Source organism: Eleutherodactylus coqui, chromosome 13 (genome assembly GCF_035609145.1).
Source record: "Eleutherodactylus coqui strain aEleCoq1 chromosome 13, aEleCoq1.hap1, whole genome shotgun sequence".
In the NCBI taxonomy this organism is placed as follows: Eukaryota; Metazoa; Chordata; class Amphibia; order Anura; family Eleutherodactylidae; genus Eleutherodactylus; species Eleutherodactylus coqui.
This window is the reverse complement of record NC_089849.1, coordinates 54,448,615-54,562,735: the sequence shown is the minus strand read 5'-3', so window position 1 is coordinate 54,562,735 and position 114,121 is coordinate 54,448,615. Positions and strand designations below refer to the sequence as shown.

Sequence of the window (114,121 nt, the reverse complement as noted above, 5' to 3'; positions counted from 1 at the left end):
TTATGTCCTTGAACCTCTGTCCCATGCACACCAACATGGGAGTCCATGATCCAGTGCGCCTAACCCTATAAACCCATTGCCTGGAGAAAGAGATATAAGTTGCCTTTCCATGTGGTTCTCTTGTGATTGATTCTTCAGCTGTTTATTTCTGATTTCACATTCATATGGGTTCACTGGTTGACTAGTCATTTTATAATGAAACATTCTGCTACTTTCTAACATTACTTGTTTCTGAATCCCTGGCCAATCCCAGTTTGCAGTTGTAGTTAGGGTGCTTTGACATCTGCATCGGGATGGGGTCTCTTTTCCTGCACCATAGCCCTAGCCGAATGGGCCTGTCTTATGATGGAACCAAACAGACCCCATTGACTATGATGGGGTCCATTCCGATTTCTGCTCAGCTGCCCGATTTTTCTTCCGGTATTTTGTGCTGGATCTGTGACAGAACCTCCAAATGGAGTTTTCAGCGCAGAGATGTAAGCACCCCAAGGCCAGATTCACACTGACTTATTTGTGCACGCAATATGCAGAGAATAGAACCCATTGATTTCAATGGATATATTTACATGCGCGTATTTTTCATGCACATTTCGGTCATGCAAGATAACCCAATGCACGCTCTATTTTCCTGCGCATTTATGCACCAAAGGTCCCCATAGAAGTCAATAGGGGGTGCACAAATGTGTGTGTTATATGCTAGGAGATGCATGATACACTGTGTAATTCCGCTGGAAAAAAAAACATCTCAAATTCCTCAGACTATTGGCCATTTAAATCGCTTTAAATATAACTAGATCTACAATTTAAGAAGTCCCTCAAGGAAATCTAGATGTTATCTATTTCTAGATGCGTTTTCTTCTAGTTGTGATAGATATTAGAACAATACTTACACCCTCATATTCCATATCTGAATGAACCTTTCAGTAGTTTGCCCCTGATCCATTGAAAGGGTGGCAATGTACTCTGTCTGCAGGAAGTGGAAGGGGCCAAGATGTTATTTAGGGTATGATTTTTTTTAATGAAAATTACAGAGGGGTATTCAGGGATCGCCGTGGTCAGGATAGGGTCCCCCATAAGATCCCTCAGCGGGACGCAAACTGAAAGAATCTTTTCAGTGCTGCCAACTGTGATAACAGCCTGCACCGCTGATAAGAGTTCATCGCTCAATTCAAGAAAAGTAGAATGGAGTGAGGAATGAATCTTGCACGAAAACTGCACGATGTCTGTGCATTAAGACCCAACGATTCTCACTCACAAGACGGCTTTGAACGAATTTTGAGCGAGAATCGTTGGGTCTAATGAGAGTGTTTTTTCCAAGATGAACAAGCCCAAATTTTCTAGCTTCTCAATGAAAATGAGAAATCCCTTCCCATTTAATAATTTAGTCAATGAGTCATTTACATCAAAGGGCTATGAATTTGTCCCTGGGTGCACAGGTTTCTACAGACAGAGCTCTTATACATTTAACAAGCTGTGCACTTATGTAAGTGAAACACGATCTGGACGGATTTTCAGTAACTGGATGCAAACAAGACTGTTTCCTTTCACTGAGCCAGCTGATATCTTGAACATGGTGAGGAACTGGTACAAACAGTATATTAGAGTGCTTTCACATCTGTGCTGGGGATTCCACTTTCCTGCATTCCACCAGCTGGCTGGCTTATCTTCCGGTATTTTCAGGCACATCTGTGACGGAAGCTCCAGCCAGAGGTTTCAAAGTAGATGTGAAACTACCCTTAGAAAGTTGCATAACTTTTCATTGTACAATGTATTAGCATTATTAACATACAAACCGCTTTCAAATTGACCCTGAATGAATCTTAATAGAGATGAGCAAGCACGCTCGGATAAGTCAGTTACTCAAGCGAGCCTTGCTCCTCCCGAGTAACTGTATTCTTGTCCGAGCGTGCTCGGGGGGGGTGTCAGGTGGTAGCAGGGGGGGGGGGGGAGATCTCTCTCACTCTCTCCCCCACTACTCCCCGCTATCGCCCCCCCTTCCCGAGCACGCTCGGACAAGAATAGAGTTACTAAGGAAGAGCGAGACTCGCTCGAGTAACTGACTTATCCGAGCATGCTCGCTCATCTCTAAATCGTAACTTTAATTTCTCTCAAGATCCTGACCTCATCTCTGTGGCAATTGACTTGTCTGCCTATATCATATCTCATGACCACCAGTGACAGTTTTGACCAAGATACACTGCTTGGCCACTGTAATAGAGACATCGACCCCATCACAATTGGCGCTTCCTTGTATGGAAATTAGATACGTTACCCCAGAGGGCAGCATATAGTAATTAAGCAAGGCTTCCATGAATGTTTCAATGTGAATCCATATTAGAATGGAAAAATCAAGCGGCCTGAGCAGCTTCGAAGAAGGCCTGATCATTGATGCTACATTAGCCAGGGCCAAGATTTCATACACGGCCAACCTTGTGGAGTTTTCTCATGGAATGATGTGGAGAGTATACCGAGAATGGTGTGATCAAGGAAAAACATCCATCGAAAGAAGATCCTGTGGAATTGCAGTTGCATACTATGCTAGTGCTCCAACTAATGTGTGCTAAACCCGTTCCTTAGCACAGATGGATAGATGACCATAGCAGTGCAAGGTAAAAAGACAAATAAGACTCCAAGAGGCAAAGAGTCTAAAAATTGGATCACTGAGTAGTGGAAAAACATCACCTGGCCAGATCAATCAAATGTATGTTGCCCCATGCTGGTGGAAGGGTCAGATTTTGGCAAAAGAAACATGAATCAAAGCGGGGGGAGATTCACTAATGGAGTGCAGAATGTCTTCTCAGCACACCATGGGTTCTCTGATATATGTGGATGGACACTGCAATAAATTGCTTCTGATTCAAAGAATGGCTGTGATTGGTTAATCGAGCGCAGGCCCTGGTTGGCTGATGCAGCGCTCGATGAACCAATCAGGGCAACCACTTGCTGGAGGCGGGGCATTCAAGCACCGCTACCAGGAAGAAATGCTCTGTTGGCATTCAGGAGAACGCGGAAGGCTGCAGTAGCGCCGAAGACCAGCATGAGGAGCCCGATCGCCAACTGCTAAGTGAGTATTATAAGACACCCCCCAAAAATAAGACACTGTTTCTCTATTTGGGAAAAAATTAATATAAGACAGTGTTTGGGTGTAGTTTGAGAATATTCAGTTTAGTTGCTGCTTTTAGTGATGGGTCTCACCTTCCATAGTCCCAGCTGTGAGCATCTGCAGGAACTTCTTTTTCTTCCTGCGTTTCAAAATGGTCTTGAGCCTAGAAAGGCCAAGCTCTGTCTCCCTGAGGCTTTATTCCCACAAGTGTTTTTATGCGGCTACTTAGCCGCGTTTATATGTCGGCTGATAATCACAACCATTTGAAGCATTGGCTTCCAATATATTCGTTCAGATGACCGATTTTTAGCTGCGTAAAAATGCTACGCCGGAAAAAATAGCACATACACGACCGAAATCGGAGACCGAATTTATAGACTGACTGAAAAGATAGGTCTTGCCCTATCTTTTGACCGATATACACTGGCGGCTCCCATAGACTCCTATGTGAGTTGCAAAAAAAGGCAGTGGGAGGGAGTTTAGCAGCGTTCAACACAGGGAAAAGCTTCCAGGTGCCTCTCTTTAGGCATTAGAAGTCATTCCGAGGATTTATGCCAATCGAGGGATTTCCGGGCTGTGGCGTATTTTTTTTGCTAATGTGTCGCACCTGGCCATGTCAATGGTCAAGAAAACGCTAATTAAGCACGAGACTTGATTCTGGCTTTTTTTAATTCATGCGATTTTACAGTGCATGCGGGCGACCATAAAAATGCATATGCTCATGTGAATTAAGCCTGAAGCAGTAAAACCACATTCTGTCTTGCATATTATTAGTCACATTAATATAATTGTGTAGCAATTAAAAGTATATAGTCATGAACTGTTCAATTACACAAGCTAATTAGCAGACATGCGCCCATATGAGGTAACTACAATTATACAGTGCCTCTACTTTACAGAAACACCTGAAGCCTCAATGCACACAGTCATCCAGATTTACCATTTCATCAATTATCATCCATGTAATTACAATCTACAGGTGCCTGTGTATAATAGGAAAATCTTCTTGGAATGCATCCTGAATTAGACCCATAGAGAAGTCCTTTAATGTCATAGCAGGGCATTGTACCGGTAGAGGGAGAAGAATCCTAAACAGAAAGGCAAGAAGACTCTAGTGGGTAAGACCGAGCAGTTTGCCATAGCCATGTGCCATTTAGAGGATCACTCTGGCCAAAACACATTTTTACATCCATGCCCCCCTCACCTGAATGCCTGTCAAACTGTGAAGGTCTCCTAAATATATTACAGTCACTTCAGTGCAGTGCAGTCTCTTTCCTGATGCTTATCAGGGACATCTTGATATTGAGGTTTCTCCCTGCTTCCTTGTTCACTGTTTTGTGTTATCAATTCCATAATGCATCAGCACAACATTACATGAGCAGCTACAGCCTGTACCATTTCTGTCTGCTGGGAGGACAGTGTGATTATCACTACTCTGTATATGCAGCTGAAAATGCTATATAACTTAAAGGGGTTTTGTCATTACGAGAAAAAAAAAATTAATACTTACCTATTCCTTCCCTGGCAGTCTTCTTACCTCATTTTCTACTCACCTATCTTCTCCTGGCTCCTCCAGTCCCCCGGATTATGTCACCTCCAGCCGCCCAGATCCTCTTCTTCCTGTTTTGGACCGTCCATTAGCTGCAGTTCCCTTCCTGCAGGGCAGTGAATGCTAGGAGTGACGTAGCATTCACTGCCTAGCAGGGAATGCCGAATCCTCGGCAGCCTGCTTTAGTGCGCATGTGAGATATCTCGCCGCTAGTGTTTTATATAGCTTTTTTTTTTTAATGACAGAACCTCTTTAAGTATACAATAAGGAGGCTGAACTATCATCTCCTTTATTATAACTGTGTGACAAGAGCCTCTAATCATCAGCAGTAACTGTGATAGAAGTTTTGTGTCCCCTCTAAAGAGCTTGGGTGGTAGGGTCCATCACACTAAAATTATGCTGACTGATAAACTGACTTCTTGAGAGAACATAAAGCCAAGTAATTTTCAGCTAGTTCGAATAGGATCACATGACCCACCTGAGAAGAAGAACTATAGAAAGCTTCATATACAAAGGAATAATTAAACAACGTAATACTAACTGGGGGACTATGAACAAAAAAAGTTCACCAGAGTGGCACTTTAAGCCTTTCCAATCCACTGTCTGACGTCTTCCACCATTCTGATTGAAGGCTGTACAGCTCCGATGTCGGAAGACGTCCGGCAGGGTATTTTTACTGTATGTTCCTGGCAGCTCTGTTGTCGGGAGCTTCTGCAGCATGTCACATACTGCAGTACTGACTCCAGCCAGCAAATGGCGCCATTGTGAAATGGCAGAAAGAGAAAGCCCCCTAGGAAACCCTGAATCCAAAATTGGATTGCAAAGGGTTAAGGGATTATACAAATGCTTATGTAACTTGATTGGAGCTTTGCCGCTATACAGTAGAAAATAAATCGTGAATGGTTACTCAGGGTTGGCAGAATCAGAACCCTATTGGTTATATCCTAGTGATATACCATACTTTTACAAGATGGGAATATCCCTTTAATGCTGCTGTTGCCAATTTTGCTATGAACAAGCCAGATGATGCCAGAGAGTAATAAAAGAAAAAGAAATGCCAGAAAACAATGATTATTTCCGTATTTTTGCAGAAAGTCCCATTTGTTGTTTTAGAGAGAAGGACAGTGAACATTGCAGTGGGAGGATGCAGCTGACAAGATCTCATTGGGTCTAACTAGTGGAATATCCCGGGTCACTTCAGGTTAACTTGCGCCTGTCATTTTGCTTGGGTTTTCTATTCTGACAGGAATGTGAAATACTCTATTATCAGGGGCTTAGTGACAACTAGCCGTGTTTGACTAATGCTATGCTTGCAGGCTAATTATTATACCCTTACTGGGTATTTCTGCATAGCAGAATAACAAAGAACATCTTATATACAGAGAGGTCTTTACTATTAAATGGCTTTAGAAGATACAGTCAATTGAAAAGTACATATTGTATTCGGAAAGTCTTCAGACCCTTTCACTTTTTTTACATCTTGTTATGCTGTGGCCTTGTGCAAATAAAAGAAAATATATTAAAGTTTTCCACCATCATTCTGCACTCGACTAACATTTTGCATTGAGAGAAGTGTTCACACATATATATATATGTGTGTGTGTATATACACACATATATACAGTTATTGTAAAAAAAAATCAGGAAAAGAAAAAAGTTGTGGCGTGATTAGATGAACCAGAGACCCTAAAAGTGGTTCTACCCTTGGCCTATAAAAAAGTTCTCAGAGGCTACTTGTGTGTTGTGGAGCTCTTTTTCCACTTGTGTAAAGCACTAGACATGCTTCTACGATGCAATCAAAGAGATTTCGCCCAGTTAACATGGTTTGAGAAGCTGGATGGTCATACCGACGAATTGCCTGGGCCATTCTGACCAGGCTGTTAGGAGGTGTTGGGACCAGTGGATGCATGAAGGCACACAAGGCAACCAGCCTCTGGATGCACTAGACAGACCGCCAGTAGACAGGACCGTCTGATCATCCAACAAGCACAAGCAGCTCCAACTGTTTAATTGTCCACTATCCAGGGACAGGTGGCACCGTCGTTACAGACCTCTGTGTCTGTCGGAACCATTTCCAGGTGCTTGGTTGAGAGAGATTTGGTCTCACAAGGCCCATTACGTGTACTACCTTTGACACCTACCGCCTCCATCTGTAGTTGTCGTGAACAACGAAACTGGATGCTACAGAGTGAAACTGAGATGTTTTCAGTGACTAATCCAATTTTAGTTTGGGCACTGAAGACGGGCGTTTTCGTGTCTGGAGACCTAGGGGTGAGTGCCTCAATCCTGCCTTTGCTGTGGAGCAGCACACTGTCCACCACTGCTGGTGTGATGGTCTGGGTGACCATCGCATGACAGTCGGTCCCCCCTAGTAGTGGTACGAGGGACAATGACAGCTCAGCGATATGTTCAGGGCATCCTGCAGCCACATGTGTTCCTCTCATGGCGGCTTCGAAGAGGCATTTTCCAGCAGGATAATGCTCGGCCGCACACACTAGGAGGTCACAGGAATGTCTCCACAACATTGACACACTTCCGTGGCTACACAGTTGCCAGATTTATCGCCAATAGAACATGTATGGGACCATCTGGGACACCAACACCTGCAGCCTTTTTGAGTTTGCATGATGTAGAGGCTCAGTTGCAGCAAAAGTAGACCGAAATGCCACAGGATGCCATAAGGAACCTGTATGCCTCCATGCTGCCCTTTTCGCATCTTGCATCAAAGCTAAAAGCAGCCCAGTAGGGTACTAGCGAAAGAGAATGTGATAAAATACTGGTGGTAAAGGCGCAACACTTTAAGCTAGTTGAAAGCTAACGGTCCAAGATGCGATAGTGAAAGCACTTCTTTTTATTTAACAACATAGAGAACCAGCAAGTGAATACGCGTTTCGCATTAAGCCCCATCATCAGTTCAGCTGGAGTAAACACGACTGAAGCACCTCTTTCCTTCCTGTCACATACAGGACCTTGGGCACATCCAAAAACTTTTGGTATTGTGTCACCCCTAGGCCTCCTGTCGTGTTTAATCCAGCCGAACTGACAAATGGGCTCGGTGCTGAAACACGTATTTACTGTCTGGTTCTCTATGTTGTTAAATAAAAAAGCAGTGCTTTCACTATCGCATGTTGGACCTTTAGCTTTCGACCAGCTTAGAGTGTTGCGCCTTCACCACCAGCATTTTATCACATTCTCTTAGGCTATACTCAGGCCCACCTTGGTGGAGCGTTATCTGGTTGGCAGCACCTCCATCATTCCAAACACTTTTTACTCCAGAATCATTTCACCGCTCTCACAGGGTCTTGCTCCATCCTCCTTTTTTATCTTTGCTACTCACAACAGGGTACTAAAGCCTTTTTTCAAGGGGTTGGTTTTTTGCAATAAATTATCAATTTGCTCTGATATTGTAATAATTTTTTATATCAACATTACAATCACACAGAGAAACTTTCATTTGATTCTAACAACTCCTAAGTGCTTGATTTTTTTGTCAATGAGTCTGTGTATATAGGATTGGTCATAAAAGTCTGATCGATAGGGTCTCACTACTAAGAGAATGGGGGCTGTCACTGTGAGGTAGCTTCTCCTGACGGAAGTGGGGCTGATGGAAATAGCCAAGCATTTGTATGCAGCTTCCCCCAACAGTCCCATTGAAGATGAATGGAGAAGCTCCCCACATGCCTGTCCAGCCGCGACTCAGACGCATCTGCCCTGTGCCGGTCACTGCACTGGCTGCCCGTTAAATACAGAATTCAATTTAAACTCGCTACCTTCATCCACAAAGCCCTCCACAGCGCTGCGCCCCCCTATATCGCCTCCCTCATCTCAATCCATCACCCAGCCCAGGCTCTCCGCTCTGCTAACGAAACCAGACTGAGTGCCCCTTTAATTTGAACTTCTCATTCCCGCCTCCAAGACTTCTCCAGAGCAGCACTGGAACGCACTACCAAAGGCTACCCGAGCAATCTAGGACTCGCAGAACTTCAGGCGTGCTCTAAAAACGCACCTCTTCAGGGAGGCATACCGCATTCCCTAAACAAACCCCTCTGTACTCCGCCTGATAACATGCTCCCTGACCTACTGACTGCAATCCCTGCTAGCCATCATAAACCGCTCCTGCAGTCATACTGTTTCTGCCATCACACGGCTAAATGTCTGACCATTGTCTATGTGTATAGCACCCCACACTCTCCACCTCGCCACACTGTGCACATCTCCAGACCCTTTACCTTCTGTATCACCCCATTACTTGCAGTATGTAAGCTCGTTGGAGCAGGACCCTCACCCCCTATTGTTTCCATCAACTGATTACTATGTAACCCTGGTTCTGTAATTTTTGTACTTTTGTCTCTCTGTATTCCCCCTGTCTATGTAAGCGCTGCGGAATATGTTGGCGCTATACAAATAAACTTTATTATTATTACATGCGTGATCGCTGCTCAGTGAGGAGGACAGGAGACCACTGATCTCCCATTCTCACGATCAGTGGGGATCTCAGCGGTAAGACCCCTTCTGTTCAGACTTTTATCATCTATCCCATGGATAAGTAATAAAAGTTACTTCTGGCACAACCCTCTTAAAAGAAGAAGAAAAAAGAGAGAAGGGGGAGGGAAAAATGGAGGAGGAAAAAGGGGAGGAGAGAAGAAAAGAAAAAAAAAGGAGGGGAGGAGAGCCATGGAAGGGTAAGGCCTCATGTCCACGAGGAAAATCAGGCGCGCCACGAATTCTTCATGGAGAATCCCGCAGCGGGTCCCTCCTTTCCCGCGGACATGATGCTAAAAAATAAGAATTTACTTACCTGTCCGAACGCTGCGGACCTGCCCTCCGTTGTGGCTGGATCTTCTTTCTTTGGCCCGGCGGATGTGCTCGGCACGTGATGACATTGCGTATTTGCTGCGGGCCGCCAATCGCCCTGCACTATCTTGGTGTGCATGCGCACATAATACGTGCCAAGATGGAACATGCTGCGATTTTTATTGCGCATATTTCGTACAATATGTGTGATCGGCAGCATGGGAGCCTATGGAGGATTGGTACAGCTGTAACAACACGTTCGTGTGAAGGAGCTCTTATAGGAGTCCCGTGATCTATGGAGGAATTCCACTGCAAATGACTGTCTCTACTTTCTTTACAGCTGCTCTAAAGAGAAAATGAAGCAAGGGACACAGCTCGTATTGTCTTTCCATTAAATGAGGGACCCTAATGGAGGACCCTACTGCCTTTTCTAGGGTACATGAAGATGGGTCTTCCAGACCAGACAATAACTTTAATGGTGATTCTAATAAAAAGTGAGGCTTTGTTATAATGTATCGGTGAGTGGAGAACTGGAGTACAGACTATTAAGATTGCCTAGTCTGGATGCATTGAATAGGATACAATGCTGCCCCCTGCAGTCAGGGCCTTCACTTCACGGATGCTTCTGTTACCAGATTCGGCACACCGAATTTCGTTCATAATGAAGAAAAATCCTCTATGGATTCTAAGGTTGGACAAAATGCTATAGCCTTCAGCAGCCAGTCAGACGACCCTAGGTAGTAATTTTACTTTGTTGATGGTGATACAGCAGGAGCTTCATAGACGTCTATTGAAAAAACTTGGAAAAAACAAAAGAGCCCCAAATTGTACCCAGCATTCTCTTATGAGCGAGACATGTACCGATGCAGATACCTGTAGAAGGTGATGTATTGTCCTGGGATTCTACAAAAGGTAGCAAGCAGGAACCTGTGATGTCTGACAAAGACACTCGGTAAAGCCAGCGCCATTGTTGCTGTCCACACAGCTTGGTCGTAGGTTTTCCTCTGACATATCAGGCGTACAAAGCAGCATATTTATCTATCTACTAGCATACCCGTCGCGCGTTGCCGCGAATACATACATACATTCGTTTTTATATAACTAGATAACAACCAATCACAGCGCAGCTTTCAAGTTACCTCAGCGGTATAATATATAACAACCAATCACAGCGCAGCTTTCATGTTACCTCAGCAGTATAATATATAGCAACCAATCACAGCACAGCTTTCATGTTACCTAAGCAGTATAATATATAACAATAACAACCATTCACAGCGCAGCTTTCATGTTACCTCAGCAGTATAAGAAATAGCAACCAATCACAGCACAGCTTTCATTTTACCTCAGCATTCTCAATATCCAGCAATTGTCTGGCGAAACGTTCGGCGGATGCATCATTTTGTAGTTGAACACTAATCCCGTTGCTCGTAATGCCTTTTGCTTTTGTGCTTGAGATGGAAATCAAACGATCTTTGTCTGGGGGGGCATAACTGTCGACGACGCTTGCATGCGCGCCACCTATCGTAGGATAGATGTACTATGCCAGTAATCTTCCCAGGAGTGTACTCAACAACTTCCCAAAGTTTCATGGCGATTAGATGAATGGTGTAGTAGCGCAAAAAGGACAGACAGACAGACATACATTCCTTTTTATATAAATAGATGACATCAGGAAGTGAGAGAATTAGATTCCGTACGTAAAATTTGGACGCTAATTATTTTGCGCTTAGAATTGAATAATTGAGTTGGGACCCATTAACTTTTCCTATTTATGACATAATCAATGCTCGTGCCAAATTTCAAGTTTCTATGACATTGGGAAGCGAGAAAATTAGATTCCGTACGTAAAATTTGGACGCTAATTCTTTGGCGCTTAGAATTGAATAATCGAGTTGGGACCCATTAGCTTTTCCTATCTATGACATAATCAATGCTCGTGCCAAATTTCATGTTTCTACAACATCACGAAGTGAGAGAATTAGTGGCAATGATGGAAATCGAACGATCTACGTGGTTTGGGGCGTAACTGTCGACGACGCACACACGCGCGCCATTTATCATAGCATAAATGTACTATGCCTATAATCTTCCCAGGAGTGTACTCAACAACTTCCCAAAGTTTCATGGCGATCGGATGAATGGTGTAGTAGCGCATAAAGGACAAACAGACAGACAGACAGACATACATTCAATTTTATATATATAGATCTTCTATTTATGGTGATTGAATAAGAATGGAGCAAAAGTAAAAATGTCATCATATATGAACAGACATACAACAGCAGGAACCGCATGAAAAGATAGAACTCTCTTCACGGTTTTAATGCACCTTACAGATGTTCTGTAGGCCCAATGCCACAGAACCTAAAGGACCTAAAACAATGTATCCCCGCTGCAGTGCAATCAATAGCAGAGAACATGCTGGGCAGAACTAGACTACTGACTTGTCATCTGCTGTGCCACCAACAGCGCCCCCATCAACACGTCTGTAAGGCTGGGTCTACATGGGGCGGTAGATCAGCCGGGGAATGCCTGCCTCAAAACCCGGGTGGGTTTCATTGGAATTCCTGGGCGTAATTAACTCACTCATTGAGAGACTCTGCAGATCTGAGCAGGCCTTCAACGGACAAAGTCTCTTTAGTCTTATCTAACACATATTTCCAGAACTGCTCATCTGAACGGCGACATAACTGACATGTCGCGGATTGGAATTTCGCACCGCAAGCTAGCTTCCACATTGGGATTTTTGCGGGTTATTTCCGCAGCTTGTGGACGAGATTTTCAAAATCTCGTCCACTTTGCTGCTACTGTAAATGCAGCGGAATTTCCGTGAACCCCACCTAAGGGGCATTTAAAGCTTGAAGAGTCATCACGTCATTCTGGCTGTTATATGTCAGTTCATGTATGTATTACAGGGGATGAGCCGGGAGTTGCCGGGCTTCACCAATAGAGCAGCAGTCTGGTAGGCTTACCTGGAGGTTGGCAGCTGCCTAGCACTTGAAAAACCCCCGGTTACATGAGTAAAGCCCCATTTACACTGATAGATGATTGCTCAAAAGCCGCTCAAACAATAGTTTGAGTGACAGTTTTGAGCAATCATCTTTGCATACTTTATAGTAGCTAAGTAGCTACTATAGAGCTATGCAGGCGGAGCGGGACAAGGCCGCTATCTCTCGGCGAACAATACAGCTGTTCTGCATAAACAGCTGTATTGTTCTCCGTGCTTACTGCTAGTGTCACCGCTGTGAATTGACAGCGGGACACAGGCAGAGAGAATCTTATCAGCGGAGCCTGCTATGATAACAGCCTGCTCCACTGATAACAGCTGATCACTCACTTCTGACAAACTAGAAGTTAGCAATCAACAACTCGTGCGTGAAACCTGCACAATAACCCTGCATTTAGACAGAATGGTTATTGCTCAAAAGATTCTTTTGAGTGAAAACTGTTGTGTCTAAATGGGCCTTTAGTTAGGAAAGGGCCATTCAAAGGTGAAGTGAGAAGTCAAGACCGCATCGTGCATTGCAGTCAACAAAACATGTATTCACCCCTTCTCCTCAAGTACAGTCTTAGTAAAATGGAACGGCTCACGAAAGTTGAAGGCCCGGAGCGGAGCGCAGCAAAGCTGGTCCCTTAGCCTTTGGTTTTGTGTGCAAATCTCCTTCTTCTGCTGAACTCACTCCCAAGAATCTGGTGTATAAAAAACCATAGGGCCTGATGGGTACTTGACTGTAGGTCGCCCTCTTGTCTCTTGAGTTCTCTACTGCACCAACCACGCCAGTTACCTCTATGTCTCCTTTATAACTTACGTGAGTCCAATGTGCCTAAAGCAAATGGAAAAATAACGAAGTCTACCAAAGTCAGCAGTAAAGCACTGGATCTCCACAATCTAGGCTTTCAAAAGTCTTGATACTTTTTTATGCTTTACTTCAATTCATCCAAAGCAATCGGGTAAATTCAAGTAATTCCGGGGAAACGGCCTTGTGTGTCGCTCAATGTCCACAAGCCAGGGGTAGACAGAGAAGTCCAGAGAATGCTGGCTGGATTTTATGGAGGTCTCTGAGGCCAACACTTCATCTGAGACAACAGTGTGAGTAGAGTTGCACTTGGACGCATCTTCAACTGTTCCCTATGGGAAGAAAAGTAGCAACCTTCAGACAACTTTATCAGTAAAAGTCCAAAGTTTGCGCATAACTTTAGGAAGCCATTTAGCTCTGACCACAATGGCTTGCCCCATTAGGACAGCTACGTTCTGTGTGACTTATTTGGCCATATGGACATCTTTGGGTGGTCCTCCGCTCATCAGCATGTCCTGGCTTTCTGCGTTTTGCTTTAATTTTATCTCCCATGTTTCCCTATGGAGCCTCCTTTTCATTGCATCGCAAAGCCCGAGCTTGAGATTTGTATGCGTTGCGATGCGTTTTTAACATTAGAAACTCCTGTCTTTCCTGTGTGATAAAATTGTGCAATTTTATCCTGGGCAGCAGCGATGTGAGGCGGGATTATTCTGAAGAAAAGGCATTGCTGACGCTCAAAAATCGCGGGAGCAAAAGACGCGATTTTCTCATGGCAAAATCGCGATCACCGGTGTGAAGGAGCCCTAAGGCCAGTGACTGGATGCAGCAGTCACATATGCGTATGGACGCGCCACCTGCGGACATTTAAAAAAGGCCCGGTGGAGGGAACTGGAGCAGTGGGGATCGAGCCAATGAGAAAAGCAACATTTTTTTTTTAAATTTTAGAACATTTCCTAACATTTTAGGAAAAAATGACCTCGCCCATCACCTTTAGGCTGGTTTCACACGGACGACAAAATTACGCGATTTTATCGCAATGCGACAGTGCTACAAATCGCATGTATGTGAATCCCATGCAGTAGGAAATCCTACTGTAAAAGCCCTAAAATAAGCCCTAGCTGCCTAAAAAAACAAACAAAAAGCAAATCCATCACCTACCAGCCGCTGTCAGGTCCGCCGACACTTGCTTGAAGTCTTCTGTCAGCGCTTCCTGCATTGGAGGTTTAAAATCCCTGCCTCCTGGAAGAGCTGGCTGTGATTGGTTCTCAAGCGCTACGGCTCAGCCAATTAAAGCCAGCGCTCGATGAACTAATCACAGCCATTCATTCACTGAATGCCGTGCGATGCGCATGTGATGTTTTCCATTGAAATCAATGAGAAACACTTGCGATTCTTCGACGCACGTTAAACACGCTCTTGAGGATCACAATTTCACAGAAGCGATATGAAGCGTTTTTGAATTAAAAACGTCCTGTATCGGCATGAAAACCGCACGCTGGCAAGCGCAATATCACACTCGCCTGTGTGAATGGAGCCTTAACCCTTTCCAATCCACTGTCTGACCTCTGAAGACATTATGATTTAAGGCTGTACAGCTCCGATGTTGGAAGACATCCGTCGGGGTTCTCTTACTGTATATTGCCAGCCTCTCTGCTGTCGGAGCCTATCCAACGCGTCACCTCATGCAGTACTGGCTTTAGCCAGCAGATAGCGCCGTTGTACAACAGCTGAAAAAGAGTAAGCCCCCTAGGAAAACCAGGATTCAAATTGGATTGGAAAGGGTTAAATGGAGCCGGTCATCAACTATAAGCAACATAAACTACTGGCGCTTATAGTTTAGGTGGCGTCCAGGGAGCTGTCCTAAAGTGGAGTCACTGCGCAGCCAGTGTGACTATTCGGAAGGCTGCACACCCCCATAGAGATGAATGCAAGAGCGCACACACCCTTCTGAAAAACATCACACTGTTGTGCATGCGCTGACGTTGCCGTGGGATACCGCAGGAACGGGGGGCCGGATGACTATGAAAAGAGGCTCCCTGGACTCCACATCACTTAATCACGATGCTTATTGTTGATGTCCGGTTCCCTTTAAGGAAAGGTCTGAGCTTGCTCTTACGGCTAATAACAACAGTATTATGAAGGAACGTGCATGAATGCCACAGTTTAATATCTACTTTGGCCATTAAAGCTGTACATAGACACGGCAGTCTTCATCATAAATTTGCCTACGGAGTGCTGTGACTTCGAGTGACTACTGCAACAATATGTGTTTAGTAAACACCTTTACACGACGGCCTTCTACAAATTTCCCGCCTGTCAATTTTATTTTCTAAGCAAACTTTATTGACAAAACTACGAACACTATTTTGACACATCCACTTCCGCGCATGCGCCGTACTAACCGCGTCCACTACGCAAGCGCTGGGTTGCGCCACGCCTCTCTCAACTAAAGCTTTATTGCTTTTAGACATTCTGTGTTGTGTCGCCTCTTGCGCATGCGTAGTATAGATTGTCGTTTCCTCCTTTAGACCGGCCGCTGCCATCTTCACCGGGGCGGAAGAGGCGAGTAAACGAGTTTGGCTTTGACAGCGCCTCCGGGCCCCGGCTGTGTTGTGTCAGGCTATTTCCTGGCGTGGTGAGTGTCGCTGGGCACAGGGGGGACATTGCTGTGGAGTTGGGTTGTGTTGTGGCTGGTGTGGTGGTGCTGGGTGTCGGACTACGCAGTGCTGGATGTTGTTGCCGTCCTGTCAGCCCACCATAGTCATCCCTGAGGGACACAACTGTCACCTGTTGCCCCTATATATGTGGTGGGATGTCTGGGGGGACGTCCTACACGTAACCCTGTATGTTATTGCGTATCAGCACAATTGCGCGGTTTCGCGCGGCCTATTTCGTATAACTTTGTGGTTACAAACTTTGCTTCTGATACGGAGATACATAATAAAATCCATTGAGTGAAGAAAACCGTCTTGGTTGTGACGTGCGGAATTTTACGTCTCGCCGTTCGCGTTCCGAAGACCTTTTACTTGGCGCCGTTGTCCCGTTTCAGTAGGACCCCCTGTGTTAATATAATAAAATGAGCTATATTTACCCCTCCATATCCAGCGCTGTGGTCCCACTGATTGTTGTTGTGACAGATGATGTCATGTGACCGCCGCAGCCAATCAGAGGCTGCAGTGTCGCCGCTCGTTCTTCTGGCATCGGCACCAGAAGAGTTCCAGAATGTGACGCTGCAGCGATGAGCTGATTCCTTGTGATATCATCTGTCACAACACCAATCAGCGGGACCACAGCGGCGGCCACGGAGGGGAAGTATAGTTCACCTTAATACAGCGGGTCGTCATGAACCGCACAGCCCTTATAGTTCTATTCCAACTCTTTCATGATATATCAAACGGCGGGTCCTAGAGAACGGAAATCTGGTGTAAAACCCCCCAAGACGCCTGATTTACCCACGTGGCAAACCTGGTACAGATTGGCGCAGGCTTTTGGCTGTGCGTAACGGACGGAATACTTGGCGGATTCCCGCATGTCGCGCTATTTTGTTCTGGACTTCACAGCTGTTGAAGTCTACGCAAATGTGAACCCGGACTACTGGGTGTGAGTTGTGTAAGGTGACAAGGCTATCTGCGCCGGAGGTTACGTTCAGAGTCGCGGATGAAATGGCGCAACAGTGGTAAAAGCCGTCCATGCTATAAGGGCTCATTCACACGGGCGTATGCTATGTTGGTCGGCGAGGGACGGACCAGTTTCACTGAATTGGTAGGGGTGTGTTCAATATGTATCTTACTTTTTTTGTTTGTTTTTTAACCTCCCGATTGATGTCACTTTTTGTTTTCACTGGCAGCATGCTTATAAACACCTCGCAGTCATGTGACCTGATTTCATTTATTTTGCGCAGCAGCATGCAGAACGCACACCTGAGTGCAGCGACGTGCTGTAATGCGTTTGCGTGCTGTCCGTAGTCGGTCAGTAAACAATACGGGAAGAAGATTCGCCTACGTGACCGGGCCCTTTATGTGACGGTTCCTACGGACCATAGGGGGTGTCAGTAATGCCGAATGCCTTAAGGCCACTTCTGGGCACCCGATGTTTGTGTGCTGCGAAACGCGCAAATATGAACCCCATTCTTTTAAATGGATTCATGTATATCAGCAACTTATTTTCCTGTTTTTTCCCGCACCCTCTCCTGCCTTTTCTCGTTCAATGGGCGTCTTATTGCCTGGCATGGCTCTCGCAGGGCATGTGACGTGCATGAAACCCCTCTAATTCTCTATCCTACTTGAAACTTCATGAGAGGATCTGAACTTCACCGATGCAATGAGGTTTTACCTGAAAAGCGCCCTGCATCCGTGGGTAAATAGCGCGTTGATGAGCGCGATATCGGGCCGAGCTTCACGGCACTGGTTTGCTGAAAAGCAGAACATTTCTTACTAGATGCCATTTGTTTTGGTTTGTATCATTGATTCACGGCTTATGGGTTGTTGTTCCCCTCATGCCCTCTAGGGTATGTCACACGATAAAATTCATGTTGCGAATTCCTCATTTAAATATGGCTGTCTGTTATGTTTCTTCCACAGATTTAACCCCGTCAATGCACAAAATCTGTGTGTGGCCTGTCAATGTGGTTCCCCACGGATTTCCACCAAGAAGTACTTCTTGGCAAAAATCGGAGCAGAAACGCATCAGAATTTCCCACACAGACTTTGTCCATTGACAGGGTTAACCCTTTCCAGTCCAATGTCGGGCCTGCCCCGACATCATCATTTTCCTCCACAGCTCCGATGTCGGGACAGGCCCAACACTGCAGTGCAGGAGTGGATCTGCACCCGATCGTCAGACACATCGGGTGCAGATGCACTCCTGCACTGGTCCTCATCGAGGACCCCCAAGGAGAAGGCAGAAAGGGTTTTTAACCCTTTCTGCCTTCTCCTTTACACATTATATAGCGCTCAATTAGCGCTATGCAATGCATAGATTCCGGCTGGCGATCATGTGACCGCCGGTGTTACCTGACCCCCGGCGGTCACATGAACGCCGAGCCGGGAGCCTGCACCGTGGGAGGACCTGCTTACCTGACAGGCGTCTTGCGCATTCTCCTTCTGTCTCCCGGCCCGGCGATCATTTGACCTCCAGGTGCCACCTGACCCCAGCGGTCACATGATCGCCGAGGCAGAAGGAGAATGCGGAAGTCAGTTCAGGAGGGTGCAGAGAAAATGTATTTTTTTCTCACCCATTCTCCCCAGCTCCAGTTTATTTGGAGCTGGGGAGAAAGGGTGAGAAAAAATAAATGGATTGGAAAGGGTTAAATCCATGGGGAAAAAAACATGACAGCCACAGATCCCCGTGGGCTGTAGTGATAAGTGTCAGATCCACATCTGGCCAATTTTAAAGATATATTAGGTTGGGATCGCATCGGCGGTCTTACATCCATTATTTACGCATTCGTATTTTTCTTTTCAAAACAAAACAAAAAAACGCGCACGTCTTACTGATCGCAACTGAAGCAAACCGATCCTTTAGAAAAATCGACAGGGAAGCTCCAGATCGTGGGAGCGGACAAGTATAAAAAAAAAAAAGACATCACCCAATTACAACTCCCTGTAAAGTCCCCTAAGGCTGCCTTCACACTGGTGAGAATTGCGCCATTTTTGAGCGATGCCGAATTATGAAACCCATAAGTTTCAATGGCTTCATTCCCATGTGCGATCTCCTCTATAAGCTGCGAGATTTCGACATTGCTGCCTGCCTAATCTTTCAGCATTTTGCTATTTTTTTTTTTCTCTTGCCCATGCAGCCTATGGAGCCTCCGATTTATCGAATTGCAACACACGAACTTGCGATGTCCATGCAATGCGTTTTTTACCTTAGCTCTTATTGTCTATCGCATGAGATATAGGCTGGATGCTGCGTTGATTTTCAAGGAAAAAGCATCGCACGAGCAAATATGCGAAATTGTTGCAATTTTCCCGCGGCGATATCGCGCTCGCCAGTGTGAAGGCAACCTAACGGCACCATAACTTAGTTTATAGAACTGCGGGGACGAGGCGGGTCCCCTTTAAATAAACATTTCCTTTTTCAGCAAGACGGAACCCAAACGGAAATCCTTCACTTGGTTTCAGTTCTCTTAAGTTTCCACTTCTTCCTTTTTTTTTTTCTGCGGACTTCTACACCCAAACAGGATCGCAGCCAATCGCTCTAAAATAACAAGACAATATATTTATTACCACACTATCATAAACTAACCGGGACGGTATCCAGACTAGCGGTGCGCAGAACAGATACAGGCCTGCCAAAAGCCACACAGTGATGAGTAGGAAGGACACATACTAATAACCATAAAGTGCAGCAGTGCTCAGGCCGCTCTCTTCAACGGCGAAATCAGCGATCGTCACCCGCGTGGACGATCCGCGGTATTCCGCACACATTGAAAAAAATAGAACATTTGCATGCCCGCTCAGATGAGCGGATAGTGATTGACAATGTGGATACCTGCGTCATCACCTAGCAACGGCACGGGAAAAAACTATATCTAAAAAAAAAAAATCTGTACTGCGCATGACCGACAGCGAGTGTCCGCGGTCATCTGCAACACAGAAAAGTGAAGGTACGCAGAGTCGCTGGCCGGGGTCAGAGCCGGACTCTACTGCAGGCTCCCACATGCGGAATCTGGATCGCCCGTGTGAGACCGCCCTTAGAGAGAAAACAACATCTTATAAAGTTGAAGACTAGTGGACAAAGAGAGTATTACATTATATCAAATAGCCCAAAAATATAATAGCAGCATCTACTGTATGATGGCAAACCTGACGGCTGCCGTCCCCAATCATATATGCTGCTATTATATTTTTTAAGACTCCCTAATATAATGTAACACTCTCTCTGGTCATTCGTGTCCGACTTAATAAGATTGTTTTCTCACCAAGGCCCATTTAGACACGATTATCGCTCAAAAGCCGTCTTTTGAGCGATAATCATTGTCTACCTGCTCTGACATCGTGCAGTTTAGTTAAGCCACCGCTCATCGTTGTCTTTCAGCCTTTTTCCGCAGTGGCAGATTGCCGCGGGCTTTGGAGCGGCCTGGCCGCACGCGTTTCTGTTGCGGCCGGCGCTCCCATAAAGGAGAGCGTGGCCGTAATGGGGGACAAAAAAATGAACATGCTGCGGCCAAGAAATCCGCAACGACGGATTGGCCGTCCCGTGTGGACGAGATTTCTGAGAAATCTCGTCCACATTTTTTGGCTAATCCCGGGATTAGCGGCCGAGGGTCGATTTGCCGCGGCGAAATTCTGGACGGAATTTCCGCAGCTAATCTGCCCTGTGTGAAGCCAGCCTTAGACTTTCTGTAGAATTGGTTGACCAAGGAAGGTTGTTGCTTCTTTGACTTGGGTTAGTAAAGTAGCGAATGGATGCAAAGTAGGAATCTCCGGCATTATCAGCAGCTCTCGTGTTCAGCGATGAACCTTTGCGATGGCCGTTTCTCTGACTCCCAGCACTCCGTGTGGACCTGAGAAGGAACAGGTTATTGTATACAAGCTTGGGAGACGCTTTGATATTCACTCTTTATAAGGTTCCTGTTGCTCGTCATTATCAGTTGTTACAATGTTGTTCGGACAATAACAATTAACCCCTTAGTGAGCCTTTTTCCCCTCTGATGCCCCTTTTACACAAGTCAATTCTCATTCGAACAAGTGAGTGACATCACGGCTAACTCGTTAACAATCGTTTGCGCTCGTACAGCCTGTTTAGACAGGCAGATCATTGTTGGGAACTGTTCACATTCCGTGTGGAGCGCTGAGCGGGGAATGTTTAAATGTAACGAAGGGAACGAGCCGCCGATAGTTGTTTTGGAATTGTGGCTGAAAGTGAACAACGAATGAACAGTGCGCGATGGCTCGTGTCTAGGCGTAATGATTATCGCGCACTTTAAGTAGTTTTTTAAGGATTTTTCAACAATCAGTACGTCTAAATGGGCCTTTAAAGACAAGGTGATTTTCATTGCTGCGTTGCAAGAGCCATAACTTGTTGGCATAGCCATATAAGGGCTTTTTTTTTGGGGGGGGGGGGGGGGTGAGGAGCGCCAGTTGTATATTTTAGTGTCAAACAAACTTTATTGCTATCTCTAGGTTCACGGTAATAAACAAGAGCGTGGTATTTTGCAATCAAGTAGGAGGAATGAACATATGTAGGATTACATGGTACACAAAGATATAGGCCAGCAGTAGCAAGAAAAGGGAAAACAAGAAGTAATGCCATACATCAGGGGGCTGCATATACAACTCTATAAGGGCATATCATATCTGGAGAGGAGGAGGATGATCGCTGATATCGTGTTCTCGTATCCAGACGGCTTGCATTATACTAGTAATCCACACAATTGCAGCTCCGATTTGGAGAATGAGGTTTCCATTTGGAAGCTATATGTTTTTGCGTTGCTAGGAATATATACTGACAAGGCTTAAAATAGGGTGGAGGGCTCCTCGGGGGTTTATCTCCTAGTAAACAAATGCTAGGTAGGTTAGGACATGCATAGGCTGGGCTTTCCTCTATTACCTATGAATCTGTGGACTACTTTCAGGTAAGACCATTGGATATGTTACATATCTTCAGTCTATTGACATCCCCAAAAACAAAGTGGAGAAACTGAAGGATTAAATGGCATGAAGCTTAGGTGACACCTAGTAACCTCTGTGTGAAGTGATGTTTCTGTTAGTGAGGATTGCCAGCTCCCTTTACTCAAAGTTTCACAACAAGTATGCCATCTCGAAAGTAACGTAGTGCCACGAATATGTCTGCCACTCCATCATAAATGGAAGCAGTTTGACATGTTGTGTATCCAGGATAGCATAGCGGGGTTAGAGGAAGAGGAAGGATTTGAAAGTAGACTAAGAGTCCATTGTACCCAGTGGAGCTGATAGAAGGTGGAGAGTAATGGAAGCGAAACATGGATAAGGTGAGGAGCTTCTTATGGTTAAGAAAATCATGTGATTGAACTAGTCTTGAGTTGTCCACCCAAGAAAGTCTCGAAAAGGAATACTATGGAAAAAGCAAGGTTGGCCAATATTGGTCAACAGTAGAAGCCAATGGTTGTGACTTACATTTGAATCGGACGCTCTCTGTAGAGCCAATGAGTAGGGTGTACCCAGGCTGAGGAAGGTGAAAGGTGGGAAACCGAATCCTTAGACCTCATAAGAGCTGCCAGGGGATAAGGAAAGCTGACTCCAGTCTGAATGGTAGTGGGTCATCGGTTACAGTATTGAGAAGCATGCGACAATCTAGCTGCTAGTTTGCTTATGGAAGTACATGACACGTTTTGAAATACGAGGGGGTCTATTTGCCCAAGTAAAGCTGTAGAAGTCCTTCTGCAACGCTTCCAACTCTGATAGTCTTTTATGATGTCATAGGGGTCATAGATGGCAAAAAAAAAGTTATATAAATAAGTTTAAAAAAAACAGAATAAAATAAAAATATATACATTAAAAAGAGAATGACCCAAAGCCAACGCCAATCAAAACCATTACCGTATGTGCCCTCTAATCCAAAACTATACATATTATCAAAACGAGGAACCCGTTGCTAAACTTTATTTTACTAATAGAAAAGAAAACAACTAAATGTTTTTAAAAAATCATTTCTTTTCCCCTCAGCCTTTTATTCCCAATAATACTAAGAAACAGAAAAAAGTCAGTGAAAAGATATTAAAAAATTATCCCTATATGTCACAGGAAAAGAAACGCAGCGAAAAAAATAGTGCAGTAAAACCGCCACATGGGTAACAGCCCTAAAAGTGTCTGGTCCTTAAGGGGTTAAGGATTCGGACAAATTACCGCCTAGATCTAGGATATAGTGCGTCAGTCTCTGAAAGCCTAAGTTTATAAGTGTTTGTGGACATGTGGAGGGGTGCGACTACCAGCTTGGATGGTTTTTATTGTAAGACCTGAAACGCTCAAACCGTTCCAGAGGATGAAGACGATGCGGGAAGGAAGTTAACGGTTTTGTCATTGTGGCCCAAAACTAATCGGTGAACAGCTTTACCTTGTAGATATCGGGTCCAATTGACAAACGGTGATATTTGAATTTTCTCTAATTTAATAGATAGCAGAGGGAGGTAATAAATGGATCGTACTCTGATTGGGCCGCCGTTGCTAGTGGGGAGTTACAGGGTTCAGTACTAGGCCCCATTCTGTTCAATGGACTCCACAGTAAAATATCATTATTTGCAGACTATCGCAATTCAGGTATTACTTTTTTTAGTTACTCTTAGGGCTTCTTCACATGAGTGTATATTGGCCACCATTTGCACGGCCGGATGATATATGCTACCATCAGATGCATTATATTCCAATGCATTAGGTCACACAGGCGTACTCCCGTAGCATAAAAGTGCCCGGCCGGAAAGCTAGTCCTTGAACTAACTTCCTGGCCGAACTACGGCCGCTGCCATAGATTCCTTTGGGAGGCAATGAGAGTGGCCGGAGAAGGGAGATGGGAGAGAGTTTAGTAGCATGACTGCTAAACTCCCTAACCTTTTCTCCTCCTCTTTCTTCCCCTCCGGCTGTTTGCAATGGGGGGTGGGGCTAAGCCCCCGCCCGTTGTCCGCAGCCAGCAATGGGAGGGGTGGTACGGGGTGGAGCTCCGCTTATTCACATGAATGAGCTTAGCTCCGCTCCTCCCTATGCTGGCTATGTACAAGGGGTAGGAGCTTAGCTCCGCCCCCTGCCCCTTCCATCGCAAACAGACAGAGGGGTAGGGGGGAGGGAAGGGGGAGACAGCTTAGCAGAGCTAAGCTGTCTCCCTCTGCCCAACGGCATATACTCTGAGTTAGTGGATCACATGGTAGCGTATATCGGCCGGCCGTGAAAATGCCGGCCAGTATACATTCATGTGAATAAGCCCTTATGGAGTTGACTGTGCAAGATAAAATATTTTCAGTGTTTTGGTCACTATGAGCGCGGTACATGTTGACACGGCAGACATGGAGGCCTTTGTCAAACCTCTGGCCGCCATGACAACTTATTCGTACCGCTGTGATTTCATTGAAGGGTGACAAAAGGAGTCCCATTCCCCTGCCATCTGCTTGCACGGTTCAGTTGCTATTGATTGTGGCATGTAAGGGGTTAAACTGACAGGAATCTGAGACTTCTCTGCTCCTGGCTGTTAGAGCAGGAGCCTGGCGGTCACTCGTCTGCCAAGCCACCGCCTTAACAAGATGTGTGTGCAGGTTTAAAGCCCATTAGTGAGGTCCGTTAGGAAGGTGTATTGGCCATCACTACGGGGTGGAAGGCATACCTATAGATTGGCGTACAAATTTCCTCAAGCGCCGGTACCTCCCGACTGCAACATTTGTTACTTAGCAAAAACCCAAACAGCAATGTCCCTTCACTAATGTGGTCATGCAGAGTGTTTTATCCTGCTTGTGTGCGGCTGCGATAACGGCTGGAGGCGGCATTATAGCGCCACTGTTGGGGTTTTATTGCCTTTACGTTGGACTTTGGAGCCGTTCTACATGACGGAATTAGAGATTTGCATTAGATTATTTTAGAGAAATGGTTTGTCTCCTAATTGGCGTGATAACTTCAGGAGCCTCGGGGATCCAATACTCGGAAGGACCTCCAGACCCCGCAGTTGTGGACAGGTCTGTAGCGCAATGATGGGATATTTCACACTCCTGGAATCGGGCGTTTATTTGTGGATATCTTCAGCGGATCAGAGGAGTTAGCTGCGTGAAACCATGGAATTCACTTGATTCCGATTATTTCCATCACTACATGACTTCACGATCTGTGGGGGTCTGACTTCTCCGACCTCAGTCTCATTCACTGCGCCTGTCCTCCCACTGTGCAACGGGCTACAGATGTAGCAACATTTAACATGACTCTGATAATAATGTTAGTTATTTAAAGCCATTGAAAAGCTATTATATTAATACAACAAAAGTTTATTAAAAGGACAAGTAATACTGTAGAAATCCTGAAAAACACGAACTATTGCCGGGTCTAAAGGGTTTATGCCGCAGTTTTCACCCTTTTGTAATGCATAGAGTGAATTCCCCAGCAACTGCGGAGCAAAATCCGTAAGTAGTATACACGGCACATGCCATGGAACATACGTCCCGTGTTAGCGTACCCTTAAAGTATTAGTGGGTTTCTTTATTTACATTTGCAGACTCCTGCGGGGACGACTTGTGTCATGGGATAACTTTTAGTCTTTGTACTGGACAGTCCTTTGATTTGTATACATGGCTGACTGACACATTTCCATTTGTGGTTGGCGACTGAAGGCAAGTGTGTGTCTGTGTGATGATTGACTTCCTGGAAGCAGTGGGAGTAAACTATACTTCTGTAATATTACAGAACGTAACGATCACAGAGTTGATTAGCAGGTAGCCCGCGTTCCCAGAAAGGTGGTGTTGCTGCCGGACGGCATCGGTTCCTGGAGTGGTTGACGGCCGTGTTCACATGTTCCCACAACTCCTGGAAATGCTGTGTTTTATCACTACGGGATGTTCTCTGCGGGGTTTACGATGCACAGACACAGCCAATGATCAGTTCTAATCCACATGGCGACCCGCCGGCCAACAGCAAACATCCTTAAACTTTGCACTTTTGCATGGATAGTTTTGATCAGGGCTGTGGAGTCAGTAGAAATGTACCCACTCCGGCTGATAAAAAACATAGAATGTATGGTGTGTGTATATATATATATATATATATATATATATATATATATATATATATATATATATATATATATATATATATATATATATACATACAATTTTTAGTAAATTTATGTGTTCTGAAATTGTATTCTAATAGTTAATTTATCACTTATGTATGGAGGAGTCGGAGTCTGGGAAAATTGAGAAGTCGAAGGTTCGGCCTACCGACTCCGCAGCCCTGGCTTGGGTAATAAATATTTACGTGCACAGCTGATCCGCAAAGCAAATTGATCTGTTTTCACTCACCTATGAGATAATATACATGTCCAGTAGTAAAAGTGTGGGAGCATATATGACAGAATATCATATGTACAGAGAGTGGGAACAAAGGGCAATCTGCTTTAGACTAGCTGGCCGAAAAGTGAGAAACGTAGTGTCGCCACCATTGCATACATTTCATATTTACAACCTTTTTTTATTTCGTGACTTCACCTAAAGGCAGAAGAAAAAAGTGTATTTCCCCCCCTCCTCCTCCAACCCACCATCCCTCTCAAACCCCAGAAAAAAACAACCACTGAGAGCTATAAAATGTTTGGTTGCTATAGACCACTTTTTTCCCTTGAACTAGTTTTGTATGTTTTTATATATCTTTTGTATTCGATGAATGTCCGATCGGTAGCGAACAAGCAGCCAGTGCGATTTCCCCCTCGCTGAGCGTTGGAACAAGGGACCGTAGTATTAGAAAAGACCACTCTTGTCTACCGTTTAAAAAAAATTTAACCTTTTTTTTTTTTTTTTTTTTTTACCTTTGGTCATAATAGTTAGTGGCTACCCAACAGGAGATGACGTGGCTCGGCCCTTTGTTGGGTGCCTGCCACTTCATTCTAGCAATTGGCAAGCAGCACAGTGGTCAGACCAGTTGAACATTGGTAGCATATCCTAGTGTTATGCCAATAATGTCTTTGCTGAAACATTGTCTTTTAAAAGGAACCTGACACCTTCTAGAAGCATCGTAAACTAAGTTATGGTGCTTAGAAGACAGTTCCCGGTGAGTCCAGTGGTGTCATTTTTATACTTGCCGGGCTTTCCTGGTCCGGCACTGTCACTATGGGAAGTCGAGGCTCGGTCTGTCAACGTGACTCTTGCCATTCAGTCTGTGTACATGCTCTCCCATACAGAGCAGTGGAGCGCACGGCACGGACTGAATGAAGAGTCCTACTGACTGACCGAGCACGGACTTCCCGGGGGAACGGCACGGGGACTGGGAGCCCGCTAAGTATAAAAATTGCACCCATGGAATCGGCAAGACCTGGCCTATAAGTAATATAATTTAGTTTATGGTTCTTTTAGAATAGGTTGCCTTTAAGTTCAGTGATATTTGCTTTTTATTGCAGCAAAATCATTAGGTGCCTCTTCACAAGATTGGTGAGAAATGATTGGTCGTTGGGGTCTGACCACTGGATTACCAGAACAGAGCACCTATAGTCTGACGGGTGAATAGTTATGGCGTACATGCATGGCTACCACTTCTTCATTTACTGACCATGGAGATACAATCGGCTATCTTCATCAGCCGCATAGAAGTGAGTGGAACCGTCATCACGTATGCGCAGTGCCACGCCATTCAGCTGGGGAACTCGGAGTTCGCTGTTCTCAAGATTCCTGTAGGTTCCAGCGAACAGACCTTTAGTGATCACTTATTACCTCTCCCGTGGGTAGGTGATAAATGGTGGTTAGATAACCCCTTTTCCAGTATCATAGATGCTGGGCTCCTTTCTTTCAAGGAGTAATTAAAGTAACAGTCTGAAGTGGTAATGGTTTTCCTCGGCATGATTCTACTTTCCTCTTCCTTGTTCTTTCTCGTACTGCTTTTCAGTAGAGAAGAATGCAGACTTTAGCCTACAGCGCTTGTTGTGCTCTATGTATTCCAACACACGGGCAGAAGCCTGCGTGATCACCTTCCATCACCCTCTCAGGGCGTGATCTACGGTGCTTACCTCATGAGAGTTGGCTTATAGCTTTCACTTGTGTCACAATGCAGGCTCCCACTCCTTGCTCTTGTTTGGCACAGAGGTTACAGTTTTCACAGTAGTGAAGCTAGCGGAGTTATACGAGGGGGCGCTGATGAGTCCTTGGCTTTGGCCACAAAAAATTAACATAGAACAAAGAAATTGTAATTACTTTACATAGTCCCCTTGGATGTTGATGCACTTCTGACTGCAGTGTTGCAGCTTCTTCAACCCTTTCAAATAATTCTTTGGTTGGCAGCTGTAGAACTTCTCCAAAGACTTGCACTTGGGCACGCATTTGATCTGCTGACAAACATTTCGGACTTACTTGGCTGACATCTTCCTCATGTCCAGATGATGGCGAATTATGGGCCCAACTCTTTGGAAATGTTCAGAGCCTCGGCTATCGTCTTGGTAGAAATTCGGTGGTCTTCCAGGAACCTGTCATGGATGGCGTTTCTGGAACGGCACCACTGGATGTCATCTCGAGCAGTCTTCATCGTCTGTGTGGCTGATTTTAGATTTGGCAACCCAATTTTTCATTGTGTAGTATAAAAGGCACGTCGCTTAATGTTTGTACCATGTCGCCGTGAATATCTTTGGCCGACATCCCTTTTAGAAATGGGAACTTGCATCACCGCTCTGCTCCTCCTTGCAGTGAGATCTGCCACAGACTCTACCATATTGTCTTCAAACCTGCGTAATAAGAATGGCACATGAGATCTTGCCCAAATTTGCTCACAAAGTATTGCAGAGATTGAGCGTTCAAATGATATGATGATCACAAAGCCAAGGACTTCTAGCACCCCTTGTAGTCCCTTATAGCATTCACCCCTTGTAGTCCCTTATAGCATTCACCCTGTTAGGACATATATCGATTTGTTAAAGGATTTAGCTCCTAAAGACCACTCGTGCCCATATGTGCCACTGGGGCATATGGGTACCGTAGAGGGAGTCGGCCACCCCATGAGCCAGAACAGAGAGATTCTCTTTAAGACAATGAAACAAATGGCCTTACTTGTAGTACAAGGACAACTTGACTTTGCCAGATACCATTATGTTGTTGTACATGTAAGACTAGGTGCCACACAGCCGTGACTGCAATTTTTGCCAGTCCATTTGCTATCGGGCACAGGCGATGCATGTTCAGGGGCATTGCATTTCCTCATTCTTGTCCGTGAATCCGGTTTAGGATATGCCGTGAGTTTTTAATATTTTTTTTTTCATGAGGTCCATGTGCATATCTTATTGGCTGTGATGGGGTATGTTTTGACTGTGGAATTACATGGACAGTACACAGCCCGAATATACCCCAGTGTGCACCTAGCCTTGAACAGCGTCTGAACCTGCCGAGGACAGATGACCGTCTAATGTCTATGGTGGTGGTCTGACTCCATTGACAGTAGATGTTTGGGGAGGGGAGCAGGCAGTTGGATTTTTTTTTTTTTTAAGGCTTCCTGAAAAACTTTCCTTTAATGGCCCTTATCTTTAAGATATCTTTACATGGGACCATTCTTAGGCACATAAACGCCCCCCCTCCCCCCCCCCCTTCCCCCGCAGAAATAGTTGGTTAGTGAATGGAGGCCAGAGATCTCTTCCAGCCGCCCGCCTCCATTCACATTGCTCAAAGATTGGAGGACTTCTGTTGACACGGAGCGAGAAGACGCTCGCTGGTTGCTTTGTTGTTCGCTCAGTGCCTTGTCGGTGGCCGAGTGTACATGGGATGACTACCGCCGAAAATTGCTATTTCAAGCAACTGTTCGGGCCTCGTGGAAAGGTAACCTTCCTCCTGCAACGTGCTATGCAAGAAATGAGCCTTTTTCTCTTCTTTTACATATAAAGCGGATCAGGCATCTCCTGTAAGTACACTTAACCAAATGACTGGTTACATGCTAGTCCTGACCTGGGTCTGCCCTGTAATCCTATTAGTCATTGCGGACAAGTGTTCAGACGCAGAGTTCTTAATTGGATGCAAATTATTCCTTCTAAAGGCCCCATTTTAGTGTCCATATTATATTCACAAGATATGTGAACTGAATGTGAACCACCGAAGAACCTCAAGGCCTCATGTCCACGGGCGGGGTCGGATTCTGCGTGCGGGACCCTGCATACCTGTGCAGGCAGGTGGCGGCGGCATCTGCGCAGACCTCTCTTCTGCAAGGATATCTGTACTGCGGATGGTCCGCACGGCTCACTGTCAGACATGCACAGTACAGTTTTTTTTTTTTTGTTTTTTTTTAAATTCTCCTCCTCTCCCGTGGGATCCATGGCCTGTCCGCAGTGTCAACTGCGGGCGGGCCGTGGATTCGACAGCTTCCATTGACTTCAATGGGAGCTGTTTGTGCGTGATCCGCACTGAAATGGAGCATGCTGGGATTTGTTGTCCGGAATAAAAGGTCCGCAAAATGAATCCGCAAGTTTTAATTACCGTGCAGACGCCCATTTATCTTTATGGGTGACTTGAATTATGGATTCCGCAATTCAAATCCGCCCGTGAATATTGGGCCAACTACTACTGCAAATCCAGTTTCAGTACCCTACGTACCTCATTAGCAAGTCCTCTTACGGTCCTTATTGTAGACTGCTGTTGGTCGTATGAACGATGGACCTTGGGCACGCTCCTGGTCCATTTGGCTTATAACTTAGAGGTACCACAATGTGCATATTCTGGAGATGTCTAAGTGCTATGAGTGCATCATTGGCTTGGGGGTCCTCCAGGCTCACGAAGGAGCATCCCGCTTGTAGAAGAGGTCCGGCCCCTCACTGATTCTGCCTCCTATTTGGCCATGGATGTTCAGGTTTTCCCTTAATATGACAAGCCTAGAGTAAAATGGTTGAAGCGTCTGGACTTTACTGATGTGACAACAATAGTCACATTGGCCGCTGAGTCGTCTTCTGTTCTTATTGTTACAGACTGCAGACTTTCTCTTCCACAAACGTGCGGCTGCCCCCAGAGGTGCCAGTCCAGGTAGACTGTGTGCCAGAGGTGAATCCCATGCATGCTCCTTGGCACGCGGTGCTGGGATTTCCCGATGACTCTAGAAGAAGGGAAAGTGTCTTTACTTATTTACATTTTTGTTTTTAAAGGGAGCGCCTTGTTGGATATAAAGTAAGAGCTTGATATTTATGAGTGATCTTCATGTTTACCGTATACTTTGTATTGACTTTGTGCGGATCATAAAATCCGCGCCAGCGGTCAGTTTTCCCTTTCTGCAGCGCGTCTTGAAATTTCATCCACTTTCTATTACACGGAGTCTGCAATCCACGGCATAGAATACCTGGCGTATACTCCCCGTGTGAACGTGACCGTATAACCTCTTACTTGTGTGGAAGTGGAAGGGGGTATTCCTTTTCTGTGAAGCTCCTATTCGTTTTATACAACCTGTCCTGATCGTATCCGGGGGTACAGGCGCACCGCTTCGTGAATAAACTTTTGTTTGTTCCAGTGCTTCTCAGGGCCCGTGCTCAGGGACGTATTTTCTGTCTGTATGAGGTCCATATTTGTTACAGCTATACTATGGACAGCATACGGCACCATTGATATACGTCGGTGTATTTGCGGACTGATCACATTTTAAAAAAAAACAAAAAAAAAAACGCGTCCTGTCCTATTTTCTTCTGTAGTTAAGCATCAGAATCGCTCCAAGGCTTTGTGTTCATGTAAAAATGGTTAATATGTATTCACCGCGTTTTTGCACATGTTGCCAGGAGACAGTGGGGGGAAAAGTGCCATCAATTGGGCTGCCTTTTTAACTCTCTTTATTGAACAATAAATATCCCATACAGTAAATAAACTTTGAATACATCGTAAGTTTTTCAGATTTAGGCCTCATGTCCACGGGAAAAATCAGGCCCGCTGCGGATTCTCTAATGCAGAATCCCGCAGCGGGTCCCTCCTTTCCCGTGGACATGAGGCTAAAAAGTAAGTATTACTGCGGATCTTCTCTGCGTCGCGGCTGGATCTTCTTTCTTTGGCCCGGCAGATGTCCTCGGCACACTGGTAGCGTGCCGTGCCCATGCGCTGTGCACTCTATTTGTTTTTTGAACTCCTCTCCCGCGCTCCCAGGCTGGAGAGCAGGTATTCGGCTGCGGGTGTGCTGCGGACCGGGCGGCTTCCATAGGCTTTAATAGAAGCCTGCAGGAGCTGTCCCCGTGGGAGACCCGCACTGAAATGGAGCATGCTGTGGGTGTTTTCCCGCACATGCAATCCGCGCCTCAAGGGAAAATGACATCCGCAGGTATTTAATTACCTGCGGGTGTCCAATGCATCCCTATGGGGCGCGGATCACACGTGCGGGACACCCGCTGCGGATCTATCCCTGTGGACATGAGGCCTAAGGGAGAACTCCACAGGTGCTTGGTTACAACCGACATATAAATACAAGCGCATTAGGTTACAGTGTCAGTAGAGTTTGACAATTGGCAACCTTGGAGCAGATTGTGTGTAAAAGACGTGTCCGTTGAGCCGCACCATCCCCCCCCCCCCCCCCCCCAAACATCTTGTGGAATTTTTTTGCATTTTTTTAAATGTGAAAAAATGCAATGAATATGTATGTAAAAAAAATCCCACAAAAATACATAAAAAACGCCTGCAACATGTGCCGTGACAGCCTGAAGTTACAGATCCCCGTGTGAATGAGCCCTTAGGCTGATTTCACACTGAGTTTAGCTTTGTCTGCCTGCTGTTTGCACTGAGAAGGCTTCTGGCACATACATTACACATGCCTGCAGGCTCCCATTCACCAACAGGGTGTCCTTTTAGCCTGCATCCCACTACTACATGTTGGGGATGCTTTTTTGCAGTAGTGCTACACACAGCGCTACTCCATAACAATAACATCCAGTAAAAAACATGCTTTATGGCTTACTTTTTTTTTTTTTTTCTTCTACATGTGAGTCTATGTATGATGGGTACCATACAATGCAGGTGAGACCACAATGCTAGTGAGGTCATCATACTACCGGATTTTGGCATTTGTTTCGCGTCTGTACCATAGAGGTGCGTCTCGGGCTGACTACAGCTCTCCTGTATTCCAGTATCATAGGAATGTATGATGCCTGAAGTTAGGGTCCAGAGACCCACAGTGGATTCAGTTGAGGGTTATGTGCCCAAGCTGTCAAAACTGGGAACTGGACAGAGAAAAGAGGAAAGGGAAAAGAGGGCTATAGTTGGAGCCAGTAGGGCCGTGGCTGCAAAGCTATGCAGCTGGTCCCCCTTACCCGACGGGTCCTATAAATACATACATTGGATGCAAAAGTGGATATTGACATTTGAAGGGGTTGTCTAGTATAGGCCACAAATAGATCAGCAGGGGTCTATCAGCCGGGCCCTCCACATATCAGCTGTTTGCTAGGTTATTGCGTTCATACAATGGAGCTGGTTTCTGCAGGAAGCAGGCCGCTTTGTTCCAACTACAGTGCCTAAGCTTCATATTGCAGGCCAAGTCTCCATTCACTTCATTATGAGCTGGGCCTGCAATACCAAGACTGGCCACTGTGGTGGGAACAGAGCTGTCTGCAGAAAACAACTGGGTGCACAAGAAGAGAGGCCCAGCGACTAGCTGATTGGTGGGGGTCCTTCTCCCTGTTGATCTTCTACTGGTGACCTGCTGATGGTCCATTAATAGTTTACAAGTGGGCAACTCCTTTAACCCCTTAATGACATGGCCTATTTTGGCGTTGAGGACCAAGCGATTTTTGGTATTTTTCCATCTCCATTTTTCAAAAGCCATAACTTTTTTTTCTCTATAGCTGCATTCAAAGTCCTGTAACTTGTTTATTTTTCTATGTGCGGAGCTCTATCAGGGCTTATTTTTTGCGAGACGAGCTGTAGTTTTTATTGGTACCATTTTGGGGAATGTACGGCTTTTTTGATCACTTTTATTGCATTTTTTGTGAGGCAAAATGCTAAAAATTAGCATTTTGCCTCTGTTTTTTTAGCGGTTTTTTTTTACGCTTTTTGTTGTACAAAATAAAAAGCGTGTTCAACTTTTTGTACATGTCGTTACGGACGCGTCAATACCCAATATGTGGGATTTTAAAAATTTTTTTACCTTTTTTTTTTTTTTTATGCTAATATTAGAAAAAGCATAAAGAAGGGGGTTTTTTACATTTTACATTTTTCTTTTTTTTACACTTTTCTTTTCTTTACATTATTTGAGTCCCTCTGAGGGACTTGCAGCACTGTGCCTATGATCGCTGTCATAAGACATGGCAGAGCTACTGCTCTACCATGCCTTATCGCTTATACCGCGATCATAGGCATCGGCAATACAGGACGCCAGTGTCTCGCGCCCTGTTGCCATGGTGACAGGCCGGGCTCTCGCGATGACATCGCGAGAGCCGGCCGGAGACACAGGGAGCGCGATCCCTCTGTGAACTCTTTCCCTGCCGTGATCTACTTAGATCGCAGCAGGGAAGGGGTTAACAGTGGGACGCCGGCTGTGACTCACAGCTGGCTCCTGCTGCGGGATAGCGCGAGGTCATTCATGATCTTGCGCGAAGTACCAGGCTCCCATGACGTACCGGTACGTCATGGAGCGGGAAGGGGCTAAAGGGGTTTCCCGGCATGAAATGGAAATTCTGAAAATGTTGAAATCTATGAGGTACAGCTAAGTAGTGGCAACCTTGTATCCGCCTGTCCTGGACCCTCTCGCTCATCCCGTGCAGCCGCCGATCTACGGTTGTGCAGTAAACGCAGCTGCAAACGGTTACAACTCCCAGCATGCATGGAGCTTGTTTAATGGCCTGTGCTGTAGCTCCGCCCACAACTCACAGGTCCTACAACTTACTCTGAACTGCACATACAGTGCAGCACTTCCCCTTCCTGTTATCCCATAATGCACTGCTCACAGGATGGTGGAGACTATGGACAGGGGAGGAAGTAGCAAATGCGGATAAGATGTCCGAGGGAGTGGAGATATCTTTCAGGCAGACGGTCACGTGACAGATAGATAGAAAATGAAGAAGGTAGCTAGACCGGGTACAGGAAACCTATTACAGATTGACTTATTGTAATGATGTACATTAAATTTTAAAATGTTAGTCTGTGCCCAGAGTTCCCCTTTAAGAAGCTGTGCCAGCGGGGCACGATCAAGATAGGTATGTAGCCTCCGTAAATGAAAATCTCCTTGCTTACATTCAGACAGCAAGAAATGATATTCACTGTGCAATGATTAGATTGGCTATAAACAAGACAAGTCAGCCAGACCAACAGGTTTCAGTAGGATCTGCTTGGTCTCCTCTCTCTGGTGCCCTCTGACCATGCCCTGGCAGCAGATATCGGGGCGTAAAGGAGTGGGCACGTTGGTTTTCATCATCCCCAATTCCTTGTTCCCGTGGGAGCTCAACCACCGCCAGAGGGTTTCTTTCCTGTCCTCAGCTGAGCCTGGGCTCTGTCATGACCTGTGATGCATAAGACGGGCTGATGATAGTATGCGCTGATCTCCGCAGGGACTCGGCAGTGTTTTTAGTGCAGATTCATCACCCAAAATTGTTTTGGATTTGAGAGAACATGCCGCGATTTATAACCGCTCACTGGTTTCTTATGGATAATAATAATCTATATTTACATAGCGTCAACGTATTCTGCAGTGCTTTTACTAATTGGGGAAAACATACAAAAAATAGGTCATAACATGCAGTAATAAACCAATGCACACCGTGAACAATAAGGATGAGGGCCCTGCTCACCAGAGCCTACAAGGAAGGATACAGCTAGGATACTATACATATATACATAAAGCTGGGTGAGTCGATCCTCAGCTCTATTTGTGAATAAACAGATGACAAGTGTGATGATGTGTGGGAAGAAGGGGCGCCGATCTCTAAGGGAGTGTGTAGATTAGAAAATATAGTAGGCCTCGCTAAAAAGATGTGTTTTTAGGGTACACTTAACTCTGTAGATGTTGGGAATTTAATCAGATTGCCTGGGGTAGCGCGTTCCAGAGAACTGGTGCAGCTCAGGAGAAATCTTGGAGTTGAGAGTGGGAAGTTCGGATAAGGGAGTAATTTAGTTTGAGGTCATTTGCAGAATGGAGAGCATAGGGGTATGGTTATAGACAGATGAGGGAGGACTTATATGGAGGTGCAACACTGGAGTGTATAAGGGCTATGAGGTTATGGATTGGAGGAATCTCGCTAGTAGTTCTGGTTTTCTGCAAGCATTTTTCCAGTCCCCTTTGCGCGTTCTTCGTGTGCCAATACCTGTAGGACTCTGAACTTTACTTCGTGTTTCCAGTATTGCTCAGTAATGGTGAAATTCATCCTCCTCTCGTACTATGGACACTCTCCTCGTACTTTGCTCCGTGCGGTGTCTGTCTGCAGTGTTGCACACCGATTTAGTAGTTTCGATTGAAGTAAAGGTCCCTATAGCCGAATATGGGTCAAACCCTCTGATTTTGGAAGGATCTGCCTGATAATGCCTTTTGTTTTGCTGTCTGGGTGGAATCTGGTGACCTGCATACAGTGTGACAAGAGGATCAAAAGGTTTGGTACCGTGTTAGCCAGAAGAGCAAAATGTGATTGTTCTCAGTAAGAGAAACCAAGTAATCTTGTAGATATGATACCTTTTAATGGCTAACAAAAATACATGATGTTAATGCGAGCTTTCGAACCTCTCAGGATTCTTCCTCAGGCATAATGAAACAGATCTGGATGGGGCATATATAGACAAATGTACACATATGAAAAGACACAGACAGCAAGACTAATATGTACTTAAAACAATACCAGACAAGATGAGAGGAGATGTAAATACTTAATTGGTCCACTAGTAAGGAATTAAGTATTTACGTCTCCTCTCATCTTGTCTGGTATTGTTCTAAGTACATATTAGTCTTGCTGTCTGTGCCTTTTCATGTCTGTACATTTGTAGATATACGCCCCATCCAGATCTGTTTCATTATGCCTGAGGGGTTCGAAAGCTCGCTGTAACATCATGTATTTTTGTTGGCCATTAAAAGCTATCATATCTACAAGATTACTTGGTTTCTCTTGCTGGAAACTATCACAAGAGGATCAGGCACAGAGGGATGCCGCAACAGTCCAGAAATTCCTGGAAAGGCCGTAAAAATAGGGCACTTTTTTCCCAATGTGTCTATAAAAAATGTTGGTTGTTAGTTTTGGATTAGTTGTCCAGAAAAGAGAAAAAGAAGAAATTTGGATTATCAACCCTGGTCAGGCATGTTTGATCTCCGTATGTTCCTGCGGGCGATAAACCGCTGCTGCAGCTGTCGGTCTGCGACTTTTTCCTCCTTCCCATTGGATCACGCACGCTTCAAAGGAAGGATGGATATCGGCTGAAATCAATCTAAAGTATATGGACCACTTAAAGAGTACCTGCACTTCCCCTTCGGAGCGCTCCTACTCCAGCAGCTAACAGCCCCATATAGCGCCAGGACCAGAGACGCCCGTGAATCTCGAGCATGTGCAAGTCATATCTCCTGGGAAGTGGAAAACGGAACGCATCTGTGCTAGGAGGAAACAAACGGACCCCATTGACTGTAGCGGAGTTTGTCGGGCTTCCATCATGCTGCTTGGCATTTTACTGGCAGCCAGGATTTATGGGGTGCCCAGGGTGCTTTGGGTGCCCAGGTCATATGGCATGTGTCCTATTCATGTGATTCGCTCTCGTATTTTGTCAACACTTTGCTAGTGTCCATCTCACAATATTCAGGCATGACTTTCCCCGTTGTCACACAGACCTGAGTGACACATTTCTACATGCAGGCATTCCGGCCAGATTACATCTTTTCGCAGACTAATCACTGGGTGAAAATGTTCGTTGACCTGTTTACTAACGCCCGCTCTACAACCATAGAAGGCATTCGCACTAGAAAATAGTTTTCAGACGAGTGTATATTCCTGCCTGTAATACGGAGCCTCACGCACTGGTGTCATCCGTTTTACAGATGTAATGCGCCAATTGAAGCGTATAGAGGGACTAAAATACCGACTCATTAATATTCACTCCATACTTGCATTCATTTCAAAAGAAGAACTTGTTTTTGCGCAATACATGCCCATGGTCAGCGCACAAGTTGATTGCGACTGTTAACCCATAAAATGCCCAAGTCAGAGTTCAGTAGCCCCGATTACCCCACCCAAGTCGCGAGGTGCCATTTGGCATGACAGCCTAGGGTTTTAAAGACCCCCCAGGTCTGCCATGTATGCCTGCTTATTCTGCCTGTGGCCTGTCCTGATGACATGCTGTCTGAAGTATTGCAGTGTATGGTAGAGGAGATCAAATGATCGCAAGTTCGAATCCCCTGTGATTTTTCTGCCTCCTCTCTGCTGTTACTTGATTACCTAGAGAGACTGATTTGTGTATTAGCTACATATTACAAGACTTCCCTAAACATTCAAACTTTGTTTTGTAGCTAAGGCTTAATAGCCAGGAAACAAACCTTTATGACTACTGAGAATGGCATTTCAGTTTGGAAGGGGGATTGAATGTTGCCGTTTGCTGACAGGTTATCAGGATGAGGTGCTTTTATGTGTTTATCGTTAATTCTAACAAAAATGCCCACATTTTATTATCTTATTTCTGGTGATGTCTTTCAGACCTCCCTGCAGATTTATGCAGGAATTACTGCTCTTATTAGCAGACCTTTTAGCTTCTATGAATGTACTTTTTTTTTTTTTTAAAGGGAGGACATAGCCACAGGATAGGCCAACGGTGGATCAGTGGGGGACCACTGCCAGGGCCCCCTGCTGATCAACTTTTCATCAGGACAGTGCACTGAACGGATTTTTGCAGGAAGCTGACCGCTGCAATGTCCAAGCTTTCTATTATAGGTCAAGTTCTCATTGAAATCCATGTAATATGTGTAATACCAAGCCTGGCCACCGCTGTGAGAACAGAGCTGTCTGCTTCCTGCAGAAATACGCTCAGTGCATGGGCATACTAGGCCAACAAACTGCTCATCAGCGGGGATCTAAGGAAGTTAGCAGTTGTCAATCTATTATTGATTACCTATCCTAAGGATAGGCCATCGATAGTTTACAACTGGACAACCCCTTTAGAGTTCGCTCACTAAATATTTTGTATTGTACTTTGTACAGAAAAGAGAAAAAGTGAGTCCTCAGTTAATGGCCAAATGTACTTTTACACAGGCCAGCGATCAGCTGAAAAATTGCTCCAATTACTGATTTATGACCTATAGTTGTCCCATGTCAAAGCAGAACCTGAAAAGGTGCAGTCGCTCATTAGTCGCTCGTACCCCAACTAAAGACTATGACAGATAGTAAGCTGTGGAGACTAGGGACTCTTTATCAAGCATGGTTTAAAGGGGTTGTCCCGCGCCGAAACGGGTTTTTTTTTTTGGTTTCCCCCCCCCCCCCCGTTCGGCGCGAGACAACCCCGATGCAGGGGTTAAAAAAACAACCCGCACAGCGCTTACCTGAATCCCGGCGGTCCGGCGTCTTCATACTTACCTGCTGAAGATGGCCGCCGGGATCCTCTGTCTCCGTGGACCGCAGGGCTTCTGTGCGGTCCATTGCCGATTCCAGCCTCCTGATTGGCTGGAATTGGCACGTGACGGGGCGGAGCTACACGGAGTCGGCATTCTACACGAGCGGTCCCATAGAAGACTGCAGAAGACCCGGACTGCGCAAGCGCGGCTAATTTGGCCATCGGAGGGCGAAAATTAGTCGGCTCCATGGGAACGAGGACGCCAGCAACGGAGCAGGTAAGTATAAAACTTTTTATAACTTCTGTATGGCTCATAATTAATGCACAATGTATATTACAAAGTGCATTAATATGGCCATACAGAAGTGTATAGACCCACTTGCTGCCGCGGGACAACCCCTTTAATCCAATATCCAAAGAGTTATATTTACTCATAAATACATTGTAATAGTGTAACTATGGACGATCTCTTTTACATATAGATATAGATATGGTCCCAGTGACAAGCATGGATCGACATCCACACTTGTCTGCCTGCCCCTCACACAGGCTGATTTGGACTGTATGGGGGACGAACAACCATTAGACTTTTCTTGTTAGTAGCCCAATTATACAGGGATGTGCTGTCAGCAACTGTTTATGATGCAATCACCTGATCGCCGAGTGTTTGCTCATTTGTTGGATGATCAGCGCCCTCTTCACGGGGTTCCAATGATCGGGCAAACCTTCTTGGGCACGTTCTTGCCCGATCATCAGACTGTATAAAAGGCCTTGAGCTCTGAAAGGCATGTTCCTTCAAGGGTTTTCCATAGTTATCCTATGGATGCATTCACTGCGTTATCCGCGTGCGCGTTATTGCCGCGAGTAACACCGTAAAATAGCGCTTGTGGACAGGAGGCCATACTGTACATCCATATGGCCGCTGTAGCCATTCACATGCCCCATTGGTGATCCTATGCAACTATCATCTATGCAACATGAGACCACGGAGTCCGGCCTTGGCTACAGAAGCGGTGTCGATGTACGGCATGCCATCATTGCAGAAAAAAAAAAGACTGGTGGGGACCGCTGGAGAAGTGGGAGACTTCAGGTTATTTTTGCGCTTCATCACATTTCGTGTTATTTGGCTACTTTTTTTTTTTTATGTAGAATTCTATACATTCATGCAACAAATGAAATCCCAAGTTTTAATAAGTTAAAGGTTGTCCTTAACCCTTTCCAATCCACTGTCTGACCTCTGAAGACATTATGATTTAAGGCTGTACAGCTCTGATGTTGGAAGACATCCGCCGGGGTTCTCTTACTGTATATTGCCAGCCTCTCTGCTGTCGGAGCCTATCCAACGTGTCACCTCATGCAGTACTGGCTTTAGCCAGCATATAGCGCCGTTGTATAACGGCAGAAAAAGAGTAAGCCCCCTAGGAAAACCAGGATACAAATTGGATTGGAAAGGGTTAATATGTACTATTGTGTATCAGTTCAGTTCCTAAGAACATATCTCGGAATACCGTAGATTTATTTACATGTTCGCAAAGTTGGAACGTATTTAGGACTCCAGACATTACTCATGAGAAAACCCCTTCAGCACCTGACTTGGAGTAAGAGCCGGCACAATGAGGGCAGGTCTAAGCTTTGTAGACGTGGGGTCCCCTTTCTCGTATGTGAACTCTTACACACGTTCGTAAGCGCCATTGATTATTAATGGCTCCGTTGAATGGCTTATTATCTGTGTTGTACGGGTGGTTGCTCAGGTCTGGCTTGTACTTCATTCTCTCTCTTGTCATTGTAATAACTTTGTTTCCATTCAAACCTCATTTACATCTTCAAGCTGAAGATTAGGATTTGTAGAAATACATCTGAATGCCGATCAGAGATGCTATGTAGCGCGCTGGGTAAATGTCGCATGATTCACGGTTTGCTCCTTTATACCTGTGCCGTCATTTTGCATTATTTCTGGTTTTCTCACATTCCTACGAGAGATGCCAGTGAGCACTCCTGAATACATTATGCATGTTGTGCAGGTGGCAGCGCAGTTAATATTTATTTTATTCGGGTATTCGGGGTATTTTTATATAGTAGTCTCACATGACCGGTCCGTTCTGGTTATAAACTCGCTAGCGTGCATTTGTGGAGGGTTACTTGTTTATTGTAGATCAGTGTAAATGGGCATCAATCTGTTCGCCATCGATGCCCGTCTCGAAGACTGATGAGCTGTACGTTAAAGGGAAAGTGTCATCAGAAAGTGACTGCGTGTGTTTTATTGAGAGGGGTATATATAAAATGTGTTGTGTTTTTTTAAATAATTTTAAGCTTATTTTTAAAGAATCTTGGGGATTTAATTTATTCTTTAAAATTTCCATGTCACTAGCTATAGCAATAAATACTGAAATCTTGCAGTTTTCACACTGAACATTAAGCCTAATAATAGTCTTGCACTTCCTGTTCTGTAGGGATCACTTCTCAGTAGTCATTTCATCATCATTGTCTCAAGGATTGCAATGAAACGTGACACCTATATATAGATAACACAGGATTCACCATTCACAATAGGTGATGGGCACAGCTCACCTCTCTCCCCTCCCTGCTTGGTGATCAGGTTACAGAGCATGCTTAGAGGACGCTGCCATAAAAGTCAGTGAATCTCCAGACTACAATTTTCTACGGCCCATGAGACTGTTCTAAAGTATCTCTCTGAATGCTGTTAAAGGGATTTACCAAGGAAATGCTGTTAAAGACTTCTCCTCAAGATGGCGCCTCAATAGTTGATTGGCTGGGGTTGGACACACCCCGCTATCAGCACCATTACACCTAAGGGTCGGAGCAGAAGCTGCCCCCTGTATAGTGGCCAGCTCTTGTGATTGGAGGTGCAGCTCCCATTAGGATCAATAGGAGCTGCACCTGTAGCTGCAAGCGTTAGCTACTACCTATCCCGAGGATAAGCCATTAATAGAACTTCCTGGAAACACCCCTTTTATGCCACAGGATGTAAGTTTATGTCCCAGCAGGGTGGTACTTAATGCAACCGAATATAAATTTATGGCTTGTGGGTGGCACGAGCTCAGAAGTGAGCCTGCGCTATCCTGTAGGCGGGAGTTGTCTATGATTGACAGATGGACTCCTATTGCAAAAGCAAGGATTGGTGACTGTGCTAAAGTGGGGAAAAATATATATATATTCGGTATTGTCGTAATCATACTGACCCAAAGAAAGGATTTATTGTGTCATTTGTGCTGTATGATTAAGGCCTCATGTCCACGGGGAAAATAATAATTAAAATCCGCAGCGGATCACCCGCGCGCGGATCCGCGCCCCATAGGAATGCATTGACCACCCGCGGGTAGCTAAATACCCGCGGATGGTCAATAAATGTGAATTAGAAAAATCATGGAGCATGAAAAAAAATGGACATGCTCCATTTAGGCCTCATGTCCACGGGGAAAATAATAATTAAAATCCGCAGCGGATCACCCGCGCGCGGATCCGCGCCCCATAGGAATGCATTGACCACCCGCGGGTAGCTAAATACCCGCGGATGGTCAATAAATGTGAATTAGAAAAATCATGGAGCATGAAAAAAAATGGACATGCTCCATTTAGGTGCGGATCACGCTCCGGATGGCCCCATTGATCTCTATGGGGTGCGGGAAATCCGCTGCGGGTGTTAAATGCCATTTATTTGGGTGCGTGAAATCTGCATGCGGATTACAAGTTTGGCTTCTTTTTCAGTGGCCTTGCATGTTTTTTCACGCGCAGATGCAAAAATGCCATCCGCGTGCATACACGCGTGAAAAAAAACGCATCCGCGTGTCATCCGCATGCAATAAAATACTATTTTAAGCTCATCCGCACTGCATCCGCGGCCCAAATCCGCGTTACAAATCCGGAGCAGATTTGATTTTCCCCGTGGACATGAGGCCTTAGGTGCGGATCACGCTCCGGATGGCCCCATTGATCTCTATGGGGTGCGGGAAATCCGCTGCGGGTGTTAAATGCCATTTATTTGGGTGCGTGAAATCTGCATGCGGATTACAAGTTTGGCTTCTTTTTCAGTGGCCTTGCATTTTTTTTCACGCGCAGATGCAAAAATGCCATCCGCGTGCATACACGCGTGAAAAAAAACGCATCCGCGTGTCATCCGCATGCAATAAAATACTATTTTAAGCTCATCCGCACTGCATCCGCGGCCCAAATCCGCGTTACAAATCCGGAGCAGATTTGATTTTCCCCGTGGACATGAGGCCTAAGGCCTCATGTCCACGGGCAAAATATGATTTAAGATCCGCAGCGGATCTCCCGCACGCGGATCCGCATCCCATAGGGATGCATTGACCACCCGCAGGTAGATAAATACCCGCGGATGGTCAATAAAAGGGATTTTTAAAAAAATGGAGCATGAAAAAATCTGGACCATGCTCCATTTTCGTGCGGGTCTCCCGCGGGGACGGCTCCCGCGGGCTTCTATTGAAGCCTATGGAAGCCGTCCGGATCCGCGGGAGACCTAAAATAGGAATTTAAAAGAATTACTCATCCGGCGCGGGCGGGGAAAGCCTTCTCTTCCTCACGGCCGGATCTTTCTTGCTTCGGCTCGGCGGATGTGCCCGGCGCATGCGCGCAGCACGTCGCCGACGTGCCGCCGGTGTGACGAATTCATCCGCCGGCCGGAAAAGAAGATCCGGCCGTGAGGAAGAGAAGGCTTTCCCCGCCCGCTACGGATAGGTAAATGCTTTTAAATTCTTATTTTCAGCGCTCATGTCCGCGGGGCAGGAGGGACCCGCTGCAGATTCTACATGGAGAATCTGCAGCGGATCTTATTTTCCCCGTGGACATGAGGCCTAAAGCTGAAAAAAATGGCAGAATAAGTTTGTTTGTTTTTCTTTCCTCCAAAGAAATTATTAAAAGTTTTACAACGCATGTATGTTCCCCAAAAGACTGTAGCATTAAAAACCACAGTCTGCCACACAAGACTAGCCCTCATATGGCGATGGTGATGGCAAAATAAAAGCCTCCCTGCCCACCTGTATCACATTTTGTATCCAAGCTAGAGGCGGTACAACAGGGTACTAGAGCCTCCATGCCTGTCCGTATTACATCTTGTATCCAAGCTAGAGGCGGTACAACAGGGTACTAGAGCCTCCATGCCCACCTGTATCACATCTTGTATCCAAGCTAGAGGTGGTACAACAGGGTACTAGAGCCTCCCTGCCCACCTGTATCACATCTTGTATCCAAGGTAGAGGTGGTACAACAGGGTACTAGAGCCTCCCTGCCCACCTGTATCACATCTTGTATCCAAGGTAGAGGTGGTAAACAGGGTACTAGAGCCTCCATGCTCAATAAATTCTCCTTTTGCTCTGATATTGTAATCACTTATATCAATGTTACAATCGCACAGAGAAAGCTTCATTCCATTCCAACAACTTCTAGGTGCTGGATTTTTTTGTCTTTGCCGACTGTAGTTATACAGTAAATCGGTTGCAGTATGTTACTATAAGCCAATATTAATCTATCACATAATGGTAAGAAGATAAACTATAATATACTGCAGTATAACATATATAGTCATAGAATTGACTGCCTAGATGGCCGGGTGCAGAATATACAGTACTCTGCTACATCTAGTATGACTGGAAACAACCCTCACAACTGTCTTCTTCTTGCAGACACAGATTTGAATAAGGGAAATGGATGGCGGAGCACCAAAACCAGCGGTAAATGGCTTCACCATGAAATCACAGCTTCAGGTTACTGGTAAGTCATTGGGTTTCTCAGTTGCAATGACCTTTTTATGTTTATTATGCTACTATGTTATTTGGAAACTCTCAAAATATTCTATATTAAAGATTAGTTCAGTTAGGCCTCCTTCCCACGAACGGATTTCCGCCGCGTAATTCGCGGTAAAAATCCGCTGCGTTGCCCGCAGCTATTAGGTTCTATTGAACCTAATAGCTCAGGGCACACGGTGCGGAATTCCGCACCGTGAAATCTCCTGTCCTCACCTGCGGCATGCTCTATTTGCCGCGGGTGTACGCGCTGACGGCTTCCATTGACTGCAATGGAAGCCGTCCGTTCACGCTATCTCCCGCTGTAACACAGCGGAAGATAGCGTGAAAACGCTTTCCCGCCTACCGCCGGCGCGTCACATGACATGGCCGGCCGCGTCATGTGGTCTCTGGGGGGCGCCGTAACGGGCTTCGCCGCGGAATATTCCGCGGCGGAGCCCGTCACGCTCGTGTGCAGCCGGCCTTAAGCTATTTATTTCCCGGCTCTATAAGCATTGAGTAACTGAGATTAAAGGGCTATTTCAGGACTCGATGCACTTTATTCTATTGATGACCGACAGATGATTGTCGGGGGGCCTGCCACACGGGAACCCCCGCCAGTCAGCCGATTTCCAGTGCCTCTGTCAGCGCAGACAGTGCAGGAAGCAGACAGCATTGACCGTCGTGCAGCGGGCCTGGGCTGGTAATGCATTGAAGTCAATGGGAGCTGCGTCTCCAATACAGACTTTAAGTCACTGCACTATGAGAAACACGTTTTGTTTTCTGCGCTGACCACTGTGACGACAGCATTCTGAATCAGTGGGAACTCCAAGTGACGGACCCTCAGTAGTCTTCTATTGGTGATCATTAAAGGAGATGTCCCGAGGCAGCAAGTGGGTCTATACACTTCTGTATGGCCATAATAATGCACTTTGTAATGTACATTGTGCATTAATTATGAGCCATACAGAAGTTATAAAAAGTTTTTTACTTACCTGCTCCGTTGCTAGCGTCCTCGTTCCCATGGAGCCGACTAATTTTTGGCCTCCGATGGCCAAATTAGCCGCGCTTGCGCAGTCCGGGTCTTCAGCAGTCTTCTATGGAGCCGCTCGTGCCAGAGAGCGGCTCCGTGTAGCTCCGCCCTGTCACGTGCCGATTCCAGCCAATCAGGAGGCTGGAATCGGCAGTGGACCGCACAGAAGAGCTGCGGTCCACGAAGGTAGAAGATCCCGGCGGCCATCTTCAGCGGTAAGTATTGAAGTCACCGGACCGCCGGGATTCAGGTAAGCGCTGTGCGGGTGGTTTTTTTAACCCCTGCATCGGGGTTGTCTCGCGCCGAACGGGGGGGGGGGTTTAAAAAAAAAAAAACCCGTTTCGGCGCGGGACATCTCCTTTAAAAAAAATTGCAGAGAGTCCTGGAATAAGCCTTTTACCATTTGAGGGAATTGAGTGGTCACTGAGTTTTCTTCATTTAGGAAGTGTTCACACATTGCGGAAACGCTGCGGCTTAAAGCAAATCCCGTTCACATGTATAGGGAAAAAAGCTGCAGATTTTTTTACTGTAACTATACTGTAATTCTATTCTTTAGGCCCCCTGTCCACGAACGTGATTTCGCTGATGGTAAATCACCAGCGAATCACACAGTCTGAGGCTTTCCATAGCGTTGCTATGGAAAGTGCCGGACCCCTGTCCACGAGAGGAGAATCATTGCGATTCTCCGCTCGCGGCTGGCAAGTCGTAGCATGCTGCAAATTGCCCTGATTCTCTGCGGTCAGCCTATGTGTCAGATAGGCTGACCTGTGGAGAACCGTTTGCCGCCTCCTGCTCCCGCAACGCCCGTGGACAGGGGGCCTTGGTTTTGCTGCAGAAATTCTGCAGCGTTTTTGCAACATGTGATTGCACCCTTTAAAGGGGTTTTCCAGATATTTTTAATTGAATACCTATCCTCGTTTTAGGTCCTCAGTATCAGATCAGCAGGAGTCTGACACTCTCAGAACCACCTCCAATCAGATGTTTTTCCCAGCTGCAGCATCCACAAATAGTACATCCCCATATACTCTGCAGTGGCCCAGAATGCTACTTCAGGCTCATACCCATTCACTTAAATGGGAGCTGTGCCTGCCGTACCATTCGGTGCCACTGCACAGTGTACGGAGCTGTGTATTTCTGACACACAGCGTTCAAAACGCTATCTTTTCTCCTTAGTTTATAGTATAGTTGCTCTCCCTAAGTGAGGAGACTCAAATGGCCATGCACGCTCCTCTGGGCAATATACAAATAAGGGAGATGGAATAAATCCTCCACAGTGCCACCTATTGAAAGGCAGTATTCCTTCAAGCCAAAGTCAGACTTTTTATACAAGCCTTGTTACAATGACCGGGAATTAAAAGCAAAGCCAGACTCCATGTACATACAGCTGTTTCAGGGGTTTTGCCCTTCATCAGTAACAAGGCTTGTATAAAAAGTCTGACTTTGGCTTAAAGGAATGCTGCTTTTCAATAGGTGGCACTGTGGAGGATTTATTCCAGCTCCCTTATTTGCATATTCCCCAGAGGAGCGTGCATGGCCATTTAAGTCTCCTCACTTAGTTTATAGTATATAGTTGCTCTCCCTAAGGAGAAAAGATATAGCGTTTCTGTCCCCCATCCCAGGCCTCTCACTAGCAAAGCCAGACTCCTACTCTACACTGATGAAGGGCAAAAACCCTGAAACAGCTGTATGTACATGGAGTCTGGCTTTGCTTTTATTTTCCGGTCATTGTAACAAGGCTTGTATAAAAAGTCTGACTTTGGCTTGAAGGAATACTGCCTTTCAATAGGTGGCGCTGTGGAGGATTTATTCCATCTCCCTTATTGACACACAGCGGTGCCAGCCATCAGCTAATCACCTAGTATCCCGGATAGTGGATCCCCATCAATCTGCCCTTGATGTTCTGTCCCGGGGGTAAGACAACAATAGTTTGAAGGGGTTTCCCGACACTCAGATACTAACCCCTTAACGCCACAGGACGTAAGGTTACGTCATGGCAGCGGGGTATTTAACACAATATGACATAACCTTACGTTATGGGGATGGCGTGGGGTCAGAAGTGATCCCGCACTGTCCGTCAGCGTCTGTTACTGATAGCTGGCTTTCCTGTGCAACAGTGGGGGGGGGGTACATGCGGACCCTTGCTGTTAACCCCATGTAGATCACGACATATAAAGGGTTTTCAGAGGGAGCACGCGCTCCCTCTGTGACCTCATCGGACCCCTGTGTTATAATCGCAGAGGGCCGACGACTTGCCATGGCAACAGGATGCCAGATACAGGCGTTCTGCTTTGCCATTGTGCAATTACAAGCGATAAGGCATAATAAGATTGAGCTGCTATACCAGGACTAGCCACTCTATAGTGTATGGCGCTGTTCCTTGTATGCACTCAAGCTGCCATGGCGCTCACCCAAGCATCATGGCCACTTTAAACTGCTGATTGGTGGAGGTCCCAAGTAGCAGATCCCCTCTTATCAGATATTGATGACCTATCTGTCTCTTCAAAAAAGCCTTAAGGTGCAGAAATCTGTGAAACAAATTAACTCTTGGTAAGACATATGCATTCTGTAGGGGAGCCTACTCTGTCAGATACTCTGAGTATGTGGGTGCTTTTCCACAGTAAACATGACAATTTGTTGAGAAGCAAACCATGTGGTTAGAACTATAAAATGTGAGCACGTGTAAGAAGTACCACTGAGGGTTTAATGCAAGATCACAGCGTTCCAGTTAATGACCGATCTGAAAACATTAGACGTGTGAATAAATTTTATTTAGTGAGTGAGGGGGGGCATGAAGTTCAAACTCTGATGTTGATCGAAGTGCTGGATTTATTGCTGTGTGCGTAACAACTTTACTGTGTCCTGTTGATGCTCTTTAATGCCTGCTGCACTCTCGGGTGACTTTTCAGAAGAAGCTGCTATGCTTGTACATGAGGAATAGCACTATTTCTGACTACTATGTGTGTTGTATCCTGTAATCTTCACCAGTTCTCCCCTATGCACCTATGATTTTCAGTTCTCTCTGAGCTGATGGGGGGAGACCAGCTGCTATATCTCTGTACACTGCACATAGGGAGCAGAATCTGTTTTCCACCCCTAGTGGCCAGCATTTTAGAGGGATTTTACAGCGCAAAAACATGTTTTTAGGTAAATAAAGTGATTTGCACTTTAGCTGGTTATCACACTGGCTATTATATTAACACAAGTTGTCTCAGAGTGCTTTAAAATGGATATCCGATTGGTGATCTTCTAATATGTGAACATGTAAGGAGATCCCATTGGTGAAGTCTGTGGTTTGGAGAACACTACTGATTTACAGCATGAAAGTATTCAGAATAACACTCCAAGCTTTTGGCACTGCCCAGAGACTTGTTAATGGAGATCTGACACAAGATTTGAAGAAAAGGTCAATCAAACCAATAACAGGTAATAACGGACATCTCTGTACCGCGCCAAAGAGGCCGCACTTCACTTTGACATCACAGAATTCACCAGGGTTTTTTTCACAAAATTTTCTAATTAATGAAATTGTGAATTCTTAGACTTTTGACTCCGCACTGGATAAGATGTAATTTCATTTCCAGGTCTTCAATTTTACATTTTTGGGCATAAGGAAAATGTATAACTATTCTTTTTCTCATCTAGTCATCTCCGCTAAACTGAAGGACAGTAGAAAGAATTGGTTTGGTCCAAGCCCGTATGTGGAGGTGTCAGTCGATGGACAGTCAAAGAAAACAGAAACTCGGAATAACACACACAGTCCTAAATGGAAGCAGCACCTTACTGTGTAAGTGTCGATCTATAAGGGTGGGATGCCGCAGGGTGGGCAATAGGTTCAGGCGGGGGGAGAAGAAATAGGGAGGTAATACTTAGAACATGGGGGCACAAGTAGGGTAAAGCAGAATATTCTGCAGTGGCTGCAGAAGAGTCTAGTCCTGTGTGTACTACTGGTCCGTTGCCTTTCTGTGTTGGGCTCATTGGTTATGCAGGGTGATCCTAAAAGCATGGTGCAAAAGTAAAGTTTATTTCTTCATGTATGAATTGACATACAACAGCCTGAAGTTTTTAATGCACCTTACAGATGTTCCACGTGGGCGCCATTGGTAGAAATCGAGGCCATAGAGCATGTGTAGGGTGCATTAACCCTTTCCAATCCAATTTGTATCCTGGTTTTCCTAGGGAGCTTACTCTTTTTCTGCCATTATACAACGGCGCTATCTGCTGGCTAAAGCCAGTACTGCATGAGGTGACACGTTGGATAGGCTCCAACAGCAGAGGGGCTTGCAATATACAGTAAGAGAACCCTGACGGACGTCTTCCAACATCGGAGCTGTACAGCCTTAAATCATAATGTCTTCAGACAGTGGATTGGAAAGGGTTAAAACTTGATGACTTCTTTTTTTCCCCATATGATTTTGGTGGTTTGTTAATTCATGTAGGAAAAATCAGCTGCTTTCCACCGTTCTTCTTGAATCGCCCAATGTATTTCAGAGAGTATCTATCATCACACCTTGTCCCTTTCTTTAGGATATACTAGTGGTGTTCATGAAATAACAAATTTGGAAGTCTTTTCTTTGAACTCTGCATTAAACTGTTCCTCTGTTATTCCACTCCTAGGTGTTTGGGGGTATTTTTACTCCACATGGTCACCCTGACGATTCATTGCTAACTTTGTAGGGACACACCCCTTTGACAGGATAATGACCAGTTGCCTATTTTTTTTTCGTGGATTTCTAAGAGGAATAATAAAGGAATGGCACAATGCAGAGTTCTAGGAAAAGATGTTCCAGGATTATGACAGGACGGGGTTGGTAGCAGGTCCTCTTTTAAAGAGAACTTGTCGTCTACTAAAAGCACTATAAACTAAGTTGTGGTGCTTATAGGACATTTCTCGCAGAGTACAGAGGCACAGTTTGGAAACTTACTGGTGCTGTGACCCCAGGAAGTTGTCGCTCCGTCTATCAGTATTACTAATGATTTCGTTCAGTCTGTGCGCACGTGTTCCTCTGTTCTCAATGGGATCGCACAGACTGAATGAACAGAGTCCTACCAATAGATGGAGCACAGGAACTGGGATCCTAGTAAGCATAAAAACTGCACCCTGGGACTTATCAGGACCTATCCTATAAGCACTATAATTCAGCTGATGGTGCTTATTGGAGGTTACGGGTTCTCTTTTAAAACGGGCATTTCTGGACTTTAAAAAAAAAAAAAAAATTCTATTGATGACGACTGGAACCCGCTGCTCAGATATCCACCGTTCAGCTGATTCCCAGGGCCGCTGTCTGCGGTTAGTGCAGTGGCCCACATTGGTATTGCAGGCTCAGCTCCCGCTGTGTGCTGACCGAAGTGGTAGCGACCCCCTGACAATCAGCTAATGGTCGGAGATCTGAGCAGCCGGTCCCTGTTGGTCATCAACAGGAAAAATTAGTTAAAAAGTTGGGGAATCCCCCTTTTAAGTCATTTGCAGTACACTGTGCCTGAGGAGTGATTTGGATATAAGGCAGCTATAGCAGGACGTATTTTCCTGTAGCTTCCTTTCACCGCGGCTCACTAGGATGTTCTCATTCAGTTTTTGCATTGCCACACTGCTGTCTGCGCATATTTGATTTCATTTATGGCTTTTTTTCCCCTGTTTTGCAGCATTGTTACTCCATTCAGTGTGTTAAATCTCCGTGTATGGAGCCATCAGACATTAAAATCAGATGCCCTCCTCGGCACCGCATCCCTGAACCTGCAGGAAACCCTTCTTTCTAATAATATGAAGCGTGAGTAAGACCTTGCACCACCTACAGCTGATACTACATCCAGGAACTACATGGCCTTTATAATACAAGTGCTGTCATTGTCTCACTATTGTATCACATTGTGTTAAGTTCCTTCCAATGTCATCAGATTGCTTAAGGCTCCGTGAAGTAGTCACCTGATCGCTCTTGTGACACCGGTTTACAGTAACTGCTGATAAGATCCTTCTTACTACACGGAAGTGCCTTAGGGCGCTTTTACACTCAGCAACTTATCATTTGCGTGAGCGAATGATGACCGAGTTGGCTTATGCAGTCTGTTTTTATACAGGCAGATAAATCATTCGCTCGCAAATCGTTCAGTCATTTACATTCATTATGAATGAGAACGACTGAACGATCGGTATTGAAACCGAACAATTAGTGAACGAGCCAACAATGATTTTCATGCTTTGATGAAATGAACGATAAGCAAACGAATAATTTTATTTTTTTTAATCGTTCCGTGTAGAAGCATCTTACCCACAGGTATAAGACAACTTCCCAGTTGCCATCTGACTTCTAGTCCCCAGATTAAAGGGATCCAATGAGAAGGTGCTACAGTCCTGCAGAACCCTATTCTGATAGTGTTCTCTCCAGGGCTAAAGGCCCCATGTGCATTAGACTTAAAGGGGTATTCCCTTCTTGTCTTTTCATGGCCAAGATTGGAAGACCCCAAAACTCTGTTCTGATCATGGGGATCATGCTTTGCTATGCTGTATCCATAGCTGCCATTCACTACAATGAGCGCTACGGAAAGAGCGCAGCACTAAATGCTTGACTCTCTGTAGGCTCCGTCCGGGTGGCCTTTAGCAGTTGCAGCAGTTTCCCATCTCTGCAATGAACTTAGCAATAACAGGCCTGGTGGCTTTCCTATATGTAGATGGGAAGCTCAACTTTTCCCTGACAATTGATGTCGGAGAAAAAAAAGAGGGTCGAGGATGTTGAATTTCGAAATCCAGTCCTTTTTGGTTCGGATTTTGATGTGGATCTGCACCCAAATTTGGTACGTTTAAACGCAGCCTTATGACACAAACATCTTTGCGAGTCGAATGTTCAATGTCAAGGCAGTCGTTGACTGTGTATGGGCACTTTAAGGAGCACAGGGATGTACGTACTTCTATCCCTCTTTGCTGTAATTTGCAGATTATACTTGAGCAGCATCTGTATTAACTGACCTGTCTTCTAGTAAAGATGACTCCAAATAAGGGTTCAGTTAAAGGAGCATTTACATCTTAAAGGTGTTCCCCATGGGACCACCCCTTTTAGTATGCAGCGCTCTGGATGAACAGCTGCCCGCCTCAGTTCCTGCTTCTGAGAAGCGGCTGATTTCGCCAAGTATTTCCCCTGCAGTGGCAGCTTATAGGGAAATGTAGTACTTAAGGATAGCCATTCAGATGATTGACTGCTGTAATCCAAAGACGGGTTGAGTCGGCCAGAATAAGAGCTGCTTTTCCAGAGCGTCTCTCCATTCCAGCTTATACACACCCTCTATGACCTTCATTGTCCTAATAGGGCATATGGACAGTGGTTGTGTTCTTAGTATAGCACCTCATATGGAAGATCCATGGGATATGCTCCAAATGCCCGATTCCCACCTCCACACAATCACCGCTACCTACCATGTGATGTATGTGCAGAATACTACAGCTAGGAATCGACAAAAAACGATCCCTGGACTTCCCCTCTAGTAGGTCCCAGAGGTGCGGCTGCCGCCCATCAGACACTTACCGTATATCCCATGCTTAAGAGGGGAATACCCATAGGTGTCCCTGGATTTTGGCTTTGTGCTACAGGATGTTGTCCGTTCCTTTTCTGTGTATCCTACTGGTATGTTCTCTATTATGACTCCCTGGACCTTGGGGGAAAACCTCTGACGTAAGATAAGGCTCATAAGATGTTACCTTGCTGCTTTTTCCTTTTGCTCCACTCACATCACATTTATTATCCCTTGTACTGTTTAATTTGCTTCTCATGTTTTACAGAGGTGGGTGGGGGTGGGGGGTCACATTTCTAGCACTTCTGTCATGAGGCGGCCATATAAGTGAGGTCATGTAGGGTGACAGCAGATAATGGGTGCTAAGAGCTCCCAGAGTTTAGTGGGCAGATCTGGTGGCTGGCATCCAGCTGAGGAGGACATGTGGAGGAGCATTGTCAGCGGCTGCCTGTTTGCTCCTAGTCAATCCATTTTGCCAGGAGTGTTCTCAGCAATGCTGCAGACAGCAGTTTACAATGATAGTTTAACCCCTTACTGACCGCCCCATCGTGTTTTTATGTCTTGCATAAATGTCCATTCTGACAGCGGCATTTAAATCCCCCCCCCACCCCCTCCACCCCCCACCCGAACGATGTTACAGAAGATATAGAAAAATCTATAGCAACGCGTTTCGGGTATGTACAACCCCTTTTTTTTTTATAAGTTTCTCTGAAACGCGTTGCTAAAGATTTTCCATACTTTCTGTATAGTTTTTGTGCTGTGTACTTTTTTGTGTTAGTATGTCACTTGTATTCTCGTTAAATAAATAGTTTTTCCGTCAACCATTGCCCAGTTTGTACACCACCTCTGGATGGGTCTGGAGGTTTCAAGTGTATTTTTTGACACAAGATAGAAATTCTCCGTCTATGGAGGTCTCCCCCACCCCCCAAAAAGTACCATATTTTTCCATGTATAAGACGCACCCCCTACGTTCCCACCCAAAATTAAGGGGAAAAAAAAGATTTTAAACATAAAACAGTACATAGTATTGTTCTATGCTTAAATCCCACTGTAGATCCCTGTTATACTCACTGGACCGTCCTCTCCGTGCTGCCCGACAGGTCTCTCTAGTTCTTTACAGCACCTCCGCTGTCTCGCGAGAGGTTGCTGTTTACAGGTTGCTATGGGGACCAAGCACAGGAGACAGAAGACTGGCTGGGCAGTGCTGAGAGGAGGCGGCTGGTGTGTAGACTGTAATGTGTATATATGTGCTGTGTGTGTAATGTATATGTGTGTGCGTAGTGTGTATGTGTGAGGGTGCAGGCATACTCGCCTAGCCGCGTCGCTGCCCTGCTTCTCTGCACTGCTGCTGATCTACGTCTCCGCTCTGATAGTTTGACGGAGCCCTAAGGGCTCCTGCACACCTGCGAGCGGTACCTTGCAGCTGACATTCATGTATCGTTTCCAACGAAAACTTGCATCCTATGTTTAAGACGTGGTGTGTTTTTTTTGTTTTGTTTTTTTGTTTTTTGAGCAAATTATGTAAAAAACAAAAACCACGTCTTATACATGGAAAAATACAGTAAGTGAACATTATATATTATTCACATGTGTTCACCCCCATTAAGGAGCGCAAGATCTAGTTTTTATTATTTTTATTTTCTTGTTGTATAGAGATACATCGTCCTCTCCCTTATTTCTCCACTAGCTAGATTTACATATTAAGTCTAAAGGCTTACGCAGGACCAGAAGGCACTCTTACGTGTATGGGGGCCTTCTGACTTTCTTCCCACAAATGGTGTTGGAGTAGGATGGGGGGAGGGGGGGGGGTAGATTAGGCAAGTTTATAGCTATTAAATGTGTGTGGGCACCTTAGGGAAGTTGGATGACCACCCCTGTGATGATAGCTGTAGCATCAGTTGTATTAGATCTCCAAAGTCCACAAATTGTGACCTTTTTGGTCTTCAGTGCCTTTTATCTTTAGTATATGAGCCATGTATTCTACAGAATAGATGACTTGGGTAATAACCTATTTTGCACGCTTTCTATTTCAGTGGAGGAGGTGATTGTGAACTTACAGCTGCAAGGCGAGCGGGAGACGGTGGGGGATCTATCGGTGTGCTTGAATGGGTTGCAGGTGGATCCAGAGCTCTTGGCCAATGGAGATGCCGTCTGTGTGTCAGGTAAGGTGGAAATGTAGGGGTTTTTTTTTTTTTTGTTTTGTTTTTTCTTCGAGTAGAGAACCATTTTAGATATTAAGGTGATTGCCCAGCTTCTTGAATTTTTTACAAGCTGCTTAACATGATATAAAATAACAAAAGGAGTGTTCTTCACCTTACTAATCCCATTGCTCCTGCACTGATACAGATCGAGCACCCCGCTGCTTTTTGTTCACCTGTCTCTAGCGATGACATGCCAACATAACATGTGACTGCTGCAGCCAATCATGGGCTGCAGGATTGACCTCCATAGTAAGCACATACATATGAAATGTCCAGCTTACCTCCTCCTTAGTTCTCCGTGCAGGGATTTGCACTCTAACTGCATGTTAGAAAAGGCAAATAATCCAGCGTGTGGATTGAGATCAAATAAATCCAACTTTATTGAAAAAAAGTATTTAAAAAATTCCCAAAGGCGCTATAAAATATATGGCAAACTACTGCCACTTCTCAAGCGCTGACGCTTTCTTAGTCGAAGCCACTGCCAACTAGAAGCCTCCACCATTTACTAACACAGCCAATCAGAGGTTAGCTATTTGTCACGTGTCCACAATACGTGGCAGGAGACCCCGTGTAAGTGCTCTCGCCCTCATTGCTGTCAGACTGCTAGTGACGCTGGTAATAGTAAATATTTAAGGGAGAGTGATGGGGAATCAGCTGGCTTACTACCCTACCCTCAATGTATGCCAAAAGGACACAGTAGTGTCTTGTGCTGGGGGTCTTATGAATGGTTATGGGCCTGAAGCATCTGCAGGGTATAGTTCACAGTGTGTACAGAGCCTTGTAATCATTGGCTTCTATCTCAGTATAGTTTGAGGTTACTGTCTTAAAGTTCACTATGGCTTATAAGTCCTATTATATGACTGTTTCGTAATCCAGGACATATTGCAGTATGGTAACAGGTTCAGTGGATTCTCGTGTGTGTATATAGACAAATAGGATGGCTGTGTGAGGGCTGTTTTTTTGTTGGATCCATTGATGTTCATACGACTTTTGAATTGCTTTCTTTTCAATTTTTTTTTCTTGGAAATGGGTCGAGAAAAAGGAACTTTCGACAGTTTTTTGTTTTTTTTTCTGGCAGTGTTTACTGTGTGGTATTAATAATATGATATTTTAACAGATTAGATCTTTACAGATGCAACGATGCCAATTATTAGTATTTTTTTTTTTACGTGGCATATATTTTTATTTCTTGCACAGGACATATGCAGTTAGGATGTATCTAGCTGTGTAGCTGTCGGGAAGGGGTTAAATGCTATCATTAAATTTACGCTTGACGGTTGTGACTAGACAACATTTTGTGTAGACTTTGCATTCAGATTGACATGCTCTAGAACATGTAAGTGCACGGTAGTCATGTCTGTAGCAGGTGGATGTGCAGGAAAGTTGGTTTTATAGTATGTCTGTTCTTGTGCAGGTTCCACCGATACCTCAAGGGTGCAGATGGATCTATCTGCTGTAAGGTAAGTGTCGTTGCTACATTGACAAATGTCAAATCGTGCAAATAGCGACTACTTTTTTTAGCACTATGACTTGTCTCAAGGTGCTTCGTGTGAAATGCTCTCACTCATGACCTGAAGGTTGTGAATTCAATTCCTGCTTGGTTCAGGTAGCCAGAACAAGGTTGGCTCAGTCTTCCATCCTTCCGAGGTCGGTAAAAAGCGTACCCAACTTCGCGGGGGTGAAAGATGAATGATGAAGGCAATGGCAAACCACACCGCAAAAAGTCTGCCAAGAAAACGTCACGATGTGACATCACCCTGGAGTCAGTCGTGACTCGGTGCTTGTTACCTTACCTTATCTCAAACTTTGTATGAAGGCCACTCTCAAACCAGCGTCTTTTTGCTGCGTATTACGCATGCGGAAAAAGATGCGGCCCTAAACCTCCATGTATTCCAATGGGGCATCTTGCACTACCGTTCCTGCGCAGGGAATTTACCAGCGCAAAATCGCACATAGCTTGTCCTATACAGCATTTTAGCGCGTATTTCACGCAGAAATCGCCCATTGAAATAAAAATGCAAAAAATATGCAATTGCACACATAACACTGCGTCTTACTGAATTTTTTACACAGGTTGCCAGGGGAGAAAAAGTTTGCATTTTTACGGCAACCATATGTTGTATAAACCCAGGCGAATGCGCATAGGAGCGCGGAAACATGCATTAAAACAATAAAGGCCACGTTTACATACAGTCGTGTGAGAATGGCCTGATTGGTGGAGACCATGTTGGCTCTTCATGAGTACAGCAGACCGGCTACACGGAGCGCCCGGGGGGGAAGCCGTTTCTGCAGGGATGCTGGTGAACCCAGATTACCGTATATACCGGCGTATAAGACGACTTTTGAACCCCGAAAAATCTGCTCTGAAGTCGGGGGTCGTCTTATGCGCCGGTAATACAAAAAAAAAAAAAGTGTAAAAAAAAAAAATTCATTACTCACCTCCCCCGGCGTTCTGTCGCGCTCCGGCAGGATGTCGCTCGCTCCTCGTCCCCGGCGCAGCATTGCTTTCTGAATGCGGGGCTTGAAATCCCCGCTTCCAGAAAGCTAATACACACGCCGGCAGCCATGACAGCATTGAATGGCTGTGATTGGCTGAAGGCGCACGTGTTAGCAATCACACTATTCAATGATGTCATTGAATAGTGTGATTGGCTGAAGCCACGTGCGCTTTAGCCAATCACAGCCATTCAATGATGTCATGGCTGCCGGCGTGTGTATTAGCTTTCTGGAAGCGGGGATTTCAAGCCCCGCATTCAGAAAGCTATGCTGCGCCGGGGACGAGGAGCGAGCGACAGCCTGCCGGAGCGAGCGACATCCTGCCGGAGCGCGACAGAACGCCGGGGCAGGTGAGTAATGAATTTTTTTTTTTTTCTCCACTGTATACCGGCGTATAAGGTGACAGTTGGGGGGTCGTCTTATACGCCCCGTCGCCTTATACGCCGGTATATACGGTACAAGTAATACAAAAGCTCGTTTTCTTGGCAGATGCTGCTTTTTGATCGTTTGGGCTCTAATAAAATTCTCTGTAGCTTTTTGTTCCTCGATGATGCAAACCTATTACTATCAGGGCCACTATAGATAGGATTTTAACCCCTTAAGGACACTGCCTATTTTAGCCATTTGGATGCAGTGATATTTGGTGGATTTTTATCTCCACTTTTCAAAAACCATAATTTTTTTTTCCCATTCACACGGCCATATGCGAGCTTGTTTTTTGCGTGGTGAGCTATAGTTTTTATTGTTAGCATTTTTGGTACATGTAATGTATTGTAAAACGTTCTTTATTTTTGTTTTTAGAGAAGGTAGAGAGAACCTTAATTATGCCATTTTTTTTTTTATTAATCATACAGCATAAATGACACAATACATTTTTTTTTTCTGTGGGTCAGTACGATTACGACAGTACCAAAACTTTTATAATTATTTTAGGTTTTTCTACTTTTGCACAATAAAAACCCCTTTTTAAAAAAAAAAAAAAAAATTATTTTTTTTTTACATTGTTGCATTCAAAGTCCTATACCTTTTTTTTTTTTAATTTTTCCATGGACTGAGTTCTGTCAGGATTTGTTTTTTTGGGTGACAAGCTCTAGTTTTTATTTGTACCCTTTTTAAAATCATTTTATTGCGCTTTTTGATAAAACAAATAAAATAAACATTTTGCCTCTTTTTTTTTTTTTTTAAGCCTTTTGCTCTGCATGATGAATGTGTTCCGTTTAGAGTGCAGGTCATTATGGACACGATGATGCCAAATATGTGGGGGTTTACTTGCATTTTTTTTTTTTTTTTTTTTTTTTTAATACGTGTTTTTTTTGTTTTTTTTTACACATGTCTCTGTAGGGGACTTGAACCATAACAGCTCTGATAAGGCATTGCAGGATTTCTGTAGTGCAGTGCTTTATCATTTGTAATAGCAATCATAGGCAATAGCGTCCTGTTGCCATGGTAACCCATCGGTCCTCTTTTCTGTGAACCCTTTACATGCCGTGATCTACATAGTCCTTATGTACCACTGATGTTGCAGCGGGTGGCTGGCCAACAGTAACAGCCGACTCCCAATGCGGTCTCCGCTTCTGAACCTGCGCCTTCCACGGGATGTAAGTTCATGTCCTATTGCGTAAAGTACCTCGCAGCCAAGACATAAACTTATGCCCTGTGGTGTTAAGGGGTTAATTAGAAATGCTTTTCATCTGTTAGGGTAATGCTTTATCCAAATTCTGAGGATATGTTCACAAGAGTGGTTACATTTTGACACTCCTTATACCGTTGTGTAATACTTGTCCAGTCTTCTAACCTCTTTCTTGGAAGTTCATGTGAAATGACCGCACCTTGGATATAATCATCACCTTGTACTGCACAGCAGTTTCCCAATCACTCCTGTTGTTCTTCATCTTGTCCACAATAGTCCAGAAGTATGACTGTGGCTCTTTGGATGGATGGATAATTATAGCTGTGCAGTAACAGGAGACGGATAATACAGCACTGTATATTAATGTAGATTTGCTATGGAGCAGGTACTGTAACTGATGAGTACTATTGGGATGGATTCGAAAAGTACTGAAGAATCTTTAAAAGTATTGTCCAGTCATCCTCTCCTACCTGATCGGACATTGGGCATGAAGAGATGCAACTACAAGCTGGGCGACCTTCCAACACTCAAAGTATTGTTTATAGGTCCCATTAATTAGAAGAGAATCGGTGTATAATACTCGCTGGGCAGGGGCGTAACTAAAGGCTCAGGGGCCCTGATGTAAAAGGTGAGCTCAGGCCCCCCCTCTATCTGTATCTGTACCTGTTCCCATACCTAAACCATGCTGCACAGAGACATAACTTGAAGCTTCTGGGCCCCAATGCAAAACTTGTAACAGGGGTCCCAACTATAATGCTTTATTCATAGTACTGGGCTCCCTATACGGAGAAGAGAGGCCTTATGGGCCCCTAAGGGTCCTGGGCCCGGGTGCAACCGCATCCCCTGCATCCTCTATAGTTGCGCCCCTGTCGTTGGGAACTGTACAGTTGTTGCAACTGCATACTTGGTGGCAAGATTGCTGTATCTCTCCATATTTGATGTCTGATCCGGCAGGTGTGTACGCCTCCACAAAACCTTCATCTTGCAGTCCATCTCTGGACATAGACTTCTAGATATCCACCTTAACCTCGGTTGGTGCTTTCTATAAGAATGGTGCAGGTCTGCGAACCATGATATTAGAGTCAGCAAACTTTAAAGTGATGTATACAGGATATACATGACCCAGCCCTGTAGCATGGGTGCTCCAGTGGAGGGAGTCCTATTGACTGGTGAGTAATCTGAGGATTTGAGTGGATAAAGTTGGGGTACATCACAGGTGCCAAAAAAGATGACACCAGTGTCACAACCCTTCTTTATCCATATTCCTTAATACCTCAGTTCTCATAACGAAATTCTGTGTAACTCTAATTGAAGCATCACTGCCCCATTGAATAGTTGTGGTTTAATTGTAATTATTATGGTGTTTTTCAGTGCGGACAGTACCGATGGCTCAAGTCCTAGTGAAAATCGCAGAACCAGCAGCACCAATTCACCATCTTTGTCCAACGGAGGATTCAAACCCAGTAGGCCACCAAGACCATCGCGGCCACCACCACCCACCCCTCAGAGAACGTCTATCTCAGGTAGAACGATAAAACTTCACCAGTCACCTGAATGTCTTAGGAAGCTGTGATTTAAAGGGATTTTGTTATGTTTCATGATCCACCAGCGATGCAATAGCGGTGCTTCCTCTCATGTCTTGTCCATTGATACACTTCCTCTCCCGGGCCATAACCTCTCATATCCCGTTCTGCCCAGTGCAGGGCTGGCAGACAGACAGAAGCAGCATTAATGTCCACAAGCATGTGCATTGCTGAGCTCCTGAAGTTCCTGTTTGCAAACTTCAGCAGGGTACAAAAGGCGATGCATCCTACATATGATCACACACCTACGGAGGATGGGAGGTCCAATTTCGCTGCCTGGGGTAGCGGCGCAAAGCATTATGGAACTTGTAGGTTGACATGTAAACACAGCGGCACCTCCCCAGCTACACAGGGAAGAAGAAACCAGTACTGATCTGTGATTATAACATAACAGGTTGGTGCTCCTTTCCAGCAGCGCTAATATTACAACTGTAGTAAAATTCAATTCTGGCCTGGGAGACCCCTTTTAAGTCCTCCGAAATCCCTATGGCTTTGAAAACATTGAATTGCTGATCAGACCTGAGGCAAAGCTTCCCATCTGTGAGCCTCTTTAGTTATCCACATACTTGCATTTACTTGTTGATCACAAGGATAAAATTATACATAATATTTTTCTTCTTCCTCAAATGTAGGTCACAATGTACTAACGATTCTTTGCCTTTTTTTTTTTTTTTATAGCCCCTCCTAATGGAGCCCTTCTCAACAATCCAGAAACTGCAGCAAAGCCAGCAGGCAGCGCTCTTCCCCCTGAGTCAGATGCGCCGCCCAGCGTCCCTCCTGTTTCTAGACAGATTGTTCCTGTCAACATTGATAGTCAGAGGATCGGAAATGTCAACCAAGCAGCCCTGCCTCCTGGGTATGCCATAGGTGTCATTTACTGAGCTTATATACATTATGGAGCAGCATAGGATTATTCCCCATAGGACTAAGGGCAGAAGGCAATGAGTGTTACATGTTCAGACTAATGCTTCGGCATTTGGGCATAAAACTTTAATTGAGCTATTGGTAGTTTTTCTTCAAAAACGTAACAGCAAGATGCGCAGTCATTCTCTGAATATTGTCACATAATAGTAGACGGTTGGGGGGGGGGGTGTTCATACGTGAAGTATGTATTTGTTTTGTTTATGTTTTTAAGTCCATCTTTACACTAATACTTCTCACAGTTGGGAGCAGCGCGTGGATCAGCACGGTCGTGTATATTTTGTGGATCATGTGGCAAAAAGGACGACATGGGACAGACCAGAGCCTCTCCCCCCTGGGTAAGTATGACTTTATTCGAGCTTAAAGGGCTTTTCCAGACAAATACTAGGGATGTCCTATCCTGAGGTCATTAATAGTTGATTGCCGGGGATCTGCCGCATAGATCCCCAGCAATCAATTGATCACCTGGCTTACTGTTAGTGTGGCAGGGCCGGGCGTAGTTATCAGGGTCGGAGCAGAAAGCTTAGTGGGTAGCTTCACTCCCATGGAAATCAACGGGAGAGAAGCCGCCTGTTGCATTTCTGGCTTCGGCCCTAATGCGGAGCCGGAAGTGCAATATACTGCTCCGCTCTCATTGATTTCAGTGGGAGTGAAGCTACTTATTAGGCTTCCTGCTCCAACCCAGATGACTATCTTTGGCTCCGCCATGCTGATAGTGGGTCAGGTGATTAGCTGATCACTGGGGATCCTGAGCAGCAGATCCATGGCCATCCAACTATTGCTAACCTATCAAAAAACAAGCCTGCACATCCAACACAAAACTTTAAATGGCTGCAACAAAATACAGTAACAAACACCATGCCTCCATACTCATACACAATATCTGCATGAAGATGCACAACTGTCATCTGTACTAACCACATAAAAATGCAAGGTTCTTGGTGCATAATTTCATCAAATTCGCGTGGTCTCATCTGCCACTTTAAGGCGAACCTTAATGTATGGGTACCTAACTCTACAGACTCCTCTATTTGGGCTTAAAAGCCTCCATATGAGTGGAAAAGCTGGATCCCTAGGTATATACCATCACTGAACCACCTGGGACAGATTGGAAAGTGGAGTGCATGACAGAAGTGGAAGCAACCACTCCTACACATGCAATGCACACAAAAAAAGGCTCACTTAATTTAATTGTTGGATGTTTTTTTTGTATGCATTGGATTTGCATGAAGGCTTTCTAGCCCAAAGAGAGGTGTCTATAGCGTTAGGTACCCATACATTAAGGTTCACCTTGAAGTGGTAGTGCGTATTTTGATCATATTTGTGTGGTCTCATCTAAAAATCTTGCATTTGTTTTATCCTACTAGTATAAACAGTTGTGCATTTTTCTGGAGTTAAGTGTACATGAGCGCTGAAGCCTGTGTATGGTACTGTCTATTCATTACTTATCCTGAGGATAGGACATCCATAGTATTTGCCAGGAAAACCCCTTTAAGTTATAATTTAGACTGTGTTTACAAGGGAGCCTGTAAGGCTTTGCCTGATCCATTGTGCAGTGGACACCAGTAGGCCCGACAGACCCCGTGCCTTATATTCAGGCCTGCCTTCTTACGCCAAGGTGTCTGTCCTTTTTTTCTGGAAAAATAACAATTGCATTAGTTTTCCCATCAAAAACGCCAAAATCTGTGACAAAGACTTCAAACAGAGCCTGTAATACAGGTGGGATCAGAACTTTAAACTGGCCAAAGCTTTTTGGTAGCATATGATCACTGTTGGCTAGGCCAAGCATACATGTTGTTCCAAGAAGGCGGGATGAGAAATGTGCAGATTAACCCCTTAAAGAATTGACTTTTTTCTTTACCTTTTTGGTTTCACCTCCCCATTTTATTTTTGTCTGCATAGCGGCCTGAGGGCTTTATTTTTGCAGGATTTATTCCTCAATGGTACGATTTATAGTACCATATAATGTACTGGAAAACTTAAAAAGAAAATTCTGAGTGGAGTGAAAGGGGGGAAAAAATTGCAATTGTGCCATCTTGCGGTAGGGGTCTTGGTTTTATGGCATACACACTGCGGTAAAAATCACATGATTTTATTCTGTGGGTCAGCATGATTACTGACCAAATTTATAAAAAAAAAAAAATTCTGAACTACCTTTAAAAAATAAAATATATCTTTAAATAAAAATATTTTGCTGCCATCACTTAGCATCCATCGATGGGGTTGTGTGAGAGCTCAAATTTTTTGCGGTATGACCTGTGGCTTACATTGCTACTATTTTGGAATACATATGACTTTTTGATCGTTTTTTATTACATTTTTTTTCTTGGTGACTGGGTGAGCAAAAAAAGCACAATTTTGGCGTGTGTATTCCTTTTTTCTGACTCTGTTCACTATATGCAGGATAAATAATGCATTATTTTGATTGAAATTTTACAGGGTGATATCAAATGACTTGGTTTTGGGGGGGTTTTTTTGTATATTTTTATTAGAAAAACAAGAATCTTGTTTTTGTAGAAAAACGCAATCATTTGATGGCTTGTACCATATGTTGCAATGCTTCACAGTACTGCAGTATATGATATTTCTAACAGCATTGTATTAAGATGTCGCGTCTTAATAGGCAGAACTACATGGCAGTCCTAGGAGCCTTTAGAAGGACCCTGGCTGCCATGACACACAAATAGCACCTTACAATCTCATTGTGGGGGGGAATTAAATGGTTAACAGCTGCGATCATCATGAATGCTGATCATGGCTGTTGCAGCCTGGCGGCGTTGTATACAGTGGGTTCTGTTTTCTATTTATTGATCTATTTATTTTTACTTCAGCATTTTATCTGACATTTCCCCGATTTCTGTGATTTTTCAGGTGGGAGCGTCGTGTAGACAACATGGGCCGAATCTACTATGTAGACCACATAACGCGGACAACCACTTGGCAGAGACCCACTATTGAATCTGTACGCAACTATGAGCAGTGGCAGCTTCAGCGTAACCAGCTGCAAGGGGCGATGCAACAGTTCAACCAGAGGTTCATCTATGGGGTGAGCTGCCTCTACTGTTCTAGTGCAGCAATCCAGAAACTATTATTGCTCCTGTGTGAAAGCATAGGGACAATATAATCGCGTGCTGAATGTGGAGGCAGAGTGGGCTGGAGATCTCCTATTAGTCCTCCAACATTGCAGCGTATTGAAGAATATTGAGGCATAGAAAATGGTTAAAAAATGTAGTAATCATTTGAAAAAAAAAAATGATTACAGGAAAATACACTTAAAGCTTTGATCATTTCTTCTGTGAATTGCACATCTAGGGCAGGCAAATATACGATGCAGAACCATACCGGCACAAGTTTTACTGTCCTGGGAGAAGTAATGACTGCTATATCAGTTGTCTCATGCTCAGACCTTGCAGTAATGCCTCTATGGGCAAATTAATGCTATAAAAACAACCTTGTATATATTTCTATAGACTGAACATAGCAGGGGTGTACGTACCGCTGTAGCACCCATAGCAGCTGCTACACAGTCTGTCACGAGGGGAGCCTGGGCTGCTGTGCCCTCCCCCCCCCCCCCCCCCCCCCCCCCCCCTAAAAAAAAGACCTAACTAAGGAAAAGCTGCATGGGCTCAAAAATATTCATCAGCATATTTTATTGACAGATCTGGTGATTTTTAGGATTACGTTGTTTCTAAATTTACACTTATCGGCAAGGAGGGGAGTCCCAATTTGCCTATTAATGCATATGTATTATGTACATTTGTCTAAAGAGAAGTATTCGTAAATACATATGTAATATATACATATAATGATAGTAACTTTATTTCTACTAGAACCAAGATTATAGTCAAAATAAAGAGTATGATCCCCTGGGACCATTACCTGCTGGATGGGGTACGTATAATGCTTAGATGCTGCGCTCTGGTTTGATGACGTCAACTTTTGAAAATGTTAGCTTTGTAGTAAGCAATTCATTGTTTAACCTCTGAATGGATCATTAAATATTCTGCCTAATTCATTCCAGAAAAGCGGACAGATGGGAATGGCAGAGTGTATTTTGTGAATCACACTACACGGACAACTCAGTGGGAAGATCCAAGAAATCAGGGGTAAGTGAAGTAGCGTGTGACCAGGCCGGTTACAATTTTATTAGAGATGAGCGAGTATACTCGCTAAAGGCAATTGCTCGAGCGAGCATTGCCTTTAGCGAGTATCTCCCCCGCTCGAGACGGAAGGTTCGGGGGAGCGGTGAGTAGCGGCAGTCAGCAGGAGGGAGCGGGGGGGAGAGAGGGAGAGAGAGATCTCCCCTCCGTTCCTCCCCGCTCTCCCCCGCAGCTCCCTGCTCACCGCCGGCACCCAAACCTTTTGCCTCAAGCGGGGAGATACTTGCTAAAGGCAATGCTTGCTCGAGCAATTGCCTTTAGCGAGTATACTCACTCATCTCTAAATTTTATATAATCTATTTATACACACTTCTTGTCAAAAAACATGCAGCACCGAGAAAAAGTTGTCAGAAATGAATGTGACTTTCTCTGTGTGATTGTAACGCTGATATGAGTAAGTAATTATAATATCAGAGCAAAAGGAACATTTATTGCCGCTGCACAGAAAAGACCGGATTAAGGCACTCGTTCCTAGATCTCAGACACGAACACAACCCGGTTCCACTCATAGCTGTCCAGTTTCGTTGTTGATGACACCACTGCAAGCGAAGGCGATGGTAGGTGGGTGTTAAAGCCAGCATGCATAATGGGCACCGTGAGACCAAATGTCCTTCAGCCAAGAACCTGGAAATGGTTCCGACAGACACAGGGGCTTGTAATGATGGCGGCACCTATCTCTGGCGGCTAACGTGCACAGCTGGAGCTGCTCGTGCTTGTCGGACGATCAGACAACCCTGTCTGCTGGTGGTCTGTCTATGGCATCCGGTCATCTTGTCTGTGTGCCCTCACGCATCCACTGGTTTCAATGCCTAAAGTCTGGTCAGAATGGCCTAGGTGGCAGGCAATTCGTCGATACGACCATCCAGCTTCTCGCATTCCAATAACTTTTTGTTGCAGATTTCTGTGTGCGATCGCTGCTCATAAAGGAGTTTTATTCTTTTATTTATTGTATCATTGTCCTACAACGTCTGTAGACATCTATGGCCGTAGAACATGGTACCATTCCTGTGTCTGCTGCGTTGCTGCTCGGTTCTCCTTGTTTTCAATTGTTCTGGTTTTGATCTAAAATACAAAAATAAAACCTTTTAAAAAAAAAATTTGATTGGGTCCCATCATTGCCCCTTTATGCTGAGATGGCATTCTTCCAAAATAAGGCCATGTTCGTGTCTGCTGGAGGCTTCTGGTAGGATTTCCATTGTTCGGCTCCATTATATGAGCCGAACACTGAATATGCTAGAAGTCCTGAATCGGTCACATGCCGAACCTAAAGGGTGCTAGACGGACCGCATCGACTATAATTGGGTCCATCCTGCTTCTAGCATTCCGCCCATAATGTTCCTGGATGAAATCATGCAGCATGCCGCACTATTTCTTCTGAGATTTGTTTTGCCAGGTCTGTGCAGTAGACATTTGAAGATGTCGTAAGAACATCACTTCCATAGGCATCACAATCTCATCTTAGGGTGCATTATATAACCCCACTTTCTCTGTCAAGCGCGGTTCACATATATGATGCTGTGGCAGGAGCCCCGAAAGACGAATCAAATTAAAATGATATTTTTGTTGTGTATTTCAGGCAGCTGAATGAAAAACCATTGCCAGAGGGCTGGGAGATGAGGTTCACAGTGGACGGGGTTCCATATTTTGTAGATCACAATAGAAGAACCACTACTTACATTGATCCTCGGACTGGCCAGTCTGCCCTGTGAGTTGTCCGTTATTCTGAGAGTAATGTCAGTCACTTGTTGCTTTAACCTAGATTACAATCCAAGCATTAAACCAATCTTCCTCCCCTGACACTCCTTTCTTCCTGTGTACAGAGACAATGGGCCACAGATTGCATATGTACGGGATTTTAAAGCTAAGGTGCAATACTTCAGGTTCTGGTGTCAGGTAGGTGCTTGTATTTACATGGCTTTCATCATACATGTTGTGTGTCACACTGAATCTGTCATGAAGAGTCATCCGAGCTGGCTATTAACACTGGGTAAAAATGGCTTCTAAAGCCTGGTTTATACACAACGATTATCGCTCAAAAGATGTCTGTGCATTTAGAGGGCAAGGTGACCGCTTAAACGGCAGTTTGACAGTTTTGAGCGATCACTTTGCGCTCCGAGCAGGGTATGCGGAAGACAAACGGGGCTGCTTGTCTTCTGCATCCAGCTGTTCTGTGCTTAGAGCGCTCAGCTGTTATACAGCTGAGCGCTCCGAGCGAGGTATGCTGAACACAGCTCGAGCGCTATGTTCTTCATACCCCGGCTGTGCTCACTGAGCGGGATACAGCTGAAACAATGGTATCAGCTGTATCCCGCTGTGTACGCCTGATAAGGCTGATCGTTCTCTTTCAGCATGCTGAAAGAGAACAATCAGTGATTTTGTTAACAAAAACTACACAATGTCAGTGAGCATTAATTTTTGAACATTAATCGTTGTCTAAATGGGCCTTTACTTTTTACTAATTGCACCTCTGTGCACACTCTTCACCACCACTCCTGACGATTTTCTGCTACATTTGTATTTTGCAGCAACTTTTATACTCTACATTTGAGTAACTTTTGGGTTTTGTTTTTTTGTTTTTTTTTTTACTAATTTGATGTTAAAGGGAATCTGTTAGCTACTTGAGTGGATACATAGGCATGTGCTAAGTAGTCCTCCTATTCTACTACTTGGTGTGCGCTATGCAGTCCGCTCATTGCATTCAGTGGTGGGTCTGAGCACTGACAATGGGGGAAGGGGAAGTATAAAACTTACATGCTCGGACTTAGCGGGTCAGCTACTTTGAGCCCATAAGCTTAGCTTATAGGACTCAAATAGCTGACAGTCTCTTTTAAATATCTACTATTTTATTACAGCAACTCTTCATGCCGCAACACATCAAGATCACAGTCAACAGGAAAACCTTGTTTGAGGATTCCTTTCAGCAGGTCTGTAACAAAGTAGTAAATGAACTCAACTTTTGAATTCTTCTCTCTGCAGCCATTTTTGCTGTATGTGTATTTTTGTGTTTTACGTCTCAAACAATCACTTTTACTGTTACAGCAGGCACCAAACGAGTGTTTGGCACGCTGAATGATTGTTTGGCTCTTAATGCGGTTTGCGTAGCCCATTGAAGTTTATTGAATTCCAGGCTATGCAAATAGTGTATGCAAGATACAATAAGGACACAGAGCACCTTGGAAATCTGCTTTAGAAGTGCTGTATCCGTATAATACACTGCAATACCTTTTTTATTGCAGTATATTTTGTAGTCAGTTATCCTATTACACCTAGTGGAATATAATAGGGTAGATCTGGGGCTAGGCCATCGACTGTCATGACAACCCATCGTTACCCTGTGATCGTGGGATGAGGGGCTGATGGGGTGACAGAAGCAGCCACCTCCCTCTAACTGCCGTGGCATCTAGGAAGTTGAATGGCCAGGATCAGGGTTATCTCCAATCCAGGGTTTTGTGGGCTGGTGTCAACTGTGTAGCATAGCCAGCAGTCATTACATGTGAACCTGCTTCAGACACTCCCCCGCCTGCTTTTGCCATGCATATATGTTGAATGTGAGGAAGAGCTTCACGTTACTGTACACTAGTGTCTTACACATTCACAAGTATAGACTGCAAAGTAAAGGGCTGTTCACATCCATGTTAAGGCCGGGCTCACACGGACTGATTCAAATTGTGGAATCTGTCGGTGTGGAGGATGCGTGGCAAAAAGCGGGCATTGAAAAGCATGTACTTTTCGCTCACACCCGTGGATTCAAATTGCGTATTCCATGAGCAGAGGAAAAATCGCAACATGCCCTATTTTGCCACGGACTCCAAGTCAATAGAGGCTGTCTGACCCGTTAACATTGCGTATGGGCTGCAGATATCTGTGTCGTTGGTAAGCGACGATGCTGGAAATACAAATATGGGGGGGGGGGGGCGACACTGTACTGCTTATGGCGAGCCTCCTGGGTCATCTGCTTTACTATAAATTCTGGTACGCAGCGACACCAGCCGGGCTCACAGCCGGAATCCACTGCGGTCCTCCCACATACTGAATCCGGTCCACCCGTGTGAACCCCGGCACTGTATTAAAATGTTAGATTTTGTATCACCGATCTCACCATGCTGGGTGTATGTGGCCATACTGACTGGGATACTCTTTTATGCATCTTTTACATGGAGTATCCCAAAGTACATTCATGAAGTGAAACACGGGCAGAGGGTTTTTTTTTTTTTTGCACTACAAACGTGACTGCAACAAGACCTAAAACCCCATTCAGACCACTCCATTCACGGTGCACTGTAGTGCCATGCCTGAATGTAGCCTTCAGAGTTCCGTCTGCACTCATTTATTAGCTCTTCTTCTAGAGCCTCATCTGCTGATAATTAATATGTATGATGTAGGATTCATTAATTTCCTTCCTGTCATGTTTAGATAATGAGCTTTAACCCGCAAGATCTGAGGAGAAGACTTTGGATAATCATTCCCGGAGAGGAGGGTCTCGATTATGGAGGCGTTGCAAGGTAAAAGCCTGACCTGAACTATGAAGTTATCCACAATGCAACCAGCTGCGTGCATACGTCATACCTTTTTATTCTTTCTTCACAGGGAATGGTTTTTCCTCCTGTCTCATGAAGTCCTTAACCCCATGTACTGCTTATTTGAGTACGCTGGAAAAGATAACTACTGCTTGCAAATCAACCCCGCCTCCTATATCAATCCCGACCATCTGCGCTATTTCCGCTTTATTGGCAGATTCATTGCCATGGTGAGTGCAGTCTTTATCTCTGAGCAGCGTCTTAAGGGTTGTTACACACGGCCTGCTGCGCTAGTTGTCCCAGTGAAAAATCTGAAGCCACACGAAACTGAAGCATTCCTTTTTTTTGGTAACCCATTGAAATCAATGTAGAAAAAAATGATAGTTTTACATCAGTTTCCCTCTTCCAAAAATGGAGTAGAGAGACAGAAACCGCGAGCTGAGCGCTAACGCAGGCTTGACAGTGGCCTTAGGTTATCAAACTTTTCTTCTAGCAAACAAACAGTTTTTTTTTCAATCATAATATGTAAAATATTTTTCTTATGTGGTTGTAAATCTCTTCTTTTAGGCTTTATTCCATGGCAAGTTTATAGACACTGGTTTCTCCTTGCCGTTCTACAAACGCATATTAAATAAGCCAGTGGGCCTGAAAGACTTGGAATCTGTAGATCCTGAGTTTTACAATTCCCTCATCTGGATCAAGTAAGTGGGGACTTGCCAATACTGTGTCTTCAAAAGTTTATGTTTTAACTTTTTTTTTGCCTTGTGCAGAATGACTTTGTGATAAAGACTTGTAGTTCACCTATTGCAGTGGTGGTGGGGCGGGGAGCTGCCTCCCATATCACTTGTGAAATTGCTACACTGAAACTTGCCTAGCTTTGCAGCTTTCCTAGGACCAGTTCTGTGAAACCTTTTAGACTAGTTGCACATCAACATATTATGGGTTATGCCCCTGTATTTTGGTTGAGTGTCCTAGTCCGACCGTGGGCCTACTGAGCTGAACTCGGAGCATCGCTAATTGCTGTGGTTATTCGTCTCCATTATGGGTACATAATGCACCCGTCATATACTTGTGTGAAACGGACCTTACTGTGACTATATTGTATACAACCTTCATTCATTGTTATGTAAGGCTTTTCTGGTTCTTGCTTGCAAATTTGCAACAAGATGCACAGAGGAGTCCGTACAGGTGAGCATACTGTTGTTGGGTTTTCGCAGGGAAAACAACATAGAAGAGTGCGGCCTGGAAATGTTCTTTTCAGTGGATAAGGAACTGCTTGGAGAGGTAAAAAGCCATGACCTAAAGCCAAATGGGAGCAATGTCCAGGTTACGGAAGAAAACAAGGAGGAGTATATAAGGTAGGATATGTTCTTGGATGGTTTTCCTTGAAAAACGTGAAAGATTTTGTCTTCTAGAGCTGTAGGACACACAATGGCCTAGCGCTTTGCTCTGGTGGTGATCAGTAGGTAGTACAGTGGGTTTGTACATTGGTGGCCTATCCTAGCAATATATCATCACTGTATAGGATAGCGCAACCACTTTAAAATATTACTATATTGTACTATAGCAATGTCCAGTATATAGGAAAAGTGATTAGTAGTAGGTCTCATGCACATACAGATGCTAATGGACCGTTTCTATTTGCTTACTCCAGGCTTGTCGCAGAGTGGCGACTATCTCGGGGAGTGGAGGAACAGACACAGGCATTCTTTGAGGGCTTCAATGAAATTCTACCCCAGCAGTATTTGCAGTATTTTGATGCCAAAGAATTGGAAGTAAGTTGAACACAACAAAATGATTAATAGTTGTTGCGATTTTATATATATAATCTCTCACACACACACACATATACTGTATTTTTTCGGTCTATATGACGCACCCTTCCCCGCCCACACCAATCAGCTTGCTCCCTCTGCTGTTACAGAGCTCTGCTGCTCCTGCTGTGGAAGAGAAAGGAAAAGAGTTGTGGTGTTCCTTTGTGGCCCTATGCTTATAATATGTCCTCTCATCCGATAGGTTCTCCTATGTGGGATGCAGGAAATTGATTTGAATGACTGGCAGCGAAACACAATCTACCGACATTATACAAGAACCAGCAAGCAAATAGTTTGGTTCTGGCAGGTAAGGATTTTATTCTAGGATTTGGGTATGGGACTTGCTAGTTTTCTATGAAGCGGTTGGCCAAAATTCGATATCTCTTGTTCGTGGTGTGTTTCTGATATGGCTGCTCATTGTTTTATTTTATTATGTCATTTTTATTTTTTACATACTCTTGTCATTTATTTTTCTATTCTGCCCTTATTTTTCTCTAGTTTGTTAAAGAAATTGACAATGAGAAACGTATGCGACTTCTTCAGTTTGTTACTGGGACTTGCAGATTACCAGTTGGAGGCTTTGCAGATTTAATGGGTATGTAGATCACTTCCCTGGGGGCCAGGGTGGCCATCGGGATGAAATAACTGTTGGCCAAACAAATGATATGACTTTCCCTGACCTCTGAAATCGTGCTGCTTAAGGTATCTTTGTACAGGGCGATTATCTCCTGAGGAATTGCTTGAAACCTTGATTTTTGACAATAGTCGTATACAGACACAGCCGCCAACAAGGCTCTGAGCAAGAAATCGCTCATTAGTCACTAGTCTCTTCTTTTCAACCCAATGAACTGAAGCAACTAGCGAGCGACTTTTCACTCAGTGTAAACAGGAGTCTTTGAGTGAATGGCGCACTCCGCATCCATTCACTGAACTGTCGTTCCCGTGTGAAGACAGAGTAGTGGAAGTTGCTCTGTAAAAAGGTACCTTTTATACTGTATATAAAAGGGAAGAGGGCACTGGAGGCTTCACCTATGTCCAGCAATAGGATTAGTGGATACGGGCTCACTCACACGAGTATACTTGTCCCTGCTTATTACGCAGGGCTGAAATGCTATTGTCTTGCTTTAGGGTAGTGAAACATTGGTCTTTCATGCACGTGTTTTACACACTTGGAAAAAAAATGCAGCATCTCCTATTTTGGTCTTTATTATGGAAAGAAAGAGCCCATTTAAATCAACGGCATTGCACAAATACACAGTGAATATACATGATACATGTGTATTTACTGTGTCTTAATGCATCAAATCAATGGAGCCGCCTTGTGTTTTTTGCGCTCATAAGTGCGCAGTGATCACTGTGTATTTATGCACGCAAAAAAACAGGAGAGGGTGAAAACACACAGTTTGGTTACATAAATACGCAGCGTATTTACACGACTGAAATACGCGTTAGTACTGCACATCATGTGCGTAAAAAACATTTGCAGGGCAAATATGCTTGTGTGAGCGAGCCCTTAGTAGAAGCGGTCACCAGCACCAACCACTTCCTTTCAGAACAGAAGCATCTTCGATTTCCTATGTTAAAGGGATAGGATGATGGTTCGCCATGTAAATGACCAGCACACAGTCTCTAATGTCTGCCGGGGTTACTAGTCCCCTGGATATCAAGTAAATCATGAATGTGCTCAGTTCTGTTGATGGTCATAGATCACTAACTGTCTTGAACCACCTCATCTGCTCAGATTTATATTCTATCCAGGAATGTGAGTATCTTTTTAAATGGGTTGTTCCATTTAAATGCGGCCCATTAAAATGAATGGAGTGGTGGTGCACACATGTGACCGCTGCTGCCTTCATTGTGGGGCGCTCTGAACCCCAGTTCTCAGGATCCTCATTGATCAGCAAGTTACTCCCTGAGGGACAACCCATTTAAGCCGTCTGACTTAGAGGAAGACTATAACATTAAGAAGCATGGCTGCTAATGCTGCCAGAAAAATGGACAATTTTTTGTTTCAGGTCTTACCTTGGAATATAGTGCATAGATTGTGGATGGGTCTTTGTGCAATCCATATTTGGATTTTACACATTCTACCCAGCCAGCAATTTATCTAGATGTAATGGAGAAGTATGACGTAAAGTTTGCAAAACTACCGGCGTGTTTAGTGTCGCCATTCATTGCTATTTTACTTACAGGGAGCAATGGTCCTCAGAAATTCTGCATTGAGAAGGTGGGGAAAGAAAACTGGCTGCCTAGAAGTCACACATGGTAAATATACTGTAATAACATGGACCTGCTTTTATACAGAGGAAATAACATGGTAGAATACAGGTTTCTAATATCACTTGATACAGACCAGAAGCACATCCGGATAGTTGAAGGCACATGGTTACTGTGCAAACTTGCAGATAAGCGATAATCTGTTATATGGCACTAGGGTATGAGTAAAGTCTATTGAGGAGTGCCTCTGGAGTTTTACCTATCAGGACCCAGTTTACCAATTCGACAAGAAGGTAGCAGACAGATGCTATGGAGTCAATGATAAGGCTGTGCTTGTGTGCATCTAGTTCCTTAACTCTATAGGCTTGTCCAAGCCAATTTATGATAATGCGTTTGTGACACTGAGTAGGGTTAACTTCTCTCCCCTTTGAAGGTATTATGTTCTGGATAGTCTATAATTTGGGGCTTATACACTGAATGATCACTGCATTAGGAACAGCTGGTGCGTGACATCTTCTGATCAGTAACGCTGTACCAAGTGATGGCCGCGTCACAATCTGCTTCCACATAATGTGCTGACCTCCACTTTGCACCATTTGGCAGTCATGGGTAAACGTGGTGACTTTGACCGGGGGCAGATTGTTGGTGCCCGGAAGAGTGATGCCAGTAGTTCTAAAACGGTTGCACTTGTTGGCTTTTTCTGAACTACGCTATCAAGAGTTTACCAAGACCAGTTGAGCAATGAGCAGACAAAAGTTCACCAAGTAGTCGGCCACGTGGTTGATCGTTGAGGCAAGCGGCACGTCTAGTATCGGCCACAGTGAACCAGCTGACCCAGCAGTACAACAGAGAAGTTTAACTAATTTTCACAATTGCCATGCAGCATACCTTACCTTGATTGGAGTGCAGTAGCCGATGACTGACAAAGTTTCCACTGATGCAGTTGGATGCCTATATCGGCAGTCGTGTCATCGCCAACAGTGCCTCACATGGGCCTAGGAAAGACATCAATGGATCTTGGACATATGACGGAGGCTCATCTGGAGTCATGAGACCCGTTTTCTGCTGAACCATATGGCTGGCCTAGTCTATATCTGGTGTAAACAACATGAAGTCATATCCCATAGCTGTACCATTGGGGTTCAACAGGCTGGTGATTGTGCAGTCATGGTCTTGGGGAGTGTTTTCTTGGCATGGCCTAGGACCATTGGCCATCATCATACTACAAAGGTGGACCAACCCCATACTGAGTAGGTGTTCCTAATGTAGTGATCTTTCAGTGTAGATCCCTTCCTCGCATGCTCGATCATACTAAAAGCAGAAAGCACATTTTACTTTGGCTCTTTTATATAAATACATAACTGTTATGATGGAAATATTTCTTCTTTGCTTTTCAGCTTTAATCGTTTAGATCTTCCACCTTATAAAAGTTTTGAACAACTTAAGGAAAAACTGCTCTTTGCAATAGAAGAGACAGAGGGATTCGGTCAAGAGTGAGAAGCCCCTGACATATCTTCCTGGCACAATGAGTGTGAACACTGCTGATCCCCTCCCTGGTTTCCTCCAACTTTGTTTTTTTGTTTTTTTTTGGCTTTTTTTACCTCAAGGATTCACTCTTCAGTGACGGCATACTGTCTTAAAACATTATCCAAACCGTTTGTCCTTGTATACACCTCTATATGTGATAAATCACCAGGAGATCCATGGCTCTCTGTGTGTAAGTGTAGATGAGGCTTTAGTTCTATTACAGTCTTCCAGGGATGTTGACACTAGACATCCTATGAGGGGAATACCATTCACAAGCTCCTGTGCTATACCACAGGGCACCCGCAGCCCATTGAGCTGTATATAGCCATATTTATTATGCACTACGGGGGGAGGGTGTCCTGTGGGGTAATGCTCACTAGTAAGTTATCCATCATACTTTCTACCGATGGCGATACCACAGTCATCTAGGATGAGGTGGTGCTACGTCAGCATCTGTAGAAGGCAAGCTGTCGTCTACTTGATGTTCGTTGGCTCAAAGCTTGCGGAGTCAAGTCATTGATTATTTTGGTAAGCGGACGGCCAATCGACTTTGTCTTTCCCCCATTAGTCTATATTACTGTATGAATTGTCCGCGGTCCCTTATACAGAATATAAAAGCACTGTTCAGCTTTCACACAGATCATGGTTAAGTTTGTCTGAGTTTCTTAGGATATCACACAAACACGCATGTTTTCTATGTCTTAGAGGACCACTTTATAAATGACTGGAGGGTAGAGCAAACATCTCAAGTGTTAAGTCTTAAGCTTTTAGGCCTGTGTGTACTCTGTCTTGTATTATGTACTCTTGCTTGAGGCTCATAACCCGCTTCCTTTGTCTGATGACTGAGCATGCACCTAACTTGTGTGATGTCAGTGAATATGGTCTATACCGGGTTCCTATAGGAGTGCAGGACATCATGGTTCCTAACCTACAACTGTGTCTGCACCGTCCTGAAAATGTATAGCAAGATGAATCGTGTCGAGATAATGATGATGTGACTGACAGGGTGATTATACCACTCGTCCTTGGGATACTGGATATGTCCACTTTTGAGTACATCATGCATTGCATTACTTGTTGTTGTTTTTTTTTTTTTCTTCTTGATCTGACGTTAAAGCCTGTGTTTTATTTCAGGGCAGTATTCACAGTTCTGCTGATTTGTTTTCACGTTCGTCTGCTATCCGTATTTGCAACTGACTGCGCAGGGACAGCAGGCCCACCCGTCATAATCAATGGGGCTATACAGACAAGCGCTTTTTTTTTTTTACACGTGGTGAAAATAATATCGAAGGGTTTGTCTGGTCCGACTTCTCTGACAAGTGCTATTTATTTAAGTCGGTCTTTGACTAATCTATGCTGGAACAAAAATTAGGCTACCATACTGCACACAAAAGAAAACGCCAACCCTGACACATGGGTGCAAGAAATGGACACGCACAACACATACAGAAGCATCATGGACATACAGATGAATGGATTGGTCCGGTTTTCACAGACCCCAATCGGACGTGTTCATCTGAATGTGCTTTACTTGGAATGACTCTCACTACTGCACAACCTTACAGGAGAGCGTGTCGATCAGTGAATGAAACTGGAGATCTCTTCTGGTCACCCGTCTCCATTCACTGTGAACAGGCAGTCACTCGGAGATGGACGACTGCCTGTTTACACTGAGCAAGAAGTTACTCACTAGGCGCTTTGTTTCAATGAGCCGAAACAAACCAACTAGCAAATCGTGGGTGAGTTCTTGTTCTGTACCGTGCCTGGTCCCACTTTCTACAGTACGACTCTCGGTCAAAATTACTTGTTTGAGTTATTTTTCAGCTGAGAGTTGGTACATGTAAGAAAAGTATGGCCCTTTTACACGAGACGCGTTCAGAATCGTTTAGATTCCTGCGTGACTCAGAATGATCATCCCGTGTGAACGTTTGCAACAACTTGACTGACTAAGAATCGTTCGGTTTCTGCATGCACGTGTCAGTCAGTATGAACAGCAGTCGTTCAATTTTGATCGATCCACCGTCATTTTGGCAGCGCTGTGAGCGATTTCAAAGGTTATCACTCCTATGTAACATCACAGGAGCGAGCATCACTAGGACGAGTGTCGGACATTGTTTGCCAGCAGCTTCTCCCGTGTAAAAAGACCCTAAGGCCTCATTGGAACACTAAACCTGGAAAGGTAAACGAAAGATAATTTTGTCCCCACTATTTGCTTCAAAAAAGCAGATGATCTCATAGATTGACATCCTGCATCCTGCACAGGGGGGTTAGTGTCCTGCTGAGCTACTCCATAGGCTGGTTGAAGGGATTCGGCTTGACAAGGGCTAGGTTAAATGATTATTTTGTGCCGTCCTTCATATAGGACAGAGGGGGGGAGGTTCCTGCTGCAGCCAGTTGTGATTAGTGAGGAGGAGGGGGAACATGGCTGAACTCCCCGGACACTTAGAAAACCTTTCTTTACAGAGTTCACAGTTTTAATTGTAGTAGCAGACAATATAGAATCAAAGATGGCGGAGGTGCTGGGACATTTTTGTGGATTTTTTACATCTGATGATCATGTCACCGCTTACCTGAGCTCCTATAATGCCAGGGAGAAGCTGGGCTTTGCTACATTACTGGGCACTTAAGTGGGAATCTCACCACAATGCAAATATGCAGTCACTGAGCCGGCAACTAACGCTAGGGCTTCTAGCATGCAGAACTGTGAATATAGCCCTGGGCTGTAATGCAGCTCTAACTAAGGGCTAATACAACTGCGTAATGCAATGTCTTTAGAAAACCCTATATGTAAACTGTGGAAATGATATTCAAAGGTGGGCATATGCTTTAGAGAGCGCCTCCGCTTCGGATGTGCACAGGGTAATATATTGGGGAAGTACATTTTTTGCAGTTCACCAACGTACTTCAACTAGATGGCTATATCAGCAGTGGTAATCTCCAGCCAGTGGAGGTCTGCTGCTGTCGGCCATGTACTTTAGAGATCTAGATCTGCCAAAACTGATGATTTCAGCAGGACTGGCTAATTTTCTGTGCCTGGTGGGGCCTCCCAACTCCCCCCTGATAATGATTTCCACTGCCTGATCCTTTTGTTCCCAAAAGAGAAACCACTGCCAGTTGTCCGGCAGCAGCTTTATCCCCTCATTACATACAAGACCCATGCGCACTCAGCCGAGCGTGCAAGTGCATCGGGAGGGGATTGGGAGAGATAGCAGTCGGCTGAATGAAAGTTGTAGCAGAAGTAATTTTACTAATGTAAGCTCATTAAAGGGCCACTCCAGTAAAAAAAAAAAAAAATTATATATATATATATATATATATATATATATATATATATATATATATATATATATATATAAAATTTATTTTTTTCTCTTTTTCTTTATGTAGCTATTCCCCATTCAATCTGTTAGCTAGTGTTACCTTGGTTAGTTATTCCTTTGTATCTGAAACTCCTGGTCACGTGAGCTTAATTCTGACCAGCTCACATTTGCCTTTAGTTTATTCGTTCAGTTTCCAGTTTGTGTGATGCTGATACATGGAGTGTACCACAGAATACTAATAATCTTTATTTGCATAGCGCCAAGTTATTCTGCAGCGCTTCGAAGGGAACAAAGGCAGTCCTGTCACAGTTACTGCTGATCATACATCTTTTGTCACACAGTTAGAATAGAGGAGATCACCGCTCATCCTCCTGGCTGTATACTTATGGTCTGTAGCTTATTTACGTTTATATAGGAGGTAGTGAGAATTAAACGGACAGGCAGAAATGGTGCAGCCTCTAGTTGATGCATCATCACGATCAAGATGGTGCCTGATAGGTATCAGACAGGGGGCTGCACTCTATGGAAGTGGTTGCATTACACAGGAAACCTCCAGAGTGTGACAGTCAATCAGCTGAGGGGAGGGGTAAGAATGGGGGGGGGGGGGAGTTTTTACTAGAGTGGCCCTTTAAGAAATTGCATGCAATGTAATTCCCTTATAAATAACCCTGCATTCTGTACATCCAGTGAACACTTGAAACTAGAAGGTATCTAAGCCGTCAGTACATGTCTGAGCCAGCTAGATCACTACATTCACTTGTGTTCCCTCGTACATTTAAAGGGACACTAAACCTAAAGTCTGCATTATCCTCATCTGCTGTGTGGTTGAACGATTTCATCTCCGTGGTCGTCTTATGTTTAGTGCTCCTTTAAATTTACCAATAACCTGTGGATTTTTGTCTTTTACCTCAAAACCTTGGAAATTCAATGTCTAAAGCTACATCTAAACTGTGTGAAAATGACGCCATTAGCAGTACTTGTAAATATACGGCATACAGTAGTCCTCCATCTTCCAATCATGTCAGTTCTGTTCTTTCACTCTCTCTTACCCCTTTTGATTAAGGTGCACATCTTACATCAAAGACGTGGTTAAAGTTGCGTGTAAATCATTGACAAATCCGATAGAGGCGTTCCGCCCTATATTTTTAACACAAAGTAAAGCTATAATTAATATGGACATCTCCCTAGTTCTATAGGGTAGGCTCCGACAATATTTTTATGATTGATATAGGAAGACGTTATAATTGCTTGTGTATATATATAATATAAATATATATATGGGGGGCTTTTGTCCTTTAAAGAGGGGCAGGGAGATGGATTTTTTTTTTAAACTCCTTAATTGCAAGTTATTTTCTTGTAGATGAGGTGTTGACCCCGGCAACAAAAAAAAATATTTTTAAACCCCACATCCCTCTCCCTGCTCCCCCTTTTTTTGTTTCAAATTTTGTCTGATTAAATAAAGATCTACTGAACGAGATTATCAGTAAAATAAAAACAATAAAAATTACAAGAATTTTGCTCAATTGTCGTTGTGTTTGTTTTTATTACGTTTTTGCTCTTTGAATTCTGCAGAAGCCGGCGTACCGTAGCCTGATGGTATGAACAAACGGGATGCAGTGCTGTTGGGGCACTCTTCATGCAACCACTGCACTGATCAGACACATTATTAGAGACCCCCAATTAGTAGTGCGTTGGGTCTTCTTTGGCCTTCAGAGCTGCAGCAGTTCGTCATGGCATAGATTCCACGAGGTGTGGAAATCATTCTGCAGGAATATTGGACCATGTGGGCAGGAAGCTGTAGATTAGATGGAGGTACTTAGAAGCTTTGAGCAGCTGACAGGAAGGGTTCATAGATTCGTGCTGCTTGCACCAAATTCTGACCCATCAGCACGGTGCAACAGAAATCTGGATTCATCTGACCAGTTGATGTTTTTCCACTGCTCAGTGATATCAAATTTTCAGCTCTTTTGTCGATCGGAGACTTGTCTTATCGTTTCTCTTAGGCAGCAATGGTGCTGACTGGTTGTCTGCTGTTATAGCCAATCCATGCTAAGGGCTTATTTAGACGTCCGTATATAGGCCAGGTTTGCACGCCCGCCTGCTATACGGTGTTCCTTTCTGCAGAGGGAGGAGGCGGGCGGCGCGCAGGGTAGTACACTGAGCTCCCGCCCCCTCTCCGCCCTCTGCTACAATTTCCAATGAGAGAGGAGGGACTTGGCTCTGCCCACACCCATTGCACACAGTGGCAAAGGAGGTGGGAGCTCAGTGCACTACCCCGGGCCCAGCCCACCTCCTCCCCCTGCAGAAAGGGACACCGTATAGCGGGCGGGTGTGAAAACCCGGCCGATATACGGCCCTCTGAATAAGCCCTAAGGAACACAAAGTTGAACATTCAGACAACGTAGTCGGAGCACCGGTGGTGGGTTTAGCTGCAATTTGTACACCGTTTAACATTTGTCAGTATGATTCTTGACGACCACCTCTGATTACTCGTTGATGAGTTGGTTACATCCAGAGGATCACCTTCCGCTGCACGTTTTTCCTCGGTCACACCATTCTCTGTATACTCTCCTCACCTTTTACACAAGAAAACTCCACAAGGTTATCAATTTTTGAAAAACTGTTTGCGGCTAGTCGTGCCGATGAACAAGACTTGTTTGAAGATGCTCAGACTCCCCCTACCCCCAGTCATGCTGAAGCTGCTCCTCTGAAAACTTGCTCACTGGTTTTTATGCTGCACTCCAAGGTCACGGGTCTAATTTCCATACAGAGAAGATCCAGTCGTGAAAGGGCCAGTGTCTAATAAAAGTGGCCATTCAGTGTATATCCCACAAAAATGGCAGTGGGGGGGAGGAAGAAGCACCCGGCAGACTCTTCTGGTAGCTGCTTTATGTCTCGATGTCAAATGATCAGCCGTGTACCAACGTAATAGTGATCCTTATTTGTACACACGGCGTAGTCATTTACATGGCAAATAGGAACTGCTTCAGGCTAATTTCACATGGGCGAGAGTGATATTGGGCAGGGAAACGCTGCCTGATAGCACGATTGCCAACGTGGTTTTTTTGGAAGGTGGGGGCTGCGGTTCCCCCCCCCACCCCCCCACTGATGTGAGACGATTTTGTAGCAAAACCACCTTGCATCACTCCGTGGACATAGCAATCCCCTGCTGCGGCTGACAGCCTTGGCGGAGGATCATGGAGTTTCTCCCATTGTCTTCAACGGGGAGACCTTGCATCAGAACATCCAGTAATGAACCAATGCACATCATGACCAATAGGAATGAGGGCCCTGCTCGCAAGAGCTTACAGACTAGAAGAAAGTACACACACAACATACTTCAGGGAAGTAGCTTTCAGCCATGTCGGGAGATCGGCAAGTGTTTCCATTGTTTTCAATGGGAAACCCCACACCGTGCAATGGTTTTTTCACATCCCATTGAAAACAATAGCGAGGCATTGTGAGGGAACGGCCAAAAATGGGACCCGCTGTGAAGTTTAGTTTTTTTCCTCACACTATGCAGGATAAAGTGGTTCATGTGTATGACCCTATTCAAAAGAATGGGGTTTATATTCCTGCGAGATTTGTGCGTCTCCCATCACGCAAAATCTTGCATGATTTTCTCGCCCGTATGAAGCCGCCTTACAACTAAGGCATTAACCCCTTCCCGCTTCAGGATGTACATTTACGTCCTGGAGCGTCGGGGTATGTATGCAGAGAGGTCGCGGGTTGACCTCTCTGCATACAGCGCTGGCGTCAGCCGTTTATTACAGCTGACAACCGCGGGCAATAGCCGCTATTAACCCTTTAAATGCCTCTGTCAATTCTGACAGCGGCATTAAAATGTCCCAAACGATGTTCGGGGGTCCCATACGGCCCCCCTGTGGTGAGGTCGGGGGAGCCGTGCAGGAGTCATGGCTGTGGGGGTCTTCTGAAAGGCCCCAGGGCTGCCATGGGAGACTGCCTATCAAGCCATCTCCGTGGGGTGGCTTGATAGGCTGCCTGTCAGAATGCAGTATGACGTAATGCTATAGCACTAAGTCATACTGCAGGAGCGATCAAAGCACCGCATATTGTAGTCCCCCAGGGGGACTCAAAAGTAAAATTTAAAAAAATCAAAGTTTTTTAATTGTAAAAAAAAAGGAATAAAAGTTTAAATCACCCCCCCCTTTTGCCATATCTGTAATTAAAAAAACTAAATCATAAAACAAAAATACATATTTGGTATCGCCGCGTCCGTAAAAGTCCGCTCTATCAAAGTAGCACATTATTTACCCCACAGAGTGAACGTCGTCTGGGAAAAAAAACCAAAAACACGCCAGAAATGCACTTTCAGTCACCCTGTCTCTCAGAAAAAAACGCAATAAAAAGCGATCGCGAAGTTGTATGTATTCTGAATTAGTACTAACGGAAACTACAGGACACCCCGCAAAAAAATGAACCCTCGCTAAACTACGTCAGCGGAAAAATAAAATTATTGCGCGCACAAGATGACCGCAGAAAATAATTGAAAAAAAATAGATTATACCTACCCGATAAATCGGGTTTCCAGTCGTCTCCACGACAGCACCAATTGAGATTGCCTCCTCCTGATAGGACAGGAACACACAGAGGTTAAAAGCTCCCCCCCCCCCTTCCCCACTTTCCTCAGTGGATTCTAACGAATTGCCGGGGTAGGAGCTTAAATTAAATTTTTTCCCCAACTGTTTTTTTTTTTTTTTTATTCTATAATTTCTTTTCTATCAATTTAGGGGGGGGGGGGGGGGGAAGGTACGGGTGCTGTCGTGGAGACTCCTGGAAACCCGATTATCGGGTAGGTATAATCTATTTTTTCCCCAGTTGTCTCCACGACAGCACCAATTGAGACGTACCAACTAAAGTCTTTTTCTAGGGTGGGATTGCTGCCAAGAGGACTTTGCGGCCGAAGGCCATGTCCTCGTCCTGCTGCACTTTTACCCTATAGTGTTTAACGAACGTGTGGGGTTTCTTCCAGACTGCGGCTTTGCATATCTGCTCGACCGAGGCTGAGCTATGTTCGGCCCATGAGGATGCTACTGCCCTTGTAGAATGGGCTTTTAAGAGCTAAGGGGATTTCCTTCCCGAGGGCCCTATAGGACTCTATAATGGCCAGGCGGATCCACCTGGCTATGGAGCTTTTTGCTGCTTTGCTCCCTTTGTTTGGGCCACTAAACTGGATGAACAGGTTGTCGTCCCGTCTCCAGTGGCTTGTCGCGTCTATGTAGCCTAGGACTGCTCTCCTAACGTCCAGGCAGCTTAGGGTTTTTTCTTCTTCGTTTTTAGGGTTACTGAAGAAGGAGGGAATTATGTCTTGTGACCTATAAAATTGTGATACTACTTTCGGCATGAAAGCAGGGTCTGTTTTAAATACTAATTTGGAGTTTGAGATTTTCAGGAACGTGTGGCTAATGGACAGGGCCTGCAACTCGCTAACTCGCCTTGCGGAGGTGATGGCTACTAGGAAAATAGTCTTGATCTTAAGCATTTTTATCGGTAATGCTTTGATCGGCTCGAATGGTTCCGTTGTCATGGCTTTTAGAGCCCAATTAAGGTTCCAGTCTGGGCAAACATTTATGGGCCTGGGTCGCAGTCTAGCTGCTGCTGTCAGGAACCTGCTGACCCATCTGTTTTCTGCGATCTTTGTGTCGCATATAGCGCTAAGGGCTGCGACCTGGACTCTCGGGGTACTTGGAGAGAGGCCCATTTCTAGACCCTCCTGCAAGAACTCTTAAGATCAGAGGGATATCTGGGATGGAATCCCGGGAATCCCTTCCCTGTCTCCATGAGGGACACCTTCTCCAAACCTTCTGGTAGATAAGGTGGGTCGTCTTTTTCCTGCTGGACATTAACGTTTCGAGCACTCTCTCTGAGAACCCCTTCCCTCTTAGTGAGGATTCCTCAAGAGTCATGCTGTTAAATAGAGCATGTCTATGCCCGGGTGGTTCAGTGGCCCCTGTGATAGCAGGTCTGTCCAGGTAGGAAAGATGACTGGGTCCTGGACGCTCAGTGTTGTCAGGAGACCGAACCAACTTCTCTTGGGCCAGAAGGGGGTCACCAGGATTAGTGTGCATACCTGGGTTCTGAAATGTTGTAAGACCCTGGGGATCAGCGGTATCGGAGGAAAGGCGTACGCCAGCCCCTCTCCCCAGTCCTGGCCTAGGGCGTCTATTGCTGTAGGACGATCTCCTGGCCGGAGGGAGAAGAAGTTGCTTACTTTGGCGTTCTCCCTGGTTGCGAATAGGTCTAATTGTGGGGTCCCCCACCGATTGGTCAGGATTCTGAATGCTTCCTGGGAGAGAGACCACTCTCCTGGGTCTAACTGCCTCCTGCTGAGAAAATCCGCTTTTTGATTTGGTGTCCCCTTCAAATGTGTTGCTGTGATCGAAAGGATCTGGTCCTCTGCCCAGCGGAAAAAATTTTTGCACGATATTTTGCAGGGCGGGAGACCTTGTGCCCCCCTGGTGCCGAATATGGGCGACCGCGGTGGTATTGTCCGACAATATCTTTATGTGCTGGTTCTGTAGCGAGTTTCCTAACTGCTGTAGGACCCGCCATGCGGCCTGTAGTTCCCTGTAGTTTGAGGATTGGTCTCTTATCCTCTGTGGCCATAGGCCCTGAAGGAACTGGTCCCCCACATGCGCTCCCCATCCCCAGGCGCTTGCGTCCGTTGTGATGTGCGTGGCCGGGTTCTGTATCCAGTGGACCCCTCTCCGCAGGTTCGCTGGGGATGTCCACCAACGCAGGGATGTTTTTACTGTGTTTGGGATGTACATTCTTGCCCCTAGAGAGGACTGTTTTTTGTCCCACGTGGATAGGACTGAGGCTTGCAGAGCTCTGCTGTGAGCCTGGGCCCATGCTACTCCTGGAATGCATGACGTCAGGCTTCCCAGGAGAGACATGGCTTCCCGAATTGTGCATGATTGTCTCCATAGGAAGATTTTGACCAGCCGTTGGATTTTTTTGTATTTTTTCCTCGGGCAGGCAGGAACATTGAGATTCTGAGTTGAGCGCTATGCCCAGAAATGTTTTTTCCTTGCCGGGGTTTAAGCTGGATTTTTCCCAGTTTATGACCCATCCCAGGGACTGGAGAAGTTCTAGCACTATCTCCAGGTGTTTTGTTAGGAGTTCCCTGGACTCTGCTATTATCAAAATATCGTCCAGGTATGGTATTATTAGGATCGACTTCTTCCTCAGGTAGGCGGCTACCTCTGCCATAATTTTGGTGAAAATCCAAGGTGCTGAGGAGATCCTGAAAGGCAAGCATCTGAATTGATGGTGGTCTATTCCTTTGCCCATATCCACTGCGAACCTTAGGTATTTCTGGGACCCCTTGTGGATCGGTACATGGAAATAAGCGTCTTTTAGATCGATGGATGCCATGTAGGCCCCTCTGGGAATCAACTTTATTGCTGAGGAGATGGACTCCATTTTGAATTTCCTGTATCTGACGCAGGCGGTCAGAGGCTTCAGATTCACTATCATCCGCTGTTTCCCGCAGGGTTTTCTTACTAGGAAGAGCCTGGAATAATGGCCCTGGGTTTCCTCGTTTCGCGGTACAGGGGATATTGCGTTTAGTTGTTGTAGCTCCCGAACGCTTTGCCTTAGTAGGTGTAATTGTTGCCCTGAACCTCCTGTGGTAACGAATTTCCTTCTGGGGAGGGACACCTGTTCTATCCGGTATCCCTGCTGTAAGATCTTTGGGATCCATGTGCCTTCGCAAATTGCGGCCCATTGATCCGCAAAGCTCCCCAGCCTTGCCCCTACGGGGATGGCGTCAGGGTCTCTGCTTTGGGTCCCCCTGGTGGGGGTTAAAGAGGATATTCCTTCCTCTGCCCTCCTTGGGGTAACTCCAACGTCCCGTCTTGCCTTTGCCTCGGTAGGTCTCGGGCTGTTGCACTGGGGCATGGAAGAAGGTCTTCCCTCTCTGTGGCTTTTCTTCCGGGAACCCCCTCTTTCTGTCGGCCGCCTTCTCCAGGATCTTGTCTAAGTCCAGTCCGAACAGAAACTGGCCGTAGAACGGGAGGGCGCATAGCTTATTTTTAGAGGCTAGGTCGCCTGACCACGACTTCAGCCATAACACCCGTCTGGCTGAGTTAGACCGGGCTGTAGCTTTTGCCGAGAGCTTGACTGTTTCGGCCGCTGCATCTGCTAGGAAATTTGTTGCCATCCGCAGGATAGGGAGCGAGTTTAGGATCTGTTCCCTTGGCGCTTTATTAGTTAAATGTAGCACCAGCTGTTCTAGCCATACCCCCAGAGTCCGCACCACGCAAGTGGCTGCGCTACCTGGCCTGAGTATGTTTGCTGCTGCCTCCCATGATTTTTTTAGGAGGCCTTCAGCTTTGCGATCCATGGGATCTTTTAATTGTGCGGCGTCCTCGAAGGGCAGGGTCGTCCTCCTAGCTACTTTGGCCACTGGGACATCTACCTTGGGTACCTCCTCCCAACTTGCGCAAACTTCCTCCTCAAATGGGTACCTTCTTTTTACCCCTCTAGCGGAAAAGGACCCTGCATCGGGTTTCTTCCACTCTTTTTGGATTATTTTAGTGATGTTTTTGTGGACAGGGAAGGTATGCTTATGCCTCTCCCCTAGTCCCCCGAATATCTCATCCTGCAGGGTGCGTGGTTCCCTGGGCTCTTCCATTTTTAGAGTAGCCCTGACCGACTTAATCAGTTCCGTTAAGTCGTCCTGATGAAATAGGTACTTTTTGTAGTCCTCCTCATCTGAGGACTCCTCGGCCGCCGGTTCCTCTTGCTCCGACCCGATTGAACTCTCGGAGTCGGAAGGCTCCTCGGGAACGTACGCCTTTTTCTGGCGCTTAGCTGGCGGCGCTATCTGTGACGTTAGGGCTGATCGAACCTATTCTTTCACCAGCTTCCTAACGTCCTCCATGAATCCCCCCGATTCCTCTTTGACTAGCCTAGCTACGCACGCCTTGCATAGAGGCCTCTGGTACGTAGCTGGCAGTCTCGTCCCGCTCTCCACGCATCTTTTAAGTTTTGTTCTGGGGGGGGGGGGGGGGGGAGCGTCTTTTTTATCCCCCTGACAAAAGAGAGCATTTTTGCAGGTAAATATGCAATTTTCCATACACAATACACTGGATTTTGCATTTGTGTTTTTGCCGCACTGGCTACTTACGGCCGCTGAGGCTGAGGTTTCAGCTGTCTCTGGGGCTGGAGCACTCATTACTATACCGGTGCTGCAGACACCCTGCGACCTGTAGTGCTGGTCCACCTTCTGGCTTCTCTCAGGTTCCTTATTTTGAATTTTCGTGCTCCTGCGCTAAGCACCGCCCCCTCTTCGCGTCTCCTAATGCGAGTGTGATGACGTCACCACGCTGGACACGTGACACGACGCCCCGCCGTCAAAGGGCTTCCTGGAGCGCCGCGCTGTGACTATACGAGGAGAAGGAGGGGGACTGAGGCTCCTGCTTTGTACCCCCCATGGGCCGCCGCGGGGGCTACCACCCCATGTGGCGTCCCAGGAGTCGTCTGGCTGGGAAGGGAGGGCAGGCTGACCCACTGCCCTCCGATCCGCCCGTGAGTATGCTTTGGCTGGCTTCTCCACCAGCCCCTCTCAGAGATCCTGCCTCCTGGCAGGACAGGAAGACACTGAGGAAAGTCAGGAAGGGGGGGGGGGGGGGGGGCTTTAAACCTCTCAGTGTGTTCCTGTCCTATCAGGAGGAGGCAATCTCAATTGGTGCTGTCGTGAAGACGATTGGGGAAAAATTAAATGTCTTTGAAAAAAAAAAGAGCAGTGTAGTAAAAAAAAAATATATATACAAGTTTGGTATCGCAGTAATCGTACCAACTAGAGATGAGCCAACGTACTCGGTAAGGGCGATTTCGCAATCGAGCGCCGCGATTTTCGAGTACTTCACTACTCGGGTGAAAAGTACTCAGGTGCGCTGTGGGTGAGCGGGGGGTTGCAGAGGGGAGTGGGGGGTAGCAGCGGGGAACAGGGGGGAGCCCTCTCTCTCTCCCTCTCCCCCCCACTCCCCGCTGCAACCCCCGGCTCACCCACAGCGCACCCGACTACTTTTCACCCGAGTAGTGAAGTACTCGAAAATCGCGGTGCTCGATTGCGAAATCGCCCTTACCGAGTACGTTCGCTCATCTCTAGTACCAACCCATAGAATAAAGTTATCATGTTGTTTTTGTTGCAGTTTGTGTGCCATAGAAACAAGACGCACTGAAAGACGGTGGAATGTCTTTTTTTCCACTTTACTCCACTTAAAATATTTTAAAAGTTTTTCAGTACATTATATGGTACTTTAAATAGCGCCATTAAAAAATACAGCTCGTCCTGCAAAAAAAAAAAACAAGCCTTCATACAGCAACGTTGATGGATAAAGGAGTTATGATTTTTTTTTTAAAGGCGGTAGGAAAAAACGAAAATGGGAGGGGAAAAGGGCCGCGTCATTCAGGGGTTAAAGAGGTTATCCAGTCTTCTGGTGGGTGGGATACACTGGGATCGGAGGGAAAGCACTTCTCCACCACCTATGGTAGCGTCAGTCGCCCGTAATTGCAAGCGCAGCCCTCATTGAAATCAATTGTTCACCAGCCTGCAATTACAAGCGCAGATCCCATTGATTTCAATGAGAGCTGTACTTGCAATTAAGAGTGTCGGCCACTACACAGTGGTCGGAGCAGTGCTTCCGCTCTGATCCCGATGTATCCTGGCGGTGCTGGATAACCCCTTTAAGGCTAGGTTCATTCTGAAACAGCGTGCCAAGCTTTTCTGTTGCAGGGTTCTGTCGAAAACAGCATTCAAATAGAAGCATAGACTTTTAATAAAACTCACACCAAAGATGTGAACTCTTTGTTTAACCTGGTTTCCATTCCTTTTCATTTATTTTGGAAATTGTGGAGCCGACTATGAATAAAATCTTTCCCAACAAATGTATCTTGTAAACAATTGTTTCATTGTACAATTCTGTAATTGTTACAATGTGTCACTTTACTCTTGGGCTATGCAATGCACTAGGGCAGGTGATAATAGTATGATACTGATACCCCAGAGCGTCTGTTCATGTGTCTGCCTGCATCAGCGCGTGTTCATACACTGGATTGTGCAATGCACAGCAAAGTTCTGCAAACAATGTACCAGTGCAATGTTGGTGAATGGGGTTTTACCAAAGGGCACTCAGTGCAGGAAATGTGCCCGGATTCAAGTCATAATGCGAATTCTCACAATGGATGTCATTGTTTAGAATGGAATAAGTGAAATCCGTAACAAAGACTTCGGAAGGTTTTCAGAATGAGATCCGCAATGTGTGAACATATCCTTACTATGGGATTTCTGCAGATCTGCCAGAGGAGTAGCTTCGATGTTACTCATAGGGGCTACGCCTTTGTTTTTTCTGTGCAGAATCCATAGAACTACCATGCTACTTTTTTCCACCTGGAAATAGGAGAAAGTCCAATGCCTCAGCAGCGCCACCTGTTGGGTAGCTTTCCTATAAGGGCGCCTACCCACTTGCGTTGCCGATTTTCGCGCGTGAAAAACGTGGCGTTTTTGCACGTTTTTTGCAGCCCTCCATTGATAATCATGGGTGCATTAAGAGAAAAATAAGGACACATATGCAACTGACAGTTCCTATGTGAAAAAACCCCACGAAACGAAAAAAAAAAACCCAGATGGACAAGAACACATTCTATACTAATTGCTCTTGAGAAAAAACGCAAAACATCGCAGGAAAAAAAATCGCAAGTGGGTAGGCGCCCTTAGTCAATGTTTGACCCTTTAAACCCATTAGGGCTTAAACACATGGCCGTGATTTTCTCTCGGTATGCAGCCGTCAGGCTCGGTTTACATGGGGCATAAATCCAGCGGAATGACTGCATGAAAATACCGTGAGATTTCCGCAGCAAGAATGCATCTTCAAAATCTGCGCCGTTCAGCACGAGTTTTGAAGCGGCTTCGCCGCCTGCATTTTGCTGCGGCCATCTTTCCCCATAGAAACTAGAGGCCGCAGCGGAGATGGTGATACAATTGGTGTGCCATGGCATGTCAGTTTGGCCACAACATCTTTTCTGCAGCGTGTGGATGAGACTTTTGCAACTCTTGTCCATTTTGCTATTTCATCCCTGGATAAAAATTGCAGGTGGAATTTCTGTGCAGAAAATCTGCACGGAAATTGCGCCCCGTGTGAATCCAGCCTTACCATCACAGCCGCATAAGGGGACAGAACGAAAGCATTGATTTCAATGGTTTTGCTTTCACAAGCTCTTTCTCGGGTGTGAATACTACGCCCGAGAACATATCGGACTTGCCCTGTCTTTCCGGCATGTAGTTAATCCTAATGTAAGTGAATGCAGTCATGTTGTGACACAAAGGTGGAAGAATACCGTCAGGCTTGGATATACTGTGATTGCTGCGCTGCGGCCACTTGCAAGTCCCAACGTGACCACATTCACTGACGTTGAGATGAGATGTCGCTGGGCTTTACTGTAATCTTTGGCCATGCTACATGTGTCATTGTGTACCCCAAGTCTAAGGCCGGCTGCACGCGGCCATGATGGGCTCCGCCGCGGCACCTCCCAGAGACCCCAATACTTACCTCCGGATCCGGAGTCTTCCGTCCCGCATGATACTTAGGCGCGCATGCGCTATAGAGCGCGTGACGCGGCAGGCGCAGCGTCATATGATGCGGCTGGCGGTGGGCGGGGAAGCGGTTTCACGCTATCTTCCGCTGTGCTACAGCAGAAGATAGCGTGACGGACGGCTTCCATTGACTGCAATGGAAGCTGTTCGCGCGTACACCCGCGGCAAATAGAGCATGCCGCGGGTGAGGACGGGTGATTTTACGGTGCGGAATTCCGTGGTGGAATTCCGCACCTTAAGCATTGTGCTATTAGGTTCAATAGAACCTAATAGCTGCGGGCAACGCGGCGGAAATCCGTCCGTGGGAAAGAGCCCTAAGGCTCCTTTTACACAGGATGACTGTTGGGTACTAAAGCAGCTGACGGTCATCCCACCAAAACTCGCTCCTGTGCTTTCACATTGGAGCAAGGATAGCTAAGTGGACGGAGACAGAGCAGGATGAAGACCGCTCCAGACGGCCGCCAACCTCCATACCCAGTAAACGGGCATAGATGAATGACGGGCCGCTAGCTGTTCACTTTCCATGGCTGCAGTAACAGAACGACAAAAGAACTATTGCTGGTCTTCAGCATTTACACTGAACGCTTATTGCTCAGATTCCAGCGGTCTAGCGAGAATCTAAACGATAATCGTTTTATGTAAAAGGGCCGTAATAGGCTATTTGTGAAATACCCCTTAGGCGCCCTTCACACGGGCGATAGCAGGGACTAGAGCCCATTGATTTCAATGGGTCCATGCACACTCACGTATTTTTCCTGTGCATTTTGGTTGCGCAAAAAAAACAAACCGCAGCATGCTCTAGTTTCCCTTCGCATTTGCGCACCAGATGTCCCCATAGAAGTCACTGCGGATGCATAAGGAGATGCGCTGGAAAAAGTACACATCTGGAACACATTAGACTAATTGGCCATTTAAATCTTTTTTTTTTTGCCATGTGCAAATGAATATGCCTTGTGGGCACAGAAAGTACAGTAGAATACGCTGATGCGCGCGCATCTTCAGTGCGTATAAACGTTGCGGGGTGATGTGCTCAAATGCGCATAGGCTCTTGTGAAGAGGACCTTAGTGCTCATTCACACGGGTGTATGCAATTTTGGTTTGTAAAAAAAAACCGCTGTTTTCACAGTGTATCACGGGCGTCTTTGCTGCGAATACGCAAATTTTTTGGCGTTGTATCCGTGTCTCATTTGTTTTTTATTGCCTGCAAAAATAGATGCAAAAAAGTCCAATTGATATCCGTTTTATCCCGACTCACAGAAAACGGGGCGTGCGGAAAAACAACAAAAACCACGGTGCACACAGATGCTGATGTTCTATGCCACGAATAAGGACCAAAAGAGGCCACATGTGAACCCACCAATGTACTTCAGTGGGTTGGTAAAAAATACGGACAGAAAATACACTTGTGTGAATGAGCCCTTGGTGTGCGTTCGCATGACGCGGATTTGCTGTGGGTTTTCCATGGCTGAAAAAAATTTGCAGCGAATTTGCACCAAAATCCACATCACTCGCGGCCGATCCGCGGCAGAGGTCACCCTGTCAAGTGAATTCAAACTGAAGGGATCCAATCTGCGGCGGATATTTTCAGCTGCAGAAAATACATAGCAAAACCGCCACATGTGATCGCACCCCAAGGCCGTCTTCACGCGAGCATAAGCGCAATTGCACGCGCCTCAGCACAAATTTTTTGCACTATGAACAAGGATTTTTTGGTGCACGTGTCATCGTATTTTTCTGCCTGCAGCACATGTTTTTTTTTTGCGCATAGGACACAAACGCACACTGATTGAAATGGCTGATTTGTTTGAGTTCCAAATGTTTTTTTTTACTGCGCAGTTAAATAGGAATTTCACGCGTCTTCTTGTGTATTATCCTCGCATTTGCGCACCCTCCATTAACTTCTATGGACCCTTTAGTGCGCAGATATGCAGAAAAATATACCATGCTCTATCTTTTTTTGCGTGGCTGAAAAGTGCGCACCAAAATACGTGCATGTGAACAAAACCGTGAAATCAATGGGTTCAATTCTCTGTATTGCGCAGTAAGACTGCCTCCAAAACGGCACCATTTTGAAGCGGGTTTTCTTGTGTATGCCTGTGCGGTATTCGCATCCTCGTTGAGAAGAGGTGAGTTCCACAGTGGAAATGCTGATAAAATTGATATGCTGCAGGAATTGAATTCCGCATCGCGTGTCAATTTCCACACGGGTTTCGTACAGATTGTTTCTGCAACTTGCGGGCGAGATTTTCAAAATCTGCTGAAAATGCAGCGGACGCCCCACACTGAAATTCTGCCGCAAATCTGCCCTATCTGGAAGCCCTCCCCTCCTTTGGGTATGGTGACACGACAAAATTCAAGGATCCTGCCTCTAAACCACTGTAGAAATCCGTGTCCGGGCTGCGTATTCCCGCTGCGGACCTATATGTGGATTTAATTCTGGTAAATGGACGAAATCTACATATGGGATTTCCGATGCAGATTTGTTAGGAAGTGAAATCAACGTGGATTTCATATCTGTGGTGGCAAAATCTATACTGTTACCATGGCGACGCGGATTCTGGATTTTGCTGCGCAATTTTTCCGCTATTGAAAATCTGCACCAAATGCGCAAGTTGTGAACGTGATCAAACCAAGTACATAGATGAGATTCATTACAACCAGTTTAGAGAAGTGGAGCAGTTGCTATAGCAGCCAATCAGATTCCAGCTCTCACTTTTCCAAGCCTGTCTTTGACCTGAAAGCAGCAACCTGACTGGTTGCTATAAGCAACGGCTTCACCTCTCCTTTGTACCAGCTCTATAAACAGGACACATGGTAATGATGGTACTGTGTTATATGGGGCAGGGTATGGCCGAAACTAATCTAGAAATAGAAACATAATAGTCTGTATATGAAGGAAAGGTAAACAACAAAAAAAACTAGGCCATTTTCTTTCACGTCGAACGCGCATGCGCCTTGGCTTCAACAAAATGGCGCCCATTGCTGGAGACTTCATTGTCTGCTAGACGAGGCAGAGTGCTGGGGCGGGACAACGGAGGGTTTGGTCGCCTAGTGACGCCTGTCTCCGCGCATGCGCACTGTATTCTAGTGACAGCGGAACTGAGAGCCGGCCACTATGGTGAGTGCCGGCGGGGCTGCGGGATGGTGTGTCAGCTGCACGGTGTGAACATATGTAACGTTACCGGGTGACGTCACTGCCATCACGTAGGATGGATGCTCAGTGTCAGATGGGTGCAGCTCAGGTATCTACTATGATGACCGGGGCGCATTCCTGATCATAGTCCTAGAGAAGAGCCAATTGGCACCGCTGATGGCGGTCCCAGTGCTTGGAGGTTCACTGATGACATTTAAAGGGGTGGTTCCATTAGGACTCTCCTCCATGACTCCTGTTAGGGCAAGGAGGCATCATGGTGACCTCTCTAGGAGGCCCAGCAGAGATCCTTGGCCACCGGTGGTCCCAGTGCTGCGGTCCTGCCGGGCTTTGTTGGGATATGGACTCCATATGACCGCTGCGCTGTGTTGGGTGCCGCTCCTCTGGTATATCCTGTAGTCGTGATGCCAGGAGAATGGCGTTGGATCGCCACGGCCTCTGATTGGTGGCAGCAGTCACATGGTGTCCGTTTCCCAACAAAGTCCGGCTGGACCGCGGGGCGGGGACGGGTAAGTGCAATTTTATTATTTTAATTGATTTGTATCGAATTTTAAAAACTCATGTTTCAACCGGACAACTTCTTTAAAGGGATTGTCTATGATGAGATGACCCTTTAAGGGGGTCCTACAGAAATACCTGTCGTGGGGCGACAGAGATCTCCGCCATTACAGGAGGGGATGTGGGCGGAGCTGCTTTTCCAGCTACTGTAACCCAAGAGAATCGGTTTAAGACAAATTAGCCTAATACTGCGATTATTCATTGGTGGCAATAAAAATTGTTTTAAATGCCACAAATTAACCCCTTGGTGACATTCAACATAGATGTGCGCGGGGTTTGTTGGGAGCTGCTCCGGCGCCATGTACAGCTGGTGCCACTCCCGCCCACCACTACAGCAAGAGAACTTGAATTGCACCTATTAAATGCTGTAGTCAGTTCTGACTGCAGCATTTCAATGTCCTGATCGGAATTGCAATGGCCCACCCATGATGAGATTGCAGGCAGCCTGAGGCCCTCTGAAGGCACTAAGGGTTGGCATGAGTGTTTGACTATTAAGACCTGCCCCAGGCCCAACTCCTCTGTAAAGAGAACACACCAGTGTACCCCCAGCTAAAATACTGAGGAAGGGGCGCAACGGCCCTGAAACGTGTCGGTATTAGGCCACGGTCACACAGGGCGGATTCCCGACGGAAATGTCGCAGTTTGGCCGCAGCAAAAACCGCAACATTTCCACCGAGAGAACTGCCGCGGAAAAAGCGGCAGCTTTGAAGCGGCCCAGCCGCTCGCTCTTCCGCTGCGGCCGGCGCTCCCATAGAGGAGAGCGTGGCCGCAGAAGGAAAAAAAAATAGACATGCTGCGTTCGGCAAATCCGCGCCACAGCAGCAGCTTCTGCCAGCTTAGCCGCAGCGGATTTGCCGTCCCGCTGTCACTGTGGGGAGACAATAGCGCTGCGGGACACTTACTGACATGCCTTCCTGCACTCAGGTGTAGGACACCACGGAGGCAACTGCGGCGGGGAACTGTCAGTCATACACAGCGGCCAAAGACAGCATGAGGAGGACAGCAAAGAGGGTGGAGGGCAGAGCGCTGGGGCCGGGTGGTGGAACTGGGACCTGGGTACCTGATGTCACAGGGCTACAGCTCAGCGACGGGTCCTGTACAGAGACCTGTACTTTTGCTCCTTCTAGCACCTTCAGCTCTTGAGACATTCAGGAGCTAGGGGTGTGACGAGGTGTTCCTCATGGAAGCCCTGTGAAACCCCTAGCTTCCGGTGGCGTCAAGATACACTAATACCAAACGTGTCTACATGCTGAATGTATTAATAACAACAGAGGAGTAGAGCTTAGAAAAACATCTTGTGCCCCTTTAAGAAAAGGGATCGGGGCTACAACCACTTTTCCCTACATTTCTTCTATGTTTAGTGAATAGAGGCCGAGCGGTCAGAGATCTCTTCCGGCTGCCCAGCTCCATTCACTGTTTACACGGAACGAGAACTTGGATCACTCGTCCCTTTGTTTCGGTGAGCCATAACGAAGCGACTACTGAGCGATTTGTTGACCTGTAGATTCCCCTGTTTACGACGATCACTCAAAATCACCCATTTTAGCAATTTTTTTAGTCGATAGTTGTCCCACATAAAGCCACCCTTACACCAGAGTTGTAGTTCACTCCACTAGAAACGGCTGTAGAGTTGAGGTCGTGGAGTCGGGGTTGGTAGAAATGTGCCGACTTGGCTTCTAGGAATAGACGAAGTATCATTATGCTGCTTCGCCAAGGCTTTTAGTTGAGATGAGTCTGCACGTGCTCAGGAGTGAAGCTCCTCCTCTACAGAGCAGAGGAAGGAGGCGCTGTGCAATTCACATGGCTGCCCTCATCTCAACCGCTATAGAGAACAGGAAGACAGTATTAAGGCAAGTAAAAGCAGATCTAAACTTTCAATAGTCCAGTGTATGACGCAGTCGGAGTCTTGGGTTTCTACTGACTGGGGTCTCGGTGACGCCATTCTTGGGTGACGTTCGGAGCTGATACATTTTGTAGCCATGTTTTCTTCTTTGTCTTTTGCAGGCAGATGTTGAGGAGACCTTGAAGAGGATCCAGAGCCAGAAGGGTGTCCAAGGAATTATTATTGTCAACTCAGAGGGTGAGTGGTGACCTGCCATTAAAGGGGCGCTTCTAGATTTAAAAAAAAAAAAATGGCCGTAGGGCAGAGAACTGTGTAAAGCGAAGGGGAAAATCTGCTGTACATTTTGCGCTGCATCCTTTTATTTGAAGAGGTGAAGTGTCTTGCAGATCTGCATTATTAAAACTCATGTCAAAATCCTCATCATGGGTGTGAGTGTTGGCGTGGCCAGTCAGCTGTAGCCTTGGGGATCTCCGCACTGAAGTCTTCAATGCCCCCACAATACGAAGAACACATTACACATCAGTGGATGGTCTTGTAGCGCACTGATCTGGTCTATGTCTGGTCCGTTGGCTCAGCTTCTTGGTCTCATAAAACAAGGACCAAGCTGATGGCTTTTACCCTATACTTTAGAGTACGGGGCTCATGGTAGCTGACAGATTACATCTAAGGGGCCTTCCTGTTGGGGCATTTGTAGAAGTAATGTTCTGTGGCTCAGGGCTCTTTCACACGGGCGCTGCTATTTTCTGCCGCCTGCCTGCATCTCCCGATTTCTTGCCTATTCAGACTGCTGGGTGCGGCATATATATGCTGCAGCCTGGAATATCTTCAGTGGAGGGAGAGAGTTCAGCTCTGCTAAACTCCCTCCCCCTCTCCGCCCCTTGCCGGCTGCTGATAAGGGGAGGGGGTGGGAGCGTAGCTTAACTAGTCGTGTTAAACTCCCTCCCCAGCCTATGGGAACTTCCGGCAAGGGAAGTGGGAGGGACTTTAGCAATGTGAGCCGCTGCTAAACTTTTTCCCCCTTCCCTTTCTTGACAGCTTCTATAGGAGTCCATGAGAACGGACAAAAGATAGGACAAGACCTAGCTTTTCCGGCTGGCGTAAAAGCGTCCGGCCAGAATGCGCACCGTTTGCGTTATCTTTTCAGGCCGGCCGATTTTACGCACCGGAAAATCCCCTATGTGAAAAAATGCATTGGAATCCAGCGCTTCAGATGGTCGCGATTTTCAGCGCTTGTGGGGAATTAGCCTCATACTGGTGAATGGTTCGTTTTAATGAATACGTTGTTTACCTGAAAAGTGAAATTCTTCCCACCCATTTATATTATGTGCTGAGAGGATCGAATGACCTTTAACCTTTTTTGTCTCTTGTTCTCACTCAGGCATTCCCATAAAGAGCACCATGGATAACGCCACCACTGCACAGTATGCGGGTCTAATGCATCAGTTGGTGATGAAGGCCAGAAGTTCCGTGCGGGACATCGACCCCCAGAATGATCTGACGTTCCTCAGAGTCCGATGCAAGAAAAATGAGATTATGATTGCTCCAGGTATAATTGCAGCCTGTCGTTGTGGCAGAACCAGCTGGGTTTCTGAATCGCAGTATATTTCACTAGCGGAAGTCTCCAGAGCTTTCGTCATCGGGCGCCGGTTTAGGTTGAAAGGAAGTCCTCTATCCTATTGTATAGTTACAAAGCAAACGGCGCTCCGAGGACAACTTGTTTTTAATGTTTAAGTGACTGCAGGGAAATCCTCTTTCTACTTAGGACAAAGCAATCTGATCAGAATGTAGTGCAATGTCCTAGAAGAGTGTAGGTCAAATAAGGTAAGCAACATTCTAGTAGACCCCCTTCTCACAAGACAGATGCCATTTAAACATTGACATCTACAAAATATTCATAAGGGGTTAAAGGGGTATTCCCATCTTTGCTTTTCATGGCCTAGATGGGAACACCCAACCACTGTGTTTCAATGATCTGTCAAAAAGAGCTTAGCGCAGTGCTAATTCCGTAACTGTCATTGAGGTGAAGGAGGGCTATGGAAACCATGTATCACACTATGCTGTTTGCATAGCTCCTGTACGCTTCAGTGAGAGCTACAGAAAAAGCCCTGTGCTAAGCGCTCTTCTCTTCCTATAGGCTCCAGCCAGGTGGCCGGTAGCCATTGCAGTGAGTTTCTCATCTTGGATATGAACAGCCGAGATGGGAAGACCCCTTTAAACTGTACAATGCGGGGCGACCTAGCTTCATAAAGCGCGAGCACCAGCTGTTTATTACAGCCAACACCCGGCGGCAATAGCTGCAATCAGCTGATCGGCGCAATGAACCCTTTAAATGCTGCTGTCAATTCTGACTGCAGCATTTAAATCCCCCAAACAAAATTTGGGGGTCCCATACGGTTCCCCTGTGAGGCGATCGCAGGGAGCGATGCAGGTGTCATGGCAGTCGGGCGCCTTCTGAAAGGCCCCAGGGCTGTCTTGGCAGACTGCCTATCAAGCCATGCCCGAGGGGTGGCTTGATAGTCTGGCTGCCCGATCACAGTATGAGGTAATGAAAAAAATGCAATGAAAAGCAATCAAAAAGTCGTATGTATTCCAAAATGTTACCAACACAGGGTACAGGACGTCACGCTAAAAATGAGCCTTCGTACAACAATGTCAATGGGAAAATAAAAAAGTTTTTGCGCGCAGAAGATGGCAGAAAATAATTTTTAAAAATTAAATGTTTTTGAAAAAAAAAAAAATACAAGTAGTACATCCAAAAACGATATAGGTTTGGTATCGTAGTAATCGTACTGACTAGAGATGAGCGAGCATGCTCGCTAAGGCAAACTACTCGAGCGAGTAGTGCCTTATGCGAGTACCTGCCCGCTCGTCTCAAAAGATTCGGGTGCTGGCGGGGGAGAGCGGTTAGTTTCGGGAGAGAGCAGGGAGGAGTGGGGGGGGGAGAGAGATCCCCCCCCCACCCACCCACCCAATCCCCGTTGCTCTCCCCGCCCCCCGCCGGCACCCGAATCTTTTGAGACGAGCGGGCAGGTACTCGCATAAGGCAATACTCGCTCAAGTAGTTTGCCTTAGCGTCATTTTTGTTGCAGTTTGTGTGCCGTAGAAACAAGACGCACCGAAAAATAGTGGAATGTCGTTTTTTTAATTTTCATTTTACTCCAATTAGAATTTTGACAACTTTTTCAGTACATTATATGGTACAGTAAATAGCACCACTGAAAAATACAACTCGTCCCGCAGAAAACAAGCCCTCATACAGCGACGTTGATGGATGAATAAAGTTACGATTTTTTTAAAAGGGGGAGGAAAAAACGAAAATGGTGGTGGGGGGGTGCGTTATTAAGGGGTTAAAGTATTAAGGAAGAGTTGAATTAATTTTCTTTATTGCTATTAACAATAATTTTGTGGGGTTTGTTTTTTATCATCTTCATTTACCCTTTTAGAAGCCAATTAGAAGTCTTTATTCCAGGTTTTTCCATAGTTCTAAAAGTATTTTATGATTCTTCCGTACTGCTGACACCCCACCCCTGGGTCATTCCAGGGCAAGTCGCCCAAGGGGTAACGCCCGACCAGCTCTGGTTTTTACAAAGTTTAGCACATTTGTTTGTTACTAGAATGTATATAAAAAAATCTCAATTTTCAGACCCATCGGGGCATTGGGTCAAAAAATACATGGAAATCTATTGGAGGTAGGAAGACCTGCAAGGTGTCATTCTCTTCGGAATAGTATGTAGATTTGTAGCACATTTCTTCCTAACACTGTAATTACCATATAAGTTTAAGTAAAATTGGAGCGATTTAAAAAAAACGTCTTTTAGAACAGAGCCACTTCCTGCTGATGCGAGGGGAAAAAAATGGCAGCAGGTTCTATCTTTTGGCGTTCCCTGGGAACGCCTCGCCTATTGTTTGCAATGGGACTTTTAAAGACATCGCATGGCACTCGCATTCTGTGTGATGTAATAGTTCCCTTTGAAATTATTGGGGAACACTTGCGCTCCTCTGTACGCCTGAGGATCACAATTTCACAGAAGTGATGTGAGACGTTTTTGAATGAAAAACCCCAAGCATCCACGTGAAAAGTGTACGTTGGCAAGCGTGATATCGCACATGCCCATATGAATCTGGCCTAACTGTGACAGGAGTGTCTGTATCCCCCTCCAGGCAGGGGGGGAGGTCATGTAATAGCATCACACAAACTGAGAACGTGACTAGAAAATGAATACATAACCCCAAGTAGATCCAAGCCAGTCAGAACGGAGATCACATGACCATCTGAGGAAGAAGAGGCCCGGAGTCTAAACAATAACAGCTCACACATATATATTGGGGGGATAGCTTTATAGTGAATAGCCCTTTATGCAATCCTATTTCAGCGTACATGCAAAATATTAAAACATTAGTTGTCACATTTTTAATTCTCACTAAAGAGTATTTTTTCTCTAATGCTTTTTTTTTTTTTGCTGTCAGAAGCAATAAGTATTTTCAAAGAGTCAAAGTCGACTTGCTAGAATTGCAGCTCTTTGATCTCCACATTGATCTTCATATGTACCCACTGGTTTATATCTTTGAGGTCCTAGTCATAACTAGGCCTTCCTGCACCCAGGGCAACGATTCCTTACTCTGCCTTTGCCTTGTGTACACTGGCCACACCATCTGTTAGTACCTCGCTTGCACCTGGGGCACATGCCCCCCCTAGTAGGAGGTGGCACACTGTACTTTGCTATAGGTGATCGTTAGATACTACTTAATCATCTCTTTTATTTTCAGATAAAGACTACATTTTGGTTGTCATCCAGCAGCCTTCAGACTGATCGCCCCCTCCACTAAGTGCTGGCCTTCCTTATTCCAATATTCTATGTTCCTCCATGTCTTTTCGGATCCGGCCTCGCTTGGCATAAAGCTGGAGTTGCAGAATGAAGATTTAGACCTATGGATTTTATCCATCGGCTGCGCATCTATTGCCCGCTCTCCTGTATAACACTGCAAGGAAGAACCCTATACACTAAGCACTGTGGTGTGGAATCACATCCTAACCATTCCCGTCTAAAAAGCGGTCTCTAGGGGACAACTTACACAAGCATATGTCGCCCGTATTACGCACGTATTTTTCACACACGCAATATGCAGCGCTAAAAGCCCATTCCTTTCTATTGCATCACTCGCAACTGCGTGTTTTTTTTTTTTCCCCCAAGCATCGTGCCCTATCTTGGTGCATATTACACAGCAATATGGGCTATTTAGCAAATACACGTTGCGTGCATATTTTCTGTGTACTGCATATTTTGCATGCCTGAAAATGATGCGGGCCACATACGCCTGTATGAGTGAGCCCTAAGGGATTGCATTGCATACAGACTATAACCCTATTAGAACTGAATGATGCCACAAATCCTGTTAACTATTTTATTTGTAAACCTTTTCGCCAAGTCTTTGCATTGCTGTTAGTTTTACCTGTTGCAGCTAAACTGTGTAATATTTAATCTTCATTAAAACTACAGTAATTGTATGCCGCCCTCCGTCTTGGTTTATTGTCACACAATAGTATTCATTCATTTGTACAATTTTACAGCCAACGTTTTAATCCTGTATTGTAGCTTTAAAAAGTTTTTAAAAAGGAAGCAACTGCAATATAATCCTTAATTAAAGCGACCCTGCGGTCTCAGGGACAAAATTTTATCTGTGGACCAGCGGGTGGAGAAGTAATACTACCTGGTGCTGTCCTTTTCTAAGTCGGACACTGATTCGCATGATCTTGGGGCCCCCGCTTCATTCTTCCGCTGAAGACATTCTGCAGCATTCCCGCCACTCCGCCACGTGTAAACATACCCTAGCAGTCATATTGACCTCCACAGTGGCCTCATTAGAAATAGTGACACCCCCCACAGTGGCCTCAGTAATAGTAACCACCACCCATAGTCCGGGCAGCAACAGTGACCCGCCCCAGCGGTTTTAGTAGTAATAGTGTCCCCTTACAGCGGTTTCAGTAGTAATAGTGGCCTCGGCAGTAATAGTGACCCACCACAGTAACCGTGACTCCCACCACCACCTTTCTATAGTGACTCCCATCCCCACTCCCCCAGTGGCCCCAGTAGTAATAGTGACCACACACACACAGTAGTAATAGTGAACCCCTCCTCTACAGTGGCCACAGTAGTAATAGTGACCCTCCACCACACACACACACAGAGCGGCCCAAGTACTAATGCTTTTACTACTGGGGCTGACACTAATAGTATCCTCTATAGTATCCAATAGTAGTAGTGCCCCCCTGAGACCCATATACTTACCTCCACCTCCTCGTCGAACCACTGCTGCTCCTCTGCTCAGCGCTGCTCCCAGGTGTACACTGTGACATCAATGTGCATCTGGACGCCTCCTTCCCTTTTGCTCTCACAGAACCAAGAAGGAGACATCAGGGGAGGAGGATCACGTGTGCACACTGACATCACAGTGTGCACCTGGGATCAACGCTGCTGAGTGGATACCAGCAGAGGGGCTGGGGCTGACACTAATAGTATCCTCTATAGTATCCAATAGTAGTAGTGCCCCCCTGAGACCCATATACTTACCTCCACCTCCTCGTCGAACCACTGCTGCTCCTCTGCTCAGCGCTGCTCCCAGGTGTACACTGTGACATCAATGTGCATCTGGACGCCTCCTTCCCTTTTGCTCTCACAGAACCAAGAAGGAGACATCAGGGGAGGAGGATCACGTGTGCACACTGACATCACAGTGTGCACCTGGGATCAACGCTGCTGAGTGGATACCAGCAGAGGGGCTGGGGCTGACACTAATAGTATCCTCTATAGTATCCAATAGTAGTAGTGCCCCCCTGAGACCCATATACTTACCTCCACCTCCTCGTCGAACCACTGCTGCTCCTCTGCTCAGCGCTGCTCCCAGGTGTACACTGTGACATCAATGTGCATCTGGACGCCTCCTTCCCTTTTGCTCTCACAGAACCAAGAAGGAGACATCAGGGGAGGAGGATCACGTGTGCACACTGACGTCACAGTGTGCACCTGGGATCAACGCTGCTGAGTGAATACCAGCAGAGGAGCCTCAGCCAGTATTTGTTAGGGTGGTGAGCATCCGCCAGCACACGTGCCAGAAAAGAGGGCTCTGTGTGTCACCTCTGGCACGCATGCCATAGGTTCGCAACGACCACTGCTATAGGATATCCTGAAAACATGACCTGTTGGTGGTCCTTGAGGACTGGAGTTAGGAAACACTGTTTAGAGGGAAGTGGTCACTAATATTGCACTTATAGAGCTCATTCCATAGCTTTTTTTCTTGTTTGAGCTACCAAATGGTCCGCTGGGCAGGCCTGTAACATATCTGCCGATACACTATTCTCTATAACCAAACTCCTCTCTCCCTACATCATCCACATGCCCCTAGAAATGTGCATTGTGACAGGCCACCGGCACATGTGCACAATGTTTAGCCCTATTGTGGGCAAAATTAACTTGAGTGCCATGGAGGAATATTTCAGGAGACTCAGACTTAGAGTTCTTCCATGACAAAGAGGAGACAGGACCTCCAAGCATTCAAACACAGGAGAAACTAGGGGCCAAGAAGAAGTCTGATTGGACACCCCCTCTTGGCCGCAATCCCACCTTGGATAAATATATAGACTTTTCTAGACATGAGGTGCAATCTACTATACTGGACAAGCAGAAAAGGGGAGCATTTAATATCAATATGCAGGAAAGTAGGGCCATCCATGCACTCAAAACAAGGAGATCACCAAGGGTGGCGCTATAGCTCTCATGGATACATCAGATTACATGAAAGAAACAGAAAGACAGCTGACAGACACCAGATACACTAAACTGGATCAGGACCCGACTCGGAAATATATGAGTGAATAGAGAAGGGTCATCAGAAGTCTGTCTGTGGGCTCCACAAAACTTCTGGACTTGATCCCGGAGAACCCTAGGGTGGGAGTATTCTATATGCTTCCCAAACTATACAAAGCTGGCAACCCAGGGAGGCCAATTATCTCCAGTGTGGGAACCCTCACTGAAAAAAATCTCAGGATGGGTAGAAGGTGTCCTTAAACCACTGGTGAGGAATACAACCAGCTACTTGCAGGACACCACTGACCTACTGAACAAACTGTTAACGATAGGTCCCCGCCCAGATGCCACAATCCTGGCCACCATGGATATGGAGTCCTTACACGCCAACATCCCACACGAAGATGGACTGACCGCCTACCAGGCGCACCTTGAGGCCAATGGGGTTGCCTCTGAATCCGTGTTACAACTCAGTAGATTCATTCTCACACACCAGTATTTCTTCTTTGACGAAGAGATAGTCCTGCAACTCACCGGACCCACCATGGGCAGTAAAATGGCACCGCAATATGCCAACCTTTTCATGGCAAAAGTGGAGAGTGGCTTTTTGGCCTCCTGCCCCAACAAACCATTGGCTTACTTCCGCTACATTGGTGACATCATAATCATCTGGCCAAACACAGAACAAGAAGTAATAAAATTCCATGAGATTCAATGCATTCCACCCCACCATAAACCTGACATTAAGCTACTCGTATACTGAAATCAACTTTTTGGACACTATGATAAAAATTTCGAACAACTCAATACAGACATCCCTATACCGACAACCGATTGATCGGCCACATACCTCAGATGGGACAGTTCCCATCCTAAACACATCAAAAAGTCCATAGTCTACAGCCAGGCCATCAGGTACAACTGGATCTGCTCCAACCCTACAAAGAGGAACATTTACACAATCTCAAAAAGACATTTTTAAATCAGGGCTACCATCCCATCTCGATTGGTGACCAAATCACTAGAGCCACCAGGATACCCAGAAATCAACTACTCAAATACAAGGAGAAAGGGGGAAAAAACAGACGCGTGTCTCTAGTAGTGACCTACAATTCACATCTAGAGGTACTAAGGAAAACTGCAAAGAAACTCCATCATACCCTACACAAGGATGACCGTCTGAAAACCATATTCCCGGATACTCCCCTTCTGTGTTACAGGCAACCTCCAAATTTGATGAACTGTATAATCAGGAGTGCATTGCCCTCTGACACACAAAAAGGAACTTATCCCTGTAAGGTAAGGAGCTGCAAGACCTGCCCACATATACTGACTGCAGACAGGATACAAATCTCCAACAACAGCAGAGACTATAAGATTCCGGGGATATTCACATTTTCTACGTCCAATGTTGTGCACCTGATCCTGTGCAGTAAATGTCCTGTTGGGGGCTTTATATCGGGGAAACAGGCCAAAAACTGTGAGCCAGGATGAGATCTCATCGCCACTCAATTACAGAGGGAAAGACTAAACTACCTGTGGCAAAACATTTTTGTGGTCAGGGACACAGCATGGAGCAGATGAGAGTTATCATACTGAAGGGCAATTTCAAGTCGCAGCATCACAGAAGAATTTGGGAGTAAAAATTTATGGTCATGTTTGATACCCTCAAGAATGGATTGAACCTCAGCCCGGGATTCTTGCATAAGTGGAAAATATGAAAAGCCTTAAGGAGGTCAAGAGGGTTGTCCTCCTCCAAATCATTAAACATGTCTTTTTTTCCTTTTGCTTTAAAACTTCATAAAAATTCCAAATTTGACTTGTAATAATGTTGCCATCCACTAGGCGGTGCTGCATCTCCCTCCATGTGCAGGTTGAAGGAGAGACAAGACACATCATAAAACTGTCCTATGCTCAGTGCACTGATTTACGATGTATGTCTCCACTCTGTTTGTTTGTTGTTTTAAGTTTTGAGTGCAAAACAGTTCCAAATCTCTGAGTAAACATTTATTTAGATCAAGAGGAATGTGTTCTCCTCCCCTCTACATCTGTATGTTATAATTATGTGCCATCCAAACTAGTTTCATTCATTAGCCTGACGAAGGGGGCGAGATATCCCCGAAAGCTTGCTGTAACATCATGCATTTTTGTTAGCCATTAAAAGCTATCATACAATCACACTTTAGAATCTGGCTTATCAGGAGGACGACATCTTTAAAAAGTGGCGCTGCTGAAGAATCCCAACCCTGTCACTCGGTGAGAGAAGGGGCCAGGTTATGGAGGTAACTGCGGCAGCAGAGATGGTCCGGGCTCACCTAACTGTTGGGGCACCATTACCGTACAGCAGGGATAAAAGTGAATTTTACAAGGTATCCCGTAAAGCTGTGCCATGAGTTCTACATTCTGTTCTCTAGGTGCAATTAGTTTAACCTCCACCAAATTAGTCCCTTTAACAGTTGTCACTTTGGAAATCCAGCATCTATTTGATCAAGATGACTCAAAAACAGTTCAACAGAATATCAAAACTTCACACAAGAAAACAAATAAGTGATCGTTAGTGGTCGTTTTTGGGGTGACCCTTAATTTTAGTATTTCCAAAATGATTCTGATGCATGCACCTCTGAACCCTACCGGGACCAGAGCTAACGACCTCATATGGGAATGCCCTGTAAATAGCAATGACATGTAAGGTAAGCCTATGGGATTGCATGAGTGCATGCAATGTTACGTGATCGCACCCCATTTTTGTGGAACCCATTGTGTGCGGTGTCTTGGTATATGTTGGTGTTACAAAAAAACATGTATCGGGTGCACTGGAACTGTTAATCCCTGCTTAGCATGAGGGTTGAAAAATATGGCTGCCCAGACTATGGCTTGCTTTCGGTATGACAATATTGCTGGACTATTACTGGAAGCGGCCACGTGCCTCCACTGGATGCTAAGAGGGGCTATTTATGGAAGTTATTATGTCTCTTCATATTCTTTGAACACGGCGTCAACAGTTCCTCCTGCTGCTTGTACTGGACACATAATGATCCCTGCTGTACAGGCAAAAAATATCTCCGAGCCGTGTCCAATTTATTTTTGGTCTTTTGAGGACCTATAACCTTCAAAATAGTTTTCCTCGTAATTACAGTCGCCAAATATTAATATCCAACATGGTATTTTCAGCCCATTTTCTCAAGTCCACAATGAGTGACACAAGGTTGAATACATTAACACTGGATAACAATATGGATCGCTATTTCATGGAATCGAAAAAATGGGAAGTATTGGCGAGGAAGGCAAAAGATCACCGGGTGACGAACATTAAGGCCAATTTCACACGGGCAACAAAATCGCACGATTTTCTCGCGATGCATCAGTGCTACACATCACATGTATGTGAAGCCCATGCTTTCCAATGGGCTCTTTCACATGAACGATGCTTTGTAGTCTGCGACATTGCGAGAATACTAAATCGCAGTGTGGTCTACGCAGCCGCAATTTGCGATGTTTTGTAGTCCATTTTTCCCTATGGAGCCCTCCTTTCTGTTGCAGAATAACGCGGTTTTCATGCGGTGCGATACAACTTTTACAATAGGAAGTCCTACTGTTTGTCCCTAAAATATCCCCTAGCTACATTAAAGCAAAAAACACAATACATTACCTAACAGGCGCTCTCCGCTCCGCCGCATGTCTGCTTCTGAAGCTCTGGCACACTTGTCTGTCATTTTTAGCCAGCACTTCCTGGTTTGGAGGTTCAAAATCCCTTCCCTTCAGGAAGCGCTGCTCTGATTGGTTCTCGAGTGCCGCGGCTCAGGCAATCACAGCCATCGCATTGAATGGCTGTGATTGGTTCATCAAGCACTTAAGAACCAATCAGAGCCAGCGCTTTCGGGAGGTGGGGATTTTGAACCTCCAAATCAGAAAGCATGGCTGAAGACTACAAGCAAGTGTGCCGGAGCTTCAGAAGCAGACGTGCGGAGGAGCGGGGAGCGCCTGTTAGGTGATGTATTGTGTTGTTTTTTTTTAATGTAGCTACAGATTATGTTTGGGGTAGGGCTTATATTTCAAGCCCCCCTGAAAATCCCGGCCAAAGGGGGCTACAAAGTCATGATATCGCCGCAAGAAGACGCAGCGATATCGCACAGAACACAGCTGCGATATTGCTGCGATTTTCTCGTGGCGTTATCGCTGTCGCCTGTGTGAAAGATGCCTCATAGTGGACTTGCAAACTTATGACCATTCATGGCATAATTCAAAACCAATGCCTTAGATCGCCAAGGACGGCATTCTTTTGTGACCGAAAGGCGAGGGAGGACCTAAGGCTAAGCAATATGGACGAGTGTCCTGGCTTGACTATGGGTCTATTGACCTGGATCCAAGACATCATAGGAATCTGTGATGATCTGAGCTTAGGTCAGTAGACCCACGGTCAGGACTCTTTTTTTGTACTGCAGACATATAGATGCATCTATAATACATTTGTGTGAAACTGGCCTAACAGTGTGTTCACATGTGATGGATTTTGGTGTGGATCCACTTTACAATCCGCAGCACATTCTGCACTGCAGATTTTGTTGTTGATACGAACAAAAATCCGCTGGAGATTTCACCCTTGCATTTGAAGGGGTGAGCTCTGCTGCGGATCCGCATCAAAATCTGCACCAATTGGTGGATTTTGATGCAGAAGTTGATGCAGATTTTGGTGTGGATTTTCCGCTGCAGGAAATCCATAAATCCACAGCAAATCTACTATGTGTGAATACACCCTAAGGGGTCCTGCACATTGGCGATATCGCTCTCGCAAACCTTCAAAAAACCCCTGGATGCAAGGCGTTTTCATGTGAAAACAGCCTCACATCACTGCGGGGAATACCTTCATCTCATTGCTATCAATGGGGCGGCAGCAGCATCAGCCCCACCGAGAGCAATGGGAGAACATCTCAATCTCCTGCCGCTGCTAAACACTGTGACAACAGCGACAGGGAATCCCTTCATCCCCGCGGGGCGTCTCCTCATCACTGAACATCCTGCCGCTGCTGTCATAGTGTTCAGTGATAAGGGGACTCCCTGCGGGCATGAAGGAATCCCCTGGCATCAGCAGCGGCAGGAGATTGCGATGTTCTCTCTACGTTTTCAATGGGGCTGCTGCTGCTACCGCCAGCCCCAATGAGAACAGAGTTAGACACCTGGATGTGACAGCCTCACATCCCTGCAGGGCTGAAGGACTCCCCTGCTTGACCTGTCACAGCTGTAGCAGGGGATCGCGATCCTCTCCCATTGCTTTCAATGGGGCCGGCGCTGCTACCGTCAGCCCCATTGCAGACAATAGGCAATACCACAAAAAGACTGGGCATGCTGCAATTTTTTTTTTCTCACTCAGCATCACAGGAATGAAAAGATCGCAAATGAGAATGAAACCATTGAAATTCATTGGTTTCATAATAATGTGTGTTCACTCACTCTCGCAGCGTGAAAAAATCACCCAATTTTCTCACCAGTGTGAAGAAGCCCTAAGGGTAAACACCCACTGGCGATCCGTTATCCCTGCGATGTGAGACCGAGTGAAAACGCATGATAATGAAACCAATGATTTTCAATAGTCTAGTTCTTATTAGCGATGTTTTCACTCTAGCCTCACATCACAAAAAAGAATGTGCAATATCGCCCATTGTATTCAATGGGGCCAGGGGCAGCAGCGCTAGTCCCATTAAAAACATAGGGAGTACATTGCGCTCCCCTGACACAGCTGTGACAGCTATGGCAGGTGACTCCTTCATCCCCACGAGGACCGCGGGGAAGAAGGAAAGCCCTGTCACAGCTGTGGCAGAGGTCCGCGATGCTATCCCATTGCTTTCAATGGGTCAGTGCTGCTGCAGCCCCATTGAAAGCAATGGAATGAAGGCTACCACCGTGGCAATGATTTTTGGGGAAGGGCTTGAAATATAAGCCCTTTCGTGAAAATCATGGCTAGCTGTAAAAAAAAAAGTACAAAAAAAAAGATTACCTCACCTAGAAGAGCCGTCCGGCTCTTCTCTCCGTCCCCAGCAGTCTTCTTCTGTGTTCTGGAGGCTGGAGATTGAAAAATCCCCATCTACAGAAAGGGCTGCTTCTGATTGGCTGAGCGCTGTGACCAATCAGAGGCAGCGCCCAGCCGTCACTGAATGCCCGAAATATTACAGTGCAGTCAAAATTCTGTCCTATCAATGCCCATATAGAAGAGCTTGCCATATCAGTGCCCACCTAACAATGCCTGCCATCATGCCTATAGTAAACAGATTAAATGATGGCATTCCAGTGGTAGATAGGAGGCGCTGGCGGTAGGTTCCCAACCTGGAATAACGTGTAGATCAACACTTCCACACTGCAAGTATGGGTTAAAATGGTTGTCCGAGATCAGACATAATTGGAGGAAAGGCGAGGGATAGTGCAAAGTAACAATATAAGCTTTAGACTACCTACACACGGGCGAACGCGATATCGGGCTGATATCACACTTATGAACAAGCAAGGTGATTTTCAGTCAAAAATGCCTCGTATCACATATGGGAAATTCCAAATCTCCTGTGCGGTAGAGGATCGGAGGATTGGTTTCAATGTGAAACTTCACATTGCACTCGCATGCACATCGCAAGAGCCATGCTATGTATTAAAGTTCCTATTGAAATCCATGGGCGATGCCTTCCCAGGAACGAGGAAGAGATAGGACAGGCCTCAACTTTTTCACCGCACTGCTTCACTCGTGTATATCACTCCATCCAAAAGAATGGCGTTCATATTCACGCAAGATTTGTCTCGCAATGCACCAATCTCACAGGAATTACTCGGCCGTGTGAAAGTGGCCTTTACTCATTGATTGAATCTACCACTGCACCAGCACTGGCTCTCAGCCGATCACCGCCGATCTTATTGGGCTGCAGCATCGATATCATTTTGCCATGTGACTGCTGTAGCAGGTCATCGTTCTCACCGATACACTGAAGCAGATCACAGACCAGACCCCCAATAAACACAGATCACATACAAGCCCCCCTCAACAAATGCAGATCTCCAGACCACATCCCAGTAAAACCCCCAAAATGTTCAGACCGCAGACCAGACTCCCCTTAATACAGACCCCAGAATAGATCCCCTTAAAATGGTTTTCCAAGTAGTTTTTTTTATCGTACTGGTTATGCCCAAAAGTAATAAAAATAGACTATATTCACCATCCCCAAGTCCAGCAGCTCCGTTCCCTTCGCCGGCGCTCTCTTTGCTTTCTGCAGTCAGTCTGTGAATGGGACGTCACAGGCTGCTACAGCCAATCAGAGACCTCAGAGGGCTATGAATAATACTTCTCATTCCATGTTCCTTTAAAGGGATTTTCTGGGACTGGTAATCAATAGTGGATCAGTGGGGGGTTTGCTGCCCAAGATCTCCGCCGATCAGCTGATTGAAATGACAGTGGTGCTTGGGTGAGTGTTGCTGTCGCTTCAGTCCATACTTGGCACAGCACCGTACATTGTATAGTGGCTGTTCCTGGTATAGCAACTCAATCCCATTCACTTAAGGCTGCCTGTCCACGGGCAAGGCGGAATATCGCTAGAACTGACACGTCTCCACGGTGAGCCTATCTAGAATGCCGCGATTTGAATCCCGTGAGCGGAGGATCACTATGATTCTCCACTCGTGGATGTCGGGCTGCGCTTTCGATAGTTAAGTTTATGGGTAGCGTTCATTGCATTACCCGCGACCGGATTATCGCTGCGGATAACACAGTGACATATCGCCCGCGGACAGGAGGCCTAAAAGGGACTAAGTTGCTCTTAGGCAATATGACTGAACATGACGTCAAATGCGAATACCGCAGCCTCTTTAGACAATTGATCCCCGCCGATCAACTATTGATGACTTAACTTGACAGTAGGTCATTAATAATTTAGGGCTCATTCACACAAGCGTATGAAATTTCGGCACATGAAAAACGGACCAATGTCACTACATGTGTGAGTGCGTGTTACATGCGTTTTGTTGCATATGTGTTTTTTTTCCATGTATGTGTGCCATCCGTTGATGTCACATTTCTTTCACAGTTTCCTGGCAACATGTATAAAAAACGTGACACACACGCATGTAGCGTTCACTGTCTTTTTTTTTTTTTACGAAAACATAAATCT

General features: G+C 45.5%; 2 protein-coding genes across 3 annotated transcripts; both read left to right on the top strand.

Moving 5' to 3' along the window:
• The first annotated feature begins 15,755 nt into the window (after positions 1–15,755).
• ITCH (itchy E3 ubiquitin protein ligase) lies at positions 15,756–81,527 on the top strand. The gene is made up of 24 exons (XM_066587193.1): positions 15,756–15,881; positions 44,990–45,077; positions 49,764–49,905; positions 51,762–51,886; positions 55,652–55,780; positions 57,234–57,279; positions 61,317–61,468; positions 62,207–62,384; positions 62,692–62,787; positions 65,321–65,495; positions 66,280–66,340; positions 66,471–66,555; positions 68,186–68,314; positions 68,430–68,502; positions 69,462–69,533; positions 71,023–71,111; positions 71,197–71,356; positions 71,694–71,827; positions 72,344–72,484; positions 72,781–72,901; positions 73,143–73,247; positions 73,439–73,535; positions 75,133–75,205; positions 76,555–81,527. The coding sequence occupies exons 2-24, from the start codon at positions 45,011–45,013 to the stop codon at positions 76,652–76,654; spliced, it is 2,550 nt and encodes an 849-aa protein (XP_066443290.1). The 5' UTR covers positions 15,756–15,881; positions 44,990–45,010; the 3' UTR covers positions 76,655–81,527.
• A 14,134-nt stretch (positions 81,528–95,661) lies between these two features.
• On the top strand, positions 95,662–103,684 carry DYNLRB1 (dynein light chain roadblock-type 1). Of its 2 annotated transcripts, none has more exons than XM_066586231.1 (4): positions 95,662–95,744; positions 98,340–98,415; positions 99,557–99,724; positions 102,946–103,684. In XM_066586231.1, the coding sequence occupies exons 1-4, from the start codon at positions 95,742–95,744 to the stop codon at positions 102,987–102,989; spliced, it is 291 nt and encodes a 96-aa protein (XP_066442328.1). In that variant the 5' UTR covers positions 95,662–95,741; the 3' UTR covers positions 102,990–103,684. The 2 variants fall into 2 exon arrangements, with proteins under 2 accessions (XP_066442328.1, XP_066442327.1); XM_066586230.1 differs by having other exon boundaries at positions 95,740–95,868.
• Positions 103,685–114,121: the final 10,437 nt, after the last annotated feature.

What these genes read in the sequence shown, in the direction of transcription:
- ITCH (XM_066587193.1), top strand. Translation starts at nt 45,011, where the DNA reads ATGGATGGCGGAGCACCAAAACCAGCGGTAAATGGCTTCACCATGAAA. An exon ending in GAAGATCCAAGAAATCAGGG is followed by an intron (nt 66,556 to 68,185) that starts GTAAGTGAAGTA and finishes TGTGTATTTCAG; the next exon opens with GCAGCTGAATGAAAAACCAT. An exon ending in AATTCCCTCATCTGGATCAA is followed by an intron (nt 71,828 to 72,343) that starts GTAAGTGGGGAC and finishes GGGTTTTCGCAG; the next exon opens with GGAAAACAACATAGAAGAGT.
- DYNLRB1 (XM_066586230.1), top strand. Translation starts at nt 95,836, where the DNA reads ATGGATGCTCAGTGTCAGATGGGTGCAGCTCAG. An exon ending in GTCAGATGGGTGCAGCTCAG is followed by an intron (nt 95,869 to 98,339) that starts GTATCTACTATG and finishes TGTCTTTTGCAG; the next exon opens with GCAGATGTTGAGGAGACCTT. An exon ending in TATTATTGTCAACTCAGAGG is followed by an intron (nt 98,416 to 99,556) that starts GTGAGTGGTGAC and finishes GTTCTCACTCAG; the next exon opens with GCATTCCCATAAAGAGCACC.